The sequence below is a fragment of the Homalodisca vitripennis genome, chromosome 3 (assembly GCF_021130785.1).
Source record: "Homalodisca vitripennis isolate AUS2020 chromosome 3, UT_GWSS_2.1, whole genome shotgun sequence".
Classification (NCBI taxonomy): domain Eukaryota; kingdom Metazoa; phylum Arthropoda; class Insecta; order Hemiptera; family Cicadellidae; genus Homalodisca; species Homalodisca vitripennis.
Genome location: NC_060209.1, coordinates 184,322,620 through 184,466,798, shown reverse-complemented (window position 1 = coordinate 184,466,798; position 144,179 = coordinate 184,322,620). Strand labels below are relative to the sequence as shown.

Here is a 144,179-nt window from a genome sequence, read left to right as displayed (position 1 = left end):
TTGTGATAAGATTTACATTGGCCAGACAAAAAGAATCACTTAAAAAAAAGATTTTAAGGAACACGAAAGATATTATAAATACGGATAAACTGAAAAATAAGCCAAACATGAATTTGAAACAAATCACACCTTTAAAAACTTTACATTAATAAAACAAGTCCATAAATAAGAAGAACTTGACGCTTATAAAACATTATACATAAAAAACATAACGATAAAATATTAAAAAATTATTTTGGACCGATTCAAAATTCACCATTCCTTTAAAATATAATTAATTTTTTTTTTGCCAAAACTTTTATACATATATTAATATTTATTTTATTTTACTTTTAGCTATATAAATTTTGTATTAAGTTTACTCAGCTGATAATTATTTTAAATTTTTTATTCATACCTGAAGATGGCATCTTTGATGTCGAAAGGCCTCGTGTAAAATATAAAAATTATTGGATAATTGTGAGTTTTCTTTTATAAAATAATAGAAAATTGTTTTTACAACAAGAAGAGCTCCTCCGTCAATGAAAAGCCAGCTCGCATACAATTTTTTTTATGATCAGCTGTGTTAGTTTTGAAGAGGGTCGAAATGAGATGGTAACGAAAGGGTTATATCCGTAATCTTTTTCACAGATCAGATTTGTCTTAGCTCGATATTCTTAAAACCAACAGTCAGGCACATACAGTAATAATCATATATGCGCCAGACTACGAGAAAAGAGTAAAAGAAGTTACCGCTTTCAGTTAAAACCAGTTTTATCGGATTGGCTAAATCTGATTTAGGTCTGCTTTTAATGTCTGATTACTGGTTTCAGGCATGGTGTATTAAGCTAAGAAAAATGTCTGAAAAAATTAAGGATATATTTTTAACCCTTTCCATACACACCTATTTCAACACTCTTAAAACTATGGCGGCTAAAAATTGAATTCTTTCTTAGGCCAAAATAAGATCAGCTTCTTGAAAAACTAGGTCAACTTGCTTATACAATGCAAGTTGTGTCTGCACTCCTGAACTGACACGTAAAACATAATTCATGTCGAATATCAGTGATGGATGGGTGAAATATCCTTATAATTAACTCAAATTTTTTTTAACCAGCCAAATTGGCAGTTAAAACCTAGGCTATTCATTTTTTCTTTAAGTGCAAACCATGAAAATTCTTGTCGTGTAATCTGAGATATAAGGCTATCGTTGCTAGTATCTCTGACTAATCTAAGTTAACCCTGTACACAACGCGTCAAAACATTGATAGTTGTCAATTTCACGCGAGGAAAAAATAAAAACTAAAAGATAAAGCCATTTCTATTGACAATTCTCCTTACGATCTTCAGTCATTTGTAAACTTTACAATTTTTTGCAACAATGCATCGTAAATAAAACTCCCCAGACAGCGAATCTATTTCTCAAAAGTACTAAATTCCATCACTTTACAATGACTAAGTTAACAATCCAAAATGATTACGTATTATACAAATCTCTAACCTATTCTGTAATATATTTGGCGTAGTATATATCATATAAGAGATAAAGCATGTGGCCTATTTGCTCTTTGCTTACCAACATGATTGGACATACACTGGATGAGATTCACTGTGTTTTGGATGAGAATTTGAATTTGTTGTTAAAAAAATGAAATTTAAATCTAAAACAGACAGTTTAAAGATTTACTCGGATTCAACAAGGATCATGATTTTCCTGATTATTCTGAATTCTTATGAGTCAGAATTCAGGTTAGCATGTGTTTATAAACAACTGTGGAACTCAAGAATTATGGCAATTAAATCTAAAAGTTTTGACGTGAAAAGATTTCAGGAGCAGGATAAACCAACACTAACCGTCCTTCCAAGAGCGAACAGAGTGGTGGTGACTTGGGCGATATCTTTCTTGTTGTACAAATCAACAGTCTGAAATACATCCAAATCTGGCACTCCATAGTCCTTCATGGCCTTCTGGAAACTGCAACACAGAAGAGTCAAGTAGTCTCTGTAAACTTTTACTGAACTAACGACGTAAAGGTCTTGCCTAAATGAGAATCTCTTCTGAGACAAACTCACTTGTTGATGTTCTCCATCAGTTTGAAGTCTCCGCCTGAAGTGTTGATCTTCTTGATAGCGCCAGGAAGCAATTTGTTCATGACCTCACACAGGACCTGCCCGTCACGCAGGATGTCCTCGTACTCTTCGCCGGCCGGGAACTTCTTCCCCAGGACAGCTTCGATCCATTCTAGAGCCTCCTTCTCTTGCTCGGGGTCACGCTTGCCGGCCAACTAAGGGCACAAGGATATTAATAAGAAAAAATAACAGAAACACATTATTTGATTATAGTTTGTTGTTGACGATAGGTTTTTGAAAAGGTAAGAGAATCTGACACTTACTATTGTTGTTAAGTATACTAAAGAAAGTTATTGTTATACTTATTGAATTTTAAACCTTAACATTTTCTACTTGTTTTAATCTTATGCCATAAACCCTTTGGGTACTAACGTCCGGATATCAGGACGATCCTAATTATTTTTTTTTACTTGTAAATTAAACTTGCAGTATTTCTTATACATACTTTATATTTTAAATGTAGGTTTCCACTGACATTTTGATTTAATATAAATTAATAAACTACAAGTTTTTAACTCAAAAAATGTTTGTAAAATTAAACATACGGAATTTTCAGTCTTCTAGAATTGTATGTTTATTGTAAAATTAAAATTTGATTGTTTATAGTTTTATCTGTATTATTTAATGAAATATTTTAATCATGTAAAATGTGGGTTTCTTAATTCAAAGAAGATTGAGGAAATAATGGTGAGCACTACAATATTACCACGATTCCCAGTTGATTCAAATTAAACTTAGTATCAAGATAGACGTTAAACACAGAGTACTTTTAGTACTTGTATATATATATATATATATATATATATATATATATGTGTGTGTATTTATTGCTTGGATAAGTTTGTTAGCTAGTTTGAAATAATTAAAGCCATCAAGATTATGGTTATTCAAATTCGTGTATAATGTATTTCAAGGATATTTTACAACATTAATGTAAACTGACACTTTATATGAACATTTCAAGCAATTTCAGTACCACTTATTCTTTTTCGTTTTTCGATAAAAGTTTTAAAGATGACGGCTTTTTAATAGTTTGAGAAGTATACACTTGAATCGCTTTAAATGAATACGTTTACAAAAATGGTTTAAAATAGTTTGAACCATAACTCATCAATACACACAACATAATGAACTGTTTGATATTGTGACCTATTGCTGAACTTTCAACATAACATTCAGGTTTACTACAGGGAATAGCGAATTTTCCATTCTTTTTAGGAACAACGGTGTACTGCGTGTGTCATTAATACTATCAGGTAATTTATTGTACAATCTAGGAACTAAAAACTGTAAATTCTCATGAAAAGACATTATTAGGTTTCGGAATTGTATACTGATGTGTATACTACACTTCCCCTAGTAAAAAGGCTTTGAGGTAAATCTAAACTTTTACTATAGAAATAGTTTAAAACTATAAACAAAAATATATTTTAATGGAAAATGTGTAATTGAAAAAAGAAGGCGTAAATGTTAATATTATTTATGTGCGAGGTAAGTGTGGCTGTTTTAGGTTGGAAATGTGTTTTTTTAAGTTTATAGTTCGTCTGATATGATCATTCAATGAAGTCATGCAAATCATTCAATGAATTACAACATGAGTTGGTTCGTCAGTGACGCGGACTGGTGAGGAATGATAAAGCAGGCCTCAACCTCTGGATTTTGTAGCAGAAGAAATATCTGTGGAGAGTGAGAAGTGAGTATAGTCAACTGAACAGTACTGGTCGGTTTTAGGTTTAGAATATGACAACGACGGTCTCTTTTGATGATTTGTTTTATTTTTTTGTTTAAGAATGTCACAATATGCTGACTAACCAAACTCAGTTTGTATTATGTGTGAAGTTAGAGAGTGAAGAGTGAGTATTAAAAACTGAGCAGTAATGGTAAGTTTTAGTAATGGTAAATATTTAATGAGTATTGTTATGTGTGTCTAATTAATGTAATTTGTGTGAATTTTTATTTATATTTATATACTTATTTACGTGAAAATTATTTTGTGTATGAGTTTATGTACCACGTTAATTGTTAATAAATATTCAATTATTATTACCTAAGTTTTATTTTAATTGCATTTGTCCGACAGCTTACAAGTAGTGCACATTTTGTTTTTTTTTATGTAAATCGATCCAACGAATTTCAAGTAGTAACTTTTATTAGTAACATTATTCAATAAGACTTACTTGTCAAGAATTTTTTAAAGTGTTTAAAGAGTATTGTTGTGTGTATAGTTAATATAATTTTGTGTGAATGTATAAAATTATTTTAAGATTTTATGTACAGAAGTTAATGTGAATAAATATTAAATTTTTATAATATAAGTTTTATTTTAATTTCGTCTGTCGGACAGTTTACGAGTAGTGCATTTGGTAAAAAGTTATATCAATATATTAATGTATGGGGTGTTTAATGAACCACTATGTTATAGATATCTTTGTTTCAGTATCAAAAACAATGTAATTAATTTGTATTACAAAACATGCCTGAAGCCATAACTGACAATGAAGAAGAAATTGTGTTGCAAAAATATACTCTAGAGGTCATTGAATACTTAAAATTGTACATTAATCATTCAACAGATTTACCATACGTACTCTGCACAAAAACGAATGTTGAAACATAATCTTGTATTGGTGCAATGGTGAATGTTATTTAAGTATTTTATGGTTATACTTTGTTTCAGCGTGAATAAATGTTCATAATTTTCATTACAAACATGCCATAGGATATAACTTACAACGAAGAAGAAAAGAATTTTGCAGAAATGCGGACGTGGGAACATGAAATACTCAGATATGTAAATTGATTATTCGACAGATTTAGCTTACGTACTCTGTCTAACAAAGAACGTTGCAACACAATCTTGTATTGGTGCAATGGTGAACGTTATTTAACTATTTTATGGTTTTATTTTGTTTCAGCGTGAATAAATGATCATAATTTTCATTACAAACATGCCATAAGATATAACTTACAACGAAGAAGAAAAGAATTTTGCAGAAATACGGACGTGGGAACATGAAATACTCAGATATGTACATTGATTATTCAACAGATTTAGCGTACGTACTCTGCCCAACAAAGAACGTTGCAACACAATCTTGTATTGGTGCAATGGTGAACGTTATTTAACTATTTTATGGTTTTATTTTGTTTCAGCGTGAATAAATGTTCATAATTTTCATTACAAACATGCATGAAGCCATAACTTACAACGAAGAAGAAAAGAATTTTGCAGAAATACGGACGTGGGAACATGAAATACTCAGATATGTACATTGATTATTCAACAGATTTAGCGTACGTACTCTGTCCAACAAAGAACGTTGCAACACAATCTTGTATTGGTGCAATGGTGAACGTTATTTAACTATTTTATGGTTTTATTTTGTTTCAGATTGAATAAATGTTCATAATTTTCATTACAAACATGCCAGAAGATATAACTTACAACAAAGAAGAAAAGAATTTTGCAGAAATACGGACGTGGGAACATGAAATACTCAGATATGTACATTGATTATTCAACAGATTTAGGTACGTAATCTGCCCAACAAAGAACGTTGCAACACAATCTTGTATTGGTGCAATGGTGAACGTTATTTAACTATTTTATGGTTTTATTTTGTTTCAGCCTGAATAAATGTTCATAATTTTCATTACAAACATGCCAGAAGATATAACTTACAACGAAGAAGAAAAGAATTTTGCAGAAATACGGACGTGGGAACATGAAATACTCAGATATGTACATTGATTATTCAACAGATTTAGCGTACGTACTCTGTCTAACAAAGAACGTTGCAACACAATCTTGTATTGGTGCAATGGTGAACGTTATTTAACTATTTTATGGTTTTATTTTGTTTCAGCGTGAATAAATGTTCATAGTTTTCATTACAAACATGCATGAAGCCATAACTTACAACGAAGAAGAAAAGAATTTTGCAGAAATACGGACGTGGGAACATGAAATACTCAGATATGTACATTGATTATTCAACAGATTTAGCTGACGAGCTGCCCATTCTAATCAAATCATGTAGACTGCTTATTCCGGTTGGGGCCACCCACATCTGTCCTACTGTATACAATTGTGGCGAGATTGATTAAATAGTGACTTTCATCGACTGTGCTGTCAGAACTATTGCAAACTATATTTAAGCAACTATTATATCGTCGTGTAGGGGTTAGGGACTTTAACTAATATTCCAAATGTTTATATATAACCATTTATACATAGACTGTCTGACAAAACAATGTATATACATTTATATAATTATTTTTAACAATAAACTGCGATACTTTTTAGTGGCTCATTCATTTTATACAATTGGTGAATTAATGGGCCATCTCAATCGTATCAATAGGTTTGTACGATAGAACAGGGGCGATGACTTCTAAAAACACATTCACACATGCAACTTCATTCGTGCATTCGTGGAAATTCAATGTTTAAGAAACTACCGAGCGGAAACTATACTTCCCCGTCCACTATGCTCTTACCTGACAACAATGTTTCCTTCCATTCACCCCAACCCAATTTCTTATTTATTCATATAACCAATCTAAAATTTTAAGTAAATTTCTATTTGAAATAAAAAGGACTAATATTAAAACTTATAATAAAATCCTTGGTATTTATTTTGAAGCAATTTCTGAAATGTTTTTCGTATATAGTACGTTGTGGAGTGGAACCTATGACTCATAATAGAAATTCATAAAAATTTAATTTAGTATACTTAATTTATATGATTTCCAGTAAGGTTTATTTTGATGTTAATAACAATTAATGTTACAAATTTAGTTATGGAGAGGTCTTGTTCTTGCTTATTCTAAGGTCAATCAGAGCAAAACCATTAGGTTATGTTGTAATACAATGTATATCACATCTATAATAATAGTTAATTTGTTAAGTGCAAATTCACAATTTATTTCAACTTCCCAATTGTTATGAATAATAAAGACGTTCTTTGTGAGTCAGCTGCAATCTGCAGCATGACAATGTTGGACAAGTTCTCTTTAGCCAACGAAATGTTGGCTTGTAGCTTTGTGCACATTTGTTAGTTGGCTATTCTCCAAACATTTCAATTCTTCTCCACAAATAATTGCTTCCGCCACTGTGGCCTGAATGTTTATAAACTTTGTAGACATACATAAGTAAGAACTCTTGTAAAGTTTAGTCTACAAACAGTTTAACGCCTGGTGGCAATTTAGTCCGTTTTGTAGCTTTACATACATCGTACATATAAATCAAAAGACTTACTGTTTTACTGAATTTAAAAAGTTTTACTGAATTTAAAAAGTTTTACTGGATTCTATGAACCATTCTATAATACTATATTCATATTCGATGCTTAAGCAGAAAATTACACAAAGGACTCGAATTTAACGATTTGTATTTAAAATTAAAACAGTTATTAAAAATAATTTCAATTTTTTTAATTTTCAAGAGTTTGAAAACGGTTACTCTTTTAACTTCTGAGATACCATGTAAACTAGATATTTTGAAACGTTTATCACAAAATCCAATAAATGGCCAATCGTAAACGCTTGTAATACATTTTTCAAATGAAATTTTGTACGCTGTCCACATTTAAGTATAGATATTGGCACGAAAACTTACCTTAAGAGTCCACAAATTATACTAACATAACATAACTATTTGTAGCATACTTTCCAAGTTAGAGTTTTACTGTAGAGGATTTATAACAACAATAACTTAAAACAATAATTGAAATCAAATTTAATTGTATAAAACTTCTATTAGACTCTTTGCCCCTAAAATTGTAATAAATTCACTAAATGTGGATATGTAAACACCTCTTCTTAAAAACATTATACACCTGTTTAAAAAGAGATTGAAACTATGAACGATTTTCACTTTTAAAGTATTTTGTGGGAGAGTTTATTACATTTTTTTCTGATTTCAAATATTTAGACATATAATCTTTAAAAACATTATTATCTTTTAAGTACGAGCTTAAAAATTACTTTAATGAGAATCACTGAGTTTTAATATTTAATGGATAATAGAAGAGAATTTGAATATATGTATAAATTCATCTCTTTCTCTCTCTCTCTCTTATGATCACTGCAATAGGATTCATGTCTTAATAAATCGAAGGAATGGAAAAGTTTCATTCCCTTATAGACTAGAAATTTTCATGGTGCTTCAGTTCAGAATAAGCAACTTCGTGTCTGATGTTAATGGTGGATGTCACTCCATGGAATTTGGCTGACCATTTGCTAACAATTTCACATTGTTTTTATGAATTAAAAGAGAAATGGCAGAATGAATTTGTGAACAAGTTGAGTAAAATCATGTTACATTTTAACATGTGTCATAGTAACACACTATTCAGCTATTCAGTTGAAATTGTGTATATAGCCTCAACGAAGCCTGTTGTGCGTAAGAGATCTAAAATCGAAAATTAAAAATTTCAAAAACATCAGTGTGGGTATAATGTAAATAAATGTATGATGTTCAAACACATTGTGTATGAACTATGTTAATAAGTAGTTTATTATTTGAACAATATTTAGCATCAGTAATGATAAGAATAAGAATAAACAATGACAAAGAGAATAAATACATCGTGTTCCTAATAGGTAACAATAAAATTTAATTTTAGATGTTTCCTATTTGTTTATGAAACCATTAACATCCCTTGTTGTAATATATTTAACTCGGTCAGTTTTAAGTAGTAAGTGGAATTTATCATCTATTTTATAGTAATTTAATCTTTTCAAATGATTTCTTCAATTTAGCTAATAGAGAATTTACGAGTATGGCCTATATTCCTTTTATAAAACTTTTACTAATAAGTTATAATATAGTTAAATATATCATGGAAAATAAACTTGGTATTAAAATATTCCTTTAAATATTCCATTATTTCAAAAAATCTCATCAAGTTATTATAAATTCGCCCAAATTTGAGTTATCTTCGTTTGAACATTTTCTACAAATGCCATTTCGAAACGTGATATATTTGTCTGAAACATTTTTTCAAAACGAGTCATAGATGCTAAATTATTTTGCAACACATTTATTTAATTTAAAGGTATATTATTTAATTAAAAAAAAAACTCACAGACCGACTGTGGACTAAGCACGATAGGACCATACTTTATGTGACAATTTCTTACTTATTTTACCATCAAAAATTAAATTGTAAAATTAATAGAGTAATAAATAAAGACTCTATATTTGTAAATACATTGATACTCATATAAACACAGCCATCACATGTTTGACCGTTCATAGCCTAAATGCTAATTTTCAAGCCGTCAAGGTTATTGTATTATATACAGATTGTATTACGCTATCCAGCTAAAGGTGTTGAGAATTTCCCTAAGAGCTGAGTGAAATGTTTAATAATTTATTGTAGCCAAAAACGTCAATGTTAGAAATGTTTTAATCTAAAGTTTTCTTCTGTGGTTACATTATAGGAATATCCGCGGTTTTTAATAAATTATCTTCACGTAGTATTATTATTTAATGTTACTTGTTATTTTAATTTAATGCACGTCATGTATTTCAAATTAGTTTTTTTAACATAACATCTTAGATCTCACTTATTTACATTGTTCATCTAAAAATAACCGTTATTTTAATCTCATCAAGTTTTTATAAATTCTACCAAATTTGAGATATTTTCATTTAAAAATTTGGTACGTTTGCCATTGTGAAACTTGATATATGTTTCTTAACCCTTTTTTAAAAACGAGTCTTAGATGCAACATTATTTTACTTTAACTTTAAAGGTATACTATTTATATAAAGAAAAACACAGCCTGTTAAGAAGAGACTGAAGCAAAATAGGACTATACTTTATGTGACTATGTATTACTTATTTCGACTCCAAAAATAAATTGTAAAATTAATAGAGTAATAAATAAACACCATAGATTCGTAAATACATTGATACCCATAAAAACACAACCTTCACAGATTTGACCCTTCATAGCCTCAACGCTTATTTTCAAAATGAAAATATTGTACCCTGTTATTGAACAAATAATATGCTAAACCGTCAATGTTACGCTATCAAATTATAAGTGTTGATAATTTCTCAAAGATCTGTGTACAATGTTTAATAGTTTATTGTTGCCAAATTAATCAATGGTAGAAATGTTTTAATTTAAAGTTTGCTTCTGTAGTTACATTATAGGTATATCAACAGTTTTCATAATAAATAGTCTTCATGTAGTATTGTTATTTAACGTTACTTGATATTTAGGTTTAATGAACGTTATGTATTTCAAAATAGTTTTTTTTATGTTAGATCAATGTAAATAAGTGATTATTTACATTGTTTAGGTTTGAATTTGATATGAAATCAAATACAAAATATCTTTATAACATTAATGCTTAATTTTTTATACATTTATTACTTTAATTCGGATTAGGTATTTATATTTATAAGTAGATTTTAAATATTTATAAGATATTGGCGGAATTTGTTTTTTTAGTTTTCGATTGAAAGATCTAGAAGAATTTAAAATATTAAAATCTTTGCCTGGACTTAGAATTTTGGAGGTATAATATTTATAATTTTCAATAATATATGACACTAGATACAATACAAGATTGGAATATTAAAATTATTTATTAATATTTGACATCTTAATCGACTCAAGAGTAGTAGCGGCATTCTGATACAAGCTCATTATCTTCTAACAAGTATTTCCATACAGTGCTGTAAACAGATTTTAATGTATTTTATTACACGTATACTGACGAGTGTTCAAATATAAACCATTGCACCATACTAATAAATACGATTTTCCTTCCTTGAAATACGAATCGTATGAATAATCTAACATTGTTCTTATACAACACATTCCTATACAATGTCCTAGCACATAAGAAATCCTGTTGGAATAAGTTAGTGATGTGGTGAATGTGTGAATGTGAATTCACAAAACTACTATTAAAATTAAGTCTCTTAAGAGACGGCTACTTCGTCTGCTGTAACAATATTTTTATATAACATATAAGGATATAGCCTGTTACTGTTTTATTCTTGAATTTCGTGCTTTATGATACGCACAGTTATCGCACTTAAGCACATAAACACCACATAATCGACAGACTACCACATAAGACAATTGTTGATCTAATATCTTCAACAGTTCAGGTTCCAAGTGACACAAAGTACCTACCTTAGCCCTGACGGCTCGCTCAAGAGACATGGCTGAGGACTGGGTGTACAGAGAGTATGGCCGCGGATTTAGACCGTGTTCACTACTATAGGGCAAGCCTCACGGAATCTCCCGCTTTTATCGCAATCTAAAATAGCGCCATGGCGCGCACCCCGCCCACGCATTGGTCTGTAGTTGTAGTCTGCGTCCCTGCACGTGGGTTTGACACGAGCCGGCGGATTGCCCATATTTGGTACAAGAAATTTATTGCTACCTAAGTATTTGATGGAGAAAATAGAATTAAAGTTACACAGCCTTAAAAGTACAAATAACATAAAAACCAATTAAAATTAATTTATTTTATGGAATACAATACAAGTAACATTGATAGCAGCTATTTTACATTACTATCTGCTATTAGACAATACTGAAATGTACATAAGCATAGCTTGATCTTTGAATTGATTGAGCAAAGCTTGAGCTTAATTAATTAAAATATCAATATTATTTAATTGCACTATAGTTGTTACGTGAATGTATAATACTGGAAGATAATTAAAAGAGGGATGAATGAATGTAAGACGAATGAATGAAGAGCATACTATCGGAGACAACGATTATCGATCTGCCAGCATAGGTGCCAAAAAGGTTCGGCGATCGGTTGTTAATAGGTTTGTTATAAGTAGGACAATGTGTTATCTATTAATTAATATTTATTCTATTTTTTAAGAAATAATAGAAACTTTTAATGTTTGCTTATGAAAAGATGATTTTATGATAGTAATATTAAAAGGTTATTTATAAACATGAAACAATTTTAAAAATTCTAATACAGTTGTGTTCTTTTCTTGAATTTTAATTGCGTACGTAATTCTTATCGTAAGTCGTACATAAGATAGGGCTTAAATTCTCTGACTAAATAAGTTAAGATAAATAAATAGAAATTATTACTTTCTCTAGAAACTCTCCACAAACTCCATAATCCTGCACTCAGACTCACTTAAATGGTTACATTAGTACCGAAAGGCAGTACACAATTTAATTTGCATTTCAAAACCGAAATATACCGAAAAGGGTAACCTAAGTGTCCAGGATAGAAAACTTAAAGAATTGGCGACCTTCAACTTAAAATAAGAGTAATAATATTTCAGAAGCTTTGGAACTAACGAAAACCACAAATTATAAATAACAATAATGATTGAGATCAAATCTTTCCAAAACTACGCAGCGTGACCACTTTCAAAAATGTTCCATTATCCAGAAAAGAATTTCAATAGTATAAATGCCATAACCAAATAAATGAAGAGGTGTGTTATGCTTTTCACAGCAAATAAAAAGAGTATAATTTACAGTTAATATGTAAGTTCCTTCCAATGCTTTTGAACGTGCTTATCAAAAGCCCATCAATAAATAGATGTCATGATTGACCATAACAAATACGTTGCATAAATAAATCGCAGATCCGGCTTGACTTTTAAAAACAGGTGAAAACATAGTTTTAATTTTAAAATGCTTGGTTTAACCTTTGAAACATTATACAATAAAACAAACCCAATGATTCAAAAGTACTTCGGGTCACCAACTTAAATATATTTAAATCTTAATTTTCAAATAGTCTGTTTTAAAATTGAGGATATACGGCATACTCAGAGCATACGGTAATATTGTATGTATTTTGAACGTTCTGTAAGCGTATCACTTATAACGTACATGACCCCACTTTCAAACTGATGATTGTTCATTATTTTGCTCGTACACCTTACGTAAAACGCGACCTTGAAAGGCTGGTTAAGAAAATTACCGCTGTAAATTTTGTTGCATATCCGAAACGGGCCTGAATTAGCAATCAGGCTCTTTAAAACAACAGCAAAGGCAATATTAATTTTTAGAGACCTCAACTCATATTATTTATTGTCAAAAAACATAAAATGCATGGAAAATCGTCAGCATAAATGCATATACTATGTGGTATATGTGGTATATAAAAGTATAAATCAATACAGTTATTCATGAAACCTAAAATAAGGTAAACTAATTATGGAGGTCTATATTTTTCTCTCTTCTAGGTATTCTCGAACACTGTAGTATTCTTTTAAAATAAGGAACTTTTTACGTTTATACAGGAATTTCCTGTCATCAGCAACACTTTTCAAGTGAGTTAAAAAGACATATGCAGGCATAAAAGCTCTGATTTCCAAATAATTTTGTTTTGTGGCGAGGTAAGATAAGGTCATTTCTAATCCTTAAATGGTAATTATGATTAATATTGTTGGTGACAGTGAAATTTTGTGGATACCTAAATGGGAAAGAAAAGGCCCAGTAGGTAACTCAAAAAAGACCAGCTCAATATTTTCAAATTTGATAAAGTCTCATTTTGTGCCTTCTTTACCTCTCATTTTCTAATTCCATTATCTATTAGAAAATTATGACCACCCTCGATGAAATACTCAAGAATAGAGGGCAAAATGTGAATCAAAATTGATCAATCATAACCGTAGAAAATTTATTTTGGTTATTTTCTAAATTGTATACAGAATATCCAAAAGTCCAGGGTTGTTTAAATTACGTCGTATTTGTTCATCCATAATCATATTGAAAATAAAACAAATATATTTATGAATAGGTGTGTGCAAAACATTCTGACTCTTATCAATAATTGTCTTCAGTATTGTTCTCGAGAGATTCCTGGCGCCTTTAATACATAGGTAGTGAGACAGCACCTCGCCTAGTTCTGTATTATAATTCCAAATTTTCATGTAAGGAAAATCTGACGTGACTGTAAAAACATGTAGACACGTTCTTGTGCCGGTTTTGAACATGTGGAATTCAGCTGAGTATACGATCTATAAACGCACTTTAAACATTTATACAACCCACAAGCTCCCGCAGACCCGACAGCATCCCACAGATCAACACTACAGCATCTCAAAGATCGACAATACAGCAACCCACAGATCAACACTACAGCATTCCCACAGATCGACAATACAGCATCCCACAGATCAACACTACAGCATCCCACAGATCAACACTACGGCAACTCACAGATCAACCCTACAGCAACTCACACATTATTAACACTACAGCATCCCACAGATCAACACTACAGCATCCCACAGATCAACACTACAGCATCTCACAGATCAACACTACAGCAACACACAGATCAACACTACAGCAACCAAAGACTCGAATCACTACGTATGTTTGATTTTAAGGCTGGTGCCAATCAACTAGATTAATTTTCATCAAAGCCTTGTGTGAAGGTGAAACACCTGATCATCCTTGATGTCACCAAAAATGGCGATTGACTTACTTTTTATGACCATTTTAAATATATTGTTCATATACGATTGGAACGATTCAGATCTCTTGATGGATACTTTGTTACAAGTTTGTTTTTGACGACGCGACGGTTGAGTTTGTTTGTACTGTAGTTAGATGTTGGTCAGTTATCTAATTGAGACGTATATCAGATTGGAGATCTCTGACAGGGTTTGTAATTGAGTTCTTGTAACACAATACGATAGCAAATGTCTGGTCGGATTCCAGTTTCGGGAATTGTCCTTATGGTTATAATAATCGCATTTTAATTATAGTTTGAGTTTTTGGCATTTTAACTGTCATGTATGCAAGTATAATTGTTAAAACAGATGTTTCTTTAAAATCTTTACATATACATATTAAAAAAAATTTGAATGGATGTTCACATTTGAATAATATAAATCAAAATATTTTTTATAAAGTGTCATATTCATCCATTTTAAGATGACTTTAACTTGTTCATAGCTAAGTTATAATTATAGAATATGACAATTCGATAGGCAAAATTATTAAAAAACTCACACTTAGTTTACATTATGAATACAATATTTATATCTTTTTACGTACTAATCGATCATGTATTTATTTATATATTTATAGATCTCATTAGCTTTATACAAACTATTTAGATTAGTGATTAGAGAGATCACATTGGTTACACCATCAATTGCATCGGAATAAGAATAACGAAATGTGATCATTTTACAAAGAGAAAACGTCATTATAAGTGTTGATAAAATAAATAATAATATTTATCAGATTTTAATTTGAGATTGTGATAATGTAAGTCAAATAAATTTAAAACAGGCATTATTACTTGAGTGTCCAGTTTATCTCAAGTTCTCCTTCATCTTAGCGTCTGGAATCTGACACATTCACAGACTTGACTTGACTTCTGGAAATTACTTTTGCCGATTTTGAAAAGTTTTATTTAAAACCCTATGCAAGCTCACAGCTTGACACTTTTATAATTTGAAGTACCCACATATATCTATCAGATAAAAAATAACAAACACATAGCCACTTACCTTCTTATATAAAAATATGTTTGAAAATCCATTTTTGTAATCTTGTGGCGTTAAACTTTGAACAGGTATTTAGACCTATTATTTAGTTTTAGCTATACATACTCATAGATCCTTATTAATGTTCAGATCTATCTGAAGAGAATGGTTTTTATTTTAATGTTCCAGGATGAATAGAAGCTGAGATATTTAATTTAGCGCAGAGTTCTGAAATCCCTGGAAATAAGCGTTCAAACAATGGAAAAATGGTCGCCATCGGCTGAAAAATTATAAAAATTTAAATTAATGTCATTTTTGTACTTCCAATAAATTGTACTTTCAAGAATAAAAATATAAAAAAAAAAAAAAAAAAAAAAAAAAAAACGAAGCAACCAAATAATTTATTTCTGGACTACTTTATATGGATTGACCCAGCTGTCATTATGCAGATTCCATTTCCTGGCGATATTGAATATATGGGGTGAGGTTTTAGAGCCATTGGCGACAAGATCCTGCAAGTCGTTGTTTTGAACTCCAAAGCCTAATGTTACTGCAGTGGTAAATATAGGATCCAGGGAGCTAACTCCCATATTAGAATTTAAATGTGTATCTGGACTTTGGTTTACAGGTTACACGGGTTCTTGCTGAATATTAGTAATAAAGGTGTCTTTCTTAAATTAACTAAAAATGTTTTCCTGTTTCTGCAACTGCGCTCGGGGAAAGACTCGAAATTTCTCAAAAACTAGCAAGCTTAAGTTGGGGGGAATGTTTCATTCTGGTATTATCAAAAGTATAACATACTTTTGGGATACTTGAAGTACCCTGAAATTTAATATTTTCAGCTCCTAATGGTGTATTATCTAAATTCGTTGATATATGAATATGGTGAGAACTAATCATTGGTCTCTTAAGAAAGTCACAAAATAAAAGCGTAATTCTTCGCTATTTCCCTTGATTTGGTGACCCATACTTCGACATTTCTTTAATAAACTATAAATCCGTCCAACTTTCTCGGACCGACCACTTTCCATTATTTGTTTCCCTGAGACTAATGATTCAGTAGTAAATGGTATTACTTTTGGTATTCTACTGAAATGGACTTGACTTGAAGAAGCTGTCGACGTTATATTCGATGTGGTAGTAACATTCACGTCACTAAGAGGACTAGTTATAGCAACATTTGTAGTTGAAGTTCCAATCCGTGAGTGTGACTTATAATGCTCAATCTTAAGGTAATTATTTTTAAAAGGCCAGTGGGAAGTATATTTGAATGAAACAGAAAACATAAGAGCCTCAATAGTAATAGAGTCTAGATATTATTGTTTGTTGGTTGTTTTTACATGACGAACACTAAAATGTAATGTAAAAAGTCTGCTAGAATGTCCCTGCTCGGGTGCCAAACTTTGACTTGTCTTTTCTCAACACCAGTTGAAACTATAAAAAAACTTGCAAATATGATATGTTACTAGGTTAAGAATAATGCCACAACATTTTTTCGAGATTTATAAAAAACTAATAAAAAGGGATCCATACTTAGAAGAAGCAATCGAAGATACCGCCCTGTTCTCTGTCAGGGTCAAGCTACACGCAATAGCTACGAGAGGTAAGTTATGCACCAGTGCACTCATATAAGGAGTATTGCTGCAACCCGTGTTTGGTTCGTTAAAATTATTTTAACTTTTTTATCTTATGTTCTAATACGATGATATTGAAACATAAAATTCTAATAAGACATAAAACAGTAAACAAACCTTTATAATATAGTGTTTTGGAATATAATTTTACTTTGATTTTTCACACGTGCTGATAGTACTAGAATTGTGCTCTTGTTTTCTTTATACAGGGTGATTCATGAAGTTCTCCCCCCCACTTCTACAGCACATTGTACTAGTAAAAATAATGAAAAAATGTTATATAAACATAGGTCCGAAAACGCTTCGTTAGCGAGTTACAGCTAGCGAAAGATTTCGCCTGGAATTCCTGGGTAAAGAGTAAAATAAAGCCATACTGAACTTTTTGGAAAGGTTAATTAAGTAAGAAATATTGTGGATTCTTATGTATTTTTACCTGATAAAGCTAATAAAATAGGTTTCAGAACTGTACCTGTAGTAGTTTTTGAGGGATTTCAGGGTTAACACGCGAGCACACGCACTACCATTTTTTTTTTCGCGAGTACACGCACTACGGCAATTTGCTCACATCTTACTATATTGTTTCTTACGGTCTTGACATTAATCCCCTACGCTGTAATACTAATTGTTGGGTGTAGTCCGTTATATTACCTTGTTCTATGTATTAATATTCTTTGATAATAGTTTTCCAATTTATTTAAATAAATATTTTACAAATATCCTGTAAAATCATAGTTTCGTTTAACTACGCCGTGGCACGCCATGTTAGCAAATTGCCGCGGTCTCTATGAATCTCCGTCATGGTGCGGGAGCACGCGCCGTTAGCATATTGCCGCGTTTGTTTTGAATCAGGTTTAAAAGTAATAATAATTCCAAAGGTATAAAAATCAGTACAATTTATATGTTTTTAGTGTCATTATGATATGATAATTTTATATTTATGATTTATATAATGATGTACTAGTTATTGTTAGAAATAGAGTACTGTCAATTATATGTATAGTTTTAAAACAAAATTTAACTTACTTTATTTTCTGTATTACTATTTTCATAACTAGGACTACACTGATATACAAGAATATTACTAAAATTATATAAATTATTTACCTTTTGATAAAGATTATATTTAAATTACCTGTGTAGCCCTACTCTGTTGTTAAATAACAAAGAAAATCACTTGTGCATTTACTTTTGTGTAAAAAAAAGAATAATTTTAGTATGAAACTTGATGAATTGGATTTCTACTCAAAATCCATACTTTCATTATTGGCGTCTTCTGGTTCACCTGAACATCTTGTGCATTTGTTAGCACTGTTGTTTTACGATTTTTCCTTCTCGGACATATACCACATTTTGCATAGCCTCCTTGATGAGCCTGCTGCACATCGACAGGAATATGAGAAGGTCGAATCTTGAATATGTCAGCTAATCTGTCTTTGATTTGTCGAGGTAATGATAGTTTGTCATTTACTCTTCTTTGTGCAAGGTCCGTCAAAAGTTGTCGCCCTAGATTCGAGAGAAACAAAAACTCTTCTTGAAAGGACTGTATCATCAGCTACTCATATATTTATTTGCTTTGTGTATCACATAAGCATTAATACCTCCAACATTGAGAAGGAAAAAAACAGTGTTAGTGGCCAACGGTTAGAGATTCTTGACACCGGAATATTGTTTTTGCATGGCATCATTTACATCAACACCACATTGGTCTTATTGTAAAATGTAATGATGGAGCGTCTAATTCGTTTCGTTCGTGGTTTTGGAACAGACTAACAAGTTTTGTATGCGTCTCTTTTCCTCTTCATATGTATCCATATTTTACCTTATAAAGATGTTTAAAGTACAATATCCAAAACTTGCGGACTAAAACTAATTTTTAAAACACTATGTATCGATAATCATATATTGAATACACCAGATTACACGGCAGCACGCGCGTAAGCAGATCGCTAACGGTAAAAACGCGACAGCACGCACGTAGGCAAACTGCTCACAATTGGGGGTAGCGCTTGAGATAAGATAAGGACTGCACATCCCGGCGGCCGGCAAGACGGTAACCCAGCCCAAGGTCACATAGGGGGATAGTTTGTCGAGGATTACAAAGCCGCCCAACCTTCTCCACCACAAAAAATGAAACAGTAGCACTCAATATTACAAAAATGCGGCAATTTGCCCGCGGGTGCGTGTGCTCGCGTGTTAAATGCAAACAATTGGGGCACGAAACAATGTTTTTTTAAGTTTGATGTACAATAACTTTGTTAAATTGTTAATAAACACATAAAAATCAACAAACATTAATTGTAGAGAATTTAATTCTGAGAAAATTGATATAATCAAAAGTCTAAAATAAAACAGAAATAAGTACCAAAAAATCGATTTTATTCAGTATAATACATTACTAGCTGTAAAGAAATACCGTACAGTATTTAGTTAAAATAAAACAAAAAACAAAATGTTTGTTCCTTAATGATGAAATAAATTGAGAAAACAAGATTAACTGTTTAAATAAATTTGTTTGTAAATAAAAATTATTATGGTTTTATTACGTTGTATTTTTTTTTAATAAACATTTACATCAAATGTTCGAAAATAAATGAAGCAAAACATTTTCCCATTATTGTTTACTAATCATCGAAATGCAGTTTTTTGTTTTATTAATTTCTAAGTTGGTAAACGCACGAATAACAGCTGATCAACAATGGTATTCTGTACTGTTACGTTAGAACTGTGTATTAATGGTGTTTTGCAAGCTACAGCAGGAGATCGGGTTCTGTGAATCGTGTTATTAAATGCAATTTTTCTGTGAGTTATAATTCGATTGTTTATTCAGTGAAAAAATGCCTTACTTATTTACATCAGAGGAATACGCTTTTTATTTTTGGGTTACTGTAATGGTAATGCTAGAGCTGCTGTAGAAGAATATGAACTACGTTACCCTAATAGGAGGATTCCAGATACCAAAACAATTTTCAGGAACTTTTCGTACTCTTCGGGAAACAGGATCACTACCAAGTACTAGAACCAATTATGAACGAGCTGTCCAACTTGATGATGATATTGTTATTAATGCTGTTCATCGCAGTCCAGGTGTAAATACACGACGTATTTCTAGGCGGATAGGAGTTTCGCAGTCAAACGGTGTGGAGGTCACTTAATCGAAACAAATTTTATCCGTTTCATAAACAAAAGGTTCAACATCTACAGCTAAGGGGATGGTCCGCTTCGCTTGGAGTTTTGCAACTTTTTGAATATTAATAATCAACTCTACAAAGCGTATTTTGTTTACGGATGAGGCACAATTCACTCGGGATGGTGTCAATAACTTGCACAATGAACACTCATGGGCAGAAGAAAATCCACATGAGGTAGTGGAACAGAACTTTCAACACCGATTTAAGCGTCAATGTCTGGTGTGGCCTTTTGCACAATCGGCTGATTGGACCTTTCATATTACCTGGACGCCTAAATGCTGAGTTCTATTTGCATTTCCTTCAAGAAGAGTTGCCGCAGCTGTTAGAGAATGTTCCTTTACATCTCAGACAAAAATTTTTGTACTTCCAGCATGACGGAGCACCTCCCCACTTTTCACGTGCCGTTTCTGCTTACTTAAATCATCAATTTCCTGGACAACTGGATTGGTCCGTGGAGGGCCTCACCCTTGGCCACCAAGATCACCAGATCTATCTCCATTGGATTATTGCATCTGGGGATGGATGAAAGACATTGTATACAAGACAAAAGTGAATTCTCGTGATGAATTAATTGCCCGTATTATGGATTCCGGCTGTGCAGATACAGAGAAGTCCTGAAAAATTAAGAAACGCAACAAAAGCAATACACAAACGTGCTGCAAAATGTATTGATAATGATGGCCTCATTTTCGAACATCTATTATAAAAAGGTGCGTACGGTTGGCCCAACCTGATTAATTTTGCTTAAAACTAGTAATGTATTATACTGAATAAAATCAATTTTTTTGGTACTTATTTCTGTTTTATTTTAGACTTTGATTATATCAATTTTCTCAGAATTAAATTCTCTACAATTAATGTTTGTTGATTTTATGTATTTATTACCAATTTAACAAATTTAATTGTACATCAAACTTAAAAAAACATTGTTTTCGTGCCCCAATTTTTTGCATTTAATCCTGAATCCCTCAAAAACTACTACAGGTACAGTTCTGAAACCTATTTTATTAGCTTTATCAGGTAAAAATACATAGAATCCACGATATTTCTTACTTAAATTAACCTTTCCAAAAGTTTCAGTATGGCTTTATTTTACTCTTTACCCAGGAATTCAGTCGAAATCTTTCGCTAGCTGTAACTCGCTAACGAAGCGTTTTCGGACCTATGTTTATATAACATTTTTTCATTATATTTACTAGTAAAATGTGCTGTAGAAGTGGGGGGAGAACTTCATGAATCACCCTGTAGAAAAAATATGATGGAAATCTTTACATTCAGAATCTTGGCCGAAGTATTATATACAACAAATTAAGTATCAAAATTTAAATATGTCAGTGTAGGGATGATGAATAGTTTGGATTCAATTCCCCCATTTCGTGTACTAATAAACTGTACACAACAGTACATTTTGTACTAAAGTAATACATATGAATAATCTATACGATTAATGAGGAGGAAGGTTTAAAAAGAGCTTTGCGATCTCAGACATGAAACTTGGTAATGTATGACTACTTATTTCCAATTTTCTGGCTCAAACTTCGTGTAACAGCTACGAGAGGTAAATTATGTACCAATGCACTCGTATAAGGAATATTGCTGCAATCAATGTTTAGTTGGGTTAATATTATTTTTCTACTGAAACAATTTTTTGGTCACCACTCTTTAAAATTCTTTTAGAGGACAAGAAAAATATATTTTATAATTTCTTGAGGAATTGTGGGCATTTAAAGTAGTATTTGGAATTATTATTGTAATCAGGTCCCCAGAAAACGGCTTAAGGTAAATATATAAAATTGTTAGAATATGTTTATTAAACCGTGACTTTGACATTTTTTATTTATTATATTTAAAATGCCTGACTTGCTTCAAAAGGCTCTCAGGAAATCAGTACCGAGGGTTTCCTTGACGGAAAGAGCCCTTCTCAACAAAACAGTAAGACATTATTATGTTTAAGAAATTGTAAATGATAATCAAATTAACCTAAAACATGCTGTTAGTGTTTGTTAATAGCAATAAAACTTAACAGAAAACATCAAATAAAGAAAGTGGAGAGAAAATACCGTACAAGAAGAAGCAGACCAGGAGAATAACTGTAAATAAAGAGATTCAATCTGAAATCAGTAAGTTTGTAAAGTTATTTACGGAAATTGAATGATCACTCTGTCCCTATCGTTTAATGTTGAAGACACCGACTTTTAGCAATTTAACCATTCAACGTAAAATGAAACAGTGAACTTGTCAGTGCAATAAACATAGCATTGGTAAGAAATTAAAAGAAATAAAAAACAAGTGAAATGCGAGTATAAAGAATTATTTCCTTTTCCATTGCCTATGTATCTAGATGTTACGTACCGTACAGAACTCGCCAACAAATAACACTACCACCGTTCCTATCTACTAATTCCATTAGACTTTCTTTAGGTGTTTAAACAATGTCCAGTTTCAAACTTTTCCCGGTGGGGTGCAAGAAGGAAAGCCTACTGCATGCCAAATTTCATTTGTAGCTTTTCTAGAAGTAGGTTACAATTTTTATGCGTGAGTGAGTTACAGAATAGAGTAGTTAGTAATAGACAAAATTCAGCTTTGCAGCTTCAATCAGATGTTTGAAATTTTCATACCTGAAAAATTTTATTTTATTTTTCATTGATGGGTTTATTTCTTTTATTTTCAATAAAATTAATTCTAGTTTTCTTATTTTCTCTCATATACAGTATAGCAGCTTAGTGTTTTTGAGTGGGTGTTTTAAAAAGTTTCTCTCCAGTATCAAAAATAAGGCTATCTTTTTAAGCAACTTTGTTAACTATGGAATCATGCATCCTAGGAAATATTTTCTGGGGAGATCGCCGAGATGTTTTCTTTTAATAAATCACGTGGATCAGATAAGAAGACTGTTATTTGTATTCATGCAACAGCACGTTTTTGTGACTCCATAATTGTCTTCTGGAATAAAATTCAGAACAATGAGGGAATTCAGACACATCAAGGTTTACAGGTCTGATATCGCCTTCATATACGTAGAAGTAACTACTTTTCTTTCTTCCTGAATAAAAAGTTCTTTTCTATTCGAGCCTATTTTGTAGATAACATTTGTTGCACATACATTTCAGACGAATAGTTTCTTATTACATGTCTACTAAAATCCAAAATTGGTTTCGCATAGTAACAGAAATTGTCTTTGTGATTTTTTTTTGCCTCTGAGATTAATTCACCAGCATCTGAAATATTAAAATCCGTATCGTTCCACCTTCTGATCAGAGATACGTCAGGTTAGAAAATGAGATCGTGATACTGTTTGCTTCTTATGCGACTTTCTCTTTGGAATATATCTCGGAAATAGTTAAAAAGTAAGATTCAGAAGAAACAGTATTTAATTTTAGAGAGAGTACTCAGTATCAAGAGATAAATGATAAATCGCTTTTACTATCTGAAAGCTCCGGTGAGAGCAAACGTCTATCTGATACTTTATTACCTGTAATTTACTGTAGCACCCGTATTTTTAATTGTAGTTTATATTTTGTTGTAAAATTTCTTCATTTTTATGTAAGAGATTCTATAAAAATATCTGGATCTTAAAACAACTGAAAACATTCCAATGGAGAATATGCCTTCCTTGCTTTAGAACTTTGGTTAAGGTTTTATATGAAAAACTGTTTTTTATTTGGGGGGGGGGCTGCTGATCACATCCAGTTGCCGAAGGACACCCATTTTCAGAAACCACAATGCCATCTTCCTTGTTCTTTGCTCACTGACAAAATGTGCGACCTCGTGTCGTCGCGACCGAAAGAGGGCACCTCTCCAGAGGACAGATTATTAAACGTGGATCAGCCACTAGATTTCCCTTATCCAAACCTAACCAAGTTTGATGAGGAAAGATGAACTAATAATTTAGATACGGTTCCGAAAAGTTCCCTAACAATTATACTTTAGCCTAGACAACGTACATGCCCTTCTACCCGGTCCACTCTACCCAACAGCCGCACAACGACTCCGACGAACCTCTGCTCTCAGCCTGCTAACCTAGCAGGAATCATCCTACCAGAACCTGTCCAGAAGAATTCCGGATAGTAGGAGGCTCCTATTGTTTAAGCTATGACCTAGAGGTCGGCGCAGCTGGCTAATGTGTTCGCGGCTACTGAAAGATTCACACGCGCCAATTTCAAATCTACAGAGGCACTCGCCGCAAATGTCTTCCTCGTTTGTTATATATTTTGCCCATTGTGGATTACACGTAAATATTACAAAAAACAGTCTTTATATATAAGTAGATAGTAATATGGCGGTTCTAGTGCACTTTTGGGACAGACAGAATTTTAGTGTAAAATCCTGTCCAATGTGCAATAGATAATCTACCAATTTAAACAAACAATTAATGTTCCTGTGCCCTGAAAGGAGCAATACAATTTCTATGAAGTTCATACATTTTAGGAAGATTTATAACAATATCTCTCAAATAGCCATTTATTTGAGTATTTAAAGTGTGATCTTTAACAACGATATCATGTTTACCAATACTAGGTTTTACATCAACATTTCTTTTTGATTGGTTAACCCTACACTGCATAGCATGCCATATACGGTACAACCAATTCAACATTTTTTCTGTAAAATTTTATAGTATATTATCAACTTCTGATGTATGTTGTGCCAGAAGTAGTACAAGCAAACTATGATTTAGTTCCCGGTTTGGCCCCCAAGAGCAGCACATGCCACCATATTGTTATTACTGTGATTTGGGGTTATGTTTGTGATTTAGTTACATGTGCTCAGTTTTACATTTCAATGACTTCGGCAGTACTTACATTTCAATGACAACATGACAATGATAGAAAAGAAACAGCCAGGTCATGATTGCCTTTATAAATAAAGATCTGTAGTTAAAACACAGTAGTTTGAAATTTACATATATTCCCCACAAGAGCTTTGTATGGATGAGCAACTCAGCGCTACTAAAGAAAGGTATTATCTTAAACAATACTTGCCAAAGAAACCCTATAAATGGGGATACAAGTTTTATGTTATAAGTGGAGACAGTGGATTTGCTTACATTTTTGAGATTTACACAGTTCAGGTAAATGAAGATGAAGATCTATTACTAGGAGAGCCAGACCTATACTTGCAAATATTGTTGTGTGACTGTCTCGTTAAATTCCAAAGATAGGAACCACAAACTTTACTTCGACAATTTCTATACAACTGTTGAACTCATTGCGTACCTCGAAAGCATAAAAAAACATGCATTAGGCTCAGTACGAATAGGTAGGCTCCGATATAATAAGCTTCCTTCAAAAACACAGCTGAAAAGGTGTCGAGGGGCTTCAGTTTTGAAACTTGTGCAAAGATTAATGATGTGGATGTATCTCGTGTTGTTTCGAAAAACAAGTGTGTTGCACTTGTGTCAACTTACGTGGGCATCATCCCACACAACACAGGTACAAAAAAAGAAAGAACACGTACTGATAGAATTCCCCCATGTGGTTGCTGTTATAACAAACACATGAGCGGTGTCGACAAATCCCACTCCATAATCGGTCGGTATAAAATCAAGATGAGAACGAAGAAGTGGTATATCAGGCTGTTCTATCATTTGATAGACGTTGCTATCTGTAAGAGCTGGCTGGTATATCAGAGTGCAACAGTACAAACAGAACAATGATATAATGCAACTGGCTGAGTTTCGCGAAGAACTCGTCATAACTCGCTGTCAACGGGGGGGGGGGGGAGGAGGAAAGTTGCAGGTAAGAGAGGGAGACCAAAATCAGATATTGAGGTAGACGTAAAACTTAAAAGAAAGATACCAAATGTTGATTATATCCCGCCAAAGGATGTATGAACACATAATAATGCACATTGACCCTTGTGAACAGACTCTCGTCAAAGATGAACACACCAAACTGTAGCAGAAAATTTTATCTGGTATGAGAATAATAATAATATAAAATTAACTTGTGTTTTGACAAAGGCGAAAAATGTTTTAAGATATTTCACGCTATGTAATTATGAAACACGTGTTAGTAAATAAATATTTTTTTATTGACGCGTACAAATTAATTTTGCTTTTACATGATGTTACTTCAAGCGTGTGTTCCATATGAGGCACAGCCACAAAAAGTATAAAACTTTGTTAATTATCATAGCTGAACTTTTAAAACTATTTTTATAGTAACTAAAAACTAAAACTGTTATCAGTAATGCATTTATGGTCAGACATAATTTTTTCATTCAAAACAAAAAAACCATGCAGTGTAGAGTTAAACTTTCATCAGCTTTTTCAATATGAGACATTAAATAGTGAAAAAGGAGTCTTCGCTCCATCATCAAAATAATTTTCAAACTTTACAATATTTCTGTCAAATTCACCTTTAAAATCTCATATTTTTACCTCAAGTACATCTAATTGTAAAAGATTAATAAAAACCTCTAAATTAGTTTTAAACTCTTCTATTTTTATATCAAACACATCTGAATTACCCAGTAGATTTTGTAACAAATGTTCAATTTTGCTATCTAATTCATTCCTCAAAAAGAGTTTATATTATGTAAATTTCCAGTTTGATTTGTGTGCCAAATACATAAATAATATTTTTCTACTCCATATACATTTTTTAATTAAAAAAATTTAATTTTTAAATAGCAACATGCATAATGTAGTACATAATTTTAAAGGTCTCTTTAAAACGAACAAAGTTTTAATTTAAACTTTTTCGTATCTCTGATGGTTTTCTAATAATAAGCGGAAATCTGTTTTACATAGTTTTTCCAAGATTTTAAGTGAAATTTTGGCCATTGACCTCCAAGGCAGGTACTAAGTTGAGGTATGTTCGGTAACCCGTTAGAGATACTGTAACTACAGCGTTGCAATATGGTTGATTACAAGATGGTTAAATATTAAGTTGCATAGAACATTCCTTAAAGACAAGTAGCCCAAGAAACACTATTGTATAATTGCTCCACTGAGTCCCACTGAATTGTATTAACTCTGTTAGATGATTCATTCAACTACGTGTACCAGTACCACACAAATTCCTAGAAATGCATTAGCATTCTTGTGATCAGTTAAGAGCGACTGACTCACGGCGCCTCCACTACGTAACAGCGTGGGCGCGAGAGTGAGTAGTTTGGCAGCAAATACTTCATTGTCCTTGTAGACTCGGTGCCAAACTAATTCTACGGCTAATAATACAACAGTGTGCAATCATAACCCTGTCTTGTCTCCAGCTGTTCCAGGAATCCCAACAGTTTCCGGCGAAACGTATTCAGATTAGTTCAGGGAGTCAATCTTGTAGAAATATTCTTCATCTTTAAAAATAAGTTTACACTTATACACTATAGGTACTTTATGCTCCAGGTACATTAGTCACTCTTGTTTGTCGATTGAATAAGAACTCAAATAAATCACATTTAAACGTTTTGCAACAGCATATTATTATATTGATTGGACCATATTAATTAACAGCTGAATTCCTTTGGATACACAAGTATGGTTTTCATTATAATAAGAGAAAAACATATGGATGGTTTAAAAACAAAGTGGACAAACCCAAAATACGTCATTCTGATATATTTAAAGCTAAAATTCTACAACATATTGTACAAAACTTGTACTTATAAAAACTGTTACTATTCACATTATCGTATTTTCAAATATGTTATATTCACTCTATGTGGAGTTTAATAATCATTGAAATTGATTTTCTATTTCAAAAAGGACTTCAAATCCTGTGGTTCCAGTTCGCATATAAATTAATCTACTTTACAATTTCAACTGAATAAGAATAGTCCACTTGCCTAAGGTTTAGTAGTACATTTTCATAAAACCACTTTAACTAGAACGAAAACTGTTTTTATTTTAGATATCAATTCAAATTTGGTTTTCGGTTGGATAAAAAGAACACTTACTCAATGCGATTTCAAAAACTTGCCACATACCAATATTAAATAAATTTTGGAGGAGCAATACCGAACAACCGTAAGTCTATACACGAAACGAATGAAAGCGAAATAAGGTTCAATTCGTTTAATTTATATTTACGCAATATCAGGCAAATTTTGGTTTCGATTAGTTTTTATGAATGTATTAATTTCATATAAATTGTGGGTACTGGACTATGAGGTTGTTAGATGTGGGGTCTGCGTCTAATAGGAATAGCACATTGATTAACATCACAAGCACAATAATTAAATCAAGAAAAATTTCGGATGATTGGGTGTGAAAAACCTTCAACAAAACAAACTTTAAGTTTAATACTGTTATTGTAAGAAAACATTAATACACTTTATGTACACCTTATTTGTTATAGACGTAATATTATCATTGTCTTCACGAGTAACCGATGTTTGTATTTTATTTCCCGAGCAGGATCTTCCTGCCGGCCCCGAAGTTCTGCCCCGCCTGGGTCGCCCCCTTGTTGTACCCGGCCTGCAGCCCTATCACACTGTCCCCACCCTTCAGCTGCTGCTCCGTGAAGTTCCTCTTGCACTCCTCGGCCGGCTTGGGTCCCAACCACGGCCCCTTCCACTCCGGGTGTTTGTACGTCTGAAACATGGTTTTAAAGGCTTCAGCAAGCTTAACGCGTGATTCGTCATTGTTAGTTAATCTGACATTAGAGCTAGCTGTAGTTAAGTTTCATGAGTTTTCCCATAAGAACAATGTTACACCTCATGAAGTTTTACACCCTTATTTTTGATCGTAGCGTTATAGTAGAATATCATGTCAAAGATATGATTAATACGCATCAAAACGCCTTTTGATCCTTTTATTGTATACTTTTTGAATACTCAAACGATGATGTACGACACAATTTGCATTTTTTTATGAGTAAGACTAAAAAATATCGAAAAAAATTAAAATACCTTTAAAATTAAACACAATTCTACAAATAAAAATAAGGGCGTAAAACTGCATGAGGTGTAACATTGTTCTTATGGAGAAAACTCAAGGTAATTTTACTACATCCGACTCTTACATGGCATTGCTATAAGAAATTATAGGGTTGTAAACACTACAATTACGATTAGTTTTCAAATGTAAATCGGTAACTGTATACTTATAACATATAATTATAAAAATACAAGGCAGGAATTATAAATAAAATTAGTACTTAAATATGATATTATATATAAAAAAACGCAATCAATAAATTCAAACAAAACTGATGAGGTGACTATTTTATCCAAAAATGTATATTCAATCTGAGGAAAAACTTATGAATTTAGTTCAATTAATTACTGGCGATAATGATTTAGATGCGGTCAAAAAGTCAAATTCGGGGGGGGGGTGGTGTGACTAAAGGTTTTAAAATTTATTCAACTCCGATCGTATGAAACGAAACGAAGATATAATTTTTGATAAGGTCCTACTATTAAAATGACATCTTCGACCTAATACAATCTGGTCACCTAATTAACAAATAATAAATAACGAATGTTATCTCTATTTAAAAACTATAAGTAATATATAGTAATATATTTAATATATAGTGGTAGCACACTCACCCGGCAAGTGAGGGATTCGGGTTCGAGTCCCGGCGGAGAAAGTACTATTTGAGAATCGATGTTTATATCAAGAGAATTATTCTAAATAATCAATTTGTATCGAGATTGTAGTAAGTTACTAATCAGCACTTTCCGCTATAATATGTTTAGTAATTTAGTATGTCTTTGTAAAAGTTACAAAAAATGTATGTATGTTTACTCATTTCAGTAAGTCAAAAAGTAATTAGTAAAGTTACTATGTAACAAAGAAGTTTAGTTAATTATTTTTTAGTTTTATTACAAAAAAGTTCGCCAAAATTTAATTGTTAATTTGTATTAAAGCAACGTTTTTTACATTTATCTTAAATGTTCAATTTGATAGATGGAACAAAAGTGCTACGATTTGAACTAAATTTGGCAGTTTTCTTGTGACACATCTAATGCTAGTCAACAAATCGGTGATGGTGACATCTGACTTTTAAGAGAAGACAAAGTAAATAACCATACCGTCCTGCCAAGAGCGAACAGTGTGGTGGTCACTTGACCTATGTCCTTCTTCTCGAACAAGTCTACGGTCTGGAACATGTCCACGTCAGGCACTCCGTACACCTGCATCGCCTTCTGAAAACTGACAAGCTGAACATCAATGTTTGTTGAATTATTGGTTATTATTGTTGTTTGGTTGTACCAAATAAACCGATAATAAATTAAATTTTTATCCACCTTAGCTTTTTAACCCAATTAATAGATCCGGTTCTAATTTATAAATAGTCTTCCAGGTTCAGTAGGAAGAAGTATATAGATTTTGAGATAGCGAAATATTATAATTTATTTCTTATCTGAAAACTGACAAGCTGGACATCAATATTTGCATAAATTTCCATAAATAACCAATAATAAATTAAATTTTTACACACCTTAACTTTTTAACCCAATTAATAGATCCCGGTTCTAATTTATAAATAGTCTTCCAGATTCAGTAGGAAGAAGTATATAGATTTTGAGATAGCGGAAATCTTATACTTTATTTCTTATGGGATTTACATGTAATCAATATCTCGAAAACGGTTCGAAATAAAAATTATATTAATTACAAAAAGTATGGGAAATGTTATAAACATTTAGGAACACTTTCATATTGTTTTCTGGGTTCACAAATAACGGTGTTGTGTATTGTTTTAAGTTAGTTAAACGGCCGAAATGCCGCACGGAACTAGTTAACGAACTTAGCCGATATACTTACAAGAGAATTTTTTATCATGTTTAAACTTATTTGAGTACCAGCCAACATTATACTGATGTAATACGCAGATATCCTCGCCATTATGTAATACAACTTAGTACAAATAAATCAAATCTATCAATGAAACAGCATTCCATTTTGAATATGGTGGTTGAAATATTATTTTTAACACATTAGTGAATTTATCAATATCAGATATAAAGAGCTTCCAATTATTAAGGTGTTGTACTGGATCTTCATGGACTGTCAGCAGAGATACAGGAATATTGAAAACCAGTATATTCGAAAGTCTTCCTATGGTAATAGCTTATATAAGTTATCTAGCTCAAACTGGTCTCGAGGTAGCGAGAAGACAGGCAACGACGATTTTTCAGTCATCTTTATTAACGCTAATTTGCACGAATTAATGCTAATTCCTAGCAATGTAATAAAATGCTGAAAAACCAGACCATAGACTCAAGTGCCATTGTTTAAATAAAGTTACCGGACAAAGAAAAGATGACACTATTCGGCTCAGTAATAGCTATGAATTACTATCTTACAGCAAAGAAAATTCTATGGATGAAGTCATCGTCTCTAAAAATCTAATAAAAGATTAAAAGCAACCCCCCCCTCTATATGCCAGAAGTTAAATATTTCATTTATAATCAAGGCCTTAGATTCAAAGGTAAGTTAAACTTAATACTCGTAGAAGTGTCTTAATAAAAACACAATTCCACGTTTTAGAAAGAAATTTTTTGAAACCAACCAGGATCATTCTAAACGAAATAACCCAACTAACGTTAAGCACAAGCAATACTCTCAAAATAGTTTAGTTACCTAAGGAGTAACCGTCGCTAAAGCTGTACAGAACAATCACAAAAATGACAGTTTTCCTTCTAGGAAATAAGAATCTAACAGGCACGTAGATGAATGCTGAAAGTTTGTTCAACATAATTCAAAAATCTTTTGAACGACTTGAAAATATTTTTATCTAAACAAGCAGAACAGATTAGTACGTTACTTACTCGTAATCTGCTGACTTCTATTGTTTCTCGTCTAAAATGAATCTTATTCTAAAAATCGCTTTATGGAATGCCAACGATTTAACTCAGCAATGTCAAGAAGTCCATTATTCATCACCCAACATATCTTAGACGTCTTACTTATTTTAGAAACTCGACGACAGACGTTATTTTAAAGTTCCTAACTAAACATTATACTGTACCAGTCATCCTGACAACACGGCCCATGGGAGTAGTGCCATTCTAGTAAAAGACAGAATTACACATTATGAACTAACCAGCTTTAGATAGAATCACCGTCATGCTTCCAGCATTGTTCTTGAAGATTCGTTAGGCCTTATTACATTTTCAGAAATTTATTGTCCCCCAGACATGCTATAACCAAACAACAATTTGAACAGTTTTTCACAACATTGGGAAATAAATATATAGCAGGAGGTGATTACGACGCGAAATACCAAGAATGAGATTCTCGATTCTCTCAACGGTTTGACTCAGCATAGTCAAGAAGTCCAGTCAATAAAGGTCAAATAAAGGTATTCCAATGATACTGACTCATATCAATTATTCGGCTCAAACTGCTCTAGAGGTATCATCATAAAGACAGGCAATTTTAAGTCACCTTAATTAATAACTCCACTAAAGCTCAGTCAAATAATATAATAAAACTAGTTAGAATTACCGTGTATCTTGTTCTTGCTGTAGAAACTAAGTAAATTTTATTTAGTACACTTAGCTCGTCTGACAAAAATTACATATGTCATCTGTGTTATTCGTGACGGAATATTACTCACAATAACATCTACACTAGAAACAACAAAACCAAACAATGTGTAATTTGTCTGCTATTTGCAGTTCATTGTTAAACCACGGAGGTGAACAGAACAATGCAGTATCTTTAACACAAAGGCGTGCAAATCTAATACATCACTGTGTTCTATTTTAGATTTGAATACACCGGTTCATGTTCTATTCCGGTTTTAGACACAACAGTTCTACTTTTAACACAGATAGCTGACCGCGATTCTACACTCATTCATTATTTTTTTTACTTTATTATTGCAATTGTTTTCGAACTTCACAGGAAAGTTTATGCAATCTTTTCAGTACAGAAGAATATAAAACCAACTGAATTTATTGAAACAAAAAAAATAACTGAATAAACGATATCAAATAATTCTCGATAGGTTGTAAAATAGTACATGAAGAAAGTGGAGTAATTTTGAAATAATTCCACTTATAAAGGGACTATTTCCGACACATGCTTTTTAGCTGAGCGTTATTAATCTGGGAACGAAAACTTTTACGTTTGTCTATCTGCCCGCACGATATCTCGAAAACTAATTTAGGTACAGACTTTAAACTTTACATGAATCGTCCTTTCTTTAATAGAACACATACTGTGATGGTGCCTGTCCCTGTATTATATTTGGCTGAGAGTTTGAGAAGCCCAACTTTCTGCAGGATATCTCAAGAGAGGATTGAGTTAGACTTTAATCTCCCCCCCCCCAAATTTCGTTATAACTCAGTGGGCTGAGAAAATTTTCCTTCTTTTCTACACAGACAAAATCCAGTTTGGTTGTGGAGCATATTCGCCTATGGTGGGTGGGGGTGGGGTGAGCGTTAGCAAAGCCAACAGCCAACAGAGATCGAATTGAGCTTCAAATTTGAATGAAACCTCATTTCTAAATAGGTAATAATGAGTTCCATATTTGTGCATGTACCTACAAGAATTTTGCTGAGCGTTAGTACAGTCTAAAACTAAGGGTGATATATTGGAGCTAATTATGCCTAAAGTTAATAATGTGCTTAAAGTTTGGATGCAACTTCATTTCTCTGAAGACAAGATCGATGTTCCTTCAGTGAATGTCCCTCATATAGCCAAGATGTCTCAAGAATACTCGAATTGACTTCAAACAATGAGAGAGGTCTGGGAGGTCAAAAGTCCACTAATCATGCTTATAGGCCAATTTTAGTACTTTTTGGTGGAAGTTAGGCCAAGGTAGCTTTTCGAACAATACAATGAACCGCACTCCACTAGGATGTAGTTGCGATAGGGACCCTGTTTCAAAACTTGGCAAACATGTTATGCAACGCAGAGTGTGGCGTACTCTTACCTTTTTGTATCAATGCCAGTAACATGTACATGAATGAAGAGATTAAAACGATACCGACTCCTTTTAATCTACCCAAAATTACGGTGTTAACAGTAAATGAATAACAAACGTTCATGAAGAGGTACTTGGAAAGAAAACTATTAGCATTTTATTAAGAATCTCTGACCCGTACCCTTATGGTAGACATTATAGACCATGTAGATTGTACCAGGTAAGTTCTCTCTCTCTCTCTTAAGGCCTATGCACGTGAAAACATGTACTCCTTTGTTATCAAGTAATGGTAATTCCCTCTACATTATGCTGATTTGCACTAATACCAGTGTCAACTTCAGACTATCGCAATGTCAGAAAAACAAATAGGTATTAGAGCACCGATTTCTAAATGACATAATCTATCAAAGTAAGGGGTAGTTTTTTAGAAAAAAATACAGTAATAACTATCAATAGTATCATATTATCTTATACCAGTTCAATTTGATTTTTATTTCGAGTGTTATTTGTTTTAAACCCACATGTAAAACCCACGATGAAGTAAGAATGTAGCATAATTTCATACGTCATAATTTCTTTAACAGCGTATACTAGTATTGCACTTTTTTATTCCTCCAGTAGCTTTAAAAATAAAAAAATCTTCATTTGTAAATGTCACCAATGCGAGATTTTAAATCTGTGACTTACAAAATCATATTATAAAAAGCACGATATTACCATTTTTAACCCTTAATAAATCTTCCTCGACACAAAATCACTAAAAGCGTCTTAGACAACAACTAAGTATTAGAGTACCGATTTGTAAATGGCATAATCCATCACAGTAAGGGGAATTTGAGAAACAAGTACAGTAATAACTATCAACAGTGTCATATTATCTTATAACGGTTCAATTTGAGATTTATTTTGAGTGAAATTTGTTTGAAATCCATATGTGAACTCTACGAGTAAATAACAATGTAGCATAATTTCTTAAAAGTCTCATCAACAGCGTTTACTTTTATTGCATTTTTTATTTCTCCAATCATTTTACAGAGAAAACAAATTCATTTGTAAATCTCACCAATGTATGATTTTAAATCTGTGACTTATAAAACCATATTGCACAAAACACGCGATTACCATTTTTAATCCTTAATAAGTCTTCCTCATTAACAGTTTTCCGTCAAAGCCAAATCACAATTATGTGTGCAATAACGGCGGTACATTATCAGTATAAATAATGTTTACACAAGCAAAACGAAGTAGGCGAGTACTTATGTACTCATACATGTTGACCTTTGACTCACTTGTTGATATTCTCCATCATCTTGAACTGGCCGCCCGAAGTGTGGACCTTTGGGATGGCTCCTGGCATGAGTTTGTTCATCACCTCACACAAGATCCGACCGTCACGGATGATGTCCTCATATCGCTCCTTGGCGGGGAACTTACGACCGAGGACCTCCTCTATCCAGGCCAGAGCCTCCTTCTCCTGCTGCGGATCCCGCTTGTTCAGGATCTACACACAGACGCCGAGAAAATGTAATTATAAGTCCAGAACACAATAATAACAACACTCAAGGATATCCGGAAATCTTACGATCAAACAAAAAATATATTAAAACAATTTTTTTACAACATGAATAAAATACTTATAGACTTCATTAGAAGCTTCATTAAAACAATATTGCCACACAAAGTGCTGAAGAGTAAACCAATAATAACAGATCTCATCTATTCCTAGAAATTGAGTCTAAATTTAAAAAAATGTCAGAGTAAATAAGATCAAATAGAAAATCTGAAATACTAGTTGCACTTTCGATTGAAAGACAAACTAATAGTGATAGCTCTAAGAGTTCTCAGAACTTACGTTCGGTCATATTCGTAGTACGATAAAAAAGAGTGAGAGATTATTGAAACATGGATCGTTATTGCAGTGTAATCTGCACTTTCGATTGAAAGACAAACTAATAGTGATAGCTCTAAGAGTTCTCAGAACTTACGTTCGGTCATATTCGTAGTACGATAAAAGAGTGAGAGATTATTGAAAACATGGATCGTTATTGCAGTGTAATCTGCACTTTCGATTGAAAGACAAACTAATAGTGATAGCTCTAAGAGTTCTCAGAACTTACGTTCGGTCATATTCGTAGTACGATAAAAGAGTGAGAGATTATTGAAACATGGATCGTTATTGCAGTGTAATCTGCACTTTCGATTGAAAGACAAACTAATAGTGATAGCTCTAAGAGTTCTCAGAACTTACGTTCGGTCATATTCGTAGTACGATAAAAGAGTGAGAGATTATTGAAACATGGATCGTTATTGCAGTGTAATCTGCACTTTCGATTGAAAGACAAACTAATAGTGATAGCTCTAAGAGTTCTCAGAACTTACGTTCGGTCATATTCGTAGTACGATAAAAGAGTGAGAGATTATTGAAACATGGATCGTTATTGCAGTGTAATCTGCACTTTCGATTGAAAGACAAACTAATAGTGATAGCTCTAAGAGTTCTCAGAACTTACGTTCGGTCATATTCGTAGTACGTTAAAGATAAAAGAGTGAGAGATTATTGAAACATGGATCGTTATTGCAGTGTAATCTGCACTTTCGATTGAAAGACAAACTAATAGTGATAGCTCTAAGAGTTCTCAGAACTTACGTTCGGTCATATTCGTAGTACGATAAAAGAGTGAGAGATTATTGAAACATGGATCGTTATTGCAGTGTAATCTGCACTTTCGATTGAAAGACAAACTAATAGTGATAGCTCTAAGAGTTCTCAGAACTTACGTTCGGTCATATTCGTAGTACGATAAAAGAGTGAGAGATTATTGAAACATGGATCGTTATTGCAGTGTAATCTGCACTTTCGATTGAAAGACAAACTAATAGTGATAGCTCTAAGAGTTCTCAGAACTTACGTTCGGTCATATTCGTAGTACGATAAAAGAGTGAGAGATTATTGAAACATGGATCGTTATTGCAGTGTAATCTGCACTTTCGATTGAAAGACAAACTAATAGTGATAGCTCTAAGAGTTCTCAGAACTTACGTTCGGTCATATTCGTAGTACGATAAAAGAGTGAGAGATTATTGAAACATGGATCGTTATTGCAGTGTAATCTGCACTTTCGATTGAAAGACAAACTAATAGTGATAGCTCTAAGAGTTCTCAGAACTTACGTTCGGTCATATTCGTAGTACGATAAAAGAGTGAGAGATTATTGAAACATGGATCGTTATTGCAGTGTAATCTGCACTTTCGATTGAAAGACAAACTAATAGTGATAGCTCTAAGAGTTCTCAGAACTTACGTTCGGTCGTATTCGTAGTACGATAAAAGAGTGAGAGATTATTGAAACATGGATCGTTATTGCAGTGTAATCTGCACTTTCGATTGAAAGACAAACTAATAACGATAGCTCTAAGAGTTCTCAGAACTTACGTTCGGTCATATTCGTAGTACGATAAAAGAGTGAGAGATTATTGAAACATGGATCGTTATTGAAATGTAATCTTTATCTCGTACATTAAGAGAAGTTTTGTTATAGCAAAAAGTTTTAAAAAATGTTAGAAAAATCAGCACCTTATTGAAAGTTTCAGCATCAGACCAGTAGATAAATACAAACATCAAAAGAAGAACGATGTAGTAAACAGATTTTCGTCCATTGTTCGAAGCATAGTGCATCGTGGGGAATTTGAGTATTATAAGATGCATGTTGGCAAAACTGTTTCTACTTTTGGTCTCTAACGTGTACTATATAGTGCACGTTATCACTATCTTATCTATCACTATCACTATCAATTATCTTATCAAGTGGAAATTGATCACTTTGAATGTTTAGGTCATGAAATCAACCAAATATATCCATGCAGTATCGTTCTAACGAAATCTGTTAGAACGGAGTAAAAACTTGTCATTATCAATCCTCTTGAACACGTAGATTGGTTCTGACAGTGCTGGGTCGAAAAACAGAGCAAATTCATTTTCATGTCATCTTTATTGCTTAAATGTTCTAGATTCTTTAAATTATACTTGTCTGAATAGGGGCTTATTATCATTGATCAGTTTAACATACTAAACGTTATAAGCGCTAAATGTTACAGTTATTATAGTTGGCATTGTATTAGTAAATTAATAAAAATAAATTAGTAAAAGTTGTGTAATGCAAATACACAATAATGAGATTTACGAATACAAAGAAGGTACACAAAAATTTACTTGAAGTAATAGATTTTAAATGAGGGTTTAAACTCATAATGTTACTGTTAGTAAATATGGCATAGTACTCATTATATACTACTTGAAAGGTGTGAAAATATAATTTAAGATAATAAGAATAAAAAAGGTACGAAGATAAAAAGGAATACTAAAATTATTTTGTAAATCATACTTTTCGAATCGGTTTATGTTTTAATTCACAATATTTCATTTAATATAGTTGGCTTAGGATTAATTTTATACTAGTTAAAAAGTGCAATATAAAAATAAAAGATAATAAGAATAAAGGATGATACAAAGGCAGGTTAAAACACTTCCCTCCACTTAACTTTGACTTTTGTAGCATCTCTAATTAATTAATACTTGTATGAGTAGAGCTAGTTGTGATTTATCAGCTGATCATACTGAAGAATTTGGAATTGGTCTCACCAAAGTTGGGATGTGACAGATTTTATCTGCTATTGTACGATTATGTGTACCAGTTCAGTGCAGCTCCTGCTTGGTGGGCGGAAAACCATTAGCTTTTGGTTTCCTGACGATTTGGAAGTTATTGCTAAAGAGTTTTTAGATAAAAGGTTGGTATAGTTAGTTCCATACATCTAACACTACTTGTAAACCATATGGGTGCGTTGTATCTAGAAACATTCTCTTAATAGTATTTACGGATTTTTAAGTTAGTCATATCCGTAGGCTTGAAACAGTCCCACAAATTCGCTTTTTTACAATTCTTTTTTAGCTATGTACCATTAATGTAATTTAATTAGTCAAGTAAGCAAGAAAAACAACGGTACGAACAATTAATTTCTAAGTTACTTACGTAAACATTGTGTTGCGTAAGAAGATTCAATCTGCACATTATTATATAGAGTATTATTAATTACTATTAATGTCAGGAAATCTTCCAATACATTTCATCAATAAATCGATCCACTTTAAGACATAGAATTTAAGTCATACTGAAAACATTTAATACTTAAAATATTTATATTCATGGTATTTGATTGTGTGATGTGACAAATAAAGACAACTTAGTCGTTGTTGATAGGCATAATAAAATAAACATTAATTATTTATTTGTTTGTGATTATAGATTATTTGATATTTACGAATTAAGTAACCAACGCAAGCACCATCTACAAAATAACATGTAGATAGTATTCTCTTATATTCAATCAGCAACCACCCAATCGCCGCACGTCGCCCAGATGCCAAAAAACAGTAAAAATAAAACTTCTCCCAACACATTGCTCCCTACTCTATCTTGCCTAATCAATTACACTTCAACACTTTGTCATAACCGAAAATAAATCTCTCTTAAAATTAAAATGAGCACTAAAGCAGGCAGCACGAAATTAGTCCAATAGTGGCTGACACATCTGAATCCTCTCTTTAAACTACGCACACAACACTGTTGCCAGACGCCAGTTTTAGGTGTATGGACTGACCATACACCTCTCTCATATACCATTCTCTGTATAAGAGAATGTGTGACACACACATTTGAAAATCTATAGCCTAAATTATTTATCGAATTGTTATCGTTAATATTCTATTATTTGTATTGTAATCTGCATTATTTATCTGTTATTGTATGTACTGTCACTGTTATCATATATTTATTACTGTTATCGCCAAGTTATCTTTAAGTATTATTGTTATTTTTGTTATTACACTCTTTCATTGTTAACTTGTTGATAGAATTAATACTGTTATGTTACTGTTATATTTCACTCTTCTCTATGTAATGTAGTTCTGCCGTTGGAAATAAATGAAATGAAATGAAATGGAGATTACTGATCAGTCTCAACATCTTTTGGAATACATAAACATCACTTTTACTGTAAACAAATATACGTACATTTAATCTGGTTTACAAACATTATAATGGCCACAGCCACGCCATGTGATATTGCTAAACAGTTTTTAATGTAGAATGTAGACCAGGTTTAGATTAATTAACGGTGATGGAATTGTGTATGGATTGAAGTCAGTTCTCAAATATAGCCCAATTAGACACACTCGCAATGGCTCCCACGTTTTGTTGGACGGTGCACGAGGGCAGGTGTTGAGAGTATAATACTGTTCATGATTCCTCCACTACAACAGCTGCATGTGTTTCAAATAGTATGGAACGCCAATAACTCTTATAGTAGTTCGTTTTACTGGTTTTATACAGTTTAAAAGTTTGGAACTAGTTTGCCTATACATACTCGTCCAGTTTCACAATTCCAGTTTTATAACTCTATGGAAAACTTGTTACAATTGAAATTAAACGCAAAAATTCATAAAATTTGAACTGTTCGGTATAAGCATTGTTGGGTTTTGGTGGCTTGCGTCAGAAAGAATAACACAAATTACTTAAAGATGTAAGTTTATTAATTTCTTTTCACAAACTAAAGTATAAACCACAAGCTAATCCAGCACAGATTCCTCCAAGCTGTGTGAAGACCGGCTAAACTGCTGGAAAGAGCACAAAGAGCAGTCATTGACAGTGCCTTAGAGCCTATTCTACAATCACATGTCTGATTCCATTTGGATTTCCAAAATTCCATGCATTACATCTGCCCACTCCAATCCGAAATCGGTTCAAACCCACTCCTTCTGAGGAAGGTCCGTATCGACCAATCTGGTCACTGGATTGGAAACCGTGAAACTGTTGCAACCTTCGAACAAATCCCAGGAGAGCCCAGTTAGTACTTGATGAAAACCCTTCTGAAAGCTGTAATTAGGGGTGTTTCAAAATTTGTTCAAACCCAATCCTACGGACGAGGGTCATTACCATCCAATATTGTCGTTGGATCGGAAATTACAAAATTGTTTCGCCCTTCGAACAAATTCCAAGAAAGCTCAGTTAGCGTTTAGTGAAAACAAAACCCCCTCATACAGCTCAAGTAGGGAGGTTCACGCGACATTAGTCGAGTTTGGCCTGAGACAAATCCTAGAAGATGGGCAAGTTAGGTGTGCTAGTGGTTTTTTTTTTTTTACTGTCTAGGGAGTGTTGGTGAATTTTGGGAGAGACTATATGGCACAGTACTCGGCAATCTAGGACCTTTCACCTAAGAAAACAAACTCGTGTTTCATTTCCACCCAATGTGCGCACTTTTGTTAACATATCATGCAGTTGACAGTTAATTAATTGAAACTGCCTTCAAGCTAGCTACCTGCACATAAAAAAACTAACACTTTTGCCACGTCTAGAACTATGATCTTTTTTTAATTAAATGGTCAGTATCATAGATATAATAGAATAGAATTTCGTCAAGAAACGACAAGTCTATATAGTGGTCAAACACTCTGTCTAACATTGTTTGTCATGGATGGAGGATTTTATCATGATTGGTTGGATTGTAAATTGATTGGTGCGTTGGTGTTGGTTATATAATATATCTCTAGTATGGTTTTATATTATATTTCGGATGCAAAACTCCTTGTTAAATAGGTTAAACCGTTGAAATGTAAATAAATAACATAATAACCACCAACCAACGAAAAAATGTGATCAAAAATTCGAATTAAGACAGTGTCTACTATTATCAAAGAATTACCTGAACAAAGAGTCGAAAGCGTCAAATTGTCAAAAGGCTGGCAGCATATGATAAAGTCGCCATATTGATCGTAAGTTTCAGCCAATCTCGATAAATCTCAGCCCCTTTCAAAACACTTTTATATAAGAATGATGTTACCTGCAGTTTCGGTTTAACATCTGTTGACTGAAAATGGTTCTTCACAACGAATAAAGAATATTTTAAGAATGTAAATGTCTAATCAATGTTTCCACGCGGTAGGATCTAAAGAACTTGACTGCATTACTTGCTTCTTGAACCAATTTTCAGGATTGATATGAAAAATGAAAATTTATTTACTATGTCCTTTTCCTTTATACATTTCCGTGTGCGCCATGAAGAGATCTGGAACTCGATTGTACGAGAATTTCATCATCTTCTTTTTCAACAAGAAGTAAAAACATAATAGGCAACGGTATGTTAAAACGGTCGCTCTCTATGAACAAGGACTTTGATGAGGCTTCACTGCTTTATTTTCACCAAGCATACCATAAATAAAAATCTTGAAAGTGGCCGATTGTCTACAAATAAAGTGAAATAAACGTTAGTAATTTTAGTACAAAACGCAATACTCTATCACTTTATTTGTACGTTCATTACAATGACTTCAGTTAGTTTGATAATGATGCCACGAGTTAAACTGAGTTACGTGTTTAAATAAAAAACATGGCTCACATCTTCGTGGTGAACATGTATCACATGGACAAACCGGACTCATCAAAGGAACCTTCCGTACAGTTTTAATGTAGTAATGAAAATAAAAACAGGTTATTTATGTGGCACATGTAAAGTATTAATAAACCCGTGGAAGCGAGTGTTGCCAATGTTTGTAGATGTAACACGGGTTAAATGAAGAGGAGAGTAAGAACGAAGTGTGAAGTGTGACTGATGAGGAACGGCGAGGCAAGGTCGGGCAATTTGGCGCGGCTGGCGGGAAGGTTGCCAGCACTGGACGTTTTGATTTATTCCTCAAACTTGTGCCGCACCTCAGGTAAATATTTTGTCCGCGTTAACAGAGCACTATAATTTTTCACAGCGTGTTTAACAACAATCTGGACATGTTTAGGAATTTGTTTCTGTACATAAATAACCAGCCTGACTCTGGCACACTCAGGTATGTTATTTTCAAGTTAAATGAGTAAAATATGAGTATACTTGGTGCAAGAGAAAAACTTTACTTAGGTTCAGATCGGGGCTTACTTATTATGTGTTACTTATCAATACCAAACCGAATAACGAGCATAACACTATTTCAGTTGCAGATGGAACCAAAAACACAGAACTTCGAATGTCTAATACTTGTATGATGAGGAAATATAGTAAAAATAATCTACCTGTATGATAACATCGAAGAAGAACTTAAAATCATAACTCAAAATCATAAGAAAAACTTAAATGTTATAATAATTAGACTTAAAACTCCCACAGACAAGAACATGCCAGGCCTTGGCTGTGAGGCAGTAGTGCCAGCTTTAACCGAAGAATAGCTAGTGTTGGGATAATATAATTGAAACAAAGTTCAGTTTTATATTTTCACTGGTTTCTGAAATAAAAATTCGGATTGTTATCAGATTAGCTTTTTTCCATTTTTAATGTTCTTTTTATAGTTTAAAGGTAGAAGTTTAATACTAGATTTCCTCATCTCACAAGTAGTATACATTCGAAACCATGTGTTTCGGGTTCCATCTGCAACTGAAATAATGTTATAGTCATTATTCAGTTTGGTATTGATAAGCAACTCATAATAAAGACCCGATCTGAGCGCAAGGAAAGTTTGTCTCATTCACCCAATACACTCATATATTATTCATTTACCTTGAAAATAACATACCTGAGTGTGCCAGAGTCTCAGCTGATTATTTCTGTAAAGAAACAAGCTCCTAAATATGACCAGGTTGTTGTCAAACACGCTGGGGAACATTATAGTGCTTTCTAAACGCGGACAAAATATTTACCTGAGGTGCGGCACAAGTTTGAGGAATAAACCGAAACGTCCAGTGCTGGCAACCGTCCCGCCAGCCGCGCCAAATTGCCCGACCTTGCCTCGCCGTCCCTCATCAGTCACACTTCACACTTCGTTCTTACTCTCCTCCTCATTTAACCCATGTTACATTTACAAACATTGGCAACACTCGCTTCCACGGGTTTATTAATACTTTACATGTGCCCCATAAATAACCTGTTTTTATTCTCATAACTAAATTAAAACTGTACAAAAGGCTCCTTTGATGAATCTGGTTTATCCGTGAGATACTTGTTCGCCGCAAAAGTGTGAGCCATGTTTTATTTAAACATGTAACTCAGTCTAACTCGTAGCATCATCAGCAGTTAATTCATGAGTTAGTTTAAACTAGAGATTTGGAATTTTTTCTAGTTGGTTGTAAATTGTAAACTAATTCAAGTCGTTATACTGAACATAAAAATAACATTATGAGTATTGCGTTTTCACTTTCTTAGCACTTATTAAGTTCAGCTTTGGAACGGTGACAGTATTATAATTATTGTTGCCTAAAGAATTCCTAGATATAACTGTGAAGAATTCTTCCGTTTGTTTGGTGACTGTCTTGATGGTGTTGTTCGGCGGGTCATAAACTTGTTGTCATTGGAGATTTCAACATAGATCTATTGAGTGATCAGGCATCCAGTAGACATTTCATTCATATCATCAAAACATTTAGTCCAAGACATACCATAATCTCTTCAACCAGGAAGTTTAAGGGTTAAAAAAAACTGCAATCGACAATATCTTTACTAACATTGACCCTAGCTTGATAAATAGCAATGTGGTAATAACTGAGTTTTCGAATCATCATGGCCAGGAAGCTATGATCGTCCTCCCAGCTAAGATACACCTTTGCCTAAAGTTTAGAATGACGGGAAGGATAACGTCCTAAAATATCCAAACATTCAGGCATTTTATAAAACACGAAACACGGAGTAGTGTATTTAAATCAGGGGATTTCAATGATAAATTTAATGAATTTTCAAATCCAATTTATTATTACTTGAAGTAACTTTTCCTTGGACAAAGACAAAAATACACCCTCTTAATTCTTCTAGCTTTTCTTAAGATCGTCACGAAGAGTCCCGAAATTCTAAGACTCAAGAATCAGCTACAATGTTGGTATTCCTTTACGAAGGACTTAGAATCCTTACATCCCTCCCGATTGGCATACAGAAAATTTAGACGCTCCTATAAAAGTAAAATAAGAAAGTCTAAGTCGGATCAACTCCTGAGTAGGATCTCTGAATCAGCAAATAAGTTAAAACCATTTGGACTCTCATTAATGACAGCAGCCTTCCAGAAGAAAAAATACTGTTTTCCCCATTTTGCTTGATTCTGATGACAATGAAGTTAGGGATCCTGTCAGGGTTGCCAATATGGTTAACGACATCTTCTCGACTATTCTTCAATACCATGACACCAGTGGCAATATTTCTCTTGGCCTAAGCGAGTGAACACAATCTACTACACTACAATCTGTAACCAAGTCGTTGTTCTTGTTCCCCACCACAGAGCAAGACGTATCGCGTGTGATACTTTCTTTAAATCATAAGCCATCTTCTGGAAGTGATGGACTATCATCTAAGCTTTTTAGACAGATCCATGATTTGGTTTCTTCCCCACTGCTTATTTGATTAATTATTTATCTTTTTCAGTGGGTGAATTTCCTAATTCACTAAAACACGCTATAGTCCACACTCTGTACAAGAAACGAGCGACGAACGTTTGTAGTAACTTCAGACCTATTTCGCTGGTTACAACCTTTTCTAAGATATTTGAGAGAATATTTCTGGATAGATTGTTGTCTTTTCTGGCGAGAAATGGTGTTCTTTCTCAGGGCCAGTTTGGTTTCATAAAAGGAAAATCAACCTCTGACGCAGTTGACTCTGTTATTTCATTTCTGACACAGACTTTAGACTCGGGCAATTCAGCTATGGGATTGTTTTTCGACTTTACCAAAATCTTTGATATGGTTAATCACAACATTTTGCTAAAAAAACTCCACCTACTTGGCATTAGAGGTGTATCGTACTCTTGGAATTCATCTTACCTACGTGGGAGGACGCAATCAGTTCAGCTTCCTTTTTTGGACAGCTATAGCTGTCAAAGATCAGCCTCGTCAAAAGCAGTGAGGTAATAAGAGGAGTCCCGCAGGGTTCAGTACTGGGACCAATCCTGTTCCTCTTGTGTGCGAATGACCTCCCAAACCGCATTTCTGGTCCCAATGCCAAAATTTGTCTTTTTGCAGACAATAAATCCCACACAGTGAAAGCGTCTAATCACTTGGACCTCGTGACTCTGGCTTCTGAAGAAACAGGCAAAATATCTCAGTAGTTTCAGCATAACTAGCTCGTAGTAAATAATGGGAAAACTCAAATAATTAACCTTTCTATCAGAAGTTCTCAGGATTTGGAGCATATTACATTCTGTGTGGGGGATGAACAGATTTCATTTGGTAACTCGCTAAAGTTTTTAGGCGTTCAGATTGATAATAAATTAGGCTTCCACGATCATATTGAGCTCATCTGTAAGAAACTAATCTTGTGGATTTTTGTTATAAGAAACCTATCAAAGTCTGCTGATACCAGAATGACCTTGGCTGCTTACTAAGGGCTTATCTACCCCTTTCTCACATATGCGGTAGTTATTTAAGGGTATGTAAGTGTACGCATAAACTTCGTTTTCAAACTCCAGAAAAGGTAGTCGAGAGCGGTTTTTGGGAAACCGTGCAGAATTTCTTGTAGGTCGCTTTTTAGGGAGGAAAAAGTTCTAACATTGCCATCGATTTATATCTTGAACTGCGTGACATTCGTTCACAAAATCCCCCACCTTCTCAAAACTCACACTCCCCAACATCGTCACAATGTACGTTACTCCAAAATAATTACCATTCCTGCCCATAGAACAAGTTTTTTTAAGACATTTATTAGCCAACGGCATTAAACTAAATAATGCTCTCCAAGACTCCATGAAAAGAAAAACAAATACTTTTTAGAGAGGGAGGTCAAACGGCATTTGGTAGAGCCCGCTTAGTACAGTGTCAGGGACTTCGTCGAATACTCTGGTCAGACTAGCTTATATTAATCTTCATGGTAAGACTAGCCACCTGTATAAGCTTTAGTTTATTTTATTTTAGCATTAACAAAAACTTTGTTACTGTTACTTTAATTAGGCTATTACGAAAATCATCTAATGTAATTAAGTATTACATATTATTGTTGATGCTATTATGCAGTATTATGTCTGTCAATAAATAATTTCTGATTGTTGACAATTTGACGCGGCTTGTGGGACGGTTGCCAGCACTGGACGTTTTGGTTTATTCCTCAAACTTGTGCCGCACCTCAGGTAAATATTTTGTCTGCGTTATGAGAGCACTATAATTTTTCCCAGCGTGTTTGACAACAATCTGGGCACGTTTTGGAACTTGATGCTGTACATAAATAACCAGCTGAGATCCTGGCACACTCAGGTATGTCATTTTCAAGTTAAATGAATAACGTATGAGTATAATTGGTGCAAGAGAAAAACTTTACTTAGGCTCAGATCGGGGCTTTCTTATTATGTGTTACTTATAAATACCAAACTGAATAACGACCATAACACTATTTCAGTTGCAGATGGAACCCCAAACACAGAATTTCGAAAGTCTAGTACTTGTGTGATGAGGAAATACAGTATAAATAATCTACCTGTAAACCATAAGAAGAACTTAAAAATGAGAAAAACGTCAATGTGATAATAATTAGACTTAAAAATCCCACAGACGAGAAAATGCCTTAGATGTCAATCAAGAGAGTGTGAGGGGTCGTAAATATCCGGTAGAATCAGGTTTATTTGTCCCTTGCCGTTTATCCTAGATAAAGATAATGATTGCCTCTTAAATATCAGGCTTTAAGAAAAGCTTTGCTTAAGAACGGAAGCTGCTTAATAGTAGAATACTTAGAATTATCGCAATCGCGTATTAATATAGTACAAGACTTATTAATGCTGGCCTTGGTTGTGAGGCAGTAGTGCCAGCTTTAACCGAAGAACAGCTAGTGTTGGGATAATATAATTAAAACAAAGTTCAGTTTTATATGTTCACTGGTTTCTGAAATAAAAATTATAATTGTCATCAGATAGGCTTTTTTCCGTTTTTAATGTTCTTTTTATAGTTTATAGGTAGAAGTTTAATACTAGATTTCTTTATCTCACAAGTAATATACATTCGAAACCCTGTGTTTCGGGTTCCATCTGCAACTGAAATAATGTTATAGTCATTATTCAGTTTGGTATCGATAAGTAACTCATAATAATAGACCCGATCTGAGCCTAAGTAAAGTTTTTCTCATTCACCCAATATACTCATATATTATTCATTATCTTGAAAATAACATACCTGAGTGTGCCACAGTCTCAGCTGATTATTTCTGTAAAGAAACAAGCTCCTAAATATGACCAGGTTGTTGTCAAACACGCTGGGGAACATTATACTGCTTTCTAAACGCGGGCAAAATATTTACCTGAGGTGCGGCACAAGTTTGAGGAATAAACCGAAACGTCCAGTGCTGGCAACCGTCCCGCCAGCCGCGCCAAATTGTCCGACCTTGCCTCGCCGTCCCTCATCAGTCACACTTCACACTTCGTTCTTACTCTCCTCCTCATTTAACCTGTGTTACATTTACAAACATTGGCAACACTCGCCTCCACGGGTTTATTAATACTTTACATGTGCCACATAAATAACCTGTTTTTATTTTCATTACTAAATTAAAACTGTACAGAAGGTTTCTTTGATGAGTCTGGTTTGTCCATGTGATACATGTTCACCGCGAAGGTGTGAATCATATTTTTATTTAAACCTGACACTCAGTCTAACTCGTAGGATCATCAGGAAGGAGCATTCAAGAGTTGATTTAAACTAGAGATTTGGAATTTTTTCCATTTGGTTGTAAATTTTAAACTAATTCAAGGCGTTATACTGAACATAAGAATAACATTATGAGTATTGCGTTTTCACTTTCTTAGCACTTATCAAGTTCAGCTTTGGAACGGTGATAGTATTATAATTGTTGTTGTCTACAGAATTCCTGGATATAACTGTGAAGAATTCTTCCGTTTGTTTGGTGACTGTCTTGATAGTGTTGTTCGGCGGGTCATAAACTTGTTGTCATTGGAGATTTCAACATAGATCTATTGAGTGATCAGGCATCCAGTAGACATTTCATTCATATCATCAAAAACATTTGGTCCAAGACATACCATAATCTCTTAAACCAGGAAGTTTAAAGGTTAAAAAAAACTGCAATCGACAATATCTTTACTAACATGACCCTAGCTTGATAAATAGCAATGTGGTAATAACTGCGTTTTCGAATCATCATTGCCAGGAAGCTATGATCGTCCTCCCAGCTAAGATATACCTTTGCCTAAAGTTTAGAATGACGGGAAGGATAACGTCCTACAATATCCAAACATTCAGACATTTTATAAAAGACGAAACACGGAGTAGTGTATTTAAATCAGGGAACTTCAATTATAAATTTTGTGAAGTTACAAATTCAATTTTTTATTAATTTGAAGCAACTTTTCCTCTGACAAAGACAAAAATACACCCTCTTAATTCTTCTAGCTTTTCTTAAGATCGTCACGAAGAGTCCCGAAATTCTAAGACTCAAGGATCAGCTACAATGTTGGTATTCCTTTACGAAGGACTTACGAAGGAATCCTTACATCCCTCCCGATTGGCATACAGAAAATTAAGACGTTGCTATAAAAGTAAAATAAGGAAGTCTAAGTTGGATCAACTTCTGAATAGGATCTATGAATCAGCAAATAAGTCAAAAACCATTTTGACTTTCATTAATGATAGCAAGCCTTCCCGATGAAAAAATACTGTTTTCCCCATTTTGCTTGATTCTGATGACAATGAAGTTAGGGATCATTTCAGGGTTTCCAATATGTTTAACGACTTCTTCTCGACTATTGTTCAATACCATGACACCAGTGGCAATATTTCTCTTGGCCTAAGCGAGTCAACACAATCTACTACACTACAATCTGTAACCAAGTTGTTGTTCTTGTCCCCCACCACAGAGCAAGAAGTACTGCGTGTGATACTTTCTTTAAAACCTAAAGCCATCTTGTGGAAGTGATGGACTATCGTCTAAGCTTTTCAGACAGATCCATGATTTTGTTTCTTTCCCACTTGCTTATTTGATTAATTATTTATCTTTTTCAGTAGGTGAATTTCCTAATTCACTAAAACACGCTATAGTGAACCCTCTGCACAAGAAAGGAGCGACGAATGTGTGTAGTAACTTCAAACATTTCGCTGGTTACAACCTTTTCTGAGATATTTGAGAGAATATTTCTGGATAGATTGTTGCCTTTTCTGGCGAGGTATGGTGTTCTTTCTCCAAGCCAGTTTGGTTTCATAAAAGGAAAATCAACCTCTGACGCAGTTGACTCTGTTATTTCATTTCTGACACAGACTTTAGACTCGGGCAATTCAGCTATGGGATTGTTTTTCGACTTTACCAAAATCTTTGATATGGTTAATCACAACATTTTGCTAAAAAAACTCCACCTACTTGGCATTAGAGGTGTATCGTACTCTTGGAATTCATCTTACCTACGTGGGAGGACGCAATCAGTTCAGCTTCCTTTTTTGGACAGCTATAGCTGTCAAAGATCAGCCTCGTCAAAAGCAGTGAGGTAATAAGAGGAGTCCCGCAGGGTTCAGTACTGGGACCAATCCTGTTCCTCTTGTGTGCGAATGACCTCCCAAACCGCATTTCTGGTCCCAATGCCAAAATTTGTCTTTTTGCAGACAATAAATCCCACACAGTGAAAGCGTCTAATCACTTGGACCTCGTGACTCTGGCTTCTGAAGAAACAGGCAAAATATCTCAGTAGTTTCAGCATAACTAGCTCGTAGTAAATAATGGGAAAACTCAAATAATTAACCTTTCTATCAGAAGTTCTCAGGATTTGGAGCATATTACATTCTGTGTGGGGGATGAACAGATTTCATTTGGTAACTCGCTAAAGTTTTTAGGCGTTCAGATTGATAATAAATTAGGCTTCCACGATCATATTGAGCTCATCTGTAAGAAACTAATCTTGTGGATTTTTGTTATAAGAAACCTATCAAAGTCTGCTGATACCAGAATGACCTTGGCTGCTTACTAAGGGCTTATCTACCCCTTTCTCACATATGCGGTAGTTATTTGGGGGTATGTAAGTGTACGCATAAACTTCGTTTTCAAACTCCAGAAAAGGTAGTCGAGAGCGGTTTTTGGGAAACCGTGCAGAATTTCTTGTAGGTCGCTTTTTAGGGAGGAAAAAGTTCTAACATTGCCATCGATTTATATCTTGAACTGCGTGACATTCGTTCACAAAATCCCCCACCTTTTCAAAACTCACACTCCCCAACATCGTCACAATGTACGTTACTCCAAAATAATTACCATTCCTGCCCATAGAACAAGTTTTTTTAAGACATTTATTAGCCAACGGCATTAAACTAAATAATGCTCTCCAAGACTCCATGAAAAGAAAAACAAATACTTTTTAGAGAGGGAGGTCAAACGGCATTTGGTAGAGCCCGCTTAGTACAGTGTCAGGGACTTCGTCGAATACTCTGGTCAGACTAGCTTATATTAATCTTCATGGTAAGACTAGCCACCTGTATAAGCTTTAGTTTATTTTATTTTAGCATTAACAAAAACTTTGTTACTGTTACTTTAATTAGGCTATTACGAAAATCATCTAATGTAATTAAGTATTACATATTATTGTTGATGCTATTATGCAGTATTATGTCTGTCAATAAATAATTTCTGATTGTTGACAATTTGACGCGGCTTGTGGGACGGTTGCCAGCACTGGACGTTTTGGTTTATTCCTCAAACTTGTGCCGCACCTCAGGTAAATATTTTGTCTGCGTTATGAGAGCACTATAATTTTTCCCAGCGTGTTTGACAACAATCTGGGCACGTTTTGGAACTTGATGCTGTACATAAATAACCAGCTGAGATCCTGGCACACTCAGGTATGTCATTTTCAAGTTAAATGAATAACGTATGAGTATAATTGGTGCAAGAGAAAAACTTTACTTAGGCTCAGATCGGGGCTTTCTTATTATGTGTTACTTATAAATACCAAACTGAATAACGACCATAACACTATTTCAGTTGCAGATGGAACCCCAAACACAGAATTTCGAAAGTCTAGTACTTGTGTGATGAGGAAATACAGTATAAATAATCTACCTGTAAACCATAAGAAGAACTTAAAAATGAGAAAAACGTCAATGTGATAATAATTAGACTTAAAAATCCCACAGACGAGAAAATGCCTTAGATGTCAATCAAGAGAGTGTGAGGGGTCGTAAATATCCGGTAGAATCAGGTTTATTTGTCCCTTGCCGTTTATCCTAGATAAAGATAATGATTGCCTCTTAAATATCAGGCTTTAAGAAAAGCTTTGCTTAAGAACGGAAGCTGCTTAATAGTAGAATACTTAGAATTATCGCAATCGCGTATTAATATAGTACAAGACTTATTAATGCTGGCCTTGGTTGTGAGGCAGTAGTGCCAGCTTTAACCGAAGAACAGCTAGTGTTGGGATAATATAATTAAAACAAAGTTCAGTTTTATATGTTCACTGGTTTCTGAAATAAAAATTATAATTGTCATCAGATAGGCTTTTTTCCGTTTTTAATGTTCTTTTTATAGTTTATAGGTAGAAGTTTAATACTAGATTTCTTTATCTCACAAGTAATATACATTCGAAACCCTGTGTTTCGGGTTCCATCTGCAACTGAAATAATGTTATAGTCATTATTCAGTTTGGTATCGATAAGTAACTCATAATAATAGACCCGATCTGAGCCTAAGTAAAGTTTTTCTCATTCACGAATTATACTCATATATTATTCATTATCTTGAAAATAACATACCTGAGTGTGCCACAGTCTCAGCTGATTATTTCTGTAAAGAAACAAGCTCCTAAATATGACCAGGTTGTTGTCAAACACGCTGGGGAACATTATACTGCTCTGATAACGCGGGCAAAATATTTACCTGAGGTGCGGCACAAGTTTGAGGAATAAACCGAAACGTCCAGTGCTGGCAACCGTCCCGCCAGCCGCGCCAAATTGTCCGACCTTGCCTCGCCGTCCCTCATCAGTCACACTTCACACTTCGTTCTTACTCTCCTCCTCATTTAACCTGTGTTACATTTACAAACATTGGCAACACTCGCCTCCACGGGTTTATTAATACTTTACATGTGCCACATAAATAACCTGTTTTTATTTTCATTACTAAATTAAAACTGTACAGAAGGTTTCTTTGATGAGTCTGGTTTGTCCATGTGATACATGTTCACCGCGAAGGTGTGAATCATATTTTTATTTAAACCTGACACTCAGTCTAACTCGTAGGATCATCAGGAAGGAGCATTCAAGAGTTGATTTAAACTAGAGATTTAAACTTTTTCCATTTGGTTGTAAATTTTAAACTAATTCAAGGCGTTATACTGAACATAAGAATAACATTATGAGTATTGAGTTTTTATTGAAATGGCAAGTGTACATTTACTTCATTTATACAAAATCGCCTATTTTCAATATTTTTCCTTGTAGTATGCATGATTAAAATAAAGCAATGAAAACCTTTTGTCAAAATCCGTGTTCATAGAGGGCGACTGTTTTGGCATACCGCTTGGTTATTGCATTTTTTTACTTCGTGTTGAAGAAGGAAATGAAATGTCCGTGCAATAAAAATACAATACAGTTCCACAAACCCTTCAAGGCACACATTGTAAATTTTAAGGGAAAACGTAGTAAGAGCAAATTACATAGTTGTTAAATTTTTATAGAGTGTCGCCCAAGTCGTCTTGTGAACTACCTGTCAGTGAAAGTTGGTTCAAGTTCAATATCTCAGTTTTGCGGTTCATACCGCGTCGGAAAAATGGTTAGAACGTGAATTACAATCCTTGAACAGTCTTGCTTTGGTTCAGGACTTGTTGTTAAACAACACTGGCAAAATAAGCATTCTTCTGTATAGGCCAAGTTTAAGGGGGTGGAGGTGCATAGTGATAAGCCTAACCAAGTAACGATTACCAATGATCTTGAACCAGCTTTCGACAATTTGATGTTTCCTCTGGAGAGTCAGCTTCAGAAACTGTTAATAAACACCGAACTGACATAATAAGCATTCTTCTGTGTAGGGCGGGTTTAAGGGGTGTAGGTGTACTCGTCTAGTGATTGGGTGAAACCTAACCAAGTAGCGATTACCAATGATCTTTGTCAATTGATGCCAGCTTTTTGACAATTTGATGGTTTCCTCCGGAGAGTCACCTTCAAGAAACTGTTGTTAAACCGAACTGACATAATAAGCATTCTTCTGTGTAGGCGGGTTTAAGGAGGTGTAGGTGTACTCGTCTAGTAATTGGCTGAAGCCTAACCAAGTAACGATTACCAATGATCTTTGTTAATCGATGCTAGCTTTTCGACAATTTGATGCTGTCCACTTTTGTTGTAGTTTATCATGGTACTTCAGATTTTTTTTCAAATATCGCTATTTATGATTCCAATGTGTGATTATAGTTGTTCGTTGGTTAATTAAGCTTCAGCCAATCCCAATAAAGCACCGCCCCTTTCAACTTATCTCAACATAAGAATTATTACTCTGGCTGTTTCAGTTAAACAACTGTCCTGAAGTGGCATTTTTGATATTTATTCTTAACCATTACACGAGCAACAGAAAGAAGGATAGATGACATGACAAACAGTGTTGGACAAGAGTTGTGTATATTGCGGTTGGTATGAATGAGATAAAATAAACTGTATATCCGCCCGTTTTAAACTCTCCCACAAGCCACAATGTTAAGGGTGTGTGTGACCACTAAATAGACTTTCCAAATCTTGAAAAAATCCTTTTCTATTATATTCATGATACCGAACACATAACTCAAGAAAAAGTTCTAGGCGTGTCCAAAGTATCAATCTCTGCACATATATGAAGCTAGGGAAAACTTTATTGAAGCGCCTTGTGTTCAGAAAAAAAAAGTTTTGAATGTGGACTGAATATGATGGTAAACCTAAAGATCATAGTAAACTGTTACATTCAATCTAAGATTTCGTTGTCTTTTATAAAGTGGTACAGGAATTGTTTTTTTATCCCATACAAAAGTAATTGATAATAAAAATGGGCCGAGCCATTCTCCCTTTACTGCCTGCAAAATAAAGTACTATCCTATGTAAGTATAGTAAAGTACTATGATTTTCCATTGCAAGTAATAATAATAATGTTGTCTTTATTTTCATCAAGCGTTTCTCAGTTACATACAGAAAAACTGCTTTTCAGAACAACTATCGTCACATACAACATATACATGAGAATGAAATACAAATAAATAAAGAAAATCTATACATTAAGCAAATTCTGCCTCATCTTATTCTTAAATGTAGCTATCGAACATTGTTTTCACGTTTGGTGGGAGGTCGTTGTACAATTTCGGGCCGAAGTAAGAGAAGCTCCTCCTTCCTAACTCCAGCCTAACTTTGGGAAAGTGAAGAAGATTCCTATTGCGGGTTTCTGCGCTAAGAGACCTCATCCCGAAATGAGAGCTTCTCACTAAGGTACTGAGGCTCCTGATTAACAAGAGCCTTGTGGACCATGCAGCACGTCATGACCCTGCAGACGGACTCTACCGACATCATCCCAGCGGCATCTCTGTAAGGAGAGACATGCTTAAATCGTTTCAAATTTAAAATGAAACGGATCGCAGAGTTTTTGCAACTTTTGAATGCGATGCATGTCTTCTCCAGAAATGCTATTCCCGTAGGCTGTAGTAAGACATTAAAGTGCAAGAAAAATCTGTCACCTGTCTTAAGAGTTAAAAATTGTGGAGAAGATGGATGAAGAGTGGTCTCCCCAAAGAAAAGTGCTAAATCTAAGTATATGGTCAAATAAATGAGTATCCTACCTTTAAAAAATTCATCCAGGGCACTCCCAGGTGATAATGTAAATAATTCTTTAAAACAACTCTTTCCATCCATCCGCGAAAAAAACAATGAGCAAGGTGAAACAATCTAAATACGTATCTACTGACTTGGTGTCTTCCAGCTTTCGAGTCAAGGATATAACTGTAACAAGCTTGTCGTTGATAATAATGCAGATCTACCGCCAAAGGATGTTCCAAGTGACTCACATGGACGGCCTATATGTTGTAAATTGAATTTATTGGTGAAACCTGCAGTTAAAACTGAATCTGTAGTGTTACCCGGGTAAAACATTTCAGCGTGTAATGGAAGGCAGCAACCTCAGTGGCCGCAAACTCTAAAAACAGGATTATGTTGTCATCTTGGCCGGTATGAAACAATGTTCCTGACCACTGCAATGGGCTTTTGCGTCCCTCGGCCCGAGTACTAAAGGGTTTGGTTGACACCAATGTTATTGTATTGGGACATTCCCAAGAGGGGAACAAGAACAACAACTTGGTTACAGATTGTAGTGTAGTAGATTGTGTTGACTCGCTTAGGCCAAGAGAAATATTGCCACTGTGTCATGGTATTGAAACAATAGTCGAGATGAAGTCGTTAAACATATTGGAAAACCTGAAAGGATCCCTAACTTCATTGTCATCAGAATCAAGCAAAATGGGGAAAACAGTATTTTTTTTCGGAAAGGCTTGCTATCATTAATGAAATTCAAAATGGTTTTATTATTATTATGCACTTTTACATGTAAACTATTGCGTCTTCTATAATAAGTGATTAATTTAAATTGTTTATTTTACTGTTATTATAAGTATTCTGACGTGATCAATTGCATGTAAAGTCAAATGATCAATAAAAATCTTATATCTTATCTCATCCAAAGATTCAGGCATTTACTAAAAAATGAAACATGGAGTAGTGTATTTAAATCAGGGAACTTCAATTATAAATTTTGTGAAGTTACAAATCCAATTTTTTATTAATTTGAAGCAAATTTTCCTCTGACAAAGACAAAAATACACCCTCTTAATTCTTCTAGCTTTTCTTAAGATCGTCCCGAAATTCTAAGACTCAAGGATCAGCTACAATGTTGGTATTCCTTTACCTAGGACTTAGAATCCTTACATCCCTCCCGATTGGCATACAGAAAATTAAGACGTTGCTATAAAAGTAAAATAAGGAAGTCTAAGTCGGATCAACTTCTGAATAGGATCTATGAATCAGCAAATAAGTCAAAAACCATTTTGACTTTCATTAATGATAGCAAGCCTTTCCGAAGAAAAAAATACTGTTTTCCCCATTTTGCTTGATTCTGATGACAATGAAGTTAGGGATCCTTTCAGGGTTTCCAATATGTTTAACGACTTCTTCTCGACTATTGTTCAATACCATGACACCAGTGGCAATATTTCTCTTGGCCTAAGCGAGTCAACACAATCTACTACACTACAATCTGTAACCAAGTTGTTGTTCTTGTCCCCCACCACAGAGCAAGAAGTGTTGCGTGTGATACTTTCTTTAAAACCTAAAGCCATCTTGTGGAAGTGATGGACTATCGTCTAAGCTTTTCAGACAGATCCATGATTTTGTTTCTTTCCCACTTGCTTATTTGATTAATTTATCTTTTTCAGTAGGTGAATTTCCTAATTCACTAAAACACGCTATAGGCAACCCTCTGCACAAGAAAGGAGCGACGAATGTGTGTAGTAACTTCAAACATTTCGCTGGTTACAACCTTTTCTGAGATATTTGAGAGAATATTTCTGGATAGATTGTTGCCTTTTCTGGCGAGAAATGGTGTTCTTTCTACAAGCCAGTTTGGTTTCATAAAAGGAAAATCAAACTCTGACGCAGTTGACTCTGTTATTTCATTTTTGACACAGGCTTTAGACTCGGGCAATTCAGCTATGGGATTGTTTTTCGACTTTACCAAGGCCTTTGAAATGGTTAATGACAACATTTTGCTAAAAAAAACTCCACCTACTTGGCATTAGAGGTGTATTGTACTCTTAGAATTCATCTTACCTACGTGGGAGGACGCAATTAGTTCAGCTTCCTTTTTTGGACAGCTATAGCTGTCAAAGATCAGCCTCGTTAAAACCAGTGAAGTAATAAGAGGAGTCCCACAGAGTTCAGTACTGGGACCAATCATGTTCCTCCTGTGTGTGAATGACCTCCCAAACCGCATTTCTGGTCCCAATTCCAAAATTTGTCTTTTTGCAGACGATACATCCCTCACAGTGAAAGCCCCAAATCACTTGGACTTCATGACTCTGGCTTCTGAAGAAACACGCAAAATATCTCAGTGGTTTCAGCATAACCAGCTCGTAGTAAATAACGAGAAAACTCAAATGATCACCTTTTCTATCAGAAGTTCTCAGGATTTGGAGCATATTACATTCCGTTTGGGGGATGAAGAGATTTCATCTGGTAAGTCACTGAAGTTTCTAGGCGTTCAGATTGACAATAAATTAAGCTTCCACGATCATATTGAGCCCGTCTGTAAGAAACTAAGCTTAGGAATTTTTGTTATAAGAAACCTATCAAAGTTTGCTGATACCAGACTGACATTGGCTGCTTACTATGGGCACCCTTACAAATCTCACACTCCCCAACGTCGTCACAATGTACGTCACTCCAAAACAATTACCATTCCTACCCATAGAACAAGTTTTTTTGAAAGACATTTATTAGTCAACGGCATTAAACTATATAATGCTCTCCCAGATTCTATAAAAACAAAAACAAGTCCTTTTTAGAGAGGGAGGTCAAACGGCATTTGCTAGAGCGCGCTTATTATTACAGTGTCAGGGACTTTGTCGAGTGCTCTGGTCATACTAGCCTATTGACCTTTATGGTAAAACTAGCCACCTGGATGAGCTTTAGTTTATTTTATTTTAGCATTAACAAAAACTTTAGTGCTATTTTAATTAATCAGACGTTTTTGTATTTAATTTAAATAGGCTATTATGAAAATCATCTAATTTAATTGACTATTACATATTATTATTGACGCTATTTTGCAGTGTTATCTGTCTGTCAATAAAGAATATCTGATTTCCGACAATTTGGCGCGGCTGGCGGGACGGTTGCCAGCTCTGGACGTTTCGGTTTATTCCTAAAATTTGTCCCACACCTCAGGTAAATATTTTGTCCTCGTTATGAGAGCACTATAATTTTTCCCAGCGTATTTGACAACAATCTGGGCATGTTTTGGAACTTGTTTCTTTACAGAAATAATCAGCTGAGACTCTGGCAAACTCAGGTATGTTATTTTCTTCAAGTTAAATGAGTAAAATATGAGTGTAATGAGTGAATGAGACAAACTTTCACTGCGCTCAGATCGGGTCTTTATTATAAGTTACTTATGAATACCAAACTGAATAATGACTATAACACTATTTCAGTTGCAGATGGAACCCCAAACACAGAATTTCGAATGTCTAGTACTTGTGTGATGAGGAAATATAGTACAAAATATAATCTACCTGTAAACCATAAGAAGAACAACAGAAAAACGTCAATGTGATAATTAGACTAAAAACTCCCACAGATAAGAAAATGCCTTAGATCTCAATCAAGAGAGTGTGAGGGGTCGTAAATATCCGGTAGAATCCGGTTTATTTGTCCCTTGACGTTTTTCCTAGATAAAGATAATGAGTGCCTCTTAGATATCAGGCTTTAAGAAAAGGTTTGCTTAAGACTGGAATACATTTCCTCATCTCACAAGTACTATACATTCGATACCCTGTGTTTCGGGTTCCATCTGCAACTGAAATAATGTTATAGTCATTATTCAGTTTGGTATTGATAAGTAAATAATACTAATAAAGACCCGATCTGAGCCTAAGTAAAGTTTTTCTCTTGCACCAAGTATACTCATATGTTATTCATTTAACTTGAAAATGACATATCTGAGTGTGCCAGGATCTCAGCTGGTTATTTATGTACAGAATCAAGTTCCAAAACATGCCCAGGTTGTTGTCAAACACGCTGGGAAAAATTATAGTGCTCTCATAACGCGGACAAAATATTTACCTGAGGTGCGGCACAAGTTTGAGGAATAAACCAAAACGTCCAGTGCTGGCAACCGTCCCGCCAGCCGCGCCAAATTGCCCGACCTTGCCTCGCCGTTCCTCATCAGTTACAGTTCACACTTCGTTCTTACTCTCGTCCTTATTTAACTAACCCATGTTACATTTACAAACATTGGCAACACTCGCTTCCACGAGTTTATTAATACTTTACATGTGCCACAGAAATAACCTGTTTTTATTTTCATTACTACATTAAAACTGTACAGAAGGTTCCTTTGATGAGTCCGGTTTGTCCATGTGATACATGTTCACCACGAAGGTGTGAGCCATGTTTTTATTTAAACTTGTAACTCAGTCTAACTCGTAGCATCATCAGGCGTTAATTCACAAGCTAATTTAAACTAGTGATTTGGACTTTTTCCATTTGGTTGTAAAGTTTTAACTAATTCAAGTTGCTATACTGAACATAAGAATAAAAAATGGCAATTGTCTATTTCCTTAATTGATACAAAATCGTCTACTTTCAATATTTTTCCTTGTGGTAAGTGCAAATAAAATAAAGCAATGTAGTCTTTATCAGAGTCCCTGTATACAGAGAGCGACGATTACAACATACCGCATGCTTATTGCATTTTTTGACAATTTGACGCTGTCCTTTATGTTGCAGTTATCCTTGGTTTTTAGTTGAGGATTTTTGCAAGTAGGGCCTACTTCAGTTTTATCAAGCATTGCTTATTTATGATTCCAATGTGTGATTATAGTTGTTCATTGGTTACTTAAGCTTTAGCTTTCAACTAATTTTAACAGATAAATCCTTATTCTGGCAGTTTCAGTTTAACAACTGTCCTAAAGTGGCATTTTGATATTTACTTCTTAACCATTACACGAGCAACAGAAAGAAGGATAGATGACATGACAAACAATGTCGGACAAGAGTTGTGTATATTACGGTTGGCAGAACTGAGAGCAAATAAGCTGTTATTTTTGTATATCCGCCCGTTATAAACTCTCCCACAAGCCACAATGTTAAGGGTATGTGACCACTAAATAGACTTTCAAATCTTTGACAAAACCCTTTTCTGTTATATTCATGGTACTGACTATACTCGCATAATTCAAGAAAAAGTTCTAGGCGTCCCTAAAGTATCACTCTGCACATATATGTAGCTAGCTGGAATACAGTTTCAGTTAATTCACTGCCAATTGCATGATATATTCATAAAAGTACGTACATTGGGTATAAATGAAACACGATAGTTGGTTTTCTTAAATCAAAGATGCTTGATTGGCTCTCAATACAATACAATTAAAAATTATTAAATATAATACTTGCGTACATACTTTAAAATAACTTACCAATGACTACTTTCAGTACACATTGGGTGTAAAAAATAATAATAACAATTACAAAAAAGTGAAAACATTTATTTACATTAAATTAAAAAGGAGAAGAGAAAAATATATATTGTTATACACTCTTCATTCATTCTTCGTGTCACTTACCAAGGCTATTTACTGGTAAGTCTATTACTGGTTGTTGACCGTAGTAGTCATTTACAGACCAGTGACCGCGGTAATCAGGTGTAAAATAATATTAAAAATTTTAGTCTAGTACATAGCTCCTCCCGAAACCCGCCAAACACTCCTTAGATAGTTTAAACCAAACTTTCACTCCTAACTTGTCAATCTTGCCGAACCTGTCTCGTCTCAGGTCAAAGGTCCCGTGAAACATCCCTACTTACAGCTTTCAGAGGGGTTTTCATTAAGCGCTAACTGCAATTTGTTCAAAGGTCGAAACAGTTTTATGATTTCCAATCCAATGACCAGATTGGACGATATACTTCGAAAGGAGTGGCTTTAAACCGATTTCGAGCTGGAGTGGACAAATGCATAGCATGAAAATGTTTAATATCCAAAAGGAAAAAGTCTTTCAACCATACATGTGATTGTAGAATGGGTTCTAGGACAATGGAGCACATTATGAATGATTGGACATTTGATTTTGGACTTTTTTAGTCTAGACATCTGGATTTTTAGTCTAGACATTGTTACAGTAATGTACAATAATCCGATGTTTGATGTATTGAGACTGTTATTTTTGTACTGTGTTGGAGTGAGAAAATAAATTCTTTGCGCTCTTTATCAGGTGTGTAGGCGGTCTTCACACACCTTGGACAGCGGGGAGGAACCTGGGCTGGATTAGCTTGTCATTTTGATTTCACTTTATGAAGAGAAGTTAATACAAATTTATTTGTTTTCTGCTTAGTTTGTTTTACTATTTCTGACGCAAGCTACAAAAAACAACTAGGCTTGTACAGATATATTTAAATAATTTTTATGTTTTATTACAATTGGATCTGGTTTTCCGTAGAGTTAGAGAATTTGAATTGTGAAACTGGAAGAGTATTTATAGATAAACTTGTTCCAAACTTTTAATCTGTATAAAACCAGTAAAACGAACTGTTATAAGAATTATTGGCGTTCCATACTATTTGAAACACATGCAGCTGTTGTAGTGGAGAAATCATGAACAGTATTATACTCTCAACACCTGTCCTCGTGCACCGTCCAAAAAAACGTGGAGCCATTGCGAGTGTGCCTAATTGGGCTATATTTGAGAACTGACTTCAATGCATATACAATTCTATTACCGCTAATTAATCTAAACATAGCCTACATTCTACATTAAAAAATGTCTAACAATATTACTAACTATGTGTATAATTCCGCTGTTCGAAATTCCATTCAAAATCAATATAATTGGATCTTCTCAGGAGCGTTCAAACCTGGCCGAGTTATACCTATCAGTAGAAACTACACTGTGTACATCAAGAACGAATTCACTTACACTTGGGCAACCCAATGGATGTCAGCAGCGTCACATCATTAATCGCAAATTTCGTGATACTGGGTAAAGAATCGATAGGTCTATTTTTCTTAATTGGATGACTACTGGAGAGGGTGCACTAGTGTCAGTGTTAAACAACTTTCCAAGTCCCTACGTGGTGGAAAGACTTCCATAGATAAGGCTGAAAAGAGTTAGCTTTCCTTTCTTCGAAGGTGGTATAACTGATGCAGTGCTCACTATCCTTCTTTGTGGTAGGTTTCGAACCATGTTTTTTCTTACAGGGGAGGTTAGACGTTTGGGTCCTACCCTGTTTCTCCGGAACCAGTACATTCTTTTATGACTAAGTGTAATGAGAGGTTTCTTTTCCTCACCTGCTTATCCTGCATGAACAGAACTTTTCTCAAATAACAATATTTAAATTGTGTTAATACACTTTTTAAGCGTAAATATATTACTCCTAACTATATACCTTAGACGATTTAACTAAATATTGGCATAGTACGGCACATTTACGCATTACGGGGGGGGGGTTCAGCCCCCAGTTGTGATGGGGTCAAGGAAAATGTTCTTAAAGAAAATGTTTACACTATTTTCAAATCTTTTTTTTTTTCATTTACTCAACCTTAGTCATCTGGAGCTTTTCTCGATAATGTTACGATAGCCAAAGTATTTCCACATGGTGTGACGGACAAATCTAATTTTAGACCAATCTCTCTCTAGTGTTTTACTAAGATAATAGATACAATACTTAAGGAGCATGTGGGTTTCATTCCTTGACGCAAATGACGCAAAATAAATTTTATGTAAGGATCAATACGGATTTAGACCAGTTAGAAACACAACTGAAGCTCTCTTCGATGTTTGCAAGACGGTGCACGAATCTGTATCGAAACACAATCGCATAATTTCAATTTTTTTAGATCTTAAAAAGGCTTTCGATTCCATTGATAAACCTGAAATATTACGTAAACCAGAGGCAATTTGCGATCGCAGATCCCCCTTAACTGGTGTATCGATTTGTGGGGTGAACAGCGATCGTCTAGAGGTGGACTATGGGGTAGTTCAAGGCTGGACCCTAGGTCCGGTTTTATCTTTTTATCTATATAAATAACATTTCTAGATTACGTTTAGATGGTACGCTGTTTCTATTTGCTAACGATACACTGATACTTTTAAAGGGTAGAACATGGGATGAAGTCAGTTACATATCCCTAAGCGATAAACGTGTTTGAAAAAAAATGCCTAAGCCAAAATATCCTGTCGTTTAATGTCTCGAAAACAAAATATACGGCAATATTGTTATACACTACTATTAATATAAAGATACATACATGTGAAAATTGCCTTAATAATTTATGTAGCTGTAATATTAATACTTGGGCTTATTTTTTATTATCGTATGTAAGGTACATTAATTTTATAAATAACAAAATTCAAAAATATATCTTTGCTTTCAGATATTCTTTATGAAGAAGAAATCAGATTAGTAAACTACGCCTACATTCAATCGCTGTTATTCTTTGGAGTAATAGCTTAGGGCGGTTCATTTCAAGTTGTACAAAAGTCAATTTTCAAAATAGGGTTTAAGAAAAGCAGAAGATTCTGAATAATAGCTCTTTTAAATGAAACCAAAATATTTACTGTCCGCCAGCTATTTAAAAAAAACTTTTGATCGTATTTACAAATATTTTGAGCAAATCTTTAGAACGATTACTCATGAACACAACACCAGATACGCTCGCAACGTAGGTATTCAAACATTTTTGTTAACGAAATCATCATATTGACAAATCCACTTTATATTGCTAACACGTTGTAAATAAATCTCCTCCAACGATAACTGTAAAGAAAGTCTTTCAGTTATCATCAGTATTAATATTCAAAAGTCATCTAAATGAAATTTTGCATGTCATCCGTGCAGAGGAAGCCGAGACTATCATCACAGCAAACTTTAAACAAACGTAATGATGACCTTGACATAATGACGGGACTTCGACTCGCTCTCACCCCCTCTTCCTCAAGGTCAATTGTTTGTTCGATTAAAAAAAATATTCTTGTAGAATAAAACCTTCATGCAGAGTTTAAGATGGAAATGTATGTACATGATATAATGCATGCTAGTAGCAAATAATATCTTCATCTTCATTGATATAAGTAGGCTGGAAGTCTGTATAAATCATACTAACCTAACAAAAATACAAGTTTTTAATTTGTACGCCACTAACGGTGTATTTGGAAGTTGAGACAATTAAAAATGTCCAACTTATTTCGTAGGTAAATTTGTGGAAGTAACTAAATAATATAAAATATTCATACTGATGTTGGTTTCCACCAAGCAGGTGCATGCCTTGTTCCTCTTTAATACGGTTTGGTAGATTGCCGGTGATCTTAAAAGTGTGTAGTGACCGTTTTCGGTTTGCCAAACTCTTACCACACCACCGAACTTATATAAAACAAAATAAATCAATCACAGAAAATTACATAAGAACACTATCAAGTTTTTATAAGTCTTAAAAGTTAATCATAGGGTGAATTACATTAGAAGTAATAACAATGAACTGCGAGCCACAATCTGGTAACAAATAAATCTGCTATTATTTATTTTAGTCCAACATGTGCCCAAGAACTTGGAACCAAAGATGATGGAGAGAAGAGTTAAAAGCTGCAGTGGCAGTTGCATCAACCTCTAGTCAGAGAAGTAATATATTGTAAAAGAAGCAGTATTAATATTAAAACAACAGTATTACAGGTAAGCTTTGCCTAACAATATCCCTTTGTATAAGACTGATCAGAGAGATCCTGGGATTACCCAAAGAGAAAAAACATGAACACCTCCACCACCGTTGCGTCTTGACATTATAAAAACCCATGAGTTGGTTAGTAAAGCGGTGTTTCTGGGCCCAATGTTTAAACAGACTGCTTGGAAACAAAGACACAACATTCAGAAGATTGTTATAGAAAAGTTGTCTGGTGGTATAAGTGAAAAACAGGAGATTAAAGATGAACGGACCCCACCCCAAAAGCACCAACATTAATACAACAACAGTAACTTTAAATGTTAAGCAGTATTTTTTTCAGAGATAGGTTTAGTTACCAATAATAGAGTTAATAAATAGATTAGGATCTGAAAAGATATCAAATACTTTTCCTTAAGAGATATTTCATAATTGTAAAAAGTTAAGGATTGTTTAAGGATAATAATTGTAAAAGGATTCATTTTGAAATATGCAGTAAAATATTGTTGGTAGAACATCGATTAAATATTTTTATGACTACCGTGTCTTTTATTATTTTAAAATATGTGGTAAATAGCTGAATTTTACATTATTTGATAACATTATCTGAACATTAGTAATTATTTTATAAGATTATTTATGCTTTCAAAAACTATTTCACTATTAATAAGAGAGCTACTAATATACATACTACTCATTTTTCTTTTGATTAATTATGCTTTTAAGTAGTGTAACATTATACATGCAATTGTTTAATGTTTATTCAATTTATGAAAACATTTCTTACTTTTGTATTAAAATATGTGTTTGTGTTATTCTTCAATGCATTAATTCAGTTATTCATTAAACAAATTGGGTATATTATAAATTGCTTCGATATTTACGTCATTGCCCGTACGTCTTTAAATTGTACACCTATTGCTATCTATTTAATCTGTATTCAACAAAACTATTCCTCGTCAATTAGTTAAAATTGCTTTGCTATTATCAATTTTTATTAACCTAAAAATCTATATGTTTCATGTGATTTTATTATGCCATCTTGTATGTACATCATGGTTGTAAATAGGCTGCTCGCTGTTGGAATAACTAAAGCAGTTGAGATTATATTTCGATAAGTAATATGTGTTTTCAGATACATACAGATAAATAACGTTATAATCAGCCCACTGTACGTGACCTCATCTCCACGCCAGAAGTGCCTTATGTATCTGTTTGAACGGTAAGTATTTAAATTTAATGATTAATTTAACTTTGCTAGTATTTCTGCATTTTGATGAAGCACCGAAAATAGAATTCTTAATTTTATATTATAATCAACTATTAATATTGTTTAGTTATACTGTGAATTCTCTATTTTCATTAAATATCTACTATTAAATACTTTTACTAACTGTCTGTTTAATTTTATGTATTGACTTTTTGCAGATTCTTCTCTGGAAGAGCTAGACGACCAGATTTAATTCACCTCAATCGGCAAGGTCTTATAGTTATGCGTGTGTATATCCTTGACAATTGTTTATAAATTTTAGAGCTAGACGACCAGATTTAATTCACCTCAATCGGCAAGGTCTTATAGTAATGCGTAAGTATATCCTAGACAATTGTTTATAAATTTTAGAGCTAGACGACCAGATTTAATTCACCTCATTCGGCAAGGTCTTATAGTTATGCGTAAGTATATCCTTGACAATTGTTTATAAATTTTAGATTTGCTTTTAGTCTGTATAATTTTAGCGTTTATATAACTTTATATCTGGACATTTTATTGTTATAAAAACAACATAGCATGTAAGTTCATCATAATTGGATTTTTCATTATGCTACACCAATTATACGTGTTATTTGTAAAACGTAAAAACGTTTATTACGAACTGATGTCCATGTCCGCGACACGAATACTATGCAGAATTTGAATGACATCAGTTGTAACCCCACTTATGTGAACAAAGTATACCGAAGAGTCTTTCTATTCGTGTATAAAATTCTTGCAGCAATGAAGACGATTTCATAAATTACATCAACAAATTAACTTGTGGTTTTCAAAAAATTAGCATATCCCGATCAAGTTATCAAGAACAATTTGAATCAACCAACAAACAAAAATAATAATACCTTTCCCCCAAAACGATCCGAATTCATAATAAATTTTTATCCTGGCTTTCACAAAATCAACTCAATCATGAGAACAGCATTTAACCTACTTCAAAATCTCAAGAAACTAAAGACTTGTTTTCAAAATCTCCAAGAGTTGTATTGAAAACGAAAACCAGTATTAAACAGATGTTGATCTGTACTGATCCTATAAAAAATTTAAATAAGGAATCACAGTCCTTTAGTTGTAAATCCAGCCAAAAACCTCGTTGTGGAACTTGTAAGATCATGTCTACAAGTAAAAATGTCAAAAGTAATGTAACCAACCAAGCATCTCCTATAAAAGGTACTATTAACTGTAACACTAAAAAACCTTATTTATCAATTTGATTAACTTTTGTGAAAAACAGTATGTCGACCAAACATCGAAACCTTTACGTATACGAGTAACTGAAGCCATCGATTTGACATTGTCCCTGGCGACGTAGAAACACTTTTAACCAGTCACGCTATCAATGTACATAAACAAAATCATTAAGAAATTTGTTGCATCATCAAAGGCATAAAGATCCCTGAAAATTTAAACGAAAACCTTAATAGATTGAAAATGGAAAAACGGGAACTGCACACCAATTGGTACTTCAGAAAAGACATTGGAGGGGTTTTTCATGATAACTGTTTTCTACTTATTCACAAACGTCATGTCATGGACCATCAGCTGCTGATCTAGTGTACTTTGTTTATAATGTTTGTTTTTCTTGTTTGAATCCTTACTTTCTTTTTATGTTTTATTTGTTGTAAATATTTATACAATTTATATTTATCTGAAGAAGTGTACTTAGATAAACGAACATTCATACAGGTTTTGAACCATTATACCGTGGTTAATTTGTTGAAGAGAATAATGTTTCTGCGAATGTGTGTGTGTGTGTGTGTGTGTGTGTGTGTGTGTGTGTGTGTGTGTGTGTGTGTGTGTGTGTGTGTGTGTGTGTGTGTGTGTGTGTGTGTGCACAAGTTACCTTTATTAATTTTGAGTTTTATTAATTTATTATTATAATTTTTAAAGTAATCAAATATTGTCGGAAGTAACGCCTTTAAATGTTCTTAGCTGCACTAGCACAAGAAAAGAGTTTTCCTTCGTGAAGATATTGAAGGAAAGAATCCTTAAATCAATGTTTAGGATATTATCAATTTTAAACACATACAAAAATATCGATAAACTCTAGTTTAAGCACAAGCTATTTCGTTATAAGGAGTTGCTCCGGTGTCAGGGGAAAGGTGTCGACTTTATGGCTCAAAAAGTAAAAAATGAATTTGTTTAGATTCGTAGATAATCTAGGATTTCAAAACGGTATTCGACAATATATATATATATGTATACACAAGCAACCTTTATTTATTTAGAACTTTGTGAATTATTTTTATTGTAATCAATTACTGTGAAAGTAACACCTGTTAACTTTATTAGTTACACAAGCACCAGAAAATAGATCATTTTCGGAAAGATGCTAAAGGAATTATTACTTCATCCAAGATTTAGAATATTATCAATTTTGAACGCATACAAAAATATTGATAAACTCTTTTTTATACCCAAGCTACTTCCGGCTATGACACATTCTCACCATCTACAAAAGCAGTCGAATTGATCAATAAAGCTATAAGGTGGAACAAGAAGTGATTCTTTCAAACAAACACAAGAGTCTAATGACAAACACCAGTAACATGTTTGTTTTTATAACAGGAACTAAGATACAAAGTAGATACAAAAATCTTACTATTTAAGATTTTAAGCTACCAACAAAAAGTCCCTGAGTTGAGCCAACAAGTGACTAATATCAGCAACTCGATGATCATTCTTCAATCAGATTTGAATGATATTCAAACAAGAATTGGACAGCTTGAAGAGACTGTCCCTTCTAGACCTGCTATATTTGACACTATAACTCAAAATTTAGTAGATATAGAAGAAAGATTGAGAATAACACAAGAGAGATTGATGATGAAAGCTGTAGGGTCAGTGTCTGAAAGAAAGGTCCCAACATCTGGGCCATGTGATACTAAATCAACGGAGAAATCCTCAAGAGAATTGCTTGGGTATTTTTAAGCAATTGGTAGATTTTACGTAAATAAATCAAGAAACGGATTCTTACTCGAGCAATTGTTTGAGTTTTTCCAGGAATTAACTCATTGCGGATCACTGACGAGTGGTGCTCGTCACGCAGCGGCCGGGCCTAACGGCACGATGACGAGCTCAGGTCGCAAAAGCGGTCTGCTTTTTAGTTTCCCTCCAAATAGTTCTATTAATGTTTGATAGATTGGTCGATCGTCTTCACTTGTCAACTAAGAGTGTTTAACAACAGTCTACATTCGGAGTTTTCAAAAGTTTTGTAAATATCCTACAGATCGCAGTTGTATGTCGAAGTTGAAAAAACATTCATATGAGTTTACTCTCTGCTTTTTAGCACTTCTGATTGGTTGTTTTCCTCAGCTGTTATTATAATAGTAACTAGTATAGCATTTTATGGTATAATTTGTGTGTCATAATATGTGCTGATTGAAATGGAAAATTTACGATCGTCTAAACTTGATCGATATTTATTAGAGAGAAAAATATGACAATAGTTCATAAACAATATACAGTATTGTATTTTATTATTTTGTTTTTAAGAATGTAGACGGAGATATTTTTAAAACCGGAATCCAGTTCAACCCAGATATGAAGTGAGTATACAATAGCGAGCGATACGATGTGGCGCACCATTGTTGTTCGTTTCGGCCGCTGATCGTAAATTAATTCGTGCCCGCTGGTGCCCGCGCGCCAAAACAATACGCGCCAACAAAGTGAATAAACTTGTGATGCGGAAATAAAAAAGGACCTCTTATCGGGCGAGATATATAGTTTATTGAATAATAATACGCAATAAGTATGCACCAATATTATAAAGTTGCAATACAAATGTTGTTTCGCCATACCTGGTCGAGCACTTTGAGAGAGCGCGAAAAAACGGGACTTTTTCACTAAACTTTTACCGCAGGAAACTTCACTAGTAGCTACTATTTTGTTGTTTTTCGTAATATTATTAGAGTTATGTTAGTACGAAACGACATAAAACTTTACCTTGTGAAATTTGCCCGCCTGTACCAGTTGAAAGGAAGTTGCCTATGGGGTTATCAGTGCAGAGTTGTTTAACTGTAATGCTAAGTCCAACAGAAAGGGGAAACTAATGTGATGGGTCATAAACCTGAATTGGAAGATATTATTACGTCTTGTATATTGTTTCTTCTTGAATATTTTAATAGTGAAAAGAACAGGAAAAGAGAAGTAGCTCAGTTCCTCAGAGCAGGTGGTGGAGTGAGGTACTATTATGTGTAAACGCTGACTAAAGTTGCTTTGTGATTGAAAAAAATTGTGTTATTAAAGTGATAAACTCGTCCTTTATATATATAAAGGTAGATAAATGAAATAGTTTTTCAACCATTTTTCTATCCGATTTTTGTTCTGAAGGTGTTGCAGTCCTCTCAGTAAAGAAGTTATTACGGTCGGTATTCTAAATTCGGGTAATAATTTGCCATAGTTATTTTCATGATGTTGAACTAAAATAATGTCTCTTTAAATCAGTAAATTCACCTACAGATTTAACTTAGAATTATGTCTAGCATTTCCATATCATAAAACAAAGTTTTTTTTGTATCCTTATAATTTTTTAAAGGGCCTTATTATGTACTCAGCAGCTAAATAGTACAAATTGATTCCATAATAAAAGTAACTTTGCACTAAAAAAAATAGTAAATAATTCTTTTTGTTGAAACTGGAAAATCTGAACGTATTTTCTGATATATAAATAAAATATATCAGCTTATTAGTGAGTGCATAAATACGTATGTTTACTAACTTCATATTATAGTCAAAGTTTTAACCAAGATGTTTCAGACTGTGATTAAAAACAAGTTTGGGACATTGACATTGGTTGTTACCTAATAAACATTCGATTTTATGACAATATAGTAACAGTTCTTTAAATATTATTAACATCGATTACAACTCTTGGGTTTCTAAATATAATTGCTTTAGTTTTTCCCAAAATTTTTTATACCATAATTAAAAAGTATTTAACAACTAAATTTAAATCTTCCTGCATACATCTATTGCATATCGACAAATCTTTATGAGTCATATACAGAATATTATTATCTGCATATTACAAGATTGAGCGATTAAATTTAATTTTAACTAGATCATTTACATAGATGTTAAATAATGTAGGTGATATTATGCTTCTTTGTATAAGAACACTATTTTGAGTATAACTACCACTAATGTATTACCCTATGACTACTGCTAGTTTTCTATCTTCAAAGTAATTGAAAAAAAACCTTAAAAATGTATTTCTTATTCCAAAATCCGTCAACTTCTGTCATATTTTTATAATTGACTAGGTCAAAAAAACTAGGCCTAGTGACTAGCACTGTCATTGGTGTTTGACAGGTCTGTTGCCACTGCCATAACAAATTTTTTCTCATGCAAAGTTTTATTTACATAATTTTAAACTTTACCTCGGAACTAGTGACAAAGAGTTTGCTTCATTTTATTAACACAAACTAATGCTTGACCTTAGTAAATCTACTTCTCTAAAAAAAGCTTATTATTTCAGATCTAACGAACAAGGAAATCATCTTTAAAATAAATATTCAATGTTTGTGACTACAATACCACCAACTTCAGAAGTATGTAGTCAATATCTAGTCAGATCGTACTTACAACTACAACGTCGACTGAGGAATAAGTCACAACCGACATACTGGCGTTGGAGACGCGTTTATATGAGACAGGAAAGGAAACAAACATATTTTAAGGACCATAATACAAACACCGAAACCTGTCGCTTTCGATTATTCCTTAAAATTAGTTTCGTGCTCATGCACGACAGTAACAATTGCTGACGATGATTTTAATTATTTACATTTACGTAAGGCTCGAATCAAAAGCTTTATTGCCGTTTAACAAAGGAGCTAGAATTGTAGTCAGAACTAGTTTTGCTTGAAGTAATGTTACTCATATCAGAACCAAATGTATCACAATCAAACTAAAAAAAAATATGAATAGAATCATATTTTTTTGTTAATCACCTATATTTGTATATATGCAAGTTAAAATTTGTTGTTCTAGTCAGGTTGCATTGTTGTTACCGTAAAACTTTTTACATCTGTATTCTGTGTTGCACAATGTAGTAATTTAATAGCAACTGCATGTATTCTTCAAACTTGAAAATAAGCGTATTTATTAATTAATATTTATATAAGTATTGTCGTTTTGCTAACTTGTATTATGCATATACTTATAGTAATCAATTGTAGTAATGGCTGCTGCCGTTGGAAATAAATAAATAGGACTTATTCTGTTACAAATACAATAACTGTACTGCATCTTTAAACATTTTTAAATTGTGGACAATGCCGGACAAAGGGCATATAGGTGTATGTGCCCTTTTCCGGGCAATTGCTTTATTGGATCCGCCATGTTGTTTTAGAATGTGCCCTGAAAGTTTGAAAAAAAATCTCTATTCTTTGGTTTCTGAGAGAATTTTTTTTGCAGCTGTGCAGCTGACAAAATCCAAAACAATGACATCTAACATCAGTGCTGTTTCTATTTTCAGCTTGTTGAATTATTGAGGTTATGTTCATTGTTCATAAGTTAAATCCTTTTAAAAACTAGAGCTATTAAGTGCAATGGATCAGCCGAAAGTTAAACGCAAAAACGTAAACTATACAGTAACAATACAAATTTGAAACGTGAAAGTTGCTAAAGTGAAACGATTTAAAGGCAAAGAGTATGTCGGTAGGTCTGGAAAGACTGTAAGTGGAAAGCAGTTTTTTTATGTTACCGAGTGTTGTAGTAAGAAATGTTTTGAAAGTTTTACTGCAGAACATCAGAAACGAATTATTTTCATCATTCTACAACCAAGGTAAAGAGTTGCAAGACTCATTTATTTCTAAATGTATAGAAAAGATTGATCAACAAACTCAGACCATTCAACCATAAAAGCCCGAATTAATATTTGGGCCTATAGTATCAACGTTGGTGGGTTTTAAGGTATCAGTTCTGTCAAGGTTTCTTAAGAAAACTTTTACAAATAAGTCCTAAAAGAATAAGAGTAATCCAACAAAAAGTGTTAAATGATCAGGACTTTACAGAACGGAGAGGTCATCACACTAATCGACCACACAAATTGAAACATAATGTTTTTGATTTGATGAAGACACACCTTGAATCAATTCCATATAGCCTAAGCCATTATAGTGGCAATAAAACCTCTCTAAAGTACTTTGACAACCCGGAGCTCAATATTAAAACTCTTTACATATTGTTTCAAGAGTTTTATAGGTCTGAAACAAATGAAAACTTGAAAATGGGCTACCCCACTACTTTAAGTGTTTTCAAATCTAAGTTTGGCCATGAATTTGGTATGAGGTCACCTAAAAGTGATGTGTGCGATTATTGTACAGAATGCAGAGAAAAACTGTCAAGAAATCCTAATGATCCAATCAAAGTACCTTATCAGATTCATCAGCGTAAATATAAAAGAAGACTAGCTTTAAAACATGAGTTCATAGAAAAAGCAAAAACTGATTCTTCTTTTTTGGTATGTAAATTTGACTATGCTCAAACTACCCAGTGCCAAGAATTAATGTGAACAGCCAATTTTACAAAAAGGCTTTTATGGTTATATGCATTTAACGTACACATTTTCAATGATGACGAGTCTTACTTCTACTGTTTCATGGAATCACAAGCATCTAAGAATTCGAACAGTGTGGCTTCATTTCTGTACGATTGCCTTAAGAAATATATTGAAAAAAATCAGAAGTAAAAAACTGTTGTTTTGTTATCGGACTCTGGCTGGGGGACAAAACCGCAACGCCACAATGGTTAAATTTTGTTCGTGGTTCAGCAAAGTGTTTGACGTAGAAATTATACAGTTGTTTCCAGTTAGGGGCCATTCATCTCTCACGATGTGACCGGAACTTTGGTCTTGTTAGGTCTCATATCAAAAAGAGAGAGGTCGGAACTGCAAAGCCATGGCTGCAAGCTATGGTTTCAGGCTCGGCAGAAAGCCTAGCCCTTTTACAGTAATAATGGATCGAAGTCTCATAAAAGATTGGGATAAGAGCCTTCAGCCTTTCTTCGAAGACTTTCAAAAGTTAGCTAAAAAACAGAAGTTTACAATCATGAAGTACGTAATAATTAAATACAAAAGTGATGGAACTGTTGTGTGTTCTAGCACTTTTGTTCCTACCTACTCTCCTTTCAAGTTTATGAACACTGTAAATAAACAAACATTAGGAGAAATTCAACCTGCAACCAGTGCCATTTCCTGAAGTGTTGGAAGCTAAAATCATTGATGTCCGAAGTTTGATGAAGTACTTGACCGCAGATGACGAAATATGGCTGGAGCAAATTTTTTGAGGAAAAATTCTTGAAAACCTTATTTTTATGATTTTGGCTATGTGATGTAATAAAGTTTGTTCTTTATCAACTTGTTTTTATATTTCACTGCATTTTATCCATTAGTTTAGGTTATAGGCTATGTATTGCTAAAAAAGGGCACATAACATCTCTTATAAATTTTATTTTTACTAATTAGTACTTTTCAGTAAATACAAGAGTAATAACATTATAATAAAGTTTATAAAATATTCCAGTTACAATAAATTTTAAGCACAGGATCCCTTAAGTGTTACAAAATATCTTTACAACTATAAACTTTAAGAGCCGTTTCCCGAAAGTACAATATTCTTACTATGTACCCTTTGTCCGGCAAGGTCCTCAATTAATACACCCCAATGAAAAGAGTAAGTATATTAAAGGATTAATATAAATATTAAAGGATACGAGGGGTGGTAAAACTAATGCGGTCATCGAAGTACAGTAATTTGGATGATCTAATTTTATTTAACTAGCCGAAGTTAGTGGTGTAGGAGTAGTGAAAGCTTTAATTCGATTCTATATAAAATATTTTCAGAAGCATTGAGGCCGAGCAGAAACTTTTTGTAAGTATCGTTTAAGATTTCCGGTACACATAACATCACAATCTCCAGTAAAAGATTTTTGAACCGAAACTTTTTTTACTTAAGATACTGTAAGATGTCATCACCACAGCAAGGTATTTAAAGTATTTACTCGTGTAAAGAGTAGTTTCGTTAAGATGTGAACGGAAAAATAAAATTGCAGTTTACACATCGGCCGCGTTCATACATTTTTTTTCTTCACACTTCTAGAGTGTATACATGTTTTTAACATTTTAGGAAGCATCTAAGTATAGACTGTGTGGATTGAACATTTTGAAGTAATGTCTGTTACACTTTGGGAAAGGCTTGTGAAGTTTGATAGATCGCCAACTTATTTGCAGCGTTCTCACATCCAGAATGAGGTCCAGGAGAGGTTGGGGAAATTCTTAAATATGTTTGACCTTAAAAGTTTCAAACAAAATCTGGATTAAAAGTAGATCAAAGAAAAATTAAATGTGAAACACTTAAAATTAAAATTTATAGTCATTCAAGATACGTAGGATATTTTATGTCCTACAAATTTGACATTTTAAACCACTCTATTTATAGACGCTATATTTATTCTGAGTCAGTGAAACATCTGGAGAATATCAGCTGACATTACTCACAAGGTCAAGTCGTCAATACAGTGCACAACTTATAGTGTAATGTATTTGATGTCTAGTCCTTCAACATGTTCTTCTATCACAAACAACATCCAGTTAAGGTCGTTTAATACTAGTGGAGACCGTGGAAATGTTGATGTAGGTAATAGTTATAAATGTTTTTAAATTTATCAATAGCATCAGACAATCCTAAAATGATGACAATTACTAAATGGGAACACGAAAAAACCTTAAAAATATAAAATTTCGTTCAGTTGTATCCGGTTGTTTAAATATCTAGATAGGAAGGAACCATAGATAATATAAGTAAGAAATAATTAAACGAACTCATTTCAAGTTAAAAGTAAAATTTATCTTTACTTACGGATGCGTAATTATTACCGATTACTAGCAGTCGTATCTGACTTTATTCATGTCTACTTCAACAAAAGAGAGCAACATTAGTGTTACCCGGATTTCGCAACATAATCTGCAACAAAGCAGCAAACCATCATCATTCTCTTTGGGATGAGGGGAATTGTATCAAAACAAAATTAAAGAATTTGTTTTCAGTTACCCCACTGGAAACAACCAACTATGTCTCTAAAATATATTTAAACATCTATGCATGTTATATTGTTCCAAAAATGGGATCTATAATTGTTACGACGAGTTTAATTTAGTTTATTTCGACAAATATACAGTCATTCTTTTTGGGGCCTATTCATTTAATCACAATTTTTTTTACCACGTCTTGGTATCTCCTTCAAAAGTATCTCAAAGATATACAGAACGGTACCAGCATACCCTCATTACTTTACATGTAATACGGAACCTTATTATCAATTATTCACAACAATCCAGAGACTGTACGTGTTATGCAATATCTGAAGGTAAAAAAGACGACTTTAAAAAATCTCGTTAAATAATACATTGCACCGTTCCTTTAACTTGTTTGAATTGACCAGAGCTGGAGGTATGAATAATTTACCTTTATATTCTTTACGTCACATTTTAAACTCTTGCTATTAGCTATTTGGGTTTGGTTTATGTCTTAATCGATAGGTCACTGTGTCGTGATTTCGAAACACCAATAAGATAGTAATTGTTGCAATAGCACGAATACAGTTGGATGATAAATACAGTTGGATGATAAAAGCGTCACAGTATTAAATGGCATTATGTCGAAGGTAAAATTCAACGACTTACTGGTATTTATATACGTTATATACGTATATATACGTTCCGACAAAGTATTTATATACGTAAAATATCAAAAGTACTGATATATTTATATTTTTTTTGAACGTATAGCACAAAGATTTTTTTTTATGCATTATAAAAGTCGATCGCGTATGAAACAGCAATTTCGATTGTCCATGTGAGTGAAATTAATTCATAAAATTGTAAATATAACTCTAACTAATTTTAAAATAAGAAATGTCCAACCATTATCAGGCTAAGAGAATACTTTTGGAAAATTCTGTGAAAATTCGATGAATTAATCTAATTACCGTTCGAATTTATCAAGTTAAAAAGATTTTGTCTTTAACGGAAGTTGTTTTATACAACGAACAGACAGGTATATTTGTCCATTTTTAAAATTAGTTACGAAAGTGAAAACGTTATATATTTAACAGGAAGGAGACACCCCTGACAAATTTGCACGTCGAAAGAGAACAACATATTGTTACAATCTTTTTATTTTGGGATTTCATAAGCACATGAGATATTAAAACTATAAAGTAGCTATTTCATTAATGAATTTGCGGCTGATATTTAAGCAACTCGGTTGCTATATGTAAATTAAGCAACACTACAAAACCTGAAGAAGAGACCAGATTGCAGAACTCAAAACGTAGTGTTACTGATTATATTGTATCACTAAACAATGGCAAAATGTCCGGAAAATCCTATTTTTTATACATTAAGCTTAATTCAAACTTTAAATATCACATAGATATACAAACTCAATTGATAGGCTTCGCTGACGCTCAGCCAATATTTAATGCGTCTAATACTAAGATGTAAATTATATTGACTAATAAAATAAGCGAAAATATAATTAATGTGATTTTTCTTACAGGTTAGGCTACAACGAAAGCAGTTATGCATCAGTTACATCTACTACTTCATCTTTTATAGAATTCCCATGTGAATGAATACACAATATCTACATATCTACGAATGTAACCAGAGCGTACCTTTGCCCTAACCGCTCGCTCCAGGGACATGTTGATGGTGGCTAGGTCGTATCACCTCTCCCAAACTTATAACGTCCAGCTAAAATAAGCAGGGTTCTCGGCCACAGCAGTTCCGGTAGTAATGTATCAACCCGCGGCTCATTAGTAGAGAGATATCCAGCAGTCCCGCCCCACTACGTCTGGCCGTGCACACGCACTAATCAACGTTGATGTTACACATGTATCAAAGGTTGATGAAGGATACTCGCCCTATAAAATGGAACAGGTTTGAGATCACCTTCTTGGTGACATGAAAGACGGTACCAAAATGCAAAATGATGAGCGATTAATGTCTACTTAGATTAAATATTAGCAGTTTCCCGCTGCTTTGCAGGCTTTTTATAATCTGTGCTCGTGTCTAAGCACTTCTGTTTCAAGTGAATTATATTTTCAACACCGGTGTAGAATTTGCCTTATTGTCATGATCAAGAAAAGCTGTAAAAGTGTGTATTTATACCTATTCTACATGTATGTATACTATATTATAAAGTGTTCTAACACTGAAGCTTTAAGTTCAAACTGATGTTTATTTTAAAGACAACATAATACATCATAACTTATCGCCTTAAAATAATGTTCAGCTTTGTAATATACGTAACTGTCTCGTAATTGCAATTTTATAATGTGCAGGCGCTATTAAAATTTTTATCTTTTGCAGTGCCACCTAGTGGCGAGTTACATCAATGGGCATAGCATATAAACCTTCTCCGTGGAAAAATGCATATACATACAAATTTTCATAATGATCGGTCAAATAGTTTACGATTCTATAAAGGACATACATACAGACCTTCTTTTATACATACATATATAGATTTTTAGGATAATAGTGGAGCGAATATTGAGTTAACCTCTTATTTCACGTGCATATGGAGGTAAACTCAATATTTGCATTTAATCAACCCTTACAATCATCGTTACGTTATAATGGTGGCAATCAAAATCAGAATCAGAATCAGAAAAATCTTTATTCGATTGTTACACATGGTGTACATGAATAGCGTCACATGATTAAGAAAGTAAATGGTTAAGTTTACTAAATATGATTTACATTAGTATCTAACTAAATATAATACAATGTAATTTTAATGATTGTAAAAACTATTGTGAATTGTATAAAATTCAGAAAAGGAGTACAACGGCATTTTAGTCAGATAGCTTTTAAGTTTATTTTTAAATAATTTATTATTTTCTATTAATTTTATATTGCTTGGCAGCAAATTAAAAAATTTAGCTCCTATGTATTGGTTTTTTACAGAAAAAGTGTAAGTTATGTTGAGCTACTGCCATATTATTTCTATTTCTTGTATTATAATTATGGGTCTCACCACTCTTGCCTAAGCTATGAGTACGGTTCATCACTGACATTATAGTTTCATATATATATATGCACTGTAAACCGTCATGATACCCAGTTGAGGAAAGTGATCCTTCACACTTTCATTCCATTTAAGTTTTAAAATGACACGAATTGCTTTTTTTTGTATCACTAAAATTGAGTTTAAATTTTTTATTGATGTGGATCCATATAATGAGATACCAAATATAATATGTGAATGGATATGTGAAAAATAAATCATTTTTAGAATTTCTTGTGAGCATAATTTTGACATTCTGCGAAGAGCATATAAACCAGAGTTAATTTTTGAAACTATTTTTTCTGAATGTTTATTCCATGTCAGCGAACTGTCTGACGTTAAACCCAAAAACTTTACTTCTTCTTCTTTAACTATAGCCACTTCATCTATTTCTATATGAGGATTAATTTTATTTCTGCATTGGTTGGTACAAAATTCCATATAGCTTTTTTAAGTTGTTTTCTTTGAAAAACTGATTTACTTTTGAAACGCTGAGAAAAGCAAACTCCTCTATTTCCTCTTTAGATGAAGCAGTAATTCTTAGAGTGGCATCAACAGCGTATAAGCATAATTTATCTAGCTCTGGAATTCCTTTTAGGTAGCAGAGGAATAGAAGTGGCCCCAAAATGGATCCTTGAAGAGCACCATAAGAAGTTTGTTTTAAAATATAATTATATTTACTAGTTAAATTGTTCTTGTTATTCAGATTATGATTTCCACAAACTGCTGTCTGTTTTGTATATATAATTTTAGCCAGTTGTACTCCTTCCCATGGATACCAAACTGTGACAACTTAGTTAGCAACTTAGCATGACTAACACTGTCATATGCTTTATGGAGATCCATAAATACTCCTATTACCTTTTCCCCTCTATCCACAGAATCAATCAGTGACTCAATGAAATCAGTGGCAGCTGTAACTACAGATTTACTTTTTCTAAACCCATGTTGTATGCTATCAAGTAATTTGTTTCTTTCTAAATAGTCAACTAGCTGGTTAGACATTGCACGTTCATATATTTTGGATATAACTGGGAGCAATGCAAGTGGCCGATAATTTGCTGCATCAAACTGATCGCCTTTTTTAAATAGAGGTTTTATTTTTGTAATTTTTAGTTTTTCAGGGAATTGCCAAGAGAGGAAAGATGAATTAACTATATGAAGCAGTGGGTCAGTTAGAAATTCCATTGCATATTTTAATATTGGCACAGGTATGTCATCATATCCAGTGCTATAACTACTTTTTAGACTTCTGATGATTCTAATAATATCATCTCTATCAATTAGTTTGCACTGACACACAATTAGTTGCAACGTGATCACAATTATCCCTAACATAGTGACTGATAGGGCACATAATGCAAATCTTCAGTCTATATTGGGGAGACAAAATGTTTAAAATTTATACGAGTGAGTGAACACATTCAGCATACGAAAGGTCTACGTGGGGGATCCGCCATTGCAGAATACGTTTCGAAACCGAACAAACAATATAATACGATAAACCAAAAGTGATTGTAAAAGTCTAATATTATTCAAGAATACCATATTCTTGCTGTAAATGTTGAATTCTACAGTTCACCTTCCTCTAACGTGCAGTGTCTGAAATCTGGAGTCATGTTCGTCTGAAGGGATACAAAAATAGTCGGTGACGAAGAACGAAGACGGTGAAAACGAACCCCCTGCATCGTTTCGATATCAGAGGTACCCAGACTACAAAAAGTAGGTCAATCTAGGTGAAAAGGTATTCATTGGCTCATCAGGTGCACAATTGAGCGCACTACGATGTTGACTGACACAATCCCAAAGCAAGTGGAGCAACCGCTTCCAACACATAAAGCAGGTGTGGTGGGAAGGGCTGATTCGATGTAAATGTGAATTTAACTCCATTGCTGTTCACAATAGCCAAGCTAAATCATGCCACATCACAACTTTATAGGTAAATAAGAAATAGACTGAGCGGCTGTACATAATTAAAAATCTTGACAAATGAAGGCTTTTAAAAATTGATCTTTCTATTTAGATTATAACATTATTTATATCGATTGTACTCTAGAAACAATACGATATTGAGTTTAGCGGCGATTGTTAGCTTCTCGTAGAACACTAACAGTGCTGGAAATATCCCCCAGAACACGTGTGCCCATTGCACTGGGGCTGTTTGTAAGCAACAGCTGGCGATACGATGACGGCTAACTACAGAAATAGCCGCCCGCAGCATGATGTATTGTCTCAGATGCAGTATCAGTTACGTTACGGTTGTAGATTCTGGGTAACGGAACTGAGTATAACCAGAAACGATTTGGCAGTAGGACAATACACACTGCGCTGCTTACAGAGTCGATTCTGTCACGGTACGCACGATTATACTCTCTTTTACATTGATCATTTCAAGTTAGTCAGTTCACACTAGTAAATAATAGCAGCAAATACCAACAGTTCTGCATGGCAAAATCAATTTATGATCCTATCCTATTGTTAGATTTCGGGGACGCCCTGTGCAAGCTTTGAGTCTCTAGAAATACCAATACTGGCATTGCAGTAAACATTTTTTTCTTAAATTCAGACACTGTATTTGTTATATCAAATATAAATTGCTCATCCCTGTTGCAAGTGGCTTAACAAGTAAGAAGCTTTTCTTCATATTATCCGTAAATTTCTTCACGAAACAAAAAAGAATGCTCTTCAAATCAATTAACATTCTCCAATACTTTCATACCCAGAAATTTAAATTTCATAACACACTAAGAATGTCATTCCCAAAATTTACATAACAATAACAAATTTTATACTGTAAACTCTTTTTTCTTATTTCAGTGTTTTTTAAGCTCAGTTATCGCATGGAACACTGCCTACACAATTTAATTCTTGAAATATTGTGGCTTCGCTGTGGAAAGCCAACTTTAGTCGACATATGTTAAACAGAAAACGCCACTAATACCATCTGTAACGTGAAGGGTGGAGCTTATCCCGATTGGCTCAAACAAATCCAATCAACTACTAACTATAACCAATATGGCGTCTTTATCGCAAGCTGCCAGCTTTTCGGCAATCTGACAAGGCCTTTTTTGTTAAAGCTATATTCTCTCTTGATTATTCCTGAAGTTCCTCTCTGTATTCTTGAATGGTAAAAGTTTTACAATCAAGAACAACGTAAGAACATAATAAACTCAAGAATCTTGGAAACAGGAAACATTACTATTTTGTCTTTTTTTTATAAGGGGCAAAAAACGCTGAGGTTATCATTGCCCTCAAGAAAGAATTGACACCTACTCGTATTTGGTAGTGTCAATTAGGTACATAATGATTACATTGTATATAACAAAAATAGGAATTACGACAAGTAGGAGAGTAAATAATTTATACTTAAAACTAGGTAACAATAAATATAACAAGGGAAAGACTGTAGAGAGGTCTTAACCTATATAAGGACTAAAAGATAAATAGAACATAAATAAGGACAAGGTACATAACATTAATTAAATAAACTGTGCAAACTTAACAAATTTTACTGCCACCAAGAAAGCTGTAAAGGGGCTAATTTGGCAGCTGTCATTATAAAGATAAATACACATAAATAATAAAACTTATAAATATAAACAACAATCAATAATCGGAATAAATAAGTTTAACATAATACTATATTTTATTCATCAGCGACGTTGCATTCAGAAAACACAACAGTCTTTGAGTTGCCGTCTCGTCATCACAGAGAATACCGTTCAACGAAGCCGGCAGATTCGAGTTGCGCCTATGTACCAAGTAGCGAGGGCAGTCAACAAGCACATGTTCAACTGTGATGACAGTCTCACATGTGTCGCAGACCGGAGGATCATCTCTACTCATTAGGAAGCCATGTGTGAGAAGCGTGTGGCCTAACCGCAGGCGACACAACACAACCTCCTCACGACGGCTCGGGCGGTTCGCTGTCTCCCAGAGTCCAACGCAGTCTATAATACGTCGTAACTTGTTGTGAACGACTGCCTGCCACTCGGTATTCCATTTGGCTTTCAGTTTGCCCTTCACCACCGGGATAATATCGGAAGAAACCATCCATGCGGTGTAAGGCTGGAGTTCCAATGCTTCTTTGGCTCCTCTATCTGCCAGCTCGTTTCCGGATATTCCAATGTGTCCAGGTACCCAGACAAGAAAGACAGCAACACCTTCGGACTGAAGGGAAGACAAAGAGTGCCATATTTCGCGGATGATTATGTGTTTAGAATACATATCGCTGATGGCTTGCATACCACTAAGGGAGTCGCTGCAGATAACCAATTTATTTGTCATGGCACACGTTATATTTAAGGCCTTTTTGATGGCTGTTAATTCGGCCGTGAAAATGGAAGAGTCGTTGGGGAGACGAAACCCGTATCGTCTAACCCCAGTGACGAAAGCACATCCAGTTCTACAACGTTCCTTTGACCCGTCAGTATAGACAACATCGCAAGGTGCGAGGCTGCCTAGTATTTGACGGAATTCTTGTTGGTAGACTGTTTCTGGAGTGGAGTCTTTTTTAAACCTAGAGAGATTTAAAATAATTTTTGGCATTGAGACGCTCCAGGGTGGAATATCACATTGATGGACGACTTTGAACTCGTAATCGTTTAGGCCTATTTCATAAGCGTAGGGTTTGGCCCTAACGCCTAGGGGTGAAGGATGATTTGGTTTAGCTAAGAAAGAATTTTGGAGTGGATTTCGCAGGACCGGTTCAAATGCAGGGTTGTCTGGCTTACCTGAAAGAGCGTGAACATAGTTTAGGGACAGATGTTGCCGTCTATGCGAAAGAGGAGGTTCTCCCGTTTCTGCAAGAAGACTTTTAATAGGAGAAGATCGAAAAGCTCCAGTGGCCAGTCTTAAAGCAGAATTATGGATTGGGTCAAGCATTTTGAGAGCACTGGGTCTTGCGGACCCATATGCTTGACATCCATAATCTAGACAGGAACGGATGGTGGCTTTGTAGAATCTGAGCATGCATGTCCTGTCCGCCCCCCATTTTGTTCCGCTTAAAGCTCTCAGTATGTTCAAGCGCTTCACGCATCGATCTTTTAGGTCTTTCAGGTGAGGCACCCAAGTTAACCGGGTATCAAATGTGAGACCGAGGAATCTGATATTGTCACAAGTAGTGATTCTCTGACCCAGCAAAGAGAGCGTTGGCTGCTCAACGGTACGCATTCTGGAGAAAACAATGGCTTTTGTTTTAGGTGGAGAAAAAGAAAAACCCGTAACTCCACACCACTGCTCAAGCCTGTTGATGGTAAGCTGTAAAGCTCTCTCCCCCACCGCTGTAGAGAAATCATCTACAAACAAAGAACAGCGCACAGGAGGGGTAACGCAGGACGATATGTTATTGATTGCAATGGCAAACAGAGTACAGCTTAGAACGCTACCTTGTGGAATACTATTTTCCAGCGTGAATAAATCGGAAATTGTTGTCCCAAGTTTGACCTGTATGGTTCTTTCCGACAAGAAGCCCTGTATGAAAGAAACCCTACACCCCAAGATATTGAAGCATTTAATATCCCCCTTCTCCAAGCCTTGACATAAGCCTTGGAAATGTCGAAGAATACCGCGATCACCTGTTTTCTTTCAATAAAGGAATTCAGGATTGCCGATTCCAAGGCAAGTAGATGGTCACTTGTAGACCGGCCTTGTCGGAATCCGCACTGGGAAGGTGAAAGAAGATTATTTTTCTCCAGAAACCAAACAAGGCGTCTGTTGACCATCCTTTCGAGTACTTTGCAGAGACTGCTAGTAAGCGAAATTGGTCTATAGCTACCTGGAGAAGTTCTATCTTGGCCCGGTTTTTGGAGAGCAATAATGTGTGAACGAAGCCAAGAATTAGGGAATGTGTTTTCTAAATATATTCTATTATATAATTTTAGAAGATCTTGTTTTCCATCCTCCGTCAGGTTCCGCAACATGGCATAATGTATGTTATCGGGACCTGGAGCAGAATTTGATGTCGCCTTTAGTGATGAATCAAGTTCATCAATGGTAAAGGGAAGGTTTAAAGGAGAGTTATTATTAATATTTAAATTTAGAGGATGTCTTTCTGTATTTGTTTTGAAATTTTGAAACTCCTATTGTAAGATGACGTTTTTGAAATTTCCGCAAAATGTGAGCCGAGTAGATTGGAAACTGTCAAGGGATCAGTTACCACATCGGTACCATTTTTCAGAGCAATAAGAGAAGGTGGAGAGGTCTTACAGCAAACAGATCGAAGCTTCCTCCAAACATCAGATGCAGGAGTTGTTCGTTTTATTCGATCTGTGTAGTCCAGCCAGGACTGCCGCCGTCTCTGTCTAAATACCTGTCTTGCTTTGGCCCGTGCTCTTCTGTACCTACTTAAATTTTCTTCAGTCGGTGATCTGTTGAACTGTCTTAAACATTTTCGACGTTCCTTTAGAGCCGCCGAACATTCTTCAGACCACCAAGATACCTGGCGTTTGTTTTGTGAACCCGAGGATTTTGGAATGCTGCGCTCTGCGGATGTTATAATATTGGATGTAAATAATATAGTGGCTGTATTTATGTCGTTTGATTGGATATTAATAGTTTGAGAAATTATGTTCTTTTTGTACTCGTTCCAGTCAGCCCTCTTAATTTTCCAACTGGGACACCTGCCTGTCGAACACGGAAAGGATTCAAAAGCCACGGCAATGGGCGCATGGTCACTCCCTGACAGGTCGGGAAGTACGGACCAATGCACTCGAGTTGCCACGACCGGACTGCAGATTGACAGGTCAATTGCCGACCATATGCCAGTCCTAGGGCACATGTAAGTGGCCGACTCGTCATTGAGAATGACCGCTGCCACTTCATCCCACAATCCCGCAACCATGTTACCCCTCCGATCAGAATGGCTGGAACCCCAAGAGCGATGGTGTGCATTGAAATCACCAACCATCAAGAAAGGAGACGGGAGTTGGCTGTAGAGATCACGTAGATCATCAAGAGATAAATCAAAAGGGGGAGGTGGAATATATATGGAGCAGATGGTTAATTTAAAAGGAACATCGATTGATACTGCTACTGCCTGGAGGTTTGTGACGATGTTCAAAGCTCTAGCATTAACAGAAGAATCTGCTAGAATAGCCACACCTCCACAGGCAATTTGTTGGTGATGATCTAGGCGAAAGATGTCATAACCATTTTGTTTGAAATGAGTATGAGGAGACAATTTTGTCTCTTGCAGGCAAATAAATTTAGGTTTTCTTGTATTTATGAGTAATTTTAAGTCTTCATAGTGGCTTCTCAAACCATTAATATTCCATTGTAACAGCATTTTATATTATTTATTTTAATTTAATTTATTTATTTTAATTTATTTTATTTTGTGCTAGTTCATCGTAATTTTTTTTCTTTGTTTAGATACAGGACGGAAGTTACCATGAACTGTTTGGAACTCTGTCTGCATCTCCAAAGGGTCCTCAACCATATCATCATCAAGTGATAATTGTGAGGATCTGGACGAGGATGGATTAGTCTTTTTACTAGGAATTTGGATCTATTTTCTGATTTTGTTTCTATGTTCTTTTTTAATTTGTCGGCGAGTTTTTTTCCTCTCTTCCAAAGATAAGGCGGGTTTCGTATTTTGTTGAACCTTATCTCTGAAAGTAGAAGTAGCTGTTGGGCGAGCTTGAGTCTGTGTGTTGGCTTAATATGGGGCGTGTGGACTGCTTGGGAAGGGTTACTGGATGCCAACGGATGTTGCCCGGTACCGGCTGCAAGCTGCTTAACCAAAGCAGCAACCTGCTCTGTTAGATTGAGTACCATAACCTCCAAGGCGGTACATGACGGGCACTGTGCGGATTGGACTGGGGCTGAAGCAGCTTCGGAGTACGAGACTCCCTTTTTAGGGGTTGGAGCGATTCTTCTCCTATACTCTTTGCGGGCTTCATTGAAGAAAGGTTTGTCTAGAGTAACAATCTTCAAAACTTCCTTTTCCTCTAAGTAAACTTTGCATTCCTTAGAGGTCGCCGCGTGTTTACCCTTGCAGTTCACGCATCTGACGTCGTTCTTGCATCCGTCTTCTTGGTGGCCTTCATCGCCGCAACGGGAACATGTCTCAGGGCCCGAGCACGTCTTAGTAGAGTGCCCGAATCTCTGAAAACGGAAACACCGTTGCGGATTTTTGAAGTAAGGCCGTACAGTCAGGGATAAATATCCAGCCTTAATAGTTTTGGGGGGTTGAGGAAATGCAAAGGTCAGGATTAGACCAGGAGTAGGGACCTTTCTCCCATTCTCCGTCCGAAGCATCCTGACCACATCGGTTACCATTTCGCATTGTAGCTCGTCCTTGATTTCTTCCTCACTACACTCCATCAGGTCACGGCAGAAGACGATTCCCTTGGATGTGTTCAGTGAGGAGTGCGGTTGAACGACGACTTCCACCTGATCAAAAAAGCTTGTCATCTGAAGGAACTTCCTGGCTTGGATGTAGTTTGCAGCCTCCACCAAGATAGTTCCATTCCTTAATTTGCTCACAGCTTTAGGTTGACCGCCTGAGGAAACAAAAGCTTTGTTAATAAGGAAAGGACTGACCTTCGTTAGAGTTTTGCCCTCATCCTTGTGACTAACGATTAGATATAGTGGAGTTGGAACGTTCATCTTTTCAGCTCTTACTTTTTCTTCCACTTTCCTTTGTTTGATATATGATTCATTTTCAGAATCTGACAACTGTCGCTTTTTCTCTGGATCATTAGGATCTCTTTCTCCGAATTCTTGCCCTAAGGGTGGTGTGGTTGTAATATCCATAGATAAGGTCACCAGCGCATCGTGTTTAGTAGTGCGGGCCGATTCACCGGGAGCGGGCATGCCCTCGGGTGTCCCACAGACCGTAGCTTGGGGGACAACCCTACCTCAGTTCCCCGAGGCCCGGTTTCCATCGATTACCAAGTCGGGAATACGCGCACAACTTGGACTCGCACGTGGCAACAGGGGCTCCGACACCCCTGCCTACTGAACACTTCCTGACCAAGGACCGAAGTGGCTGGATTCTGAACCAGTACATGACTTACGCCTCGGCAGAGACAAGCTCACATCAGCTCTCACCGACACCAGATAGGGCATCTAGCGCCGGCTTAAGCACTCCCAGCGAGCCATGCACTGGAACGGTCAGAGGACGGGTACTTAAAAGACCCTGGAGGGGTATTTGGTAGGAATTAGGGAATGGTTAGGTGGGAAGAGGCAGTTTAACGTCATACCCAGGACGGTAATTTGTCTTTAAAATTACTATGACACCCTCTATGAAAATCACCAAAATGTGTAGTACCGAATGTCAAGATCGAAACAAAAATCGTGGAGCGGTTTCTTGGCAATCCTGATCTCAGTAAGTTTAAAGCTGATCATCGCCGTTTAAGACAAGACGGATGCGAGTTGCAATAAGGTGACGTGTATATAATTTATGACTTACATACCGTAAAATACCCCCACAAGAATACCAAATATGAGGATTTTAATATTTACTTTTCATACTACGTAAAAATGACAACAATAATTATTTATTGCAAATATAATAATGAAAAATAATAACACCAAATTTGTTTTGAATCAGATCAAGTAGATTTGAATTTCGAAATGGTGTAGATACTGTAGTGTGAGTACCATGATTTATTTGAACAAAGATTTTGTTATTTATGATGTTAAAAATCTGTCTTCCTCTGTTGACGATCAAGTTATTATCGCCCTTAAAAATATTACCCCAGACGAGGATTGTAGACATAATAATAATAATAACTCCACAATAATAATTATGAATAAGTCTTTTATAGTTGTTCCAATTTTTTTCTTTCTAAACCCTCAATAGGGTATGTATAACAAATGCTAAACCACCATATCCATCATCTCTGTCTTGATAACCATAATCTTAGTTTGATCACTCATATTGCTCGTTGTATCATGTACATCTGGTGTACGACTGCTTGTACCCACTGATTATACTGGATTTTGAACACAGCATCACTTCGCAAATCTGTAGTGTATTCCGATCTCTAATTTGTTTTTGCAATTCATCATCATTTTCAGGGTCGCAGTGAGGATATTGTGCGAGGACGATGAAATACAGTCGCCTGCTATTAGTGATTATAGATTTGACATCGTGAGTCTTAGTCTTAACGTACATAATGTTTTCTGTTTTGACGCTTATTTGTGTTTTAGTGTTTTTAAAGGCGGATCGCATGTACCAACTTCCTCTTCACGGTCAACAGCATGCAAAGTATTAAATATGTTTACTGAATAAAAGTTGCCTATCTCTAGGTTTGTCACGTAAATGTTACTATTTCTTCGTCCAATTTAGCGTCGTTTGCGACTTAGTGAACGTGTTATGCAAGAAGTGTTGGTGAAGTACACGTAAGTTAGGCCATAGCAAAAACTCGTTACACCTCTCTCAATCGTGTTACACTATCAAGACTGAAACTGTGCGCTGCTCATCTCTTAGCCCAGCTGGTCGAATTAATTACAACAATTATGTTGTATTTTCTTGTAATATTAGATTCTTTCTTGATTCACACATGGGTTTTCGCAGAGAAAGGAAGCGTGTTTATTTTTAGTAGTTTCTAGCCTTGCATGCACTGTTTACATATTTTGTTGTTGTTTTGCTTTAATATTGCGAAATTCTTTCTTAATTTGATGACATCTTTGACATGAAAATACTAAATGGACGTGATATGGTGTTTAAGGCAGCGCTTACTCAATCCAAATATGACACAATTTGATTTTTCTACCGAAAACGTCCGTTACATTTGTGAACGCTTCATCACAACTTCAGACAGCAAGTAGTAATGTCAGTTTAGGTACAGGAAACCATCCAGACAATGCCATTGACGCTGTGATAAAACATAAAGATTGTAACAAAGAAAGAATTTACAAAGATTGTATGATGCGAACAATTATGGGCCGTACCGTAGTTAACATAGTTAGAAAGTATCAAGGTAGATATAAATTAGGTTGAAACTGCATTTCTAGCAATTTCATTACCTAAAGAGATTAAATTAAACTATGTGGTTTTACCAGTAAAACAGTATATCTATCTTGTTTTCATCTGTTTGACAGTAGTGAGGTAAAAACCCAGAATTGTAAAGAAGGGGCGAGCTGTCTACGTTGTAAGGTCAAACATGATGATAGATCATGTCCTGAATATATGAGACAGAAGAACACCATGGAAAGAATATCAGATACGAATGACAGCTACATAACTGTGAGTAAGTGCTACTCCAAATCATACAATGGTATTACTCTAAACGGAAACTCCAGCTAGTCGGCAGACGCTAAATTGGACGAAGATATAGTAACATTTACATGACAAACCTAGAGACAGGCAACTTTTATTCAGATAACATATTTAATACTTTGCATGCTGTTGCCCATGAAGAGGAAGTTGTTACAATAGGGATCCAACCCACAACCTACTGAATATTTATATTTTATTCCCATGTGATAAATTAAATTCATACTTTTGTTTTGCAAAAATGATCCAACCCATACGAGTCCTAAAAACATTATAAATCTCATAATGAACCAACCTACAAAACGGATTCTCTACATTTTAATTATACTACAAACATCCAATCAACCGGATCCATATTGCTCAACAAAATTAAACTATGCTCTAGTGGATCCAATCTTATTGGAAGTGAGATGGATCCATTTTTCAAAGCAAAGCTTCCGGAATAACAGTGCATTGTATTGTTACCTGCCAGGTAGTTTTATTATTGTGGAGTGCAAGTACTATTCCTGTGATACAATTTAACAGTTTCTTAAACCATAATGTATGGTAATTATTCATCCAGAGGTTACGTGTAACCTAGAAAATATACGTGTAATTTATGCGACTCATTGAAATCCAGAATTGACAGTTAGAAAAAACTAGATGTGAGATCCCAATTGATGGAAAAGAGAGATGAACACATGTGTGCACAAGAAATGAGCCGGGAGGCCTTAAAAAAAGACATACAACAGTCAAAGACAAGAGATTATATAGAAACTATCACTTTTGATTTGGAGAAGATTTTATCTCTGCCCAAAATTCTGAGTATTGTTGTATATTATAAAAGACAGCTTCTCTCTACAACCTTGGGATTTATTCTGCTAAATTTAACCAAGGATACGGTTTTGTGTGGTTATATGACAATCTACAAGGTCTTTTTTGTTAAAGCTATATTCTCATTTGATTATTCCTGAAGTTCCTCTCTGTATTCTTGAATGGTAAAAGTTTTACAATCAAGAACAACGTAAGAACATAATAAACTCAAGAATCTTGGAAACAGGTAACATTACTAACTTGTCTATAATTTATGACTTACATACCGTAAAATACCCCCACAAGAATACCAAATATGAGGAGTCCAGTTTTAAAATGGGTCTTGTCCACGAAAAAACCTTTTTGAGTTATGCACAGATTTGGATTCTACAAATAAAGGACTACATTTTAAGAAAATTGTTTAATTTCAAAAAAATCCTTGTCCCATTTAAATTTACTATTAAAAACTACATGTTGTTTCAAAGTGGGTCTTATCCTGAACTGTGTTGTTTCAAACAGAATCATGTCCACTGTGTCTAGTTTTGCAGCAATATGAACCTTGTCCTATTTAGCAAAGATGGCTAAATGGTTGTTTTGGATCAAAATTGAACCATGTCCAAGTTGTAGTTTCTTGGTTTACTTGCTGTATTTTCGTGATAAAACTCAGAATAGGTTTATAAATTTAGAAATATTTTAGTTTAAAAGACTGTTTGGTTGGCAAACATGACTGTTTACTTCACAGGTGATATTGCTTGTTTGTTCATTACACATTTACCCATCATCAACCCAAGTAGTGGACACTGGTGATTATTTATTTACAAAACAACTATGTTAATGTTTGTTTACTATCGAAGCAATGGATAATCAAACTAATACTGTGAAACCTGTTCAACCTGGATCGGGGAGAAAGAGGAAGAGAAACCCTGAAAAATGGAAGCGAACACTTTTATCGAAACCCCGGTCTCACAGGCCCAGCGGTAAAATTCTTTTGTACAGTTCGAGGACTTTAGCTGTGCGCGTGACCTGGAGTGTGCGGTGATGGGCGGGAGGGGTGGCGGGGTAGCATTATGCGCTGCGTCCCGAAAACATTTCCTTTGACTCATGGTTAAAACCCTCCTTTCAGGAATCGTATTGACCCAAATAACTCATCGCACTCGCTACAATCAGTCTGTTTTGTGACAGTGCTGAGTGTAGCTTGTGCTTCGCTTTTACCGATAATGTCTGTTGAGTTAAAGTCAAAAGTCAAAAGCCTATTCATAGTCAGGCTCGCGAAATTATGAGTAATGTTTATACATTTATGAAGGAAGAGGCAGACCATCAAACTGTTAAAATTCCGTTGTCAAAGGCTCGCCAAAGAACTGCTGCAGCAACTGGAGTGTCAGAGCGAGTTGTGACTAAAATAAACAGTTAACTTAACAAGTTGAAGGTTAGTAACATGTGTGAGGCAAGTTTTACTAAACCGTCAACGACGTAGAATAGTTGACAACTTCCATGTTGAAGAACATCGAATACCGACTGCAAAACTTTTGAGGGAGGCGCTAAGGGACAAAATATATTTCCAGGGTTGTGAGAAAAGTTTTAGGTGGGTATTAAAGGACCTGGAATTTACTTGGAGAAGGACGGTAAACAATAGGAAATTATAATTGAAAAGCTGGAAATCCGAGAGAAGAGGATAACATACTTGAGAGCGTTGAAAAATTACAGGGAACAAGGACGCCCCATAATTTATTTAAACGAATCTTATATACTATCGTCTCATGTATCTAACCAAACTTGGTCAAATGGCTCAAATGAAGGGTTACACGTGCTGATTTCCAAGGGCGAGAGACTAATAATTATCCATGCGGATGGAGAGAAAGGGTTCTTGCCCAATGCTTTTACATGTTGGAAAGCAAGCAACCATAGTGGAGACTACCACAACAATGTGAATGGGGACATTTTTATGAAGTGGATAAAGGAAAAAGTGTTACCGAATTTAGAACCAAATTCAGTACTAGTATTCGATAACGCGCCCTACCATAACATACAAATGGATAAAGCTCATACTTCAAAAAGTAGGAAGCAAGATATGAAGTTGTGGCTTTCAAAAAACGGAATACCATTCTGCGACGATATCCTTTTATCCTGAACTCTACAAACTTGTGCAGCTATATAAACAAAGGCATTTCCGGTACGCCTTGGACGAAACTGTTCAACTACAGGGTCATGACATCTTACGACTTCCGCTCTACCACCCAGGCCTCAATCCCATTGAGTTAATTTGGGCCGAAGTCAACATCATGTGGTTATAAGAAATACATCTTTCACTACGTATCAAGCTAAAGCTCTATGCGAAGACAAGATATCAAGTATGGGCGCAGAAGAGTGGTCAGTAAAGTGCAAGCACGTAGAGAAAATCGAAAGGGACTATGCAGCCGCAGAACCCCAGATTGACAATATTATAGAATCCCTTATTATATCAGTTGGTTCGGATACAGACAGCAGTGACAGTGAGCCAGAAGAGGAGGACAACTTGAGTGGAATTGAAGAACTCCAATGAAAAAACAATCATTGTAAGTAACATTTGTTATTAGAAAATTATATTCTAGCATTTGAAAAATTAATTAAATATTATTGAAGTGATTATAAATTAAATAATAAGAGAATACCAAATAATAACAATAATAGGACTTATGATTGTTTTTCAGTTGTTATATTGTTGTTTAACGTGTTTTTGAAAATAACGTAAAGTCGTTAAGAGATTCTTGCGCCTTCATCTCAGCGGCTAGCACGTAAACGCAACCCGCCACACAGATAGCGTTCGTTTTTTGAAAGGGTAGTATTAGGGCTGCACGAGCACAGCTAAATTCCTCCAACTGTATATTTTGGCAACACTGGTTGACGAACCGGGTCGAGCAGCTCAATACCTTCCTCCCCCCCTACAAGCAGCACGGAAACGCTTTTGTTGGTTAGAAATTAGAATGAGTGTGGCAGTTGACCTTGACGGACGTTTAGTTAAATATCAGCCGGTGTGAGAGAGCGAGGGTTTCGATTAGCGTTATTTTTTTATGCTGTCTCACATACCGAGGGTTTCTTATAGTGTGATTTAAATTTTTAGTGCAACCAAAATGGGCACGAGGGATCCTATGAACAGTGAAGGAATTCGTAAACTACTCTTTAGTGAAAATGCAGATGATTCTAGCAGCAACAGCACGGTAGTCGATGGTTCAGACGCCGATCCGGATTTTGTTTTGTCAGATGAAGAAGGCAGAAATGTTCAAGAATCTAGTTTGGATGATGAAGATAATTTGATGGAGTTGAGGAGAACTGAAAATGAAACAGCAATTGAACAAATACATAATGAAGAAATTTATTTTGTCGAAAGAACCAAAAAAATGTAAAAAAATGTGCACCTAATGCTTGGAGTAGTAAGCCGCCTCAAAGGAATGTGAGAATACCAGCTAGGAATATTATTAGAACACTGCCTGGAGTGAAAGGCCCAGCTAGAGCCCTAGGTGACCAACCCAGCAAGAAACAAGTTTGGGATTTGTTATTTGACGAAACATTATTGAATGCTATCGTGATCAACACAAATGTAAAGCTCGAGAAAGTAAGAGCAGGCCTGTCTGTAAAATACAAAGAAAAATAACTACAGAAACACAGACATCTTAGAGTTAAATGCATTAATAGGTCTGTTGATAATGTCATCGATCTTAAGCTCCAATGATGAAAAAATTAAATCATTATTTACTAAGGATGCCTTTAGTCGTCCGATTTACTCGGCGACAATGTCTAAGAACTGGTATGAGATTCTTTTGCTATGCCTCAGATTTGATGATGCAAACACAAGACGCATAAGAAAAGCTAGTGACCCAGCAGCTCCAGTCACTGAAATATTTCAAAAATTTGTTATTAACAGCCAAAGTGTATATTCTGTTTCAACTGAAGTGACATACGATGAAATGCTTGTTCCGTTTCGTGGAGGGTGTGGTTTTAAAGTTTTTATGCCTGAAAAACCGAAAAAGTACGGCATAAAAATCATGTATCTGTGTGATGCAAAAACGTCATATTTAACAAATGCCTACATTTGGACTCTCAATTAGTACGAAAAGACACTTAGCATTCCTACCCAGTCAGTCATTAGACTATGATCCCCAATAGTGGGCAGCAATAAAATGTTACTGCCGATAATTGGTTTACGTCCATTGAGGTTATTGATGAGCTACAAAGAAGGCAGCTCACATATGTTGGCACAATAAAGAAGGATAAAAAAAGCTATTCCAGAAGAGTTCCTTCCTAGCCCAGGTCGGGCAGTCATGTCATCTATTCATGGATTTAGGAACAAGATGACTGTTAGGTTTTCATATTTATTTATAATAATTAATTTAATTTACATATTAATACATTTTCTTACTGATAACCAAAATTGTGTATTTTATTTAGAATTGCTCATTGTCCACCATTGTTTGATACCATGTTAGTCACAAAGGAATCTATTTTCATTGTATCTTTGTACACACACACACACACACACACACACACACACACACACACACACACACACACACACACACACACACACACACACACACACACACACACAAACACACACACACACGAAACCCAAATTATAGTGGTCAGACTGTGACGTAGAATAAGGTGACTTGTGTCGACCAATCACAGGCGTCCTAGGAGACGCGGACGAGAAAAGCCCTCAGATGCATCTTAGGCAGTTCTTTTACAGACTCCGTATCGCTCGGTCGTACGTTAAAACCAGCATTAACTTAATTTGGACCGTGCCCCCTTTTCCTTGTTGTTGTGAACCTTTAAGCCGTTCTATGGCAATTAGAAGCCTTGCCACTTCATCGTGTAATTGTCGTCAACCCCTTGCCGGGCTTTATCTTTTTAACGAGCCAAAAGGTAACTTTGTCCCTGTGGAACATCAGCGTTCGTGAGTGAACCGAGGATAGTGTCTAGTGAATGTGGAATCTTCATACATCAACAAGAACTCCAACAGTTCAACATTCCTTGGAAGCAACCCAGGCTTGTTGACCTACCTGTCAAAATGGAAGAATCACATAATCTTAGCTGGAGGTGACCTCAATAGAGACTTTGATATAAATACCACAAAGGCGACAGTTGCTGATTTCCTCAACTTACTTCGGCAGTTTAATTGTTACTCTAGTCTCTAGTCCAACGAGAGGTAACAGTTGCCTAGATAATGTTTTTGTTAACTGTAACTCTGATGGAATATTGTGTAATATTAAGAGCTTCCCTTATTCGGACTATGATGGCTTGGTTATAGAACTCAAGGCCATAGATCATTTTACGCCATTGGAAGCCTCAACTAATTCCTTTAAGAAAAAAAAGGATAGGAGAGGATAAAAAAAAAGGAGGATAGGAGATAAAAAGCTAGAATAGATAAAAGATTGAGATGATATTTAGAAAAGTTATATAAACACATTTTTTATTTCAGATACATGGAGATAAAAAAAGTGTAAGCCTACAAGTGTTATTTTTAAATTGCTTATTATGGCAACACTTAATGCCATGTTCCCATCAGGCCAGACCCTAGTCCCTGGGGTAGCGTGAAAAATAAAAATTGTAAAACCGAGGCGGAAATCAAAAAAGGACCTCTTGTCGGGCGAGATATATAGTTTATTGAATAATAATACGCAATAAGTATGCACCAATATTATAAAGTTGCAATACAAATGTTGTTTCGCCATACCTGGTCGAGCACTTTGAGAGAGCGCGAAAAAACGGGACTTTTTCACTCAACTTTTACCGCAGGAAACTTCACTAGTAGCTACTATTTTGTTGTTTTTTCGTAATATTATTAGAGTTATGTTAGTACGAAACGACATAAAACTTTACCTTGTGAAATTTGCCCGCCTGTACCAGTTGAAAGGAAGTTGCCTATGGGGTTATCAGTGCAGAGTTGTTTAACTGTAATGCTAAGTCCAACAGAAAGGGGAAACTAATGTGATGGGTCATAAACCTGAATTGGAAGATATTATTACGTCTTGTATATTGTTTCTTCTTGAATATTTTAATAGTGAAAAGAACAGGAAAAGAGAAGTAGCTCAGTTCCTCAGAGCAGGTGGTGGAGTGAGGTACTATTATGTGTAAACGCTGACTAAAGTTGCTTTGTGATTGAAAAAAATTATGTTATTAAAGTGATAAAACTCGTCCTTTATATATATAAAGGTAGATAAATGAAATAGTTTTTCAACCATGTTTCTATCCGATTTTTGTTCTGAAGGTGTTGCAGTCCTCTCAGTAAAGAAGTTATTACGGTCGGTATTCTAAATTCGGGTAATAATTTGCCATAGTTATTTTCATGATGTTGAACTAAAATAATGTCTCTTTAAATCAATAAATTCACCTACAGATTTAACTTAGAATTATGTCTAGCATTTCCATATCATAAAACAAAGTTTTTTTGTATCCTTATAATTTTGTAAAGGGGCTTATAAATATTCAGGAGCTAAGTAGTACAAATTGATTCCATAATAAAAGTAACTTTGCACTAAAAAAATAGTAAATAATTCTTTTTGTTGAAACTGGAAAATCTGAACGTATTTTCTGACATATAAATAAAATATATCAGCTTATTAGTGAGTGCATAAATACGTATGTTTACTAACTTCATATTATAGTCAAAGTTTTAACAAGATGTTTCAGACTGTGATTAAAAACAAGTTTGGGACATTGACATTGGTTGTTACCTAATAAACATTCGATTTTATGACAATATAGTAACAGTTCTTTAATATTATTAACATCAATTACAACTCTTGGGTTTCTGAATATAATTGGTTTAGTTTTTCCCAAAATGGTTTATACCATATTTAAAAAGTATTTTACAACTAAATTTAAATCTTCCTGCATACATCTATTGCATATCGACAAATCTTTATGAGTCATATACAGAATATTATTATCTGAATACTACAAGATTGAGCGATTAAATTTCGTTTTAACTAGATCATTTACATAGATGTTAAATAATGTAGGTGATATTATGCTTCCTTGTATAAGAACACTATTTTGAGTATAACTACCACTAATGTATTACCCTATGACTAATGCTAGTTTTCTATCTTCAAAGTAATTTGAAAATAACCTTAAAAATGTATTTCTTATTCCAAATCCGTCAACTTCTGTCATATTTTTATAATTGACTAGGTCAAAAAAAACTAGGCCTAGTGACTAGCACTGTCATTGGTGTTTGACAGGTCTGTTGCCACTGCCATAACAAAGTTTTTTCTCATGCAAAGTTTTATTTATATAATTTTAAACTTTACTTCGGAACTAGTGACTTAAAAAGTTTGCTTCATTTTATTAACGCAAACTAATGCTTGACCTTAGTAAATCTACTTCTCTAAAAAAAAGCTTATTATTTCAGATCTAACGAACAAGGAAATCATCTTTAAAATAAATATTCAATGTTTGTGACTACAATACCACCAACTTCAGAAGTAGCCTACTATGTAGTCAATATCTAGTCAGATCGTACTTACAACTACAACATCGACTGGGGAATAAGTCACAATCGACATACTGGCGTTGAAGACGCGTTTATATGAGACAGCAAAGGAAACAAACATATTTTAAGGACCATAATACAAACAACGAAACCTGTCGCTTTCGATTATTCCTTAAAATTAGTTTAGTGCTCATGCACGAGAGTAACAATTGCTGTTGATGACCTCTTGAATAATGACGCTGGTGATTTTAATGATTTACATTTACGTAAGGCTAGAATCCAAAGTTTTATTGTCGTTTAACAAAGAAGCTAGAATTGGCTTAGTCAAAACTAGTTAACTTAAACTAATGTTACTTGCAACAGACCCATATGTACCACAATAAAATTAGAAAAATATGAATAGTTGTTATATTTTAGTAAATACAATAACTGTACTACATATTAAAACATTGTTAAATTAATACACCCCAATGAAAAGAGTAAGTATATTGAAGGATTAATATAAAGATTAAAGGCTACGAAGGGTGCTAAAAACTAATGCGGTCATCGAAGTAATGTGGATGATCTAATTTTATTTAACTAGCCGAAGTTAGTGCAAGTTAGCGTGTAGGAGTAGTGAAAGCTTTAAATCAATTCTATATCAAATATTTTCAGAAGCATTGAGTCCGAGCAGAAACTTTTTGTAAGTATCGTTTAAGATTTCCGGTACACATAACATCACAATCTCCAGTCAAAGATTTTTGAACCGAAACTTTTTTTACTTAAAATACTGTAAGATGTCATCACCACAGCAAGGTATTTAAAGTATTTACTCGTGTAAAGAGTAGTTTCGTTAAGATGTGAACGGAAAAAATAAAATTGCAGTTTACACAGGCCGCGTTCATAATTTTTTTTTTCTTTACACTTCTAGAGTTTATACACGTTTTTAACATTTTAGGAAGCATCTAAGTATAGACTGTGTGGATTGAACATTTTGGAGTAATGTCTGTTACACTTTGGGAAAGGCTTGTGAAGTTTGATAAATCGCCAACTTATTTGCAGCGTTCTCACATCCAGAATGAGGTCCAGGAGAGGTTGGGGGAATTCTTAAATATGGTTGACCTTAAAAGTTTCAAACAAAATCTGGATTAAAAGTAGATCAAAGAAAAATTAAATGTGAAACACTTAAAATTAAAATTTATAGTCATTCAAGATACGTAGGATATTTTATGTCCTACAAATTTGACATTTTAAACCACTCTATTTATAGACGCTATATTTATTCTGAGTCAGTGTAACATCTGGAGAATATCAGCTGACATTACTCACAAGGTCAAGTCGTCAATACAGTGCACAAGTTATAGTGTAATGTATTTGATGTCTAGTCCTTCAACATGTTCTTCTATCACAAACAACATCCAGTTAAGGTCGTTTAATACTAGTGGAGACCGTGGAAATGTTGATGTAGGCAATAGTTATAAATGTTTTTAAATTTATCAATAGCATCAGACAATCCTAAAATGATGACAATTACTAAATGGGAACACTAAAGTACCTTAAAAATATAAAATTTCGTTTATTGGTATCTGGTTGTTTAAATATCTAGATAGGAAGGAACCAATGATAATATAAGTAAGAAATAATTAAACGAACTCATTTCAAGTTATGAGTAAAATTTATCTTTACTTGCGAATGCGTAATTATTACCGATTTCTAGCAATCGAATCTGACACTATTCATGTCTACTTCAACAAAAGAGAGCAACATCAGTGTTACCCCGGATTTCGCAACATAATCTACAACAAAGCAGCAAACCATCAGCAATTTCTTTGGGAGGGGGGATTGTATCAACCCAAAATGAAAGACTTTGTTTTCAGTTACCCCACTCGAAACAACCAACTGTGCCTCTCAAATATATTTAGATATCTATGGGTTATATTGTTCCAAAGATAGGATCTATGATTGTTACGAGTTTAATTTAGTTTATTTCAACAAATATATAGTAATTCTTTTTGAGCCCTTTTCATTTAATCATAATTTTTACCACGTCATAGTATCTCCTTCAAAATTATCTTAAGGAATACAGAATAGAACCAGCACAATCTCGTTACTCTACATCTAATAGAACCTTATTATCAATTATTCACAACAATCGAGAGACTGTACATCTGATAGAACCTTATTATCAATTATTCACAACAATCGAGAGACTGTACATCTGATAGAACCTTATTATCAATTATTCACAACAATCGAGAGACTGTACATCTGACTGAACCTTATTATCAATTATTCACAACAATCGAGAGACTGTAAATCTAATAGAACCGTATTATCAATATTATTCACAACAATCGTGAGACTGTACATGCTATGCAATATCTGAAGGTAAGAAGACGACTTCAGAAAATCGCGTTAAAGCATATATTACACCACTCCTTTAACTTGTTTCAATAGAACAGAGCTGGAGGTATAACTAATTTACCTTTATATTCTTTACATCACATTAAGCTCTTGCTATTTGGTTTTTACTTCAGCCTTAATCTGTAAGTCACTGTGTTGTGATTTCGAAACACCAATAGTATATTATTTGTTGCAATGGCATGAATACAGTTGGATGATAAAAGCGTCGCGATATTAAATGGCAATATGTTGAAGGTAAAATTGAACTATTTACTGGTGAGCAAGTATTAATGTACGTAAAATGTAAGAAGTGATGATACATTCCGAATGTCTACAACTTATTTGAACATATAGCTCAAAGAATGTTATAAATGTATTAGAAAAGTCCATCATGTATGAAACAGCAATTTCGATTAATCATGTGAGTGAAATTAATTTATAAAATTGTAAATATAACTCTAAATAATCTTAAAAATGAAAAAAATGTCCAACCATGTCTGCCTAACAATGGCCAACAATGTCTGGCTAAGAGGATACTTTTGGAAAATTCTGTGAAAATTCGATGAATTAATCTAATTACCATTCGAATTTATGAAGTTAAAATGATTTTGTCTTTAACGGAAGTTGTGTCATATCACTGTTATGAACAAACCGGTATATTTGCCCATTTTAAAAATTAGTTACGAAAGTGAAAACGTTATACATTTAACAGCTAGGAGACACCCCTGACAAATTTGCGCGTCGAAAGAGAACAACATAATGGTACACTATTTTTATTTTGGGATTTCATAAGCACATGTGATATTAAAACTATAAAGTAGCTATTTCATTAATGAATTTGCGGCTGATATTTAAGCAACTCGGTTGCTATATGTAAATGAAGCAACACTACAAAACCTGAAGAAGAGACCAGATTGCAGAACTCAAAACGTAGTGTTACTGATTATATTGTATCACTAAACAATGGCAAAATGTCCGAAAAATCCTATTTTTATACATTAAGCTTAAAGCAAACTTTATATATCACGCAGACAGACAGACTCAAGTGATAGGCTTCGCTAACGCTCAGCCAATATTTAATGAGTCTAATACTAAGATGTAAATTATATTGACTAATAAAATAAGCGAAAATATAATTAATGTGATTTTTCTTACAGGTTAGGCTACAACGAAAGCAGTTATGCATCAGTTACATCTACTACTTCATCTTTTATAGAATTCCCATGTGAATGAATACACAATATCTACATATCTACGAATGTAACCAGAGCGTACCTTTGCCCTAACCGCTCGCTCCAGGGACATGTTGATGGTGGCTAGGTCGTGTCACCTCTCCCAAACTTATAACGTCCAGCTAAAATAAGCGGAGTTCTCGGCCACAGCAGTTCCGGTAGTACTGTATCAACCCGCGGCTCATTAGTAGAGAGATATCCAGCAGTCCCGCCCCACTACGTCTGGCCGTGCACACGCACCAATCAACGTTGATGTTACACATGTATCAAAGGTTGATGAAGGATACTCGTCCTAGAAAATGGAACAGGTTTGAGATCACCTTCTTGGTGACATGAAAGACGGTACCAAAATGCAAAATGATGAGCGATTAATGTCTATTTAGATGAAAGACTAGCAGTTTCCCGCGGCTTTGCATGGTTTTCATAAGCTATGACCGGGTATAAGGTTAGAGTGAATTATATTTCCAACACCGGTGTAGAGTTTGCGTTGTTGCCACGATCAAGAAATTCTGTCAAAGTTTATATTTATACCCATTCTACATGTATGTATACTTTATTATAAAGTGGTCTAACACTCAAGCTTTAAGTTCAAACTGATGTTTATTTTAAAGACATCATAGCTTAGCGCCTTAAAATAATGTTTGGCTATGTAATATACGTAACTGTATCGTAATTGGAATTTACAATGTGCAGGCACTTTTATAATCTTTTATCTTTTGCAGTGCCGCCTAGTTGCGAGTTACATCAATGGGCATGGCATATAAACCTTTTCCGTGGAAAAATACATATACATACAAATGTTCATAATGATCAGTCAAATAGTTTACGATTCCATAAAGGACATACAAACAAACATTCTTTTATACATACATTTATAGACTTTTAGGAAAATGGTAGAGCGAATATTGAGTTAACCTCCATTTCACGTGCATATTGAGCTAAACTCAATATTTGCATTTAATCAACCCTTACAATCATCGTTACGTTATAATGGTGGCAATCAAAATCAGAATCAGAATCAGAAAAATCTTTATTCGATTGTTACACATGGTGTACATGAATAGCGTCACATGATTAAGAAAGTAAATGGTTAAGTTTACTAAATATGATTTACATTAGTATCTAACTAAATATAATACAATGTAATTTTAATGATTGTAAAAACTATTGTGAATTGTATAAAATTCAGAAAAGGAGTACAACGGCATTTTAGTCAGATAGCTTTTAAGTTTATTTTTAAATAATTATTATTTTCTATTAATTTTATATTGCTTGGCAGCAAATTAAAAAATTTAGCTCCTATGTATATTGGTTTTTTACAGAAAAAGTGTAAGTTATGTTGAGCTACTACCATATTATTTCTATTTCTTGTATTATAATTATGGGTCTCGCCACTCTTGCCTAAGCTATGAGTACGGTTCATCACTGACATTATAGTTTCATATATATATATGCACTGTAAACCGTCATGATACCCAGTTGAGGAAAGTGATCCTTCACACTTTCATTCCATTTAAGTTTTAAAATGACACGAATTGCTTTTTTTTGTATCACTAAAATTGAGTTTAAATTTTTTATTGATGTGGATCCATATAATGAGATACCAAATATAATATGTGAATGGATATGTGAAAAATAAATCATTTTTAGAATTTCTTGTGAGCATAATTTTGACATTCTGCGAAGAGCATATAAACCAGAGTTAATTTTTGAAACTATTTTTTCTGAATGTTTATTCCATGTCAGCGAACTGTCTGACGTTAAACCCAAAAACTTTACTTCTTCTTCTTTAACTATAGCCACTTCATCTATTTCTATATGAGGATTAATTTTATTTCTGCATTGGTTGGTACAAAATTCCATATAGCTTTTTTAAGTTGTTTTCTTTGAAAAACTGATTTACTTTTGAAACGCTGAGAAAAGCAAACTCCTCTATTTCCTCTTTAGATGAAGCAGTAATTCTTAGAGTGGCATCATCAGCGTATAAGCATAATTTATCTAGCTCTGGAATTCCTTTTAGGTAGCAGAGGAATAGAAGTGGCCCCAAAATGGATCCTTGAAGAGCACCATAAGAAGTTTGTTTTAAAATATAATTATATTTACTAGTTAAATTGTTCTTGTTATTCAGATTATGATTTCCACAAACTGCTGTCTGTTTTGTATATATAATTTTAGCCAGTTGTACTCCTTCCCATGGATACCAAACTGTGACAACTTAGTTAGCAACTTAGCATGACTAACACTGTCATATGCTTTATGGAGATCCATAAATACTCCTATTACCTTTTCCCCTCTATCCACAGAATCAATCAGTGACTCAATGAAATCAGTGGCAGCTGTAACTACAGATTTACTTTTTCTAAACCCATGTTGTATGCTATCAAGTAATTTGTTTCTTTCTAAATAGTCAACTAGCTGGTTAGACATTGCACGTTCATATATTTTGGATATAACTGGGAGCAATGCAAGTGGCCGATAATTTGCTGCATCAAACTGATCGCCTTTTTTAAATAGAGGTTTTATTTTTGTAATTTTTAGTTTTTCAGGGAATTGCCAAGAGAGGAAAGATGAATTAACTATATGAAGCAGTGGGTCAGTTAGAAATTCCATTGCATATTTTAATATTGGCACAGGTATGTCATCATATCCAGTGCTATAACTACTTTTTAGACTTCTGATGATTCTAATAATATCATCTCTATCAATTAGTTTGCACTGACACACAATTAGTTGCAACGTGATCACAATTATCCCTAACATAGTGACTGATAGGGCACATAATGCAAATCTTCAGTCTATATTGGGGAGACAAAATGTTTAAAATTTATACGAGTGAGTGAACACATTCAGCATACGAAAGGTCTACGTGGGGGATCCGCCATTGCAGAATACGTTTCGAAACCGAACAAACAATATAATACGATAAACCAAAAGTGATTGTAAAAGTCTAATATTATTCAAGAATACCATATTCTTGCTGTAAATGTTGAATTCTACAGTTCACCTTCCTCTAACGTGCAGTGTCTGAAATCTGGAGTCATGTTCGTCTGAAGGGATACAAAAATAGTCGGTGACGAAGAACGAAGACGGTGAAAACGAACCCCCTGCATCGTTTCGATATCAGAGGTACCCAGACTACAAAAAGTAGGTCAATCTAGGTGAAAAGGTATTCATTGGCTCATCAGGTGCACAATTGAGCGCACTACGATGTTGACTGACACAATCCCAAAGCAAGTGGAGCAACCGCTTCCAACACATAAAGCAGGTGTGGTGGGAAGGGCTGATTCGATGTAAATGTGAATTTAACTCCATTGCTGTTCACAATAGCCAAGCTAAATCATGCCACATCACAACTTTATAGGTAAATAAGAAATAGACTGAGCGGCTGTACATAATTAAAAATCTTGACAAATGAAGGCTTTTAAAAATTGATCTTTCTATTTAGATTATAACATTATTTATATCGATTGTACTCTAGAAACAATACGATATTGAGTTTAGCGGCGATTGTTAGCTTCTCGTAGAACACTAACAGTGCTGGAAATATCCCCCAGAACACGTGTGCCCATTGCACTGGGGCTGTTTGTAAGCAACAGCTGGCGATACGATGACGGCTAACTACAGAAATAGCCGCCCGCAGCATGATGTATTGTCTCAGATGCAGTATCAGTTACGTTACGGTTGTAGATTCTGGGTAACGGAACTGAGTATAACCAGAAACGATTTGGCAGTAGGACAATACACACTGCGCTGCTTACAGAGTCGATTCTGTCACGGTACGCACGATTATACTCTCTTTTACATTGATCATTTCAAGTTAGTCAGTTCACACTAGTAAATAATAGCAGCAAATACCAACAGTTCTGCATGGCAAAATCAATTTATGATCCTATCCTATTGTTAGATTTCGGGGACGCCCTGTGCAAGCTTTGAGTCTCTAGAAATACCAATACTGGCATTGCAGTAAACATTTTTTTCTTAAATTCAGACACTGTATTTGTTATATCAAATATAAATTGCTCATCCCTGTTGCAAGTGGCTTAACAAGTAAGAAGCTTTTCTTCATATTATCCGTAAATTTCTTCACGAAACAAAAAAGAATGCTCTTCAAATCAATTAACATTCTCCAATACTTTCATACCCAGAAATTTAAATTTCATAACACACTAAGAATGTCATTCCCAAAATTTACATAACAATAACAAATTTTATACTGTAAACTCTTTTTTCTTATTTCAGTGTTTTTTAAGCTCAGTTATCGCATGGAACACTGCCTACACAATTTAATTCTTGAAATATTGTGGCTTCGCTGTGGAAAGCCAACTTTAGTCGACATATGTTAAACAGAAAACGCCACTAATACCATCTGTAACGTGAAGGGTGGAGCTTATCCCGATTGGCTCAAACAAATCCAATCAACTACTAACTATAACCAATATGGCGTCTTTATCGCAAGCTGCCAGCTTTTCGGCAATCTGACAAGGCCTTTTTTGTTAAAGCTATATTCTCTCTTGATTATTCCTGAAGTTCCTCTCTGTATTCTTGAATGGTAAAAGTTTTACAATCAAGAACAACGTAAGAACATAATAAACTCAAGAATCTTGGAAACAGGAAACATTACTATTTTGTCTTTTTTTTATAAGGGGCAAAAAACGCTGAGGTTATCATTGCCCTCAAGAAAGAATTGACACCTACTCGTATTTGGTAGTGTCAATTAGGTACATAATGATTACATTGTATATAACAAAAATAGGAATTACGACAAGTAGGAGAGTAAATAATTTATACTTAAAACTAGGTAACAATAAATATAACAAGGGAAAGACTGTAGAGAGGTCTTAACCTATATAAGGACTAAAAGATAAATAGAACATAAATAAGGACAAGGTACATAACATTAATTAAATAAACTGTGCAAACTTAACAAATTTTACTGCCACCAAGAAAGCTGTAAAGGGGCTAATTTGGCAGCTGTCATTATAAAGATAAATACACATAAATAATAAAACTTATAAATATAAACAACAATCAATAATCGGAATAAATAAGTTTAACATAATACTATATTTTATTCATCAGCGACGTTGCATTCAGAAAACACAACAGTCTTTGAGTTGCCGTCTCGTCATCACAGAGAATACCGTTCAACGAAGCCGGCAGATTCGAGTTGCGCCTATGTACCAAGTAGCGAGGGCAGTCAACAAGCACATGTTCAACTGTGATGACAGTCTCACATGTGTCGCAGACCGGAGGATCATCTCTACTCATTAGGAAGCCATGTGTGAGAAGCGTGTGGCCTAACCGCAGGCGACACAACACAACCTCCTCACGACGGCTCGGGCGGTTCGCTGTCTCCCAGAGTCCAACGCAGTCTATAATACGTCGTAACTTGTTGTGAACGACTGCCTGCCACTCGGTATTCCATTTGGCTTTCAGTTTGCCCTTCACCACCGGGATAATATCGGAAGAAACCATCCATGCGGTGTAAGGCTGGAGTTCCAATGCTTCTTTGGCTCCTCTATCTGCCAGCTCGTTTCCGGATATTCCAATGTGTCCAGGTACCCAGACAAGAAAGACAGCAACACCTTCGGACTGAAGGGAAGACAAAGAGTGCCATATTTCGCGGATGATTATGTGTTTAGAATACATATCGCTGATGGCTTGCATACCACTAAGGGAGTCGCTGCAGATAACCAATTTATTTGTCATGGCACACGTTATATTTAAGGCCTTTTTGATGGCTGTTAATTCGGCCGTGAAAATGGAAGAGTCGTTGGGGAGACGAAACCCGTATCGTCTAACCCCAGTGACGAAAGCACATCCAGTTCTACAACGTTCCTTTGACCCGTCAGTATAGACAACATCGCAAGGTGCGAGGCTGCCTAGTATTTGACGGAATTCTTGTTGGTAGACTGTTTCTGGAGTGGAGTCTTTTTTAAACCTAGAGAGATTTAAAATAATTTTTGGCATTGAGACGCTCCAGGGTGGAATATCACATTGATGGACGACTTTGAACTCGTAATCGTTTAGGCCTATTTCATAAGCGTAGGGTTTGGCCCTAACGCCTAGGGGTGAAGGATGATTTGGTTTAGCTAAGAAAGAATTTTGGAGTGGATTTCGCAGGACCGGTTCAAATGCAGGGTTGTCTGGCTTACCTGAAAGAGCGTGAACATAGTTTAGGGACAGATGTTGCCGTCTATGCGAAAGAGGAGGTTCTCCCGTTTCTGCAAGAAGACTTTTAATAGGAGAAGATCGAAAAGCTCCAGTGGCCAGTCTTAAAGCAGAATTATGGATTGGGTCAAGCATTTTGAGAGCACTGGGTCTTGCGGACCCATATGCTTGACATCCATAATCTAGACAGGAACGGATGGTGGCTTTGTAGAATCTGAGCATGCATGTCCTGTCCGCCCCCCATTTTGTTCCGCTTAAAGCTCTCAGTATGTTCAAGCGCTTCACGCATCGATCTTTTAGGTCTTTCAGGTGAGGCACCCAAGTTAACCGGGTATCAAATGTGAGACCGAGGAATCTGATATTGTCACAAGTAGTGATTCTCTGACCCAGCAAAGAGAGCGTTGGCTGCTCAACGGTACGCATTCTGGAGAAAACAATGGCTTTTGTTTTAGGTGGAGAAAAAGAAAAACCCGTAACTCCACACCACTGCTCAAGCCTGTTGATGGTAAGCTGTAAAGCTCTCTCCCCCACCGCTGTAGAGAAATCATCTACAAACAAAGAACAGCGCACAGGAGGGGTAACGCAGGACGATATGTTATTGATTGCAATGGCAAACAGAGTACAGCTTAGAACGCTACCTTGTGGAATACTATTTTCCAGCGTGAATAAATCGGAAATTGTTGTCCCAAGTTTGACCTGTATGGTTCTTTCCGACAAGAAGCCCTGTATGAAAGAAACCCTACACCCCAAGATATTGAAGCATTTAATATCCCCCTTCTCCAAGCCTTGACATAAGCCTTGGAAATGTCGAAGAATACCGCGATCACCTGTTTTCTTTCAATAAAGGAATTCAGGATTGCCGATTCCAAGGCAAGTAGATGGTCACTTGTAGACCGGCCTTGTCGGAATCCGCACTGGGAAGGTGAAAGAAGATTATTTTTCTCCAGAAACCAAACAAGGCGTCTGTTGACCATCCTTTCGAGTACTTTGCAGAGACTGCTAGTAAGCGAAATTGGTCTATAGCTACCTGGAGAAGTTCTATCTTGGCCCGGTTTTTGGAGAGCAATAATGTGTGAACGAAGCCAAGAATTAGGGAATGTGTTTTCTAAATATATTCTATTATATAATTTTAGAAGATCTTGTTTTCCATCCTCCGTCAGGTTCCGCAACATGGCATAATGTATGTTATCGGGACCTGGAGCAGAATTTGATGTCGCCTTTAGTGATGAATCAAGTTCATCAATGGTAAAGGGAAGGTTTAAAGGAGAGTTATTATTAATATTTAAATTTAGAGGATGTCTTTCTGTATTTGTTTTGAAATTTTGAAACTCCTATTGTAAGATGACGTTTTTGAAATTTCCGCAAAATGTGAGCCGAGTAGATTGGAAACTGTCAAGGGATCAGTTACCACATCGGTACCATTTTTCAGAGCAATAAGAGAAGGTGGAGAGGTCTTACAGCAAACAGATCGAAGCTTCCTCCAAACATCAGATGCAGGAGTTGTTCGTTTTATTCGATCTGTGTAGTCCAGCCAGGACTGCCGCCGTCTCTGTCTAAATACCTGTCTTGCTTTGGCCCGTGCTCTTCTGTACCTACTTAAATTTTCTTCAGTCGGTGATCTGTTGAACTGTCTTAAACATTTTCGACGTTCCTTTAGAGCCGCCGAACATTCTTCAGACCACCAAGATACCTGGCGTTTGTTTTGTGAACCCGAGGATTTTGGAATGCTGCGCTCTGCGGATGTTATAATATTGGATGTAAATAATATAGTGGCTGTATTTATGTCGTTTGATTGGATATTAATAGTTTGAGAAATTATGTTCTTTTTGTACTCGTTCCAGTCAGCCCTCTTAATTTTCCAACTGGGACACCTGCCTGTCGAACACGGAAAGGATTCAAAAGCCACGGCAATGGGCGCATGGTCACTCCCTGACAGGTCGGGAAGTACGGACCAATGCACTCGAGTTGCCACGACCGGACTGCAGATTGACAGGTCAATTGCCGACCATATGCCAGTCCTAGGGCACATGTAAGTGGCCGACTCGTCATTGAGAATGACCGCTGCCACTTCATCCCACAATCCCGCAACCATGTTACCCCTCCGATCAGAATGGCTGGAACCCCAAGAGCGATGGTGTGCATTGAAATCACCAACCATCAAGAAAGGAGACGGGAGTTGGCTGTAGAGATCACGTAGATCATCAAGAGATAAATCAAAAGGGGGAGGTGGAATATATATGGAGCAGATGGTTAATTTAAAAGGAACATCGATTGATACTGCTACTGCCTGGAGGTTTGTGACGATGTTCAAAGCTCTAGCATTAACAGAAGAATCTGCTAGAATAGCCACACCTCCACAGGCAATTTGTTGGTGATGATCTAGGCGAAAGATGTCATAACCATTTTGTTTGAAATGAGTATGAGGAGACAATTTTGTCTCTTGCAGGCAAATAAATTTAGGTTTTCTTGTATTTATGAGTAATTTTAAGTCTTCATAGTGGCTTCTCAAACCATTAATATTCCATTGTAACAGCATTTTATATTATTTATTTTAATTTAATTTATTTATTTTAATTTATTTTATTTTGTGCTAGTTCATCGTAATTTTTTTTCTTTGTTTAGATACAGGACGGAAGTTACCATGAACTGTTTGGAACTCTGTCTGCATCTCCAAAGGGTCCTCAACCATATCATCATCAAGTGATAATTGTGAGGATCTGGACGAGGATGGATTAGTCTTTTTACTAGGAATTTGGATCTATTTTCTGATTTTGTTTCTATGTTCTTTTTTAATTTGTCGGCGAGTTTTTTCCTCTCTTCCAAAGATAAGGCGGGTTTCGTATTTTGTTGAACCTTATCTCTGAAAGTAGAAGTAGCTGTTGGGCGAGCTTGAGTCTGTGTGTTGGCTTAATATGGGGCGTGTGGACTGCTTGGGAAGGGTTACTGGATGCCAACGGATGTTGCCCGGTACCGGCTGCAAGCTGCTTAACCAAAGCAGCAACCTGCTCTGTTAGATTGAGTACCATAACCTCCAAGGCGGTACATGACGGGCACTGTGCGGATTGGACTGGGGCTGAAGCAGCTTCGGAGTACGAGACTCCCTTTTTAGGGGTTGGAGCGATTCTTCTCCTATACTCTTTGCGGGCTTCATTGAAGAAAGGTTTGTCTAGAGTAACAATCTTCAAAACTTCCTTTTCCTCTAAGTAAACTTTGCATTCCTTAGAGGTCGCCGCGTGTTTACCCTTGCAGTTCACGCATCTGACGTCGTTCTTGCATCCGTCTTCTTGGTGGCCTTCATCGCCGCAACGGGAACATGTCTCAGGGCCCGAGCACGTCTTAGTAGAGTGCCCGAATCTCTGAAAACGGAAACACCGTTGCGGATTTTTGAAGTAAGGCCGTACAGTCAGGGATAAATATCCAGCCTTAATAGTTTTGGGGGGTTGAGGAAATGCAAAGGTCAGGATTAGACCAGGAGTAGGGACCTTTCTCCCATTCTCCGTCCGAAGCATCCTGACCACATCGGTTACCATTTCGCATTGTAGCTCGTCCTTGATTTCTTCCTCACTACACTCCATCAGGTCACGGCAGAAGACGATTCCCTTGGATGTGTTCAGTGAGGAGTGCGGTTGAACGACGACTTCCACCTGATCAAAAAAGCTTGTCATCTGAAGGAACTTCCTGGCTTGGATGTAGTTTGCAGCCTCCACCAAGATAGTTCCATTCCTTAATTTGCTCACAGCTTTAGGTTGACCGCCTGAGGAAACAAAAGCTTTGTTAATAAGGAAAGGACTGACCTTCGTTAGAGTTTTGCCCTCATCCTTGTGACTAACGATTAGATATAGTGGAGTTGGAACGTTCATCTTTTCAGCTCTTACTTTTTCTTCCACTTTCCTTTGTTTGATATATGATTCATTTTCAGAATCTGACAACTGTCGCTTTTTCTCTGGATCATTAGGATCTCTTTCTCCGAATTCTTGCCCTAAGGGTGGTGTGGTTGTAATATCCATAGATAAGGTCACCAGCGCATCGTGTTTAGTAGTGCGGGCCGATTCACCGGGAGCGGGCATGCCCTCGGGTGTCCCACAGACCGTAGCTTGGGGGACAACCCTACCTCAGTTCCCCGAGGCCCGGTTTCCATCGATTACCAAGTCGGGAATACGCGCACAACTTGGACTCGCACGTGGCAACAGGGGCTCCGACACCCCTGCCTACTGAACACTTCCTGACCAAGGACCGAAGTGGCTGGATTCTGAACCAGTACATGACTTACGCCTCGGCAGAGACAAGCTCACATCAGCTCTCACCGACACCAGATAGGGCATCTAGCGCCGGCTTAAGCACTCCCAGCGAGCCATGCACTGGAACGGTCAGAGGACGGGTACTTAAAAGACCCTGGAGGGGTATTTGGTAGGAATTAGGGAATGGTTAGGTGGGAAGAGGCAGTTTAACGTCATACCCAGGACGGTAATTTGTCTTTAAAATTACTATGACACCCTCTATGAAAATCACCAAAATGTGTAGTACCGAATGTCAAGATCGAAACAAAAATCGTGGAGCGGTTTCTTGGCAATCCTGATCTCAGTAAGTTTAAAGCTGATCATCGCCGTTTAAGACAAGACGGATGCGAGTTGCAATAAGGTGACGTGTATATAATTTATGACTTACATACCGTAAAATACCCCCACAAGAATACCAAATATGAGGATTTTAATATTTACTTTTCATACTACGTAAAAATGACAACAATAATTATTTATTGCAAATATAATAATGAAAATAATAACACCAAATTTGTTTTGAATCAGATCAAGTAGATTTGAATTTCGAAATGGTGTAGATACTGTAGTGTGAGTACCATGATTTATTTGAACAAAGATTTTGTTATTTATGATGTTAAAAATCTGTCTTCCTCTGTTGACGATCAAGTTATTATCGCCCTTAAAAATATTACCCCAGACGAGGATTGTAGACATAATAATAATAATAACTCCACAATAATAATTATGAATAAGTCTTTTATAGTTGTTCCAATTTTTTTCTTTCTAAACCCTCAATAGGGTATGTATAACAAATGCTAAACCACCATATCCATCATCTCTGTCTTGATAACCATAATCTTAGTTTGATCACTCATATTGCTCGTTGTATCATGTACATCTGGTGTACGACTGCTTGTACCCACTGATTATACTGGATTTTGAACACAGCATCACTTCGCAAATCTGTAGTGTATTCCGATCTCTAATTTGTTTTTGCAATTCATCATCATTTTCAGGGTCGCAGTGAGGATATTGTGCGAGGACGATGAAATACAGTCGCCTGCTATTAGTGATTATAGATTTGACATCGTGAGTCTTAGTCTTAACGTACATAATGTTTTCTGTTTTGACGCTTATTTGTGTTTTAGTGTTTTTAAAGGCGGATCGCATGTACCAACTTCCTCTTCACGGTCAACAGCATGCAAAGTATTAAATATGTTTACTGAATAAAAGTTGCCTATCTCTAGGTTTGTCACGTAAATGTTACTATTTCTTCGTCCAATTTAGCGTCGTTTGCGACTTAGTGAACGTGTTATGCAAGAAGTGTTGGTGAAGTACACGTAAGTTAGGCCATAGCAAAAACTCGTTACACCTCTCTCAATCGTGTTACACTATCAAGACTGAAACTGTGCGCTGCTCATCTCTTAGCCCAGCTGGTCGAATTAATTACAACAATTATGTTGTATTTTCTTGTAATATTAGATTCTTTCTTGATTCACACATGGGTTTTCGCAGAGAAAGGAAGCGTGTTTATTTTTAGTAGTTTCTAGCCTTGCATGCACTGTTTACATATTTTGTTGTTGTTTTGCTTTAATATTGCGAAATTCTTTCTTAATTTGATGACATCTTTGACATGAAAATACTAAATGGACGTGATATGGTGTTTAAGGCAGCGCTTACTCAATCCAAATATGACACAATTTGATTTTTCTACCGAAAACGTCCGTTACATTTGTGAACGCTTCATCACAACTTCAGACAGCAAGTAGTAATGTCAGTTTAGGTACAGGAAACCATCCAGACAATGCCATTGACGCTGTGATAAAACATAAAGATTGTAACAAAGAAAGAATTTACAAAGATTGTATGATGCGAACAATTATGGGCCGTACCGTAGTTAACATAGTTAGAAAGTATCAAGGTAGATATAAATTAGGTTGAAACTGCATTTCTAGCAATTTCATTACCTAAAGAGATTAAATTAAACTATGTGGTTTTACCAGTAAAACAGTATATCTATCTTGTTTTCATCTGTTTGACAGTAGTGAGGTAAAAACCCAGAATTGTAAAGAAGGGGCGAGCTGTCTACGTTGTAAGGTCAAACATGATGATAGATCATGTCCTGAATATATGAGACAGAAGAACACCATGGAAAGAATATCAGATACGAATGACAGCTACATAACTGTGAGTAAGTGCTACTCCAAATCATACAATGGTATTACTCTAAACGGAAACTCCAGCTAGTCGGCAGACGCTAAATTGGACGAAGATATAGTAACATTTACATGACAAACCTAGAGACAGGCAACTTTTATTCAGATAACATATTTAATACTTTGCATGCTGTTGCCCATGAAGAGGAAGTTGTTACAATAGGGATCCAACCCACAACCTACTGAATATTTATATTTTATTCCCATGTGATAAATTAAATTCATACTTTTGTTTTGTAAAAATGATCCAACCCATACGAGTCCTAAAAACATTATAAATCTCATAATGAACCAACCTACAAAACGGATTCTCTACATTTTAATTATACTACAAACATCCAATCAACCGGATCCATATTGCTCAACAAAATTAAACTATGCTCTAGTGGATCCAATCTTATTGGAAGTGAGATGGATCCATTTTTCAAAGCAAAGCTTCCGGAATAACAGTGCATTGTATTGTTACCTGCCAGGTAGTTTTATTATTGTGGAGTGCAAGTACTATTCCTGTGATACAATTTAACAGTTTCTTAAACCATAATGTATGGTAATTATTCATCCAGAGGTTACGTGTAACCTAGAAAATATACGTGTAATTTATGCGACTCATTGAAATCCAGAATTGACAGTTAGAAAAAACTAGATGTGAGATCCCAATTGATGGAAAAGAGAGATGAACACATGTGTGCACAAGAAATGAGCCGGGAGGCCTTAAAAAAAGACATACAACAGTCAAAGACAAGAGATTATATAGAAACTATCACTTTTGATTTGGAGAAGATTTTATCTCTGCCCAAAATTCTGAGTATTGTTGTATATTATAAAAGACAGCTTCTGTCTACAACCTTGGGATTTATTCTGCTAAATTTAACCAAGGATACGGTTTTGTGTGGTTATATGACAATCTACAAGGTCTTTTTTGTTAAAGCTATATTCTCATTTGATTATTCCTGAAGTTCCTCTCTGTATTCTTGAATGGTAAAAGTTTTACAATCAAGAACAACGTAAGAACATAATAAACTCAAGAATCTTGGAAACAGGTAACATTACTAACTTGTCTATAATTTATGACTTACATACCGTAAAATACCCCCACAAGAATACCAAATATGAGGAGTCCAGTTTTAAAATGGGTCTTGTCCACGAAAAAAACCTTTTTGAGTTATGCACAGATTTGGATTCTACAAATAAAGGACTACATTTTAAGAAAATTGTTTAATTTCAAAAAAATCCTTGTCCCATTTAAATTTACTATTAAAAACTACATGTTGTTTCAAAGTGGGTCTTATCCTGAACTGTGTTGTTTCAAACAGAATCATGTCCACTGTGTCTAGTTTTGCAGCAATATGAACCTTGTCCTATTTAGCAAAGATGGCTAAATGGTTGTTTTGGATCAAAATTGAACCATGTCCAAGTTGTAGTTTCTTGGTTTACTTGCTGTATTTTCGTGATAAAACTCAGAATAGGTTTATAAATTTAGAAATATTTTAGTTTAAAAGACTGTTTGGTTGGCAAACATGACTGTTTACTTCACAGGTGATATTGCTTGTTTGTTCATTACACATTTACCCATCATCAACCCAAGTAGTGGACACTGGTGATTATTTATTTACAAAACAACTATGTTAATGTTTGTTTACTATCGAAGCAATGGATAATCAAACTAATACTGTGAAACCTGTTCAACCTGGATCGGGGAGAAAGAGGAAGAGAAACCCTGAAAAATGGAAGCGAACACTTTTATCGAAACCCCGGTCTCACAGGCCCAGCGGTAAAATTCTTTTGTACAGTTCGAGGACTTTAGCTGTGCGCGTGACCTGGAGTGTGCGGTGATGGGCGGGAGGGGTGGCGGGGTAGCATTATGCGCTGCGTCCCGAAAACATTTCCTTTGACTCATGGTTAAAACCCTCCTTTCAGGAATCGTATTGACCCAAATAACTCATCGCACTCGCTACAATCAGTCTGTTTTGTGACAGTGCTGAGTGTAGCTTGTGCTTCGCTTTTACCGATAATGTCTGTTGAGTTAAAGTCAAAAGTCAAAAGCCTATTCATAGTCAGGCTCGCGAAATTATGAGTAATGTTTATACATTTATGAAGGAAGAGGCAGACCATCAAACTGTTAAAATTCCGTTGTCAAAGGCTCGCCAAAGAACTGCTGCAGCAACTGGAGTGTCAGAGCGAGTTGTGACTAAAATAAACAGTTAACTTAACAAGTTGAAGGTTAGTAACATGTGTGAGGCAAGTTTTACTAAACCGTCAACGACGTAGAATAGTTGACAACTTCCATGTTGAAGAACATCGAATACCGACTGCAAAACTTTTGAGGGAGGCGCTAAGGGACAAAATATATTTCCAGGGTTGTGAGAAAAGTTTTAGGTGGGTATTAAAGGACCTGGAATTTACTTGGAGAAGGACGGTAAACAATAGGAAATTATAATTGAAAAGCTGGAAATCCGAGAGAAGAGGATAACATACTTGAGAGCGTTGAAAAATTACAGGGAACAAGGACGCCCCATAATTTATTTAAACGAATCTTATATACTATCGTCTCATGTATCTAACCAAACTTGGTCAAATTGCTCAAATGAAGGGTTACACGTGCTGATTTCCAAGGGCGAGAGACTAATAATTATCCATGCGGATGGAGAGAAAGGGTTCTTGCCCAATGCTTTTACATGTTGGAAAGCAAGCAACCATAGTGGAGACTACCACAACAATGTGAATGGGGACATTTTTATGAAGTGGATAAAGGAAAAAGTGTTACCGAATTTAGAACCAAATTCAGTACTAGTATTCGATAACGCGCCCTACCATAACATACAAATGGATAAAGCTCATACTTCAAAAAGTAGGAAGCAAGATATGAAGTTGTGGCTTTCAAAAAACGGAATACCATTCTGCGACGATATCCTTTTATCCTGAACTCTACAAACTTGTGCAGCTATATAAACAAAGGCATTTCCGGTACGCCTTGGACGAAACTGTTCAACTACAGGGTCATGACATCTTACGACTTCCGCTCTACCACCCAGGCCTCAATCCCATTGAGTTAATTTGGGCCGAAGTCAACATCATGTGGTTATAAGAAATACATCTTTCACTACGTATCAAGCTAAAGCTCTATGCGAAGACAAGATATCAAGTATGGGCGCAGAAGAGTGGTCAGTAAAGTGCAAGCACGTAGAGAAAATCGAAAGGGACTATGCAGCCGCAGAACCCCAGATTGACAATATTATAGAATCCCTTATTATATCAGTTGGTTCGGATACAGACAGCAGTGACAGTGAGCCAGAAGAGGAGGACAACTTGAGTGGAATTGAAGAACTCCAATGAAAAAACAATCATTGTAAGTAACATTTGTTATTAGAAAATTATATTCTAGCATTTGAAAAATTAATTAAATATTATTGAAGTGATTATAAATTAAATAATAAGAGAATACCAAATAATAACAATAATAGGACTTATGATTGTTTTTCAGTTGTTATATTGTTGTTTAACGTGTTTTTGAAAATAACGTAAAGTCGTTAAGAGATTCTTGCGCCTTCATCTCAGCGGCTAGCACGTAAACGCAACCCGCCACACAGATAGCGTTCGTTTTTTGAAAGGGTAGTATTAGGGCTGCACGAGCACAGCTAAATTCCTCCAACTGTATATTTTGGCAACACTGGTTGACGAACCGGGTCGAGCAGCTCAATACCTTCCTCCCCCCCTACAAGCAGCACGGAAACGCTTTTGTTGGTTAGAAATTAGAATGAGTGTGGCAGTTGACCTTGACGGACGTTTAGTTAAATATCAGCCGGTGTGAGAGAGCGAGGGTTTCGATTAGCGTTATTTTTTTATGCTGTCTCACATACCGAGGGTTTCTTATAGTGTGATTTAAATTTTTAGTGCAACCAAAATGGGCACGAGGGATCCTATGAACAGTGAAGGAATTCGTAAACTACTCTTTAGTGAAAATGCAGATGATTCTAGCAGCAACAGCACGGTAGTCGATGGTTCAGACGCCGATCCGGATTTTGTTTTGTCAGATGAAGAAGGCAGAAATGTTCAAGAATCTAGTTTGGATGATGAAGATAATTTGATGGAGTTGAGGAGAACTGAAAATGAAACAGCAATTGAACAAATACATAATGAAGAAATTTATTTTGTCGAAAGAACCAAAAAAATGTAAAAAATGTGCACCTAATGCTTGGAGTAGTAAGCCGCCTCAAAGGAATGTGAGAATACCAGCTAGGAATATTATTAGAACACTGCCTGGAGTGAAAGGCCCAGCTAGAGCCCTAGGTGACCAACCCAGCAAGAAACAAGTTTGGGATTTGTTATTTGACGAAACATTATTGAATGCTATCGTGATCAACACAAATGTAAAGCTCGAGAAAGTAAGAGCAGGCCTGTCTGTAAAATACAAAGAAAAATAACTACAGAAACACAGACATCTTAGAGTTAAATGCATTAATAGGTCTGTTGATAATGTCATCGATCTTAAGCTCCAATGATGAAAAAATTAAATCATTATTTACTAAGGATGCCTTTAGTCGTCCGATTTACTCGGCGACAATGTCTAAGAACTGGTATGAGATTCTTTTGCTATGCCTCAGATTTGATGATGCAAACACAAGACGCATAAGAAAAGCTAGTGACCCAGCAGCTCCAGTCACTGAAATATTTCAAAAATTTGTTATTAACAGCCAAAGTGTATATTCTGTTTCAACTGAAGTGACATACGATGAAATGCTTGTTCCGTTTCGTGGAGGGTGTGGTTTTAAAGTTTTTATGCCTGAAAAACCGAAAAAGTACGGCATAAAAATCATGTATCTGTGTGATGCAAAAACGTCATATTTAACAAATGCCTACATTTGGACTCTCAATTAGTACGAAAAGACACTTAGCATTCCTACCCAGTCAGTCATTAGACTATGATCCCCAATAGTGGGCAGCAATAAAATGTTACTGCCGATAATTGGTTTACGTCCATTGAGGTTATTGATGAGCTACAAAGAAGGCAGCTCACATATGTTGGCACAATAAAGAAGGATAAAAAAGCTATTCCAGAAGAGTTCCTTCCTAGCCCAGGTCGGGCAGTCATGTCATCTATTCATGGATTTAGGAACAAGATGACTGTTAGGTTTTCATATTTATTTATAATAATTAATTTAATTTACATATTAATACATTTTCTTACTGATAACCAAAATTGTGTATTTTATTTAGAATTGCTCATTGTCCACCATTGTTTGATACCATGTTAGTCACAAAGGAATCTATTTTCATTGTATCGTTGTACACACACACACACACACACACACACACACACACAAACACACACACACACGAAACCCAAATTATAGTGGTCAGACTGTGACGTAGAATAAGGTGACTTGTGTCGACCAATCACAGGCGTCCTAGGAGACGCGGACGAGAAAAGCCCTCAGATGCATCTTAGGCAGTTCTTTTACAGACTCCGTATCGCTCGGTCGTACGTTAAAACCAGCATTAACTTAATTTGGACCGTGCCCCCTTTTCCTTGTTGTTGTGAACCTTTAAGCCGTTCTATGGCAATTAGAAGCCTTGCCACTTCATCGTGTAATTGTCGTCAACCCCTTGCCGGGCTTTATCTTTTTAACGAGCCAAAAGGTAACTTTGTCCCTGTGGAACATCAGCGTTCGTGAGTGAACCGAGGATAGTGTCTAGTGAATGTGGAATCTTCATACATCAACAAGAACTCCAACAGTTCAACATTCCTTGGAAGCAACCCAGGCTTGTTGACCTACCTGTCAAAATGGAAGAATCACATAATCTTAGCTGGAGGTGACCTCAATAGAGACTTTGATATAAATACCACAAAGGCGACAGTTGCTGATTTCCTCAACTTACTTCGGCAGTTTAATTGTTACTGCTTAGTCTCTAGTCCAACGAGAGGTAACAGTTGCCTAGATAATGTTTTTGTTAACTGTAACTCTGATGGAATATTGTGTAATATTAAGAGCTTCCCTTATTCGGACTATGATGGCTTGGTTATAGGACTCAAGGCCATAGATCATTTTGCGCCATTGGAAGCCTCAACTAATTCCTTTAAGAAAAAAAACTATTTTAAATTGGTGCTACCCAAGCACTGTGTTTATAATATAATAAACTGGATCTAGTCAACTGGTATTTCCTCTCTCCTCAATATTTTTGCAATGCGGCAACAATGTTTACATGTTTTTTCTCAACTTTAAATGAGAAAATGAATTTTTTCTTACCATTAAAACCTCATAAATCTAAAGTAAGTAGTAGAAAAACAAATTGTAATTGGTAGGTACACACCTGAACTAGTTACAATGAAGGAAAAATTGTTGTCTCTTGACTATCTGTTTAAAAACACAGGAAGCACAGTAGTAAAAGATCAGTTGCTAGTTTTTAAGATTTCTGCTGCTAAAGTTGCTCATAATAGTAAGTTGGTAGAGTGTAGCAAAAATAAGTGTAAGACAGCTTGGGCTTTAATTAAGAAAAATTGTAATCTTTCAAGTGAAAGCAAACCATTGATTAAACCAAATGTGTTAACTAATTTTGGCATTGATGCTGTAGAAAAAATCAAAAGAGATATTGCACAGCCCGTTATAGGGGCTGAAAATCTTGTCACAAATGTAAGCTTAAGACGTTCTAGTTATAGGCCTGGATAATAAGTGTTTGTTTGAGTGGAAAACTGTTACATCACATGAAGGCTGTTAAACATCTCAATAACTCTAACAGTAATGATTTTTACAACATGTCAAATAATTTCTTGAAGCAAATAATTCCAAGCGTTTCAACGCCTTTAGCAATTTGTGTAAATAGTATGTTACAAGAAGGGATTTTCCCGGACGAGCTTAATATTTCTAGAGTTTGTCCTGTTTTTAAGAAGGGACCCAAAGATAAACCAGAAAGCTATCGTCCTATTTCTCTCGTGCCTGTACTATCAAAAGTTATTGAAGTCATAATAAACTTATAACCAGGTTATATTGTTTTTAGAAACAAATGATATTTTGGTCCAGTTTTCAGTTTGGCTTTAGGAGCGGTAAAAATCCTCTGGATGCTATTGAAGAATTAGTATCACAAATCCTGCAGGCCTTTGAGGCAAGGTCCTTTGCTCGAGTCACCTTTTGTGACCTGAGTAAGGCCATTGACAGTGTTGACCATTCAGACCTTTTATCAAAGTTGCATTTCTATGGCTTCCAGGGTGTCTCTGAGACTCTTTGAGTCTTATCTTAGGAATAGAAGGCAGGTAGTGTGCATTGATGGTGACCAGTCACAAGAAGTTTACTTGAGGTTTGGTGTTCCCCAGGGATCTGTCCTAGGACCTTTGTTATTTTTAATTAGTATTAGTGATTTACCTCACAATGTTACCAGTAGTACTCTTCTTTACGCTGATGATACGTCATTTGTAAATGTTTCCAGTAGCCTCCTAGAGTTACAAAATTTGGTAAATAACTCAATGGAAGAATCGCGAAACTGGTTTAGAGCTAACGGTTATCTATTAAACAAAAATAAAACTGAAAATATAATTTTTTCTTTAAGGCCGTATGATGAAGAACTAGTGGAAATGGAAACAGTTACTAGTACTAAGTTTTTAGGTGTAAGTGTTGATCATCAGCTTACATGTAGTACTCATATAGACTATATCAAAACTAGGCTATTTAGAGTTGTATACTTGTTAGGACGATTGAAAAATTGTGTAACATCTGAATATATTAGAATGGCTTACTTTGCTTTCTTCCAATCAATAATTAAGTATTGCTTACTTGTGTCGGGCAACTCTTCAAGAATTATAGAAATTTTAAAATTGCAAAAAAGTCGTTAGAATAATTGACGGTTCAACTCCATCTGATCACTATAAGCCTATTTTTAAAAGATTAGAAATAAATACAGTAATTAACCTTTACATATTTGAACTGGCTGTCTATTCCTTAAAAAAAAAACTACCTGGCATGGTCCTAAAAGAAAATATACACTCATACAATACCCGCAATAAAGATAAAATTAGTTTTCAGCACTGTCGTTTAAGTAAGTTTTTAAAAAGTCATGTTGTAGTGTGTAAGAAAGTGTATAATAAATTAGTTTCCGCAAAAGGTATTCCAAAAAAAATTTAAATTATTGGCTTTTAAAAAATCCCTTCTATAGTTTTAATGAATTCATAGAGCTTACTGACACAACTTTTTAATGTAATTTTTGTCCTGTTATTGTTACCCTTCGATTTTAACCATATGTTTATATTTTTGTTATTATATATGTTATTGTAAATAGTATGTTGATTATTTAATAGTTTATTAACAACTGATCCAACTGGAAGGCATCATTTGTAATTTGTAACTGGTTCAGTATATTTTAAGTTAGCTCAAACTATAATTTGTTTCTAAATATTGTAACAAAGAGTAGTATTTCCGCTTATTGGCAATGTTTATGCATGTACAATGTCTACGACAATAAAAGAATTTGATTTTATTTGAATGAAACTTCCCAAAATGATCGTTCCCACTTAAATCCGACTGCACTTACCAAGATGATATAGTATTAAACAAAAGTAGCATTGCAAAAGCCAGATCAAGTAAATTTGAATTTCGAAATGGTGTAGATAATGTAGTATGAGTACCATGATTTATTTGAACAAAGATGTTGTTACTTATGATGTTAGAAATCTGTCTTCCTCTGTTGACGTTCAAGTTATTATCGCCCTTAAAAATATTACCCCAGACGAGGATTGTAGACATAATAATAATAATAACTCCACAATAATAATTATGAATGTCTTTTATAGTTGCTCCACTTTGTTTCTTTCTAGACCCTCAATAGGGTATGTATAACAAATGCTAAACCACCATATCCATCATCTCTGTCTTGATAACCATAATCTTAGTTTGATCACTCATATTGCTCGTTGTATCATGTACATCTGGTGTACGACTGCTTGTACCCACTGATTATACTGGATTTTGAACACAGCATCACTTAGCAAATCTGTAGTGTATTCCGTTCTCTAATTTGTTTTTGCAATTCATCATCATTTTGAGGGTCGCAGTGAGGATATTTTGCGAGGGCGATGAAATACAGTCGCCTGCTATTAGTGATTATAGTTTTGACATCGTGAGTCTTAGTCTTAACGTACATAATGATTTCTGTTTCGACGCTTCTTTGTGTTTTAGTGTTTTTAAAGGCGGATCGCATGTAACAACTTCCTCTTCATGGTCAGCAGCATGCAAAGTATTAAATATGTTTACTGAATAAAAGTTGCCTATCTCTAGGTTTGTCATGTAAATGTTACTATTTCTTCGTCCAATTTAGCGTCGTATGCGACTTAGTGAACGTGTTGTGCAAGAAGTGTTGGTGAAGTACACGTAAGTTAGGTCATAGGAAAAACTCGTTATACCTCTCTTAATCGCGTTACACTATCAAGACTGAAACTGTGCGCTGCTCATCTCTTAGCCCAGCTGGTCGAATTAATTACAACAATTATGTTATATTTTCTTAGAATAATAGATTCTTTCTTGGTTCACACCTGGGGTTTCGCAGAGAAAGGAAGTGTGTTTATTTTGAGTGGTTTCTATAACCTTACGTGCACTATTTACATATTTAGTTATTGTTTTGTTTTAAATAATATTTCCTTTATTGTTTCCGATATTTTTCAACTGAATTGGGGTCGTAATACCTATGATACTAACGAGTAATGAATTGTAAGGAGATGAATGAGAAATTCTTTCCTAATTTGACGACATCTTTGACATGAAAATACTAAATGGACGTGATATGGTGTTTAAGGCAGCGCTTACTCAATCCAAATATGACACAATTTGATTTTTCTACCGAAAACGTCCGTTACATTTGTGAACGCTTCATCACAACTTCAGACAGCAAGTAGTAATGTCAGTTTAGGTACAGGAAACCATCCAGACAATGCCATTGACGCTGTGATAAAACATAAAGATTGTAACAAAGAAAGAATTTACAAACATAGATTGTATGATGCGAACAATCGTGGGCCGTACCGTAGTTAACATAGTTAGAAAGGATCAAGGTAGATATAAATTAGGTTGAAATTGCATTTCAAGGAATTTCATTACCTAAAGAGATTAAATTAAACTATGTGGTTTTACCAGTAAAACAGTATATCTATCTTGTTTTGATCTGTTTGACAGGAGTGAGGTGCTAAAAACCCAGAATTGTAAAGAAGGGGCGAGCTGTCTACGTTGTAAGGTCAAACATGATGATAGATCATGTCCTGAATATATGAGACAGAAGAACACCATGGAAAGAATATCAGATACGAATGACAGCTACATAACTGTGAGTAAGTGCTAATCCAAATCATACAATGGCATTACTCTAAACGGAAACTCCAGCTAGTCGGCAGACGCTAAATTGGACGAAGAAATAGTAACAGTTACATGACAAACCTAGAGACAGGCAACTTTTATTCAGATATCATATTTATTACTGTGCATGCTGTTGACCATGAAGAGGAAGTTGTTACAAGCGATCCGCCTTTAAAAACACTAAAACACAAAGAAGCGTCGAAAGAGAAAACATTATGTACGTTTAAGACAAAGACTCACGATGTCAAAACTATAATCACAGATAGCAGACCATTGTATTTCGTTGCCCTCGCAAAATATCTTCACTGCGACCCTGAAAATGATGGTGATGAATTGCAAAAACAAATTAGAGATCGGAATACACTATAGATTTGCTAATTGATGCTGTGTTCAAAATCCAGTATAATCAGTGGGTACAAGCAGTCGTACACCAGATGTACATGATACAACGAGCAATATGAGTGATCAAACTAAGATTATGGTTATCAAGACAATGATGATGGATATGGTGGTTTAAGCATTTGTTATACATACCCTATTGAGGGTTTGAAAGAAACAAATTGGAACAATTATAAAAGACTTATTCATAATTATTATTGTGGAGTTAGCATTATCAATCCTCGTCTGGGGTAATATTTTTAAGGGCGATAATAACTTGAACGTCAACAGAGGAAGACAGATTTCTAACATCATAAGTAACAACATCTTTGTTCAAATAAATCATGGTGCTCACACTACAGTATTTACACTATTTCGAAATTCAAATTTACTTGATCTGGCTTTCGCAATGCCACTTTTTTTTAATACTATATCATCTTGGAAAGTGCAGTCGGATTTAAGTGGGAACAATCATTTTGGGAAGTTTCATTGACGATATCCATACAATATATGGGCATAGTTATGCAATAGGGATCCAACCCACAACCTATTGAATATTTATATTTTATTCCCATGTGATAAATTAAATTCATACTTTTGTTTTGCAAAAATGATCCAACCCATACAAGTCCTAAAAACATTATAAATCTCATAATGAACCAACCCACACAACGGATTCTCTACATTTTAGTTATACTACAAACATCCAATCAACTGGATCCATATTGCTCAACAAAATTAAACTATGCTCTAGTGGATCCAATCTTATTGGAAGCGGGATGGATCCATTTTGCAAAGCAAAGCTTCCGGAATAACAGTGCATTGTATTGTTACCTGCCAGGTGGTTTTATTATTGTGGAGTGCAAGTACTATTCCTGTGATACAATTTAACAGTTTCTTAAACCATAATGTATGGTAATTATTCATCCAGAGGTTACGTGTAACCTAGAAAATATACGTGTAATTTATGCGACTCATTGAAAGCCAGAATTGATAGTTAGAAAAAACTAGATGTGAGATCCCAATTGATGGAAAAGAGAGATGAACACGTGTGCACAAGAAATGAGCCGGGAGGCCTTGAAGTTATACAACAAGCAAACACAAGAGATTATATAGAATCTTTCACTTTTGATTTGCTGAAGATTTTATCTCTGCCCAAAATTCTGAGTATTGTTGTATATTATAGGAGACAGCTTCTGCCTACAACCTTGGAATTTATTCTGCTAAAGCTAACCAAGGATACGGTTTTGTGTGGCAATCTGACAAAGTCTTTTTTGTTAAAGCTATATTCTCTTTTGATTATTCCTGAAGTTCCTCTCTGTATTCTAGAATGGTAGAAGTTTTACAATCAAGAACAACGTAAGAACATAATAAACTCAAGAATCTTGGAAACAGGAAACTTTACTAATTTGCCTTTCAAATTACTGTGACACCCTTTATGAGAATCGCCAAAATATGTAGTCCCGAATGTCAATATCGAAACAAAAATCGTGGAGCGGTTTCTTGGCAATCCTGATCTCAGTAAGTTTAAAGCTGATCATCGCCGTTTAAGACAAGACGGATGCGAGTTGCAATAAGGTGACGTGTATATAATTTATGACTTACATACCGTAAAATACCCCCACAAGAATACCAAATATGAGGAGTCCAGTTTCAAAATGGGTCTTGTCCACGAAAAAACCTTTTTGAGTTATGCACAGATTTGGATTCTACAAGTAAAGGACTACATTTTAAGAAAATTGTTTGGTTTCAAAAAAATCCTTGTCCCATTTAAATTTACTATTAAAAACTACATGTTGTTTCAAAGTGGGTCTTATCCTGAACTGTGTTGTTTCAAACAGAATCATGTCCACTGTGTCTAGTTTTGCAGCAATATGAACCTTGTCCTATTTAGCAAAGATGGCTAAATGGTTGTTTTGGATCAAAATTGAACCATGTCCAAGTTGTAGTTTCTTGGTTTACTTGCTGTATTTTCGTGATAAAACTCAGAATAGGTTTATATAGTTTAGAAATATTTTAGTTTAAAAGACTTTTTGGTTGGCAAACATGACTGTTTACTTCACAGGTGATATTGCTTGTTTGTTCATTACACATTTACTCATCATCAACCCAAGTAGTGGACACTGGTAATTATTTATTTGCAAAACAACTAAGTTAAAGTTTGGTTACTATCGAAGCAATGGATAATCAAACTAATACTGTGAAACCTGTTCAACCTGGATCAGGGAGAAAAAGGAAGAGAAACCCTGAAAAATGGAAGCGATTTGCTGAGAAAAGAAAAAGGTGATTGTGCTTGTATTTTAGGTTAGGCCTTAGTAGTTTGGGTAGACACATATTAACAATTTTATCGAAACCCCGGTCTCACAGGCCCAGCGGTAAAATTCTTTTGTATATTTTGGCAACACTGGTTGACGAACCGGGTCGAGCAGCCCAATACCTTCCTCCCCCCCTACAAGCAGCACGGAAACGCTTTTGTTGGTTAGAAATTAGAATGAGTGTGGCAGTTGACCTTGACGGACGTTTAGTTAAATATCAGCCGGTCTGAGAAAGCGAGGGTTTCGATTAGCGTTATTTTTTTATGCTGTCTCACATACCGAGGGTTTCTTATAGTGTGATTTAAATTTTTAGTGCAATCAAAATGGGCACGAGGGATCCTATGAACAGTGAAGGAATTCGTAAACTACTCTTTAGTGAAAATGCAGATGATTCTAGCAGCAACAGCACGGTAGTCGATGGTTCAGACGCCGATCCGGATTTTGTTTTGTCAGATGAAGAAGGCAGAAATGTTCAAGAATCTAGTTTGGATGATGAAGATAATTTGATGGAGTTGAGGAGAACTGAAAATGAAACAGCAATTGAACAAATACATAATGAAGAAATTTATTTTGTCGAAAGAACCAAAAAATGTAAAAAAATGTGCACCTAATGCTTGGAGTAGTAAGCCACCTCAAAGGAATGTGAGAATACCAGCTAGGAATATTATTAGAACAGTGTCTGGAGTGAAAGGCCCAGCTAGAGCCCTAGGTGTCCAACCCAGCAAGAAACAAGTTTGGGATTTGTTATTTGACGAAACAATCCCAAACATTATGCTAATGCTAATGTGATCAACACAAATGTAAAGCTCGAGAAAGTAAGAGCAGGCCTGTCTGTAAAATACAAAGAAAAATAACTACAGAAACACAGACATCTTAGAGTTAAATGCATTAATAGGTCTGTTGATAATGTCATCGATCTTAAGCTCCAATGATGAAAAAATTAAATCATTATTTACTAAAGATGCCTTAGTCGTCCGATTTACTCGGCGACAATGTCTGAGAACTGGTATGAGATTCTTTTGCTATGCCTCAGATTTGATGATGCAAACACAAGACTCATAAGAAAAGCTAGTGACCCAGCAGCTCCAGTCTCTGAAATATTTCAAAAATTTGTTATTAACAGCCAAAGTGTAAATTCTGTTTCATCTGAAGTGACAATCGATGAAATGCTTGTTCCGTTTCGTGGAGGGTGTGGTTTTAAAGTTTTTATGCCAAAAAAACCGAAAAAGTACGGCATAAAAATCATGTATCTGTGTGATGCAAAAACGTCATATTTAACAAATGCCTACATTTGGACTCTCAATGAGTACGAAAAGACACTTAGCATTCCTACCCAGTCAGTCATTAGACTATGATCCCCAATAGTGGGCAGCAATAAAATGTTACTGCCGATAATTGGTTTACTTCCATTGAGGTTATTGATGAGCTACAAAGAAGGCAGCTCACATATGTTGGCACAATAAAGAAGGATAAAAAAGCTATTCCAGAAGAGTTCCTTCCTAGCTCAGGTCGGGCAGTCATGTCATCTATTCATGGATTTAGGAACAAGATGACTGTTAGGTTTTCATATTTATTTATAATAATTAATTTAATTTACATATTAATATATTTTCTTACTGATAACCAAAATTGTGTATTTTATTTAGAATTGCTCATTGTCCACCATTGTTTGATACCATGTTAGTCACAAAGGAATCTATTTTCATTGTATCTTTGTACACACACACACACACACACACACACACATGAAACCCAAATTATAGTGGTCCGACTGTGACGTAGAATAAGGTGACTTGTGTCGACCAATCACAGGCGTCCTAGGAGACGCGGACGAGAAAAGCCCTCAGATGCATCTTAGGCAGTTCTTTTACAGACTCCGTATCGCTCGGTCGTACGTTAAAACCAGCATTAACTTAATTTGGACCGTGCCCCCTTTTCCTTGTTGTTGTGAACCTTTGAGCCGTTCTATGGCAATTAGAAGCCTTGCCACTTCATCGTGTAATTGTCGCCAACCCCTTGCCGGGCTTTATCTTTTTAACGAGCCAAAAGGTAACTTTGTCCCTGTGGAACATCAGCGTTCGTGAGTGAACCGAGGATAGTGTCTAGTGAATGTGGAATCTTCATACATCAACAAGAACTCCAACAGTGCAACATTCCTTGGAAGCAACCCAGGCTTGTTGACCTACCTGTCAAAATGGAAGAATCACATAATCTTAGCTGGAGGTGACCTCAATAGAGACTTTGATATAACTACCACAAAGGCGACAGTTGCTGATTTCCTCAACTTACTTCGGCAGTTTAATTGTTACTGCTTAAACTCTAGTCCAACGAGAGGTAACAGTTGCCTAGATAATGTTTTTGTTAACTGTAACTCTGATGGAATATTGTGTAATATTAAGAGCTTCCCTTATTCGGACCATGATGGCTTGGTTATAGGACTCAAGGCCATAGATCATTTTGCGCCATTGGAAGCCTCAACTAATTCCTTTGAGAAAAATAACTATTTTAAATTGGTGCTACCCAAGCATTGTGTTTATAATATAATAAACTGAATCTAGTCAACTGGTACTTCCTCTCTCCTCAATATTTTTTCAATGCAGCAACAATGTTTACATATTTTTTCTCAACTTTAAATGATAAAATTAATTTAATTTAATTTAATAAATCTAAAGTAAGTAGTAGAAAAACAAATTGTAATTGGTAGGTACACACCTGAACTAGTTACAATGAAGGAAAAATTGTTGTCTCTTGACTATCTGTTTAAAAACACAGGAAGCACAGTAGTAAAAGGTCAGTTGCTAGTTTTTAAGATTTCTGCTGCTAAAGTTGCTCATAATAGTAAGTTGGTAGAGTGTAGCAAAAATAACTGTAAGACAGCTTGGGCTTTAATTAAGAAAAATTTTAATCTTTCAAGTGAAAGCAAACCATTGATTAAACCAAATGTGTTAATTAATTTTGGCATTGATGCTGTAGAAAAAATTAAAAGAGATATTGCACAGCCCGTTATAGGGGCTGAAAATCTTGTCACAAATGTAAGCTTAAGACGTTCTAGTTATAGGCCTGATAATCTGTGTGTGTTTGAGTGGAAAACTGTTACATCAAATGAAGGCTGTTATACATCTCAGTAACTCTAACAGTAATGATTTTTACAACATGTCAAATAATTTCTTAAAGCAAATAATTCCAAGCGTTTCAACGCCTTTAGCAATTTGTGTAAATAGTATGTTACAAGAAGGGATTTTCCCGGACGAGCTTAATATTTCTAGAGTTTGTCCTGTTTTTAAGAAGGGACCCAAAGATAAACCAGGAAGCTATCGTCCTATTTCTATTGTGCCTGTACTATCAAAAGTTATTGAAGTCATAATAAACTTATAACCAGGTTATATTGTTTTTAGAAACAAATGATATTTTGTCCAGTTTTCAGTTTGGCTTTAGGAGCGGTAAGAATCCTCTGGATGCTATTGAAGAATTAGTATCACAAATCCTGCAGGCCTTTGAGGCAAGGTCCTTTGCTCGAGTCACCTTCTGTGACCTGAGTAAGGCCATTGACAGTGTTGACCATTCAGACCTTTTATCAAAGTTGCATTTCTATGGCTTCCAGGGTGTGTCTCTGAGACTCTTTGAGTCTTATCTTAGGAATAGAAGGCAGGTAGTGTGCATTGATGGTGACCAGTCACAAGAAGTTTACTTGAGGTTCGGTGTTCCCCAGGGATCTGTCCTAGGACCTTTGTTATTTTTAATTAGTATTAGTGAATTACCTCACAATGTTACCAGTAGTACTCTTCTTTACGCTGATGATACGTCATTTGTAAATGTTTCCAGTAGCCTCCTACAGTTACAAAATTTGGTAAATAACTCAATGGAAGAATCGCGAAACTGGTTTAGAGCTAACGGTTATCTATTAAACAAAAATAAAACTGAAAATATAATTTTTTCTTTAAGGCCGTATGATGAAGAACTAGTGGAAATGGAAACAGTTACTAGTACTAAGTTTTTAGGTGTAAGTGTTGATCATCAGCTTACATGGAGTACTCATATAGACTATATCAAAACTAGGCTATCTAGAGTTGTATACTTGTTAGGACGATTGAAAAATTGTGTAACATCTGAATATATTAGAATGGCTTACTTTGCTTTCTTCCAATCAATAATTAAGTATTGCTTACTTGTGTTAGGCAACTCTTCAAGAATTATAGAAATTTTAAAATTGCAAAAAAGTCGTTAGAATAATTGACGGTTCAACTCCATCTGATCACTGTAAGCCTATTTTTAAAAGATTAGAAATAAATACAGTAATTAACCTTTACATATTTGAACTGGCTGTCTATTCCTTTAAAAAAAACTACCTGGCATGTCCTAAATGAAAATATACACTCATACAATACCCGCAATAAAGATAAAATTAGTTTTCAGCACTGTCGTTTAAGTAAGTTTTTAAAAAGTCATGTTGTAGTGTGTAAGAAAGTGTATAATAAATTAGTTTCCGCAAAAGGTATTCCTAAAAAAATTTAAATTATTGGCTTTTAAAAAATCCCTTCTATAGTTTTAATGAATTCATAGAGCTTTCTGACACAACTTTTTAATGTAATTTTTGTCCTGTTATTGTTACCCTTCGATTTTAACCATATGTTTATATTTTTGTTATTATATATGTTATTGTAAATAGTATGTTGATTATTTAATAGTTTATTAACAACTGATCCAACTGGAAGGCATCATTTGTAATTTGTAACTGGTTCAGTATATTTTAAGTTAGCTCAAACTATAATTTGTTTCTAAATATTGTAACAAAGAGTAGTATTTCGGCTTATTGGCAATGTTTATGCATGTACAATGTCTACGACAATAAAAGAATTTGATTTTATTTGAATGAAACTTCCCAAAATGATCGTTCCCACTTAAATCCGACTGCACTTACCAAGATGATATAGTATTAAACAAAAGTAGCATTGCAAAAGCCAGATCAAGTAAATTTGAATTTCGAAATGGTGTAGATAATGTAGTATGAGTACCATGATTTATTTGAACAAAGTTGTTGTTACGTATGATGTTAGAACCTCTGTAGACGTACAAGTTATTATCGCCCTTAACAATATTACCCCAGACGAGGATTGTAGACATAATAATAATAACTCCACAATAATAATTATGAATGTCCTTTATAGTTGTTCCAATTAGTTTCTTTCTAGACCCTCAATAGGGTATGTATAACAAATGCTAAACCACCATATCCATCATCATTGTCTTGATAACCATAATCTTAGTTTGATCACTCATATTGCTCGTTGTATCATGTACATCTGGTGTATGACTGCTTGTACCCACTGATTATACTGGATTTTGAACACAGCATCACTTCGCAAATCTGTAGTGTATTGGGTTCTCTAATTTGTTTTTGCAATTCATTATCATTTTCAGGGTCGCAGTGAGGATATTGTGCGAGGGCAATAAAATACAGTCGCCTCCTAAAGTGATTATAGTTTTGACATCGTGAGTCTTAGTCTTAACGTACATAATGATTTCTGTTTCGACGCTCCTTTGTGTTTCAGTGTTTTTAATGGCGGATCGCATGTAACCACTTCCTCTTCATGGTCAACAGCATGCAAAGTATTAAATATGTTTTCTGAATAAAAGTTACCTGTCTCTAGGTTTGTCATGTAAATGTTCCTATTTCTTCGTCCAATTTAGCGTCGTATGCGATTTAGTGAACGTGTTGTGCAAGAAGTGTTGGTGAAGTACACATAAGTTAGGTCATAGCAAAAACTCGTTATACCTCTCTTAATCGCGTTACACTATCAAGACTGAGACTGTGCGCTGCTCATCTCTTAGCCCAGCTGGTCGAATTAATTACAACAATTATGTTGTATTTCTTTGTAATATTAGATGCTTTCTTGATTCACACATGGGTTTTCGCAGAGAAAGGAAGCGTGTTTATTTTTAGTAGTTTCTAGCTTTGCATGCACTGTTTACATATTTTGTTGTTGTTTTGCTTTAATATTTATTTTTTTTGTTTCCAATATTTCTCAACTGAATTGGGGTCGTAAGACCTATGATACTAACGAGTAATGAATTGTAAGGAGATGAATGAGAAATTCTTTCCTAATTTGACGACACCTTTGACATGAACATACTAAATGGACGTGATATGGTGTTTAAGGCAGCGATTAATCAACCCAAATATGACACAATTTGATTTTTCTACCGAAAACGTCCGTTACATTTGTGAACGCTTCATCACAACTTCAGACACCAAGTAGTAATGTCAGTTTAGGTACAGGAAACCATCCAAACAATGCCATTGACGCTGTGATAAAACATAAAGATTGTAACAAAGAAAGAATTTACAAAGATTGTATAATGCGAACAATCGTGGGCCGTACCGTAGTTAACATAGTTAGAAAGGATCAAGGTAGATATAAATTAGGTTGAAATTGCATTTCAAGGAATTTCATTACCTAAAGAGATTAAATTAAACTATGTGGTTTTACCAGTAAAACAGTATATCTATATTGTTTTGATCTGTTTGACAGGAGTGAGGTGCTAAAAACCCAGAATTGTAAAGAAGGGGCGAGCTGTCTACGTTGTAAGGTCAAACATGATGATGATAGATCATGTCCTGAATATATGAGACAGAAGAACACCACGAATAGAATATCAGATACGAATGACAGCTACATAACTGTGAATAAGTGCTACTCCAAATCATACAATGGTATTACTCTAAACGGAAACTCCAGCTAGTCGGCAGACGCTTAATTGGACGAAGAAATAGTAACAGTTACATGACAAACCTAGAGACAGGCAACTTTTATTCAGATATCATATTTATTACTGTGCATGCTGTTGACCATGAAGAGGAAGTTGTTACAAGCGATCCGCCTTTAAAAACACTAAAACACAAAGAAGCGTCGAAAGAGAAAACATTATGTACGTTAAGACAAAGACTCACGATGTCAAAACTATAATCACAGATAGCAGACCATTGTATTTCGTTGCCCTCGCAAAATATCTTCACTGCGACCCTGAAAATGATGGTGATGAATTGCAAAAACAAATTAGAGATCGGAATACACTATAGATTTGCTAATTGATGCTGTGTTCAAAATCCAGTATAATCAGTGGGTACAAGCAGTCGTACACCAGATGTACATGATACAACGAGCAATATGAGTGATCAAACTAAGATTATGGTTATCAAGACAATGATGATGGATATTGTGGTTTAAGCATTTGTTATACATACCCTATTGAGGGTTTGAAAGAAACAAATTGGAACAATTATAAAAGACTTATTCATAATTATTATTGTGGAGTTAGCATTATCAATCCTCGTCTGGGGTAATATTTTTAAGGGCGATAATAACTTGAACGTCAACAGAGGAAGACAGATTTCTAACATCATAAGTAACAACATCTTTGTTCAAATAAATCATGGTGCTCACACTACAGTATTTACACTATTTCGAAATTCAAATTTACTTGATCTGGCTTTTGCAATGCCACTTTTTTTTAATACTATATCATCTTGGAAAGTGCAGTCGGATTTAAGTGGGAACAATCATTTTGGGAAGTTCCATTGACGATATCCATACAATATATGGGCATAGTTATGCAATAGGGATCCAACCCACAACCTATTGAATATTTATATTTTATTCCCATGTGATAAATTAAATTCATACTTTTGTTTTGCAAAAATGATCCAACCCATACAAGTCCTAAAAACATTATAAATCTCATAATGAACCAACCCACACAACGGATTCTCTACATTTTAGTTATACTACAAACATCCAATCAACTGGATCCATATTGCTCAACAAAATTAAACTATGCTCTAGTGGATCCAATCTTATTGGAAGCGGGATGGATCCATTTTGCAAAGCAAAGCTTCCGGAATAACAGTGCATTGTATTGTTACCTGCCAGGTGGTTTTATTATTGTGGAGTGCAAGTACTATTCCTGTGATACAATTTAACAGTTTCTTAAACCATAATGTATGGTAATTATTCATCCAGAGGTTACGTGTAACCTAGAAAATATACGTGTAATTTATGCGACTCATTGAAAGCCAGAATTGATAGTTAGAAAAAACTAGATGTGAGATCCCAATTGATGGAAAAGAGAGATGAACACGTGTGCACAAGAAATGAGCCGGGAGGCCTTGAAGTTATACAACAAGCAAACACAAGAGATTATATAGAATCTTTCACTTTTGATTTGCTGAAGATTTTATCTCTGCCCAAAATTCTGAGTATTGTTGTATATTATAGGAGACAGCTTCTGCCTACAACCTTGGAATTTATTCTGCTAAAGCTAACCAAGGATACGGTTTTGTGTGGTAATCTGACAAAGTCTTTTTTGTTAAAGCTATATTCTCTCTTGATTATTCCTGAAGTTCCTCTCTGTATTCTTGAATGGTAGAAGTTTTACAATCAAGAACAACGTAAGAACATAATAAACTCAAGAATCTTGGAAACAGGAAACTTTACTAATTTGTCTTTCAAATTACTATGACACCATTTATGAAAATCGCCAAAATATGTAGTCCCGAATGTCAATATCGAAACAAAAATCGTGGAGCGGTTTCTTGGCAATCTCTGCTGATCTCAGTAAGTTTAAAGATGATCATCGCCGTTTAAGACAAGACGGATGCGAGTTGCAATAAGGTGACGTGTATATAATTTATGACTTACATACCGTAAAATACCCCCACAAGAATACCAAATATGAGGTTTTTAATATGTACTTAAAGTAACACTTGTTGTTTGTGTGAGGATCGCAGCATTTTAAAATTACACAATTTAATATCTCAAAAATAATTTTCACCCTACGTAAAAATTACAACAATAATTATTTATTGCAAATATAATCATGAAACTAATAACACCAAATTTGTTTTGAATCAGTTAAGATATAAAACAATTACATCAATTTTAGTTTTTGCATCATTAACAGCTGTTTTCTAGTAAAAAAATCTAAAATTATTAATTATTTCCTTAATAATAGTATTTCATTTTATTACTATAAAATATTGTTTAATTATACGGATACTACGGGTTCTAATAATATTTTTTTTAATTTAGCGTTGATTGGTGTTCAGTGGCACTATTTGTTCCATTACAATAGTAATTATTTAAAAGGTCGCTAGTACACCAATGAGGGGTATGCTGATATGCGTTTAGCAAACTGGGCTGCTTAGGAAAACCATTGCCGAAGATTTTTTTTTTTTTTTTTTTTTTTTTTTTTTATAAGGGGCAAAAAACGCTGAGGTTATCATTGCCCTCAAGAAAGAATTGACACCTACTCGTATCTGGTAGTGTCAATTAGGTGCATACAGATTACGTTGTATATAACAAAAATAGGAATTACGACAAGTAGGTGAGTAAATAATTTATACTTAAAACTAGATAACAATAAATATGACAAGGGAAAGTCTGTAGAGAGGTCTTAACCTATATAAGGACTAAAAGATAAATAGAACATAAATAAGGACAAGGTACATAACATTAATTAAATAAACTGTAAAAACTTAACACAATTTACTGCCACCAAGTTAGCTGTAAAGGGGCTAATTTGGCAGCTGTCAAGATAATGATATATAAAATAAATAATAAAATTTATAAATATTAACAACAATAGATAATCTGAATAAATAAATTTAAAATTTAAATTATATTTTATTAATCAGCGACGTTGCATTCAGAAAACACAGCAATCTTTGAGTTACCGTCTCGTCGTCACAAAGAATATCGTTCAACGAAGCCGGCAGATTCGAGTTACGCCTATGTACCGAATAGCGAGGGCAGTCAACAAGCACATGTTTGACAGTAATGACAGTGTCACATGTGTCGCAGACCGGAGGATCATCTCTACTCATGAGGAAGCCATGTGTGAGAAGCGTGTGGCCTAGCCGCAGGCGACACAACACAACCTCCTCACGACGACTCAGGCGGTTCGCTGTTTCCCAGAGTCCAACGCAGTCTTTAATAAGCCGTAACTTGTTGTTGACGACTGCCCGCCAATCGCTATTCCATTTGGCTTTCAGTTTGGCCTTCACTACCGGGGTAATGTCGGAAGAAATCATCCGTGCGGTGTAAGGCTGGAGTTGTAATGCTTCCTTAGCTCCTCTATCTGCCAGCTCGTTTCCGGATACTCCAATGTGTCCAGGTACCCAGACAAGGAAGACAGCAACACCTTCGGACTGAAGGGAAGACAAAGAGTGCCATATTTCGCGGATGATGATGTGTTTTGAAAACATGTCGCTGATGGCTTGTATACCACTAAGGGAGTCGCTGCAGATAACCAATTTTTTAGTCATAGGAAACGTTATATTTAGGGCCTTTTGGATGGCTGTTAATTCGGCCGTGAAAATAGAAGAGTCGTTGGGGAGACGAAATCCGTATCGTCTTACCCCAGTGACGAAAGCACATCCAGTTCTACAACGTTCCTTTGACCCGTCAGTGTAGACAACATCGAAAGGTGCGAGGCTGCCTAGTATTTGACGGAATTCTTGTTGGTAGACTGTTTCTGGAGTGGAGACTTTTTTAAACCTACAGAGATTTAAAATAATTTTTGGCATTGAGACGCTCCAGGGTGGGATATCACATTGATGAACGACTTTAAACTGGTAATCGTTTAGGCCTATTTCATAAGCGTAGGATTTGGCCCTAACGCCTAAGGGTGAAGGAAGATTTGGTCTCGCTAGGAAAGAATAATAGAGTGGATTTCGCAGGACCGGTTCAAACGCAGGGTTTTCTGGCTTCCCTGAAAGAGCGTGAACATAGTTTAGGGACAGTTGTTGTCGTCTATGCGAAAGAGGGGGTTCTCCCATTTCTGCGAGAAGACTGTTAATAGGAGAAGATCGAAAAGCTCCAGTGGCCAGTCTTAAAGCAGAATTATGGACTGGGTCAAGCATTTTGAGAGCACTGGGTCTTGCGGACCCATATGCCTGACATCCATAATCTAGACAGGAACGGATGGTGGCTTTGTAGAACCTGAGCATGCATGTCCTGTCAGCCCCCCATTTTGTTCCGCTTAAAGCTCTCAGTATGTTCAAGCGCTTCACGCATCGATTTTTTAGATCTTTCAGGTGAGGCACCCAAGTTAGCCGGGTATCAAATGTGAGACCCAGGAATCTGATATTGTCACAGGTAGTGATTGTCTGACCCAGCAAAGAGAGCGTTGGCTGCTCAACGGTACGCATTCTGGAGAAAAACGATGGCTTTTGTTTTAGGTGGCGAAAAAGAAAAACCCGTAACTCCGCACCACTGCTCAAGCCTGTTGATGGTAAGCTGTAAAGCTCTCTCCCCCACCGCTAGCTTCTTTGTAGAGATGTAAATAGAGAAATCATCTACAAACAAAGAACAGCGCACAGGAGGGGTAACACAAGACGATATGTTATTGATTGCAATGGCAAACAGAGTACAGCTTAGAACGCTACCTTGTGGAATACCATTTTCCAGCGTGAATGAATCGGAAATGGTTGTCCCAAGTTTGACCTGTATGGTTCTTTCCGACAAGAAGCCCTGTATGAAAGAAACCAAGTGGCCCCCTACACCCCAAGATATTAAAGCATTTAATATCCCCCTTCTCCAAGCTTTGTCATAAGCCTTGGAAATGTCGAAGAATACCGCGATCAACTGTTTTCTTTCAATAAAGGAATTCAGGATTGCCGATTCCAAGGCAAGTAGATGGTCACTTGTAGACCGGCCTTGTCGGAATCCGCACTGGGAAGGTGAAAGAAGATTATTTTTCTCCAGAAACCAAACAAGACGTCTGTTGACCATCCTTTCCAGTACTTTGCAGAGACTGCTAGTAAGCGAAATTGGTCTATAGCTTCCTGGAGAAGTTCTATCTTGGCCCGGTTTTTGGAGAGCGATAATGTGAGAGCGACGCCAAGAATTAGGGAATGTGTGTTCTAAATATATTCTATTATATAATTTTAGAAGATCTTGTTTTCCATCCTCCGTCAGGTTCCGCAACATGGCATAATGTATGTTATCGGGACCTGGAGCAGAATTTGATGTCGCCTTTAGTGATGAATCGAGTTCATCAATGGTAAAGGGAAGGTTTAAAGGAGAGTTGTTATTAATATTTAAATTTAGAGCATGTCTTTCTGTATTTGTTTTGAAATTTTGAAACTTCCTATTGTAAGATGACGTTTTTGAAATTTCCGCAAAATGTGAGCCGAGTAAATTAGAAACTGTCAAGGGATCAGTTACCACATCGGTACCATTTTTCAGAGCAATAAGAGCAGGTGGGGAGGTCTTACAGCAAACAGATCGAAGCTTCCTCCAAACATCAGATGCAGGAGTAGTACGTTTTATTTGATCTGTGTAGTCCAGCCAGGACTGCCGCCGTCTTTGTCTAAAAACCTGTCTTGCTTTTGCCCGTGCTCTTCTGTACCTACTTAAATTTTCTTCATTCGGTGATCTGTTGAATTGTCTTAAACATTTTCGACGTTCCTTTAGAGCCGCCGAACATTCTTCAGACCACCAAGAAACCTGGCGTTTGTTTGGTGAACCCGAGGATTTTGGAATGCTTCGCTCTGCGGATGTTATAATATTAGATGTAAATAATTCAGTGGCTGTATTTATGTCGTTTAATTCGATATTAGTAGTTTGAGAAACTATGTTCTTTTTGTACTCGTTCCAGTCAGCCCTCTTAATTTTCCACCTGGGACACTTGCCTGTCAAAGACGGAAAGGATTGAAAAGCCACGGCAATGGGCGCATGGTCACTCCCTGACAGGTCGGGAAGTACGGACCAATGCACTCGAGTTGCCACGACCGGACTGCAGACTGACAGGTCGATTGCCGACCATATGCCAGTCCTAGGGCACATGTAAGTGGCCGACTCGTCATTGAGAATGACCGCTGCCACTTCATCCCACAATCCCGCAACCATGTTACCCCTCCGATCAGAATGGCTGGAACCCCAAGAGCGATGGTGTGCATTGAAATCACCAACCATCAAGAAAGGAGAAGGGAGTTGGCTGTACAGATCACGTAGATCATCAAGAGATAAATCAAAAGGGGAAGGTGGAATATATATGGAGCAGATGGTTAATTTAAACGGAACATCGATTGATACTGCTACTGCCTGGAGGTTTGTGACAATGTTCAAGGCTCTAGCATTAACAGAAGAATCTGCTAGAATAGCCACACCTCCACAGGCAATTTGTTGGTGATGATCTAGGCGAAAGGTGTCATAACCATTTTGTTGGAAACGAGTATGAGGAGACAATTTTGTCTCTTGTAGGCAAATAACTTTAGGTTTTTTTGTCTTTAGAAGTAATTTGAAGTCTTCAAAGTGGCTTCTCAAACCATTAATATTCCATTGTAACAGCATTTTATATTATATTATATATTTTATTTTGTGCTAGTTCATCGTAATTTTTTTTCTTTGTTTAGATACAGGACGGAAGTTACCTTGAACAGTTTGGAACTCTGTCTGTATATCCAAAGGGTCCTCAACCATATCATCATCAAGTGATAATTGGGAGGATCTGGACGAGGATGGATTAGTCTTTTTCACTAAGAATTTAGATCTATGTTCTGATTTTGCTTGTATGTTCTTTTTTAGTTTGTCAGCGAGTTTTTTCCTCTCTTCCAAAGATAATGCGGGTTTCGTATTTTGTTGCACCTTATCTCTGAAAGTAGGAGTAACTGTTGAGCGAGCTTGAATCTGTGTGCTGGACTTTGTATGGGGCGTGTGGACTGCTTGGGAAGGATTACTGGTGGATGCCAACGGATGTTGTCCGGTACCGGCTGCAAGCTGCTTAACCAAAGCAGCAACCTGCTCCGTTAAATTGAGCACCATACCCTCCAAGGCGGTACATGACGGGCACTGTGCGGATTGGACTGGGGCTGAAGCAGCTTCGGAGTATGAGACTCCCTTTTTAGGGGTTGGAGCGATTCTTCTCCTGTACTCTTTGCGGGCTTCGTTAAAGGAGAGTTTGTTAAGAGTAACGATCTTCAATACTTCCTTTTCCTCTAAGTAAACTCTACACTCCTTCGAAGTGGCCGCGTGTTTGCCCTTACAGTTCACGCATCTGACGTCGTTCTTGCAACCTTCCTCTTGGTGGCCTTCATCGCCGCAACGGGAACAAGTCTCAGGGCCCGAGCACGTCTTAGTAGAGTGCCCGAATCTCTGACAACGGAAACGCCGCTGCGGATTTTTAAAGTATGGCCGTACAGTCAGGGACAAGTACCCAGCCTTAATAGTTTTTGGAGGTTGGGGAAAAGCAAAGGTCAGAATTAGACCAGGAGTAGGAACCTTTTTCCCATTCTCCGTCCGAAGCATCCTGACCACATCGGTTACCATTTCACACTGCAGCTCGTCCTTGAGTTCTTCCTCACTACACTCCATCAGGTCACGGCAGAAGACGATCCCCTTGGAGGTGTTCAGTGAGGAGTGCGGTTGAACGACGACTTCCACCTGATCAAAAAAGCTTGTCATCTGAAGGAACTTCCTGGCTTGGATGTAATTCGCAGCCTCCACCAAGATAGTTCCATTTCTCAGTTTGCTTACAGATTTAGGCTGACTGCCTGAGGAAACTAAAGCTTTGTTTATTAAGAAAGGACTAACCTTCGTTTAGAGTTTTGCCCTCATCCTTATGGCTAACGATTAGGTATAGTGGAGTTGGAACGTTCATATTTTCTGCGTTTACTTTTTCTTCCACTTTCCTTTGTTTTATGTATGATTCATTTTCAGAATCCGACAACTGTCGCTTTTTCTCTGGATCATTAGGATCTCTTACTCCGAATTCTTGCCCTAAGGGTGGGGTGGTTTGAGTTTCCATAGATAAGGTCACCAGCGCATCGTGTTTAGTAGTGCGGGCCGATTCACCGGGAGCGGGCATGCCCTCGGGTGTCCCACAAACCGTAGCTTGGGGGACAACCCTACCTCAGTTCCCCGAGGCCCGGTTTCCATCGATTACCAAGTCGGGAATACGCGCACAACTTGGACTCGCACGTGGCAACAGGGGCTCCGACACCCCTGCCTACTGAACACTTCCTGACCAAGGACCGAAGTGGCTGGCTTCTGAACCAGTACATGACCTACGCCTCGGCAGAGACAAGCTCACATCAGCTCTCACCGACACCAGATAGGGCATCTAGTGCCGGCTTAAGCACTCCCAGCGAGCCATGCACTGGAACGGTCAGAGGACGGGTACTTATAGACCCTGGAGGGGGATTTGGTAGGAATTAGGGAATGGTTAGGTGGGAAGAGGCAGTTTAACGTCATACCCAGGACGGGCATTGCCGAAGAATCGAGTATTAACATGGAGCGGTTTTTTGGCAGTGAAATGGTTTCTTGGCAGTGAAGTGGTTTCTTGGCAGTGAAATGGTTTCTGTGCATTCCTGATCGCAAAGTCTTTTTTGTTAAAGCTATATCCTTTGTTAAGTGATTTCTTGGCAGTGAAATGGTTTC

The 144,179-nt window shown here is 35.4% G+C and overlaps 2 protein-coding genes and 1 long non-coding RNA gene across 4 annotated transcripts in view; 1 reads left to right on the top strand and 2 right to left on the bottom strand.

Annotated features, from left to right (window-relative positions):
- LOC124357848 (muscle-specific protein 20-like) overlaps positions 1–11,431 on the bottom strand; it is a 12,025-nt gene extending 594 nt beyond the window's left edge. The window contains exons 1-3 of the mRNA XM_046809925.1: positions 11,275–11,431; positions 2,053–2,264; positions 1,834–1,954 (exon numbers count right to left, since the gene is read on the bottom strand). Of these exons, the coding sequence (XP_046665881.1) occupies positions 1,834–1,954; positions 2,053–2,264; positions 11,275–11,304 (363 nt within the window). The 5' untranslated portion in view covers positions 11,305–11,431. The remainder of the gene's footprint in view (positions 1–1,833; positions 1,955–2,052; positions 2,265–11,274) is intronic.
- On the top strand, positions 4,370–6,412 carry LOC124357849. The gene is made up of 5 exons (XR_006921993.1): positions 4,370–5,165; positions 5,263–5,403; positions 5,501–5,640; positions 5,738–5,878; positions 5,976–6,412. It is a non-coding gene; the product is annotated as an uncharacterized LOC124357849 (long non-coding RNA).
- A 17,191-nt stretch (positions 11,432–28,622) lies between the features above and the next one.
- LOC124357847 (muscle-specific protein 20-like) lies at positions 28,623–103,250 on the bottom strand. Of its 2 annotated transcripts, none has more exons than XM_046809924.1 (4): positions 103,119–103,250; positions 35,519–35,730; positions 30,382–30,502; positions 28,623–28,936 (listed from the first exon to the last, which is right to left on the bottom strand). In XM_046809924.1, exons 1-4 carry the CDS (start codon positions 103,146–103,148, stop codon positions 28,745–28,747), a joined length of 555 nt encoding a protein of 184 aa, XP_046665880.1. In that variant the 5' UTR covers positions 103,149–103,250; the 3' UTR covers positions 28,623–28,744. The 2 variants fall into 2 exon arrangements, with proteins under 2 accessions (XP_046665880.1, XP_046665879.1); XM_046809923.1 differs by lacking the exon at positions 103,119–103,250 and adding an exon at positions 78,575–78,727.
- Positions 103,251–144,179: the final 40,929 nt, after the last annotated feature.

Coding starts and splice junctions, on each gene's coding strand:
- LOC124357847 (XM_046809924.1), bottom strand. CDS start 103,148: ATGTCCCTGGAGCGAGCGGTTAGGGCAAAG. Junction 30,503..35,518: donor ATGATGGAGAATATCAACAA/GTGAGTCAAAGG, acceptor TCAGCTTGTCAG/TTTTCAGAAGGCGATGCAGG. Junction 28,937..30,381: donor TGTTCGCTCTTGGCAGGACG/GTATGGTTATTT, acceptor ACCATGTTTCAG/ACGTACAAACACCCGGAGTG.